General features: G+C 32.8%; 8 protein-coding genes, 1 long non-coding RNA gene and 2 pseudogenes across 14 annotated transcripts; 7 read left to right on the top strand and 4 right to left on the bottom strand.

Annotated features, from left to right (window-relative positions):
* The first annotated feature begins 11,209 nt into the window (after window positions 1-11,209).
* LOC107633254 (uncharacterized) lies at window positions 11,210-12,319 on the top strand. The gene has a single exon (XM_016336893.1). It carries the CDS (start codon window positions 11,210-11,212, stop codon window positions 12,317-12,319), a length of 1,110 nt encoding a protein of 369 aa, XP_016192379.1.
* A 3,148-nt stretch (window positions 12,320-15,467) lies between these two features.
* On the top strand, window positions 15,468-19,703 carry LOC107630569 (pyruvate dehydrogenase (acetyl-transferring) kinase, mitochondrial). Its single transcript, XM_016333752.3, has 6 exons — window positions 15,468-16,043; window positions 17,444-17,702; window positions 17,814-17,994; window positions 18,126-18,273; window positions 18,387-18,600; window positions 19,357-19,703. Exons 1-6 carry the CDS (start codon window positions 15,795-15,797, stop codon window positions 19,413-19,415), a joined length of 1,110 nt encoding a protein of 369 aa, XP_016189238.1. The 5' UTR covers window positions 15,468-15,794; the 3' UTR covers window positions 19,416-19,703.
* A 7,976-nt stretch (window positions 19,704-27,679) lies between these two features.
* On the top strand, window positions 27,680-31,146 carry LOC107633255 (delta(3,5)-Delta(2,4)-dienoyl-CoA isomerase, peroxisomal-like; annotated as a pseudogene).
* A 5,531-nt stretch (window positions 31,147-36,677) lies between these two features.
* On the bottom strand, window positions 36,678-41,974 carry LOC107630570 (hAT dimerization domain-containing protein). Of its 2 annotated transcripts, none has more exons than XM_016333755.3 (7): window positions 41,698-41,974; window positions 39,021-40,480; window positions 38,007-38,693; window positions 37,828-37,911; window positions 37,668-37,743; window positions 37,219-37,541; window positions 36,678-36,990 (listed from the first exon to the last, which is right to left on the bottom strand). In XM_016333755.3, the coding sequence occupies exons 2-7, from the start codon at window positions 40,365-40,367 to the stop codon at window positions 36,778-36,780; spliced, it is 2,730 nt and encodes a 909-aa protein (XP_016189241.1). In that variant the 5' UTR covers window positions 40,368-40,480; window positions 41,698-41,974; the 3' UTR covers window positions 36,678-36,777. The 2 variants fall into 2 exon arrangements, with proteins under 2 accessions (XP_016189241.1, XP_016189244.1); XM_016333758.3 differs by having other exon boundaries at window positions 41,743-41,912.
* Window positions 41,975-51,955: 9,981 nt separating this feature from the next.
* Window positions 51,956-56,507, top strand: LOC107630571 (cyprosin). 4 transcript variants are annotated; one of them, XM_016333760.3, is made up of 14 exons: window positions 51,956-52,136; window positions 52,307-52,685; window positions 53,276-53,336; window positions 53,500-53,594; window positions 53,698-53,810; window positions 53,963-54,131; window positions 54,212-54,251; window positions 54,567-54,631; window positions 54,741-54,854; window positions 54,950-55,011; window positions 55,106-55,262; window positions 55,367-55,486; window positions 55,801-55,889; window positions 56,034-56,507. In XM_016333760.3, exons 2-14 carry the CDS (start codon window positions 52,320-52,322, stop codon window positions 56,116-56,118), a joined length of 1,536 nt encoding a protein of 511 aa, XP_016189246.1. In that variant the 5' UTR covers window positions 51,956-52,136; window positions 52,307-52,319; the 3' UTR covers window positions 56,119-56,507. The 4 variants fall into 4 exon arrangements, with proteins under 4 accessions (XP_016189246.1, XP_016189245.1, XP_088365104.1 ...); XM_016333759.3 differs by having other exon boundaries at window positions 54,947-55,011; XM_088508978.1 differs by lacking the exon at window positions 51,956-52,136 and having other exon boundaries at window positions 52,197-52,685; window positions 54,947-55,011.
* An 11,183-nt stretch (window positions 56,508-67,690) lies between these two features.
* On the top strand, window positions 67,691-68,771 carry LOC148570737 (uncharacterized). The gene is made up of 2 exons (XM_088508420.1): window positions 67,691-67,792; window positions 68,391-68,771. Exons 1-2 carry the CDS (start codon window positions 67,691-67,693, stop codon window positions 68,769-68,771), a joined length of 483 nt encoding a protein of 160 aa, XP_088364546.1.
* A 2,790-nt stretch (window positions 68,772-71,561) lies between these two features.
* Window positions 71,562-81,328, top strand: LOC148570735 (uncharacterized). Of its 2 annotated transcripts, XM_088507834.1 has the most exons (5): window positions 71,562-71,730; window positions 71,822-71,876; window positions 71,965-72,093; window positions 74,257-75,386; window positions 80,988-81,328. In XM_088507834.1, exons 4-5 carry the CDS (start codon window positions 74,264-74,266, stop codon window positions 81,011-81,013), a joined length of 1,149 nt encoding a protein of 382 aa, XP_088363960.1. In that variant the 5' UTR covers window positions 71,562-71,730; window positions 71,822-71,876; window positions 71,965-72,093; window positions 74,257-74,263; the 3' UTR covers window positions 81,014-81,328. The 2 variants fall into 2 exon arrangements, 1 of the variants encoding a protein (XP_088363960.1); XR_015907123.1 differs by lacking the exons at window positions 74,257-75,386; window positions 80,988-81,328 and adding an exon at window positions 73,522-73,816.
* LOC148570736 (uncharacterized) lies at window positions 79,068-79,550 on the top strand. Its single transcript, XR_015907124.1, has 3 exons — window positions 79,068-79,196; window positions 79,288-79,342; window positions 79,431-79,550. It is a non-coding gene; the product is annotated as an uncharacterized LOC148570736 (long non-coding RNA).
* Window positions 81,329-86,734: 5,406 nt separating the features above from the next.
* Window positions 86,735-100,570, bottom strand: LOC107630572 (guanosine deaminase). Its single transcript, XM_016333761.3, has 5 exons — window positions 100,344-100,570; window positions 99,354-99,413; window positions 97,680-97,870; window positions 95,767-95,871; window positions 86,735-87,073 (listed from the first exon to the last, which is right to left on the bottom strand). The coding sequence occupies exons 1-5, from the start codon at window positions 100,369-100,371 to the stop codon at window positions 86,885-86,887; spliced, it is 573 nt and encodes a 190-aa protein (XP_016189247.1). The 5' UTR covers window positions 100,372-100,570; the 3' UTR covers window positions 86,735-86,884.
* A 25,710-nt stretch (window positions 100,571-126,280) lies between these two features.
* Window positions 126,281-128,825, bottom strand: LOC107633256 (uncharacterized; annotated as a pseudogene).
* A 159-nt stretch (window positions 128,826-128,984) lies between these two features.
* Window positions 128,985-130,138, bottom strand: LOC107633257 (uncharacterized). Its single transcript, XM_016336895.1, has 3 exons — window positions 129,978-130,138; window positions 129,697-129,875; window positions 128,985-129,598 (listed from the first exon to the last, which is right to left on the bottom strand). The coding sequence occupies exons 1-3, from the start codon at window positions 130,136-130,138 to the stop codon at window positions 128,985-128,987; spliced, it is 954 nt and encodes a 317-aa protein (XP_016192381.1).
* Between the last annotated feature and the right edge of the window lie 14,041 nt (window positions 130,139-144,179).

Here is a 144,179-nt window from a genome sequence, read left to right as displayed (position 1 = left end):
ATTACCTTTTGCCTCTCTTCTCTAATTCTCTGGGCATTTTTGCTGATTTCTTGCACAGCTGTGAATTGAAGCTGCCATTGAATTTGGGTCGAGAGGAAAAGAAATTCTTTGATGCGTTGGGTTACATGTTTCACTTATCGAGGTAAGGGCTTTTTCAAAAAACTCAATTTTATAATTTGGAATTGTTATAAATGGATATGAATGTGAAAAATGCACTTTTAGTGATTGTATAAGTCTTATGTATTGTCTAGCTATTTTGGATGAATATGGTTGTTTGTTTGATTGGATTATTGTTTGGTTTTGTTAAACGGACGGTTGCTGAATTGTTTTTTAAAGTTTTAAAAATGAGTTTGATCCGTTGAAAATAATTTAAGTTTGAATCGGTTGCTTTGAAATATGAAAATATATGAATTTTTGGAATCAGTTTGATTGTGAACTGATTTGATTTTGAACCCGTTGAAAAGGATTGTGGAATGGTTTGGTTACAACCCGAAAAGGGTGACAAAGTCCAAATTTTAGGGGAGATGCTGTCAAAATTTTATTATGAGATTTAAGACTTTGTTTAAAATGTTATTTAGAAAAAGATTGGACTTGAGAGATTCTATTATTTGATTTTTGATTTATTAAGAAATAGGTATGTTTCGAGTTAATCTATCTAAGAAAAGTATTTGTTTTAAGGTTGACTTAAATATGAAAAGATCTATGTTTTGGAGTTTGATTAACGAAGTACCTTTGGAGGAGTTTTAGTGGATTTAAAAGAAATTGAACTTTGATTGATTAATTTCATTTTGCGACGTTTTGGGGAAAAATTTTAAAGTATTCTTTAAATTTTGATTTAGCAAGACTAAACAATTCCGAGCCTTTGAGAATGTTTTCAATTTAAGAATGAAACTGAAATTGGTTTTGGGTTTAAATAATTTAGTTTTGAAATTGGTTCAGAACTTTTGGCTTACATGCTTTGGTTTTAGTTTAAATCTCCATTTTAATTGATTCCAATTTAAGTAACTATGATTTCGAGGATTTTTTTTTAAAGAATTTAAAAAATGAGATAGTTATTCTCTCCTAGAATCTTGAGGCTTTGCCGAGGTAGTTAATTGATAACTCCGATTTAAAGTAGTTAAACGGATGATTTAAAGTGAAGGATTTTGAGTCTTTTCAAAAAGAATTACCATTTGATATGATATTTGAAATTGTTTGAAAGTTTTGAAAAAATGTTACATAAAGTGGCTCCGTTTTGAAAGGGAATTGATTTTTGAGGAAAAAGTGGCTTTTGAACTTGAAATAGCTTGAGATATGAGGATTTTGAAATTGAGACAAAGATGAGTTTGATTTTGGTTTCAAAGTAAAGTGATTTGAGAAAAAGTGATATATGGAATGAATGATGAAAACTGAATTTGATTGTGAAATTGAACAATTATGAATGAATTATAATGATAATGAGATTGAAATTGATTGTGTTATGCCTACGGGTAAGATGCAGTGATGTCATCCACTTGATCCGGGTAAGAGACGAGAAAGCCGGGTAACATGCAGTGGTGTTATCTACTTGCTCCAGATAAGAGTTCGAGACTCCGGATAAGATGCAAGGGTTGAGTTTTGACACCGCTTGCTCCAGGTTAAGAACTGTAACACCACCTGGGTAAGAGACAGGGTGAAGTTGTCCCTTGCTTTGGGTACGCAGGTAAGATGCAAGGGTTGCAGCATTGTCCCACTTGCTCCGTGTTTGGTGTTCTATCCAGGGTTAGCTACCGGACATGTCGGGTTTGGCTTTATAATCGACAGATGAGACTCATCAGCCATAGGGTAGGCATTTATCATATGCATCTATGCGACATTGTTTGGGTGTGCATATTATAATTGGGTTGCCTATGTGAATAATTATGTTTAACTACTAATTGCTATACTTGATGTAATTGCTTTGATTGTTTTTGAACTTTTTTATTTGTGTTTGTGATTGAAATTGATTGGATCGTAGTGAATTGGATGTTTACTGAGTTGTTTGGGCCTAGAATCGTGATTGATTATGTGATGGGTCGAAGGTCGTAATTAGTTTGTATTCTTGGTTTAGTAAAGTATGAAAAATCAAACTGATTCAGCATAGACTTAATGAACCTATGCTTGGAACAGCTTTATCATTCATGCTGTCTGGAAAAACTTTAATATTTGATTCAAAAGGAAACAGTTTTGGATTTCTTGAAAAATTAACGGATTTCTCTTTTAAAAAGGACGTTTGAATTTTTGAATGTAAACATTTGGTTTTTGTAAAGATACATAAGGTGAACAACGATCACGGTATTTTGAAAATAGTTTTATTTTACGTATCTTATTATAGCAATTTTCTAACCCTATAGTGAGAACGAGCGAGGATGATGTTCTCACTCTCCTACAGGTATTTCCTTTTCAGGGCATGGACGATAAAGTCATGAAGAGTTTATTTCATTTTCTGTTTACACGATATTTGTATTGTTTTAGTTATTATGTTACCTCGCCTTTAACTTTACAAGTTTTGTAAGAGGGATAGGAATTTGATATGAAATGCTTGTAAATTAATACACACACACACACACACACACACACACATATATATATATATATATATATATATATATATATATATATATATATATATATATTCTTTGTAAGTACTATAAAATGGGTTGTAAGTATGGAGTTATGTTTTCAGTATAAATGGTCTTTTGAAAGACACAAAATCGTGTTTGACAGAGGAGACATAGACAGAGACAATGTGTCCAGAAACACTGAATTAGTGTATTTTGTGTCCATCATGACAGGAAGGACATGGAGACACTAACCAGGGACACAACTTATTTTTTATTTTTTCTTTCATTATTCTTGTTAATTTTTCATAATTATATTTTTTATTATTATATTTTTCATCTCAAATTTTTTGAATGAAAAAAAATGAGAATAAATTGAATTTTCATAATTTGTTCTAGTTTATTACCAAATAGAATACAAGAACACAAAATTTTGTGTCTTTGTCCATCAGTGTCTTGTCCTGTCCTGTTCTCAGTGTCTTGTCTTGCCTTGTTCTTAGAAACAAATGCAGCTTAGTTGTCGTAATATGCTAGCCATCAGATTGGCGCAGCCAGAAGCGTAACATTCTGTTTGTTAGGGTGTTACACCAAATACCCAAGTTCAGCGCTAAGCCCAAAATTCTCTTCCAGAACACGTTGATTTGGGCCAGACTCTCCAAAGATTAAAGATTTGAATGATTAGTTACTGTTAGCTTCTTCTAGAAAGATAAGATTTAGTTTGATTTAAATTTGAAATGTTGTTTTAGTTATCTTATCCTTCCAAAGATAAGATCAGATTTAGTTTGAATTTGAATTTTAGGATAGGATTTAGGATATAAATTAGCAAATGATGGTTCATGGATCATCGATCATCCAGTATCTCGCATTCATTAGGATAGTTTGTTTTTCTATTTATCATGATTCATGAGTCACTAATCTTCTTTTATTAATGTTAGGAACTTTGTTTGATTTTTATGGATTGGTAGTTTGATTGATCATTTTATTATGATTAATGCATTGATACTTTTCAAAAATTGAGTTTCGTTTTTATCTTAACGGTTAATAGTATTGGAGAATATTCTAATTCTATTTTAGATCTTTTTATTCTCTTGGAAAAGTTAATATCAGGATTAGTTTGAAATTCTTTCTCATAATTTTTCAAACTGACTAGGGATAACTTTTGAAAAGTTGTGCGACGTTAAATGAGAATTGTGTTTAACCTCTTTTCTTAATTAATCAATCAAGGAATTGGCGATTAAATAAGATAAAGAGAAATTAAATTGTCAAAAAATTGGAGTTTGAGTATATATGATTTGTCATAAAATTATCTTGCATGAATCAAAGTAAATAAACATGAACGTTACCTTTTCTAGAAATTAAATATCTCCGAAACCTTAACATCTCATTCCACTGTTTATTTCTTTAACTATTTCATAAGCATTCATTCACACCAAACACACCATACTTTACTATTTTTATTTTAAGATTTACATCCTTCCTCCTATAAAGGTTCGATTGATTTAATTAGAAGATTCGATTAGAAGTTGCTTAATCAATCCTTTAATTCTTGTAGGAACGATATCCACTCACTGTAGTATTATTTGAAGTAATTTGGTGAATTTGCCAAGATTAGTCCATCGAGTTTCTGCCTATCAATACACCAAACATTAGTTAGTAATCAACTATCATATATAGACACATAATTGGTATTTATAAAAAAAATGTTGCTATAAAAACATTTCATCTAAATTGATTGAACTCTAAAGTGGTCTCTGAAATTTACGACTTTCACTATTTTAGTCAATCATATTCAAAATTTATTATACTGGTCATCGAGGTCCATCTTTAAGTACTATATTAGTCCCTAGACTCTTTTCAGCATTAAGCCAATAGACAGAGATGTGAGCTGACTTTAATTTTCTACGTTAGGCATAGGGCTAAATGACCTCATTTCATTTTGGTACTTAAATAAGTAAATTGAGAAGCTGACAGGCCCAATGCGCTCTACAACGGGCCTTGCGAGGTCGTAGCAGCCGGTAACCTCGAATTTGATCACGGAATATTCATCTTGACAAGAATTTTTGGATATAATATGATCAAATATGTATCAAAAACGCAAGGGCTATAGCTCAGTTAGGTAGAGCACCTCGTTTACACGCGCGCCAATGTTTTTTTTTTTTTGTCTTCTCCATATTACTATATCTCTAGAGTCAATAATTTTATATGAGGAACTACTGAACTCAATCACTTGCTGCCGTTACTCTTCAGTTTTCTGTTGAGGTCTATCCTGTGGAGGTACTCAAATTGGATCAGTGATCGATTTCTAGGTTTCGCCGTAAACCTAATTGGTTACTTCCAATTACGCCGAACAATATACCTTATATGAAGTACTGAATGAGTACTAAGAGTGAGATAGAAACCTATCAAGTTACCCACTTCCATCAGAAAATCGATTTTTATATTGAGTTTCTTTCTATTCTATCTCCCATCTATCTATTCCAATTTTTTTCTTTAGTTATTCACTAGAAAAATTATGATCCGGAAGTTAATCCGGGGCAAGTGTTCGAATCTATTATGACATAAGATATAGGCGCTCAACGCGTTGCGGATGACGTCCAGCACCTTAATCCTCATTGGCACCGGAGGTTGTGATAAGCAGCGGTTGGCCTCGTTCCAATGTCGGTGGCTTGAGCCTACCTAAACTTTCTAAGGTTCAGGTTTGTCTGCCTATCCTAGGTGACCATCTTCGTCTACTACAACTTGGGATGTGTGCCGTAGAGTGATTTGGGAAACTTTCTAGCTCTCTTCTTCGACGACCGAAGGGAAGCACTAAGAGATGATGCTTCCAATGCTACTAGCGATGTGTATCGGCACGCACCTTGCACAAAGATTCAGAAAATACAGGATCTCCGCCTACACAAGCAAATTGATACACCATTCCTACTACTGCTGAATCGAACAAAATAGCGATTCTGAGAATCATTCTTTTTTTTAGGAGTTGGGGAATCTAGGCCTAATCTATTAGAATGGGTCTAGGCTGATTTGGCAGGTCGAAGCCTGGATTTTCGAATTGAGAGAGATATTGAGAGAGATCAAGAATTCTCGCTATTTCTTAGATTCATGGACCCAATTCAATTCAGCGGGATCTTTCATTCACATTTTTTTCCATCAAGAGAGTTTTATAAAACTCTTGGACTCACGAATTTGGAGATCGTTTTAAAGTATGAAGGGAGATAAAAATGACTTTTATCTCTAAAATAAAACAATATCGTTTAGTCCTGTATCCAGCATGGCAAGTAAGAGCTACCTTAACACTCTGTTCATTGACTCAGTATTAACAAAGGTCCAGAAATTAATATGGTGTCCAAAAATTAGATCTTAAAGACTAATATAATAAATTTTAGACTTGAGAAACTAAAATAATAAAAGTTGTGAATCTTAAAGATTAATACAAAAATTTATTTGTCTAAAATTAATTTAACATGGTTATTGTATGGGTTGAGTTTCGTGTACTTTTATACGCAATGTCAATACACTTTAGTTTATTTTAAAAGTGAGATATTTACATATTTATAACTATTGTTATTTAATTTATAAATAATTATCTACTAAAACATATTATAAATTTAAAAGGAGATTAGAAATTTAATATTCTTTTTAAACACTCGGGCGTTTGAAAAAAGATGATGAAAAGAGAAAAGCACCTTTCAGACCTTTTAAAAGTTTTAATTTTTGATTTGGCTAATTTTTTTTTATTTATGAATACAGAAGTGATTTTGTACTCAAAATCAGGTTTACAAAAAGTAACGATTCTCAACTTATGCGTTAACGAGTTTTAAGCCATTGACATTCAATATTTATTTTTTTTACCAATTTTATTCTTTATACATATTATTCTATTATTTATAGAATTTTTTATATAAGCTATTTTTTATTATTATTTATTATTTATATTTTTTATTAACTTTTTGTTTGATATTATACACTTTTATAATTGTAATTTTTGTGTATTTATTATTTTTTTTATAATATAATTTATTGATCCTATTAGATAAAGTAAATTAAACAAAAAAATTAACCATAACTAATAATAGTAGTAGTAAAAAATTATAGCGTACTAAAAAAAATACTAAAAGTTCTAAAAATATACTATATAAAAAATATATTAGAAAAAAAGTATAAAAAAAATCAACATGCATAAAAAAATAACATTATAATTTAATGTTATATCCTTTTAGTAAGTATATATCTAAAAGTGATTTTAACTAATATTATCCAAACAATATTTATTTATCAAAATCAATTTTGGTATAGAATTGTCAAACATAAATCATGTTAATACAAACTTACTTCTACCCAAAATTAATTCTATAAAATCACTTTCATTCAAACTCTAGTTTAACAATCCAAACACATACTTAATTTAGTATATAAGCAGTATTAATTTTTAAAAGGGTAAAGTACGATTTGGTCCCTAAGATAGGGGTTGAAAATTTTTTTCATCCCCAGCCTTTTTTTCACTACAAAATGGTCCCAAAGGTTTCAGTTGTTTTAAAACCGTCTTTGGACAAAAATACCCTTCCTCCTTCTTCTCCAAAATGCAGAAACAGAAGCAAGCAGAAGCAGAATGCAAAAGCAGAAGCAGAATGCAGTGAAACAACAACAATGAAACAACACCTAGAAGAACAACACCAACAGCAACAATAGATAATGAGATCAGAACAATAACAAAAGTAAAACCAGAAATAGAAACAACAAGTAGAAACAGAAGCATGTAGAAGCAGCATGCAGAAGCAGAAAGCAGAAGCAGTGAAACAACAACAACACCTAGAAGAACAACACCAACAACAACAATGGATAATGAAATCAGAGCAACAACAAAAACAAAACCAAAAGCAAAAACAAAAAAAATTAAAGAAAAAAGGGTTGCGGCAGTGGTAGGGGAGGAGGGGCTATGGCGGTGAACTACAAATCACGAGGGGAGGAGAGCTGCAGTGGTGGTGGTAGATCGCGTGGAAAGGGCTGCGGCAGTGGTGGCGACGCCGTGAATTGCGACGAGAACGGTGATGCAGTGGTGGCAGCAGCGTAGGTGTGTGCTGAGGAAGAAAGGAGCAGCGACGTAGAGATTTTCCACTCTCCATCACAGGCGGCGGCGCGACCTCCCCCCCCCCCCAACTCTCTTCTTCCCCTCTTCTCTTTCTCCCCCGATTCTCAGCGACGCGACCTTTCCTCCCCCTCTCCCGCCCCAGCCCCACTCTCTTTCTTCCCCCTTCTCTTTCTCTCCCGATTCTCTTTCTTCCCCCCTTCGTCGTTCCCTTTCTTTCTTTTTTTCTTTTTTTTATTTTATTTTATAATTTTTTTAGTTAGAGGTAAAATGGTAATAAAAATAAAAAATTTGATAAAAATGATGATTTTAAAACAAACTGAAATCTTCGGGACTATTTTGTAGCGAAAAAAGGTCGAAGACGAAATAAATTTTCGACTTCTACGTTATAGACCAAAATTGTACTTTATCCTTTTTAAAACAAATATAGTTAAGCTAGAATTAAAGCACAAACAAAAACATAAATGATACTTAAAGTAAAATAACACTCCACCTTCAAATTACCTCATAAACCTTAATATTAGCATAATCATCTGCACACCTAGTGAATTGAATATTCAGCCATTATTAACTGTGCATGAGTAAATTGAATCACAAGAAATAAACATCAAATTAAAAATAATGAACATAACCATATGCATACCTATTAAATTAAACATCCGACATATCCATTGTTCACATTGTTTAGTATTCTCATTATCTACCTATATTTTTCCTTTTTTATATAACAAATACACTTAATCTAAAATTAAAATACTTTCAATCACTAATTTAATTAACTAAATTTTTTTATCTTACACCCTCACAGAATCAACTATTTCTCAACCTCAGAGAACCAACTCTTCTCTCCCTCCCTCAAGAACAATAAAACCATCCTCTTCATCCGCTCCTTATATAAGTGTCCTGCCACCATTATCAATCAATTACTCCATTTTCATTTAAAAACCTCACCTTCTTTTGTAGTTGGACGCGGGTCACATGCAAGAGGAAAAGGCATGCAAGACAGCATGCATGGCGTCGAGTTCCATAAGTGTGACACGCTTGTGAAGAACTCGACATACATGACGTCGAATTCTATGTGCGTCTCAGTTCTTTGGCAGTTTGTGAAGAACACAAGTACACAACATGCAGGCGCTCGTGTATGGTTGGTTGTAAGAAGATCATAACGCGATACCAATTCTATCATCTTTTATTGGACCTATTTTTGAAGGTGAAAATTCAGGTGAAGTCAATTTCACGTGAAGTTGATACTTGAGAATTGTTGTTGATATTTGAAAGTCATTAGATAATTTGACTAATTTAACTAAATTTTCATCCAACGATTCTCAAGCATTAACTTCACATGAAGTCGACTTCACCTGAATTTTTAACTAATTTTTGAAATATATATTACGTTTTGATAATCTAATTTTAACTCACACATTTATGAAACTCGGATTCCCTTTGTTTTGTCGATGAAAATGTTTAGACTAATAATTTGATGAATTTAATTTTGATATAAATCATTTTATATGTGCAATCAATCACATAACATTATATTAACAAAAATAATTATTTTTTATATTAACTGCATGAATATTTATCTAAAAAGACGGTTGTGCAAAATATTTTATGCACAAAAATTAAACTCATTATTTGATAAATTAAAAATTGAGTTTAATTTGATATACTTACAAGTTACAATTATACAGTTATATAATCATATTTATTTTTTGAATAATAATTTACACTGTTAATATAAAAAATAATTATTTTTATGTACAAAATTATTTTACAGTATTTTATGTTAGTGAATCAAAATTAAGTTTATAAAAATAATATACATATAATACAAAAATAATATAGGAAAGAAAAAAAAACACAAAGAAAAGGACAAAGGAACACGCAAGGATGGCCAACACGCCTACATTTCCTGCACTCCAAATGGATGATTATCGTAATCAAACCATTAATACTTATCAATATACCCAAGATTGAGTTACACCTAACAAACAAATAATATATAAATCAAAATGGCAAGCAATGTCACTTATACGTTTCTAAGAAAGCCATGTGAAACAGTCATGATAGTAGGAAATCCTTATATGCCAAAACACGACATTTTTCTTTTTTTTTTTTTCCCTTTTATATATATATATATATATATATATATATATATATATATATATTGCAATATACCTTAGTAGTTCTCATGTATGCAAAATTTCTTGGGATTTAGCTAACTGCACCTTTTTCTCTTCCTCCTCTTCTTCTTCCATGTATTTCTTCATTATTTTCTTTGTCTTTTTATTAGTTGTTTTACTTGTGTTTATTACTGTTATTCTTGCTTCGTTTTTTTTTTTTTATTTTTATGGTTTTTGAATTCAAACTTTGAAATCGTTTTGAAGATAATGAAACTTCAGAAATACACCCAAACGATTACAGAAATACACTCAAACAGTTACAGGAATTTATCCAAACAATTATAGAAATACACCCAAAGGATTACAGAAATACACCCAAAAGATTTAAGAAATACACCCAAAATTCGTTGAAGTACAACGATTATAGAAATACACCCAAAGGATTACAGAAATACATCCAAAGGATTACAAAACTACACCAAAAGGATTTAAGAAATACACCCAAAATTCGTTGAAGTACACCTTATGCATAATTCAGAATTCTTTCTCTTTCTCCTCCTCATCTTCTGCTGCTGCTTCTTCTTCAAAAACGAAAAGGATATGGGGCAGCAAAGCGGGCCGGGTTGGAGGAGTCCGGTTCTTCCAAGGGGAACTCATCATGGGTTGTGCGCGGATGGCCATCTCGTTGAAGCGCGGGACGTGCGGCGCGCTGTGGAGGTATCGGGACCTAGGCAGCGAACACGAACTGGAGAAGAACGCTGCGAGGAGTCGCCGGGGTGGAGTGAACCGAAGCAGCGGTGTGAAACACAGGGTGATGGCTATGATGGCGAGTTACCGACGACGCCGGTGAGCTGCTTGCGGGATGGCTGTGATCTTCCGTCTGATTCTGAAGCGGCCAGTGATGATAGTACACAAGGAGCCAACGATGTAGAGGCTGGGCTGTATGATGAACACTCTAACAATGAGGATTCTGAGGATAATGGCAGAGTTCAGCAGGAGGACAGTAGAGGGCTGGAAACGGAAGCGACTTGCGAACCACTTGTACCAGTAGCTCAGGAACGAAATGGCGTCAGGGATAATGAGAAGAGGGTGGAGGACAGAATGATTGCAAATGATAATGAAGCCAGTGATAATGAGAGTTCAAGAGTAAAAGTGCAGTTATTGGAAAACAAAATGGCTTGGGAATTGGCAAAGGAGTCAGGAGCGGAACTATATGATGAAGAAGAGGATATTATGGCAGCTCTTCAACAACAGAATGAAGAAATTGCTCGGAAAAAAAGACTGGCAAAACAGAAGGCGAAAGCTAGACGAAGCAGACCCAAAACACAAAAAAAGGTGTGCAATATTTATTTAAAATGATTATTAGTTCTTGGAATGTTAGGGGGTTGAGGGGTGATGGTAAGATGAGGATGGTAAAGGATTTTAAGAGAAAAAATAGATTAAATATGCTAGGCTTGGTGGAGACTAAAAGACAGTCACTGACTAGATTTGATGTTTCAAAAATATGGGGGAATGATTGTGTTGGTTGGGAATACGTTGAGTCTACTGGTGCGTCTGGCGGGTTGTTGCTAATGTGGGATGACGGGTTTTTTGATATGAGAAATTGTTATAAAAATGAGAGATGGTTGTGTGTTGAAGGAGTCCTGCTGCAGAATAACTTTAATTGTGCTGTTATATTGGTTTATGGTGCTCACCTTCGAGATGAGAAACTTGTTGTATGGGAGGAGCTGAGTTACATAGCTGGCCTATGTCAGGTTCCCTGTTGTTTCATAGGGGACTTTAATGAGATTGTCAATGGTGACGAAAGGAGAGGCATGGATAGATTGTCCTTGTCAGCGGAGGATTTCAAGAACTGGATACTAGACATGGGCTTAGTGGATTTGCCGATATCTGACTGCAAGTTTACGTGGTTCAGAGGACGGTCCTGTAGCCGCATTGACAGGGCCATGGTGAGTTTGGAATGGTTGGAGGAGTTCCCAGAGACTCAATTACGAGGTGGTTCAAGAGGTTTGTCTGACCATTGTCCTATTGTAGTGGAAGATAAGAGACGGAGAGGTGGCCCTAGACCGTTCAGAAGCTTGGACTCGTGGTTTACGCATGAAGGATTCCTGAGGATGGTAAAGGAAGAATGGAGAGGGTTAGGTGATGTGCAGTTCATAGACAAGCTGAAGGCTTTGTCAGGTCCGTTGGGAAGATGGCATAAAGACAACTTTGGAGACATAGACAACAAAATTTTGAAGTTGGAGGAGGAGATTAAGAAGATTGATGACAGGGTGGGTGATGGGGCTTATGATGAAACGGTAGAGGCAAGAAGGAAAGCGCTTGTGACGTGGTGTGAGAAATGGTATGTAAGGAAAGAATTACATTGGAAGCAGATGTCGCGCTCAAGACATGCGAGGGACATGGATAAAAACACGAGATACTTCCATAACATAGCTTCGGCGAGAAGGAGGAACAACAGGGTTGATGCACTGATAATTAATGGAAGATTGATAAGGAATCAAGCTAGAATCAAGATTGCGATTAGGGGTTTTTACAAAGACTTGTACCATTAGGAGAAGTCGCCATCCATGGGGTTTAGAGACGGTCTGGTGGAGAGAATCTCTGAGGATGATGCTATGGCCCTGGAGATACAGCCAACGTCTGAGGAGGTTAGAGAAGCAGTGTGGGATTGTGACTCATCTAAGGCGCCTGGTAGTGACGGCTACAACATGAACTTCATTAAGAAGTGTTGGGAAGAAATTGGGCCTGAATTCACGGGAGCGGTATTGGGTTTTTTCCAGTCTTCCAGATTACCGGCGGATGCTAATCTCACTTGGGTGGCGCTGGCCCCTAAGTTTACTGGAGCAAAGGAAATCAAAGATCTAAGGCCTATAAGTATGGTTGGTTGTGTATACAAAGTCATATCAAAGATACTGGTCAGGAGAATGCGAGCTATCATGCCACGACTTGTAGGTGAGACACAGAGTGCATTTGTTAAGGGGCGGAAAATACATGATGGGGCACTCATTGCATGCGAAACTGTTCAATGGCTAAGACAGAGAAAGAAGGAAGCGGCGATAATAAAGTTAGACTTTCAGAAGGCATATGATAGAGTCAAGTGGAGTTTCGTGGATCTTGTTTTGCATAAAATGGGGTTTGGAAGAAGATGGAGGGGGTGGGTTATGGAGTGTGTAAGTACTGCCTCTATGTCAGTTTTGATAAACGGCTCGCCCTCTCAGCCGTTTAAGATGGAAAGGGGCCTACGACAAGGTGATCCTCTGTCTCCTTTCTTATTCGTCCTCGTTGTTGATGTCCTACATAGAATGCTTGAGGAGGCGGTTAGAAATGGACGAATTTCTCCGCTATTGGTTGGCAGAGATCATATTGAGCTGTCGCACCTTCAGTTTGCAGATGACACCATTTTGTTCTGCCCCCCAGAGGAAGAGACCGTCAAGAACTACAGGAGACTCCTTCGCTGTTTTGAGTTGATGTCGGGGTTAAGCATCAACTTTGATAAATCGAGCTTGATTCCTGTCAATTGTGAAGCTTAGTGGGTGCAACGTATGTGCTGTGTGCTGGGATGCCAAGAAGCCGCCCTCCCAGTAAAATATTTGGGGGTCCCACTAGGAGCTAATCCAAGGTTGGTGAAGACTTGGAAGCCGATTATTGACAAAGTGGAGGAAAAACTCAGCCTATGGAAAGCGAAGATTCTTAATAAAGCCGGGAAATTGGTACTCATTAAATCGGTACTGAATAGTCTCCCTGTATATTATTTGAGTCTGTATAAGATGCCAAAGGCTGTTGCGGAGAAGCTTATTTCCTTACAGAGAAGATTTTTATGGAGTAAGGAGGATGGTAGGAATGGCATGGCTTTGGTTAGGTGGGAGGTGGTGCAGGCACCCAAAAAATTCGGTGGGCTGGGTGTTGGGGATGCCATGCTGCGGAACACAGCCCTACTCTTTAAGTGGTGGTGGCGCTTTTCGAAGGAGGATTGCCCGCTATGGAAGAAGGTGGTCTGTGCTTGCAACAACCTGAACCCAGATGTCTTGCTATCCTCTCAGATTTTACCTATCAAGGGGGGCCCTTGGAAGGATATCTGCCAGATACAGTTCACGAGTCAGCAAATAAGACAGAAGATAATTACTGGGCTGGCTATGGAGGTTGGTGATGGAAGAGGGACTCGATTTTGGGAGGATGTCTGGCTGCGTGGTGGTGCTTTGAAAGTCCAGTTTCCGAGGCTCTTCTCAGTGTCAAACCAAAGAGGATCTTTTATAGGGGATTGCGGGTTTTGGGATGGGGCTGAGTGGATATGGAACTTCCAATGGAGGAGAGAGCTATTCCAATGGGAGTTGGACCTAGTAAACCAGTTGCATGATGCATTAAGACTGGTAAAACTGGCTCATGGTAGTGAGGATCGAGTTGTATGGAAATTTGATAAACAAGGGATATTTTCTACTAAATCTTTTATGCAGGTAATCCAGGAGGACAACCTTCCAGAGGATATAACAAGCTACAACTTTACAAGGACAATTTGGAAAGGTTTAGTTCCACCAAGGGTGGAACTGTTTGTCTGGTTTGTATTGATTGGTAGGATAAATACGAAGGAGAGGCTGAATCGGCTGGGAGTTATCCATCAGGAAGATTTTATATGTGTGTTTTGTAATAAGAGTATTGAGTATGTGCACCACTTGTTCCTTGGCTGTGATTTTTCTTGGCAGGTTTGGTGTGCTTGGTTAGCATTTGTTGGAAGGCAATGGTCATGCCCAGGGACGCTAAAAGAACATTTTATAACTTGGACAGAGATGTCAGCTAGCAAGGAGGAGCGTAAGAGGTGGTTAATGGGATTTTGTGCGATTATCTGGAACATCTGGCTAGAAAGGAATAGAAGAATTTTTCAAAACAAGGGAAAAGGAGTTGCTGAGGTCATCCATATGTCTGTTATGAACTATAAGGAGTGGTTAGGTGGAGACCCTTTTTGTTGTTGATGGCAATGCCGGAGATGACAATGGGATAAACAGTAATTTTACTTGGTGTTGGATAGCGTAGATTATGTTCTTTTTGGTTTATCTACTAGTGTTTGCTCCACTTGATGTGTTGAGCTTTTTTTCTTTCAAAAAAAAAAAAAACGATTTCAGAGCTTGATATAAAAAAATAATGAAAATCGAAAATAACAAAGAAAGAAAACAGAGAGAAAAGCACGTAAATGAAGAAGGAGAAGAAGAGGAAGAGGAAGAGGAAGAAGAATGTGCAGCAAGAAGAAGAAGAAGGTACAGTGAAATTGTGCAGTAACGGTTGAAGAAGGAGAAAGAGAAAGCAAAAAACGAAAGAAAAGAAGAAGAAGAGAAAGAGGAAGAAGAATGTGCAGTAACAGTTCAAATGCGTTAATATAATGACTTGTAAAAACTTGTATAAAAAAATGCTTGTATGTGGAGAATTTCTCCTTTTATAATATTCTTAAAATGTGTATATCAAACATAAACCACTAATTAATTTAATTATTTTGATAGTTAACAATTTGGGTGAAGTAATATTAGACTTTAGGCATGTGTGTGAAGTTGAAAGCTGAAGAAAGTGAGCGATTAATCAATGAGCGAGCCCAAACCCGAAAGCATGGCTTAGAAACCACATCTTCATAGCCGTAGCAAGGGCTTATCTTGACACGTGTTAGAAGCACAGCTCATCTCATTCTCTCCAACTCTCGAAGGAGGCAAGGACCATCCCACAATAGAGTTATATCATTATTCTTAAAATATTCAATCTTCTATTATAAAAAAATTAATTATTTTAATATTCAGTTTCCCGCACCCTCTTGATTCATTGTACTCATTCATCGTTTCATTTCACTAACCCTCTCTTTCTCGCCCATCTCTACAAAGCGGTTATTACTTTACATATCAATAATGTGAATGGCTTAATGCTATCGTCAATTTGGGGGTGACAGTTTTCTCTCTAATCCCTCTATGATCATATAGAATTGTGTGTTTGCCTTGCATGCTGGTGGTGGTGGTTGTGCCAATACATCAGTAGGGGGTGGTGGTGGTGGTGGTGATGGCGGCGAAGAAGGCGACGGAGACATTCTCGAAGACGGTGATAGAGGAGGTGCACCGATGGGGATGCATGAAGCAGACAGGTGTGAGTTTGAGGTACATGATGGAGTTCGGGTCCAAACCCACTGACAAGAACCTTCTAATCTCTGCTCAATTCCTTCACAAGGAGCTTCCCATTCGGATTGCAAGAAGGGCTATTGAGCTTGAGAATCTCCCTTATGGCTTGTCCCATAAACCTGCCATTTTGAAGGTTCTTCTATTTCTTCATTTTATTTTATTTGAATCTTATCTTTCCTTTCCTTTCCTTTCGATTGGATGTTGTCTCTAACACAGAAAACAAAGACATGTAAAAAGATCTCTAAAGCTTGGAGATCGAGAAAGTCATAAAGTGAGGTTAATCATCATTAAATTTGTAACTTCCATCGTAATTTAGCTTCAATGTCTTAGTTTAAGAGTGATTAGCCCTCATATTAACCCTTATTTTACTATTTTATCAATCTCCTCGTGTTAGAAGAGTTTGATCCTGAAAACTGGTTTTGATAGTATAGAGATGCAGAGCTTTTTTGTCTCGGAATCAAAGAATCCTAAAAGTGGAGATAGAAAATATACGACTCAGCCCTCTCCGAAATCGGAAGGTCTTCGAGGCTCCGCGGGCGAATTCCGGGAAGAAACGGAGGCAACATAATGAGATTTGAACATAGGTTCTTGGGTTCACTTGTAATAAGCTTAACTTTGTGACAAATTCACCCTCATTCCGTTTTGCCTTTTAGGATAACTGTGATTACTTGCTCTTGTCTGTTTTATGGGGAAGGATGTTTCCGATGCTTACTTTTGTTTCTTTGTTGCAGCAGGCGTGAGCATTGAGATTTAAGAAGTTGGCTCTCTTTTAGAAGCTATTTTTCCCTTTTTTTTAACAAAAAAGACAAGTAATATAGTTTGTGATTAACATTACAGTATAAAATTGTAGATTAGATTCCTGTCTACATTGTCTGCCCTGTCGTGTTTATGGATAACCTTGTCTCTTTAAACCTTACTATACAATTTTTAATTAGGATTTGGGAATATAAGCATGTGACTGTGTGCCATTTACTTGTATTGTTTGGAATTGTTAAATTGTTTGAGTCAAATGATGTTGGGGAAAAGGAAAAAGTGGTTTTTATTGAATCATGTTGACTTTTTAGGCCAGTGTTTGATGGTATGGGTTTAAATTTGATACTAAAAATTTTCTTTCCAAGTTTGCTACTATGGTTGTGTGGTTTGATCATTATATACACTAAAGTAGTATCCGTCCCCGATTCATATTTATTTCCAGAATGGGGGTGTTATTTATAATATTCAGGGTTTCCTAAGGCATTAGGAGTGGTCTAGTTGCGATGGTTTTAGGTAGTCTCCATGGGGTACTAAATATTGTCATTAGTGTATCGAAAGGAAAAAATAAATTCAATGATTCTCGATGGTGACAGATATTGTAAGTGATAACAGCTTGGGTGACATAGGACTCGTGATGTTGATTTATGGTACTCTTGGAGTGATGTAAATTGTATTGATGTGTTTTGTGGTTTTAGCAACTTGCTGTGTAGAACTTGGTTTAAAATTAACTTGATGCTTTCTATATGTTTATTGAACTTTTTTACTACATTATGCTTTTAGGTAAAGGATTGGTACCTTGATTCTTTCCGTGATCTCAGAGCCTTCCCTGAGATCAAGAGTATGAAAGATGAAAGAGCTTTCACTGACATGATTAAGGCCATCAAAGTGAGACACAACAATGTGGTGCCGACAATGGCCTTAGGTGTTCAGCAGTTGAAGAAAGGCATGGATCCAAAGATTGTTTATGAGGATCTTGATGAGATTCATCAGTTCCTTGATCGTTTTTACATGTCGAGAATCGGAATTCGAATGCTTATTGGTAAGTTCAGGAAACACACTGTTTCTTTCTATATAACTTTAAGCTGGCTCTTTGCGGCTAACATAAATCATAATATTGTTTGTATGCGTGGTGTACTTTTGTCGGTTTCAGGGCAGCATGTTGAGTTGCACAATCCAAATCCTCCTCCTCATTGTGTGGGTTATATACATACAAAAATGTCTCCTGTGGAAGTAGCTAGGAATGCCAGTGAGGATGCACGTTCCATATGTTTTCGTGAATATGGCAGTGCTCCTAATGTCGATATTTATGGAGATCCGGATTTTACATTTCCGTGAGTTAGACAGTTCTTACCTCCACAAATTCATTTCGTTTTGTTTTGCTGTCGTTTATTTGCAAAACTCTTGCAAACTTATTTCCCTGGGCTCATTCTCCCTCTTCACAAACGTAATGTTTACATGATAGGTATGTTCCAGCTCACTTACATCTTATGATGTTTGAGCTGGTTAAAAACTCACTGCGTGCTGTCCAAGAGCGTTTTATGGACTCTGACAAAGTTGCACCACCCATTAGAATAATCGTTGCTGATGGATTAGAGGATGTTACTATAAAGGTACCTAGTTTGAATTGCACAGCATGATTTTATATCGGCTCTATTCTTTCTGGGATTTTTGGTCTTTGTTGGGGAATGCTATGTTGAAGGTGTTCGATTAAATGGTATTGTAGGTTTCTGATGAGGGAGGTGGCATACCAAGGAGCGGTCTCCCAAAAATTTTTACGTATTTATATAGTACAGCCAAAAACCCATTGGATGAGCATTCAGATCTTGGAGTAGCTGATAATGTGACCATGGCTGGATATGGATATGGGCTTCCTATTAGTCGCTTGTATGCTCGGTATTTCGGAGGTGATCTTCAAATAATATCTATGGAAGGATATGGTGAGTAGAGTTTAACTATCATTTCATTTTATTATCCTTTTTTGTCTTATTTATTTCCTTCTAGATATGTTCTTATATAAATACAAGTTTAACACGTCATCTTTAAGCACATACAGACAATAAAAGTGAGTTTCACTTACTTTACTGAAGATATATTCAGTTATTCACTATTCATGTATTCCACTAACTTTTATGCGAGTGTGCACAAAACTGACATGTTACACTTGAGTCTATACAAGAATTTCTCTTCCTTCTAATTTTCTAAAATTGTAGCATTTAACAACTGTTAACCCCTCTTGACCTATTCTCCATTTATATGGGATCAATTACAATTGATATGATGCACCTGTGTCAGCCGCACTTTCCATGGTTACAAATTTTCCTAGAGTTTTTTTTTGAACTAAAAGAATAGTTGGTGACTTGGTGCTGTTGTCGAACTACCTTTCTATATTTTGTGTGTGTGTGTGTGTGTGTGTGTGTGTTAGAAGTATATGGAAACCTAATAAACTGTGAGATGATATTATTAAAAGTGAATTATATAAATGGTTCAAAGACGGATATGATTGAATTATTTGGCATTTCTATGTTGTGTAATTCATATAGTCTATTTCGCCTAGTGACACAAGGCTAAGCTGTTACCCATATTACACTGAATTTCGTAGTGTTCTAGTATTTTTTGGTATTCTGCAATCTGTTTATTCTTTTTTTATTTTGCTTGCTTCAAGTTCAACAACAATTTGTTTTGATTATTCACAGGGACTGATGCATATCTCCATTTGTCTCGTCTGGGAGATTCACAAGAACCCTTGCCCTGAAAAGAGAGCCATTTGCAATTCATTCTCACTCCAAGAGTTACGGTTAGTGACTCAAAGCAGTATCGTTCTAGCATAACTCCCTAATCAAGTGTCAAAAGGGACTACTATTTGCTGGCATTTTTATTTTTAAGATTCTAATAAATTGAAACTTGTAAATATTTCCTACTTGTACTACGCTTGTGGATGATGATTATGTTCCTTCTTTGCCCACATTTTGCTTGAGGAATTCGTTGTCTACTTGCTTATATCTATCATGGTCCTTTTATCTTAAGAAGAAATTCAAGCGGATTATGTATCGACATAGCTTCAAGAATTCTGGCCATTATTTGGTTCATAGTTATAAAAGTTCGCTTGGATTGGTTGGTTGGACAACTGAAAAGTGCTCCGGCCACCCAGCCTGTCTAAGTTACTCTACAAGATCAGACTTGTCATTGAATCGATCAACTATATTATTTGAACACAAAATATATGCTAATAAATCTGTCATTTTTATAAAATAATGTTAAAATACAAAATACATATGGAAAATGTGTTGAATATATGTATTTATATTATAGCTGTTAGAACTGAATCGGTAATCGAACCAGTCAAGTTACTGGTTTATTGGTTCATTTGTTCAACCAATGAATTTTTTTTTTTTTTTGTGATTGAAAAATTAAAATAACCAAGCAGAAAAGAAAAACAAAGTCCTAAGGGACTAAGAAGGTGTAGCGCGATTCCATTGAATAATCATCTCAAACTCTTTTGGAGGTACTGGAAGCTCTACATGCTACGAATGTAATCTCAACACCGTCTTTGTCATGATATTCGCCATTGTGTTTGCATCTTGCAGGATCAAGTGTAACATTCTATCACATAGAGCTTTACATCTATGATGTAAAACAGAGGTGGTGTAGCGCTATGACTTCTAAAAATAAAAACTTATATATAATATAGTTAAAGAAGATTTATTCTAGGAGCCTTTGAAGAAAAGGTGGCGAGGCGCTATGACTTCTAAAAATAAAAACTCATATATATAATATAGTTGAAGAAGATTTATTCTAGGAGCCTTTGAAGAAAAGTTAAAATCGAAAACGGTAAAACGAAAAGCGCAATACTCACGACACGTAAACGATAATCAGAATAAGATAAGAGAAGCTAACATAGATATAATCGAAAGAGAGTTTTAAGGTACAAATATCAAAGCTCAAGACTCGACTTGCGAAGATAAACCGGCCTGAGCACATAAGTATATATATACATATATATAAAAGAATCCAAAATAAGCCCAAAATACAGAGTTACAGAACCTATTTCTCCAAAATAACCTCTAAGAGAAAGTTAATAAAATAAATAACTATTTGTACCCATGAGAGATGAAAACGCTGATATTTATACCCATGAAGGCTCGAAACTAATCTTGTACCCATGATAGATGCCTTCCGTGTGACAAAAGTGCCCTGACTTGGTTCTGAGCTTGGTTTGTGGGTTTCCGATCCTACGTGGCACTCCCTCCCTTATCTTCAACCCCTCTCTCTCTTACTCACATACTCTCTCTCTCCAAACCCCACTCTTCACTCTTCAAACCCCACTCTGGCCCCTTCTTCCTCAACACTCGCTCCCTCACCATCCACTCCGTCCTTCACGCCGACAAAGCCATCCTCTTCTCCCTCCCCACCACCTCTGACCCATTAAGGACACCCTCCTCACTCTCATGCTTTCCAACCACTCTTTCTTCATCCTCACCTTCTCCACCTCCCCTTCCTCTTTCGCACTCCAAATCCGGGATGGTACTTCTCAACCATCTCTTCATACCGGTCAACCAAGCCAGCCCAGTAAGTAGTAAGAATTCTCAAGGAAAACAGCATCATCATCGTCCCCCTCATCTTCATCTATCTCTTCCCCAGACTCATTCTCCTCTTCATCAATTATGGAAAAAAAAATTCAAACTTTGAAAAAAATCAGGCACTCCACAAATTAGTAACACAAAAAATCAAAATGAAGAAGAAAAGGACCCGCGATTGAGGAACGCAGATATGAACGTGTTGGTAATATTTATTTACCAAATAAATGTTCTAATTTTTAACATCTCTCTCTTTCTCTGAATACAATTATTCAATTAAGCTAAGCAAACGAAGCACCCATCTTTGTACAGAAGAGAGAGAGAACAAAGAAGAGATTGGAGTTTCCCTCAAAGGCACTAATGATGTCATCGCTGTCAATCTCGGGGAGCACCCACTCCTTCTTGGACCAGACGCCGGAGCCGTAGGGCCAGGTGGTGCAGCCGACGCGGGAATCGAAGAGGTTGCGCTAGTACTCACCGTCGAACTTCTTGAGGGCGGCCATATCGTGCTGGACGTCGAGGAGGCCGCCGGATTGAGAGCGGTAAACGATCTCATCGAGGGAGTAGGACTTGGTGGAGGAAGGGTCGGCATTGATGGGGACGTAGCAGGCTGAGAAGAGGTTGTCGTGGGTGATGTTGTTGCGACGGGCTTCGTCACGGATGTTCTCGTCGGCAGGGCGGCGCTGCTTGGGGGAGGTGAGAGGAGTGGTGGGCTGGGATTGGGCCTTGATAGGGAAGTGGGTGGGCCTGGGCCTAGGGGGTTGGTGGGTTTTGAGGGGAAAAGGGAAAGATGCGTGGAAGAGGGAGGTAGAAGAAGCAGCAGCCATTGAGGGATTTAGAGTGTGAAAGATGAGAAAGCAGCTCCTTTTTTGTGTTTTGTTCTTCTCCTTCATCTTCTTCCAACTTGAAGAACTGCTGCGACTTCCAAAATTTGCATCAGAGTTAAATCTGCGTGGTGACATTGCTGGGGTTATGAGTTATTTCTGGGTGCGCTTGAATTTCACCAATATTTCATTTTGGGGGTATGATTCGAATTGGGGAAGAAGATGAGCTAGGGTTTTCATTTCAAGAATTACCTTCATATAGAAACATTCAAATCCACGTAGACAAGGTTTTGGGAGGTTTGGAGAGCCACGTAGGGTCCTACAAACTCGAAGCAAGTGCCAACCCAAGCCAGGCTATTTTTGTCACACGGAACCCATCTCTCATGGTTACAAAGTCAGTTTCCATCTACGATGGGTACAAATGTCAGCGTTCTGAACTCTCATGGGTACAAATGGTCATTTATTCAAAGTTAATACATCAAATACATAAGCAGTGGAGATAAAAGTATCTATATATATATATATATACATATATCCAAAATAAAGCCCCAAAGACAAGGATCTCCACTATCAGAAGCTTCTAGCATGCCTCAACGAGGTGCCTTACGTCCTGCATCTGAAAACCACAAAATATGTATGGAATGAGAACCGAAGATTCTCAACATGGTAACGGTGCCCACATAAAAAACATATAAGGTCCCGGGAAAGCCGAAGGCAATCCTAGAACTTCCGACAATAGATTCAAATTTAAAACTAACATTGTAAACCATAAACAGGGTGAGGTATCTAAGGCTTCTTGTTTCCATCTCAAATCCTAACTTAACCCCTAAGCTCATCATCCCTTTCTCCAATCCTCCGAAACACCGATGCACAGACAAACAAAGCAGATAAGGCAACCACAAGTAGATATTCAAATATAGTAAATAAAGCAAATAATCATAGATATTCAAGTAACCAAACCCAAGTAATGCAAAACCAAACAAGTCACATAAATACATATGATGCATGCCTTTCCTACTGGCCGTGAGCTCACGTGTTGGTTTCTTTGCCAGAACCCGACACATCCGGTAGCTAACCCGGATATCATCCTCTTGAAAACCGGTGAGCGGTACACCATCACGAACCCACCATTGTGAGTGGTACACCACCACGAACCTCACAAGATCTTCAATTGGAAAAACAAAACACACATGTGGGTGGTAAACCACCACGAATCCCGCATAACATCCTCTTTTAAAAACATATGAGCGGTACACCACCACGAACCCCACATAACGTCTCGATACTGGACAAGCAGTAAGCCACCATGAACCTTGCCAGGTCAAGCTCAAAACAATTTCATTTTCAAATTCATTATAAATCATTCATTCATATCCATTCATTATCATTCAAAATGATTCACTAAGGCCAGGTTCATCATATACATATCACATTTACATACTTTTCAAACTTTTTTCATCTCCAAGTTACTACTCTTTCCTACTTTCAAATCACTATTTAACCTACAACTGAGGTTTAGGGGCTAAAAGAATAAAAATAGAGGTTTAGAGGTTGAAAATTACATTTTAAAATACACAACTTATAGGGGTCACGCGTACGCGTGGGAGTACAATTTGCCCATCACGCATATGCATTACCTCATCCGCGTACGCATGCATGCCAAACAGAAACGTCCATCTGCATATGGAGGGGTTTGCATACGCATGCATTGCAGATTAGTCAAAAATGGTTAAGTATGTAGAAATTCAATTTTACACACCAAACTTCCGACGCGCATAACTTTCTCGTTTTAAAAGATTTTTCATCCGTTCTTCGAAAACGTAAACTTAACCGACCCAACTTTTATATGAAACATGTTTGAAATAATTTGGGAGTCCGAAAGCTAAGTTATGACTCGCCAAAGTTCAGCCAAAAATCAATCTCCACAAAATTTTCACAAAATTTCTAAACCTCAATTTTCACAATACTTCAATTCCATTATTTTTAAAACTTACCCAACCACAACAAACTAAGTCCCAACATTACTCAATACACCAATTGTACTAATTTTACAAATATAGTCACTTTCTCACAATAATTCAATCTCAACAACAATATAATCTAATACCAACAACTCACATATCCATATACATCATCGTCATTATCATTATCACATACATCATCAATTATCTCTACCAAATACAATACCAACACCACAACACTCCTCAATATACTTACTTCCCATCTTCACCAAGTTATCAATCCAACAATTCAGGTTCAAAACAACAAATCAATAAACATAATCGTTATCATTTACCAACCTTCACATACAGTAATACACATCACAACATCACAACCTCAAGCAAAATCTCAACATTACTAACCAATATATATATTAACTAAATCTCAATCACCAACCACATCAATAATTCAACTCTTATCTTACAGTCAACTAACCTACATTTTCACGACACATTATATTTTAATTACGAGAAACCGAAACCATACCTGAACCCATTTCCTCGTATAGCCCAAAGACACTCAAGGTCTCCAATCCTCAAAGTTCCATAGCCCCAAGGTCACTCCGAACAAAATTCAACCACCAAGATACCCAATTCAAGCTCCCAATCTCTTCAAGAGTGTTCCACAATCATATATTCACTACCTAATACACATTACCACTTCCACATACAAAAATTCAACACCCAACATATAAATCCAAGAATCCACAAGGTTTAAAGAGTCCTTACCTCACCCGTGCCTCAATTAAACAAAACTCGTTAATCCATCAAGTTAATTTGGCCCTAGAACATCAATTTAACCAAAATCTCAATATCCAATTCATATAATTTTCAAAAATTAGGGAAGGAAGAACTGAGATTGAATCTGAGACTTCCTTACCTAATTGACCATTGGACTTTGTAGAGCTCGACGTTACAGTCTCGTGGCCACAAACGGTGCGACGATCAGAGCTTCGGATCAAAAGTTATATGAAGTTGAAATCTAGCTAAGGGTTTGCATATTCTTCCTCTCTTCTCCCTCTAAGTTTTCAGTGTATGTGTATGTGTGTAATGGGAAAGAGAGAGTTGAAGCTCTTTCATTTTATTAAATTTGAGTTGGGCCTTGGACCCAATACAGACTCGGTTCGTCTGATTCGGCCCGTTCGGCCCAATTTTAGGCCAAATTTTTTAAAATTAGTATCAAAATTCTTATTTTAATTAGTTCTACCTCACTAAACCATAAAATTCTATTTTCTAATTTATTTGATTAATAATTAATTTACTGGCTAATCATTTACTAATTTATCGGATTTTACATCAAGCAAAAATCAACACGTCACTTTCAAGTCATGATATCTCTAACTTTAATCACCAAAATAACTACACACCCGGCATTATCATAAGAATTGTTAACAAGAATGAAAGCTTCCAGACAATCCATTTCGCCAATCATATCTCTTTGCTCTAAGTTCCAAGCTAAAAGAAATCCTCTCCAAATAGCAAATAATTCTCCTTGAAGAATATTGCAGTTCTCTATTGTACCCAAACAGCCTCGTTGTCAATTTTTGTTCCATTATTTGTTAACATAGGCAAAACCAATCCGATCCTCAGAATTAGAGTAACTAGCATCACAATTGATTTTAAAAGTACCGATCGAAGAAAGAACCCAAGAGCAACTAATCAAAGAAGGAATAGAAATTCGTTGCAATTCAAAGACATTTCGAAGCTCCTTCTCGAAGGCTAACGCCATACGAGCCACTTTAAAAGGAGGTCAAGATTCATGATTGTTAAAAATCTCATTGTTTCTAGCTTTCCAAATCCACCACAAACTAGAAAATAATCTAAAAGGATGCTCTTTGCTATGGGACAAGAACCAGTTCTTCAAATCCAAAAGATGACTGAAAATCTCTAGAGTCCGCCAAACAAACTGAACTTTTTGGGCAATCCCGAATATAGTAGAAAATTGCTTTCTGACAATTCAAGTAACAGGGGCAACTATATGTAGGTAAAAGGCCTCTCCTGAGACAAAAAATAGCAATGGGCAATGCCTCTCGCAGACAAAGCTAAGCAAAAAAATTGATCTTTTTCGGAACAAGCTGACGTCAAAGTCAAAGGCAGTTTCCTCTCTCCTCCCATCCAAACATCTTCTTGTAGAACCATAAATAGCCATTACGAGTATCATAAATATTAACCGCCCCAGCAGACCAAGTCCAACCTACCATTGAACCCGCTTGCACATCCGGATTGTAAGAGAGAATGCTTTCAAGCAAAAAATAAAAAACAAAAAAAATAGTAAAAAAATCTTAAATTAAAATTTAATATATATTAAATAAGTATATAAAATTCTAGTATTTTTATAATAAAAACTTTTAATTTTATTTTTATATTAAAGTATTTTATATTTATTATATTATTATATCCTATATGTATTTATTGAAAAATAATATTAATAAATATTGTATAATTATAAGAAATAATTATATTGTAATTAATAAAAATATTTGATATTTTTTATTTATACATATTTAATAATATTTATATTAATAATTATGAATAATAAACAATATAATTATTTTAAATATAAATGAATATAAAATTAAAATAATATCTAAAAAAATTATTGTGTGATTTTACTATATAACTAAATTAGTATATAAAATAACAAAGAATAGCTGAGTAACAAGGGAAGCATGCAATATAAGGAGGATATAGGTTCAAATTACATCATAGTTTTGGAATTTTCTCTCGAACGATTCGGTTTGACCAATTTTTACTGACTTTGACTGATTTTTATCCTTAAACAGTTCTGGAATTAGACTGAATCGGTTAGGGATCCGGTTCGCTAGTTTTTCGGTCGAATTAGTTGGTCTGATTTTACAATTATGATTTATACATAAATATTTAATAGCTAATTTAGTAATTAATTTTGTGTATATACATAATATTTTTTTAATTGGTTTGACTCTATACTTTAATTTTTAGGAGTTAACTAAGGGTCCATTTAAAAAACTTTAAAAGTAGTTTTTTTGAGTTTTTGACTTATGAAAAATAGTAGTATTAATATCTGTTGCAATTTTTAAAACTAAATTAAAATTTTTTAAGAAGCTATTTAGAAACTTATATATAGAGAAGTTAAAAAAAAAGAGTAAACTACCATTTGTACCCACGAAAGTTGAAAACGCTGACATATCTACCCATAGAAAAAGGAAATTACCATTTGTACCCATGAAATATGGATTTCGCATAACAAAATTATCCAAACACTAAAAAATTATTTAAAATCCCTAAATTACCCTTATCTCCACCACCACACCACCTCCTTCACCCAATCACCTTTCTAACCCTAACCCTCAGCCACCACCCCTCTTTCCTTTTTCAATCTCAAATCCCACTACCACCCTCTTCACCCAACCACCACCCCTCTTTCCCTTTCTAACACACTCTCACTATTACTTCCTACTCAGTCCCCACCACTGCTTCAATGGCTCCTTGCCACACCCTCCTCTCTTTCATCCTCACAGTCACAGCAACACTTGCTGCCGCTTCGCCGGAGAAGAAGAGCACCTCGGCAGAGAGAGTTTCAACGACCGCAACCTCGGCCCTGTTCTTCCTAACTGGAAAGAAAAATTAGGGAAATAAATGGCAGAGGAGAAATACAAAACCCTAGAGGTAGTAGAGAAGAACCCCAAATCATGGGTGTTCCACCTTTACTTGAATCGTCCGAGACAACGCAACGCTCTGACGCATGATTTCTTCACTGAGTTCCCCAAAGCCCTGTATGTCCTGATTTCTTCACCATTAACGCTAGTATCCATGGCGCTTGTATCGGTGGTGCAATTGACATCGTGACAGCCTGTGACTTAAGGTATTGCACGGAGGACGCGTTCTTTTCGATGAAGGAGGTTGATTTGGCCCTGGCTGCCGATCTCGGTACCCTTCAGAGACTGCCATTAATTGTTGGCTACGGTAACGCCATGGAGTTGGCCTTGACAGCTCGCCGGTTTTCCAGTTCTGAGGCTAAGCAGTTGGGCCTCGTTTCTCGCGCTTTTCCTTCCAAAGATGACCTCGATCAAGCTGGTAGCTGCGTCGCTGGAAGGAACTTCTCCGCCGCCTTGTGCAACCGAAAGATTATTAGAGCTCGCTATTTCTCCGCCGGCTACGAGGCCACCAATGGCAAGATGAATGACACCCTTGAGTACCGTTCTCCCAGGGACTCCGATGGCCATGGCACCCACACCGCTTCCATCGAGATTGAGAGAGAGAGAGGAGGGGGGAAGAGATGATAGTAGTAGTGGTGGAGAGAGGGGTAGTTTAGGAATTTATTTAGGTGGATAATAACTTTATATGAAACTGATAATTACGAGTGTGTATAACCTTAGGACCATTAAATTCGTAAACAATCCTTGGGATGCCGGATGCATATCTATTTAAGGATATCTGTGAAAGGTTGCGGAATGGGTATTTCCAACGTTGCTTAAGAATGTCATTCGGTAATTCAAATAACCCTTCAGATCAAATTCATGGTTCTTGGTTTGCATATACTAACATAATCAAATACAAGTAAAAATACAAAAACACGGCGATAATTTATTGGTGGTTGAGCTTTCAGTGTTTATAAAAGTTTGATTAAGGAAACCGATTATAATATTGCAAAAACATTCGATTATTCTATTGTAAAAGTTTGATTTAGTGATTGGTTACATCTTTTTCTTACAATAGACCTTAAAAAATATAGAAATGATATATTTAGGTTTTAGAGACTATTAGGATAAAATATTAAAACAGACTAAATTTTAATTTCGTTTTTAATATTTAAAATATTTTTGTCTCGCATCTTACATAATTTTTTTTTATCGTTTTTTCACAATAAATTTTTTTTTTCAAAAATACTAATTTCCTCCATTATCATCTTAGAAATCGCAACAATTAAAATTGTGGTAATTATAGTGATAATTGCAATAAACTTAAGAGTAAAATTGGCAGTAAGAAAAAAAAAAGATGATCATTTTGATTAAAATATAAAAATAAGATGAAATAAAATATTTAGAATAAAAATATGATAAAATAAAATATTTGTAAAAAAATAAAATGTTTTAAATATTAAAATAAAATTAAAATTTAATCTAAATATTAGAGACTAAAAAAATATTTTATTTATTATATAATTATAATTATATAATTCTACTATCCAATGAGTTAAAAACTTAGCCGAGACAATTCGTGTATAAGAAAAAATGTTAGGAATAAAACTTGTATACACAAAAAACAAAAAAATAAAAAATAAAAAACTAGTGGCTTACCGTGGTTTTCGTTTTTATCATATACTCATATATAACAATTTCTAAAAGCCGTATAGAATTATACAATAATCTCTAAAAGCCAAATACAATGTATCCTATATTTTCCAAGGTCTATATTTAGACAGAAAAAGCATATGAATGATTTTATATATAATACAAAAACACCTACGTCGTTTAATTTGAGAACTCTTTCTCGGGTAAGGATTCGGTGCGGCTGCTGTGTTATGCTTATCGGTGCGTACAAGATACGTCTGGTGTACTGGTAGTGTCCCACCATTTTAACCGTTTGATTTTGATTCAAGGGAAATGTGGCGCTATATGCCGGCAACACTCTATTAGTTAATTGTTTGTCTTTTTGCAGCTTTTGGGTAATTGAAAAACCTGATAATTTAAAGTTTTGTTTGGACTTTTTAAATATATAGTATTACGTGAGTAATCTGAAATAGATGAATTGGACTTGAATGAAAGACCCAAACGTTAGAAAAAGGTAGTTTTTGACTTGGTCTACGTCTAGGAATCGTCGTCTAAGTTGTATGTTTGACGGAGTAGAAGGTGATACCTGCAAAAATACTTCGATGCCTAAGTCAGTAAAGAGTTTAGTAAGTTTTAAGTGTATTAGAACTTAGGTTTATCTGAATGTGTCAGTATATTTATAAGTGATGATTCAATAACCACCGTTAAAATATTTCTACTTCTAAAAATGAATAACCGTTCCTTTATCTTAAAATCGTAAAATCAATTTAATATGCGCATTCAATTATATAATAGTATTAAAAAAAAGTAGTATTAAGAATCCAAAATTATGCTCCCTCCTAAAGCATGTTACTGCCCGAGATAGATGAAAGCCTTCCTCAAACTCACTCACATTCACACCCTGACTTATTAGCTTTTTAATTCCTTTTATCCACTTTGAAAGAGTTTAAAATTGTAAAATTAATTCATGAATTTGCAAGAATAAAGCGAGAATAACTTACTCAACTGCTATAGCCAATTGTTTCAGGACAGATGATGGAGAAATGAGGTCCTTGCGTGAGGCAGGGGAGCACGACGGCGCGTGTCTGGGGAGCACGACGGCGCAAGGCAGTTTCTGGGTATGTTAGGGTTTATCAAAGGGGTTGATGATGAAAGAACAAGATCAACACAGATTTTTTGAAATTGAGATTTTTTTTTTAAAGTCAGATAATTCCATCCATAAAATGAAAGAAACATATAGGTGTCCATATATGGGACAAATAAAAAAAATAAGAGACTCCCAATGTTTTACTATAGAGATAATATCATATAATACTCTAATAAGAGAGATAAAAAAGTAAAGTGCTCATCAATTAGGAAGTGGAAATTTGTTGAAGCTCTTTCTGCAGCTTCAAAGCTGACGTCATTATCTCTTCCCCACTAGTTGATACATTATCAAAGATGAACCTGTTCCTAGCCTTCCATAAGGACCAGCTCAAAATCCATTATTATTCTCTGAGATGAGCTATTGGGTTGGGTACGCAAGGCTCCCATTCTCAAGTTTCACTCAACATAGAAATCAGAGTTTTCAGTGCTCCTTCTAGTAGCTGGTAAGCCCATTTTTGACCAAATTTCCTTTGATTTTACACAATGGAAGATGCAATAATTGATTGTTTCTGGAAATTGTAGGCATCTTCGGCAGATAGGTTGAATCGATGGGATGCGATGATGAAGCTTTTGCAGCATTGGAAGCTTTTCATGGAAGCCCCTCCAGAGAAAAATATTAATCTTCCTGAGATTTTCAGTTTTCACAGTTCTCGCCACAAATTTCGTTGTCTCATAATCTCTGGATAAAATTCAATGGGAGAATGCGAGAACCCATAAGCCACACGGTACCCAATACTCACTTCATACAAACCACTTTTATTAAGGACCCAATAGATTTTATCTTCTCCACCACCAATTGTTGTTGCTAGCACATGCTGACTAGTGCCCTTAGAAAAAATACTTCTAATTAAAGTTTGATTCCACTGACCATCAGAAAGTATTAAGTCTTTGACCATCAATAGTGGTTAATTTTGTAGATTGGAAGTTTCAAATGAAGAAACAACATAAGGATGTGGAGGAGCAAGCCAAGGATCACTAAAGATTCGGATACTGGACCCATCACCAATTCGCCAAACTAGCCTCTTTTCAACAATCTTACTCCCTTCCAATACGCTACGCTACCCCCCACGAAGGTACTATTCCGATCTCTGCATTCATTATAGAACTGTATCAAAAATATTTACCTTTGAGGAGTCTAGATAGGAGTGATTGTGCCAGAGAGACAACTTTCCAACATTGTTTTGCTAATAGTGCCAAATTCTAAGCCCTAGGTCTTTAAAACCTAGTCCACCTTCCAATTTTGGTCTTGTCATAGTATCCCAACTAAGTCATGCCATTTTTCGCTCTGTACTTTTTTGACCCACCAAAATTGGGAGAGTATGTTATGAATCTCCCTAATTAAAGTGTCAGGAAGACGGAAACATGATAATGAATAAATTGGGATAGCCTCCCCAATAGCTTTGATTAGAACATGCCTGCCTACAGATGAGAGAAGTTTTCTTTTCCACCTTTGAATTCACTTCCTCACCCTTGTCCTTGATTTCTCCAAAGGTGGCCTTTTTTATTTTTGGACTGTAGATGGAAGACCCAAATATTTATCTTGTGCACCAATATGAACAATTTCTAATTTTCGAGCCAGTAGTAATCGAGTAGCGGGAGGAGTATTATTACTAAAGAATAGAGCTGATTTATGCAAATTAACTTTTTGACCACTAAACCTCTCGTATGACTGAAGAAGATTGAGGATATTTTCATAACTGTTTTCTGACGCTTTGCAAAAAAAAATATTGATTCATCCGCAAACAATAAATGATTAATAGTAGGACATCTTTGGTTGATCTGAATACCTTCAATGAGACCGTTTTGCTCTACCTTGTTTAGCAAAAAAGATAATCCTTCTGCACAGAAAAGAAAAAGGTAGGGAGATAGTGGGTCTCCTTGACGGATACCTCTATTTGATTTAAAAAAACCAAAAGGTTGACCTTCAACAATGACAGAGTAAGAAACTATAGTCACTACCTCCTGTATCCAACCAATCCACCTAGATTCAAATTCCAGCTTCTCCAAAATGAACCAAAGAAAATTCCACTTAAAACGATCATAAACTTTGCTCATATTCAATTTAACAGCCATTTCACTTGATAGGCCCCTCTTCTTTGTCTTTAGATTGTGCATACATTCATGAGAGACTAGAATATTGTCTGAAATCAATCTACCCTTAATGAAGGCACTTTGATTAGGGCTAATCAGCGAAGCTATAAATTTCTGTAGCCGATGGACTAGTACTTTAGAAATAATCTTATACACAACTGAGGAAAGGTTGATGGGTCTAACCTATGTCATATCCTTTGCATCAGGAATCTTAGAAATGAGATAGATTTGTGTATGGTTGAAGCTCTTTAGTAGTCTATCATTGACAAAAAAATTGCGGACAACCTTAAAAACATCCTCCCCTACTAAACTCCAGTAGAATTGAAAGAATTTAGCCGTAAATCCATCATCACCAAGGGCGCTCTGGGGTGAACACTAAAGACGCATGTTTTACCTCATCAAAACTGACCGGTCTAGTTAATTTTCTGTTCATGGTTGCTGAAACTTTGGTTTTAAAATCTTCGAATGCATGTGTCGGATTAGCTTGGTTAATCGATGTGAAAATATCCTTGAAGTATGTTTCAGCTACTTGTACAATTTCCTCACGGGTGGTAGCATACGTACCATCATTCTTTTCCAATTTTTAAATTTTATTTCTCTGGATTCTAGATTAGAATGATTGGTGAAAGAAACTTGTATTTCTTTCCCCTTCTTTTAGTCACTTTACACGAAATTTCTCTCTCCAATAGCTTTTCTCCCTAAAGTAAGTATCCTCAAGTTTATTTTCTAAGGTTTTAACCTGTTCTCCCCCTGTAATACCCTACTCTCTGAAAATTTCAAGCTGAGATGTGAGTTCACCAATGTCCTTCTTCGAATTAGATTTGTTCTGTTGCTGTCATTGAACAATTCGGTGCCTACAATGCTTTAATTTTTGAGCCAAAACAAACATCGCTGAGCCATCCACTCATTCCTTCCAAGCTTTAGTGATAATTACCCGAATTTCTTCTAAACCACACCATCTCTCCTGAAACTTAAACATCCGATTAGATTTTTCTATGACCGGATTTGTATCAAGGAGGATAGGCGCATGATCTGAACCATTTTCTACGAGGCGAGACAGTGAAGCTGATGGAAAACAATCCATCCACTCATCGTTTGCAAGTGCACGGTCAAGCCGCTCCCTGATTTTGTCCTGCCTTCGTTGCCTATTAGTGCAGATGAAGCTGATTTTGACCCCCTTCCTTCCTTCTCATCGAGACTCACTATAGCACTAAAATCACCCATAATTACAACTTTTCCAAAGAAACGTTGTACAAAAGAGGAAAGTTCTGTGTATTGGGTAGACCGAATCCCATCCAAGCATTTTAAATGTACCCCAATCATCCCTCAAGAACAGTTCAAAACATGATCAATTACCTTGACAGCTATGAAAAACTCTTTTTCAACAAGAATCTAAACTATTGTGCCCTCCTTTCATGCTAAAGCCAATCCACCAGTTGTACCAGTTGGACTAACAATCCTCCAATTCGTAAAATGACAAGATCTCAATTTACTTTCTACCAGACGAGATTGGTTTTTTGTTTCCCATAGAAACACAATTTCGGAGGAGTGGGATTGACACATCCCCTTTAAGGTTATGAACTTATTAGAGATCTTCCCAGACCACGACAATTCCATGAAAGAACTCTCATGGTGAATTAAAGAAAAGGAATAAAGAAGGGAATAAAGAAAGGATTAAAAAAAAGAATTAACAAAATCAAACATTCACCTAAACGGCACAAAAATTCTATTTTAAAAAAACCCTAACAGAACAAGTTGAAGAAATATGTACTCCTCACATGAAAAAAACCTAAAGGGCGCTATGTGAATTAGTTTTGGATAATCTATTTTTTGAAATTGAGATTGTTTTGATGATTAATTAATCTTGATATTTTTTTTTTTTTGAAATAATTGGATGATTTGATTTTTAATTTTAATTGTTATTGAAGAAGAATATTTTTGTAACAGAAACAAAAAGGATTATTTAGTCACTTAACAAAAATAATTTTATATATATATATATATATATATATATATATATATATACAAAAATATATATATTATATTATTGAATATACAAAAATATTCTCATAAATATATATATATATATATTTATGAGAATATTTTTGTATATTCAATAATATAATATTTTAAAAAAATAAAAAATAAATGCCGATGTAGATTAATAAGATTTACGTGGCAAATTTTATTTGTCTACTTATTATACATATTGGTACGTATAAATTAATACTTATACGACAAAACTGTTCCAATTAAAATTATACTTCTCTTTTATTCCCTTTTTAAGTTAGAATATTGATAAGTTTTTTTAAATATATATATATATATATATATATATTATTATTTTTTGTTGTTATTCAGTAATTCGCATTTTAAAAGTAAGTGGTAGAAGTTAAAATTCGAAAATAGATCCTCTCAATTGTTTGAAAAAATTTGAGGATGTAAAGTATAATCTTTAATCCTTTATTATTCTCTCCTCATATTTATTCTTGATTCCACTTATAAAATTAATGGTAAAAAATCACACTTTATTCCCTTAATTTTTAAAAAAAAAATTGAGAGGATCAATTCCCTAAAATCTAATACTAATTAACTTGTCAAAATTTTAATTTATTTGAAAAATCAAGTCATGATTGTCAACAAGCCAATATGCTGTGCTTCCCTATCATTCCGTAAACACACAGAACAAGCCAAAATCTCTAAATTGCAAAATCAGCATCCTACTTATGAGATAGAAAATCATTGAAATTACTCTTAAGTTGGAATGGAACATTCTCTTCTCTCTTTTCTTTAAACATTAAACATTTTTAATTCTTTAATTTATAGTACACATTATGACTTCCCATATATTCGAATATAAGAAAACATATTCGAAAGTGCAGTGAATATTTGTGCACTATATTCGAAACAATAAAATATCAAAAATAAGAACATATTGGATTATATAAATTAAATAATGAAATATATAATTGAATATATGTTATACGAATTTCATTGTTACATGTGTGGAAGAGACGAGTATATTTGAATACAACCTATTCTAATATATTATTCTTGTGCACAAAGATATTCTTTGGAACAGTCACTAAAGTAGGTGAATTATTAGATACAGGATCCACTAGCTCCCTTCCGTCATCACTTGCTAAGAAATCATTATTTCCAACCTTCTGGGGAACTAGTGAAGTGTCATCCAGACCACACGGGCAGGGCAGAAAAACTGGAATTTCAACAGTGGCCGAAGAAGAAGAATTAACATTGGCATATTTATTTGAAATGCAAAGTGTAACTAGAGCATCATGTGACTCAGATTCCTTTGGCATGCTAATGTTTGGTGTAATCTTTGGAGAGGCTTCCTGCGAGACATTATTTGAATCAGTAATTCGAACATGCAATCAACAAAACCTCTCAGCAGATTCACAAGCAAGGACAAGAAAGTCACAATTTTATAAGATAACAGATATTTATCCTCTATTTTTAAAAGCAGATTACAACTAAAAAAATGTAAAACCAATCCGCTTAATTTTGGGGTTGAGAAGGATTTTGTCCATGGAGAAGAGAAGATTCAGCTTGATCCAGAACGCAAAGACCAGAGACAGAGGTAGAGCCACCTTACACTACTACCAGCCACCACTAGTTCACCAGTCAAGACCCACAGGCCACAGGGCCACACAACGACACTTAATTTTGTGATTTCGGACTTTAGATGCAGAAAAATTGAGAGGCGAAAATGGAGGTTAGGAGGTTAACCTGCAACTGTTAGGTGGAAGATAGAGAAAAACTGAGTAAAACAAGAAGGGAGAAGATAAAGAAAATTATGAAAACACCCATTTCTTGAAAATTATAACCGAATAAACCCAAAGAAAAAGTATATTTACATACAATTCTTTTTCAGCGCACTGGTGCGTCAAAATTGTTTTGGGCGCTTTGGTGATAAAACATAGGTTGCCCACCAAATCCGTACCCTTTTTCTCTTTCTATCATCCCTGTTTCGTCTCGTTTCGCAATGAATACAAAATAATTACAAGTGTATATCTCGTACATGGTACAAAGCCATATTTCATCATGGACGTGCAGCAATACCATTGGTTGAGATTAGCAACATGCTAGGACTTACTAATCATATTATATGATTCTAAAACCAAAAAGATTGCATTCAATCTAAAATGATTTCTCTACAAGGGTTAAAATAATTTATAGACCAGGATGATCATCTTGATTTGTCACTAATTACTCGCTCAAATCATCATCAAAATAATTAAGATCAGAGTCATTGTCAGTGGCAGCATTAATGTTAGCATGGTCTACATCTGGTGATCCTACTGCTAAATCAGCCATAGTTTCCAGCTCAAGCGATCCCTTCAAAGATCGTGCAGCTCCATCATCATAATCAATTAAATCATTTTCATATTGATCATCGTGTTCAATTCCATCAAAGATGTTCTGCACAAACAAACAAACAAAAATTAAAAACTCAGTAGAGACAACCTCGGTTTCAAATTTTAATTCAAACATTCGAGTATTTGACCAATGAGACGTAATTAATTAACTGGGTTAGAATGCCCTTTGAATTCAAGTTACAATAAAAAAGGCACAGCATTACTCATCTATTGCAAAAACTGATGCTTCACATCATACATTCAAATTCAAGAGAGCAGAAAGCTGTAGTACCTTATCAACATCAGAGCTTTGTATATTGGTGTCCGTTATCCAATCCTTGAGTAAGTGCTCTAGCAGAACATTGTCAACAGAGGTTGACCTCGAGTCCCTAGACCTTTTTCTTAATTGGGATTCTCTAAGTCGCAAGTTGTAGTGCACGTAGATAAGGTCATTCAGTTTCTTCTGTGTTAGACGATTTTGACTTTTACTGTATATCTGATCATATATACTCCACTCATGCTCACGCACAAAGGTTGAGCATGTCTGACTTAATATGCGCACAGCTATTCTTTGCAACTCTATGCAGCTTATTCCATGTTGTTGCCACCACGCAGCTAGTGACATGAAAAACGGGAAAAGAATCAATTCAAATTTATCACCAAATGAGTCTATGCACCTACAGGCAATGTAACCAGAAACCGAGTATACGTTACATTTAGCAGCAACCCAGCAGTTTTTACCTGGTTCAAGATCTGTTCTTGTGCTAATTGCCAATTCAGTTCCAAAGTCATCTTGTGCAGAATTATAATGAGCAATCTGGAAATGACATCACTTTGTCCTAGATTAATAAATATATCTAATAATACAAGTATCTTGTAGCAGTCTCTAATAACCTCTTACCTGCATTGATGCAGATATCCGTCTCATATTGTCTGGCTCTAGCCGAACAATACATTCATTGAGCCCCCGGACTACCTCAGAATGCTACAGTCGTATATCAAACATGTGCTTCAGGAGAGAAGTTGAATAAAATTTGAAAATTTTATAAAACTAGGAAACATTCAATATTTTTCACATACCGCCACAAAATCTTGCCGATACCTGTAGGAGGGATTCAAGAAGTACGCAGCCAAGTAAAGTGGGTGACAAAACAGAGAGTTACAATGATTGTCTATCACCTTCCAGAATGGTTCATATTTACGTGCATCATCACCATTAACAGATTTGATTGCAAGTTTTGCTCGGTACATGTCATTATATATGTATGGCATTGAGAAGCTCTCACCACTACAAACCTTTTGAAGTACATGCATGATGGGATCTACTGACTTTCTAACATACTGCATTTTCTTCCAAAACGTGACATTCAAGACAATTTTTTCCACCTCTTTCCCCTCATTTGTCCTGGAGAACCTGGATGAAATCCATTTGTTTGATAGAAACATTCTTTTGAGCCCAACTCTATGATCCAACAAGCTCCGCAATGTAGCAAAGCTAGAGGCATACTGTGTCCCAGCTGTGTTTAAAAGCTCCTGCCCCTCAGTAAATTCATTTTTCATAAGATTTAACAACCATATTTGATTGTATATTAGTTTTGTAATTTTCTGGCCTTTTTCAATGCACTCTTCCACACATCTTATCTTCATAAAATCTTCTAGAATTCGATTAATACAATAAGTGGCACAAGGAGTCCAAAATAAATTCCTTCGCTTCTCTTCAAGCATTTTCCCAGCAGCTTTATAGTTGGGAGTATTTTCAGTTATGACCTACATGACAAGGGGATAAGGAAGACAAAATGTTAGAGCCAAATTCCCAGCAGTGTTTAAAGTGTATTATTTGTAAGGGTGCAACGAGAGTAGGAGGTAGGCAAACATTTGGGCTAGGCTTAGAAGAGTCTGAGCTGCTATAGTGCTCAGAAGCTCACTCTTATTTTGCTAATTTTCTCTCTATCTCCAGATTCATTCTTCCATATCATTCTTCCATCTTTTCTATTTTCCAGTTGTGGTTTCTATTGCAAAATAACTAATGACAGTTACATGGTGGTATTTATGATGGAGGAGGATGCTACAAGAATAAGAGAAAAAACATTTTACCTGCACCACATTTTCCTCACCTATTTCCTCCACCACCTTGTCCAGAAGCTTGAATAGATTTGGTGCATCTTCTACTACATTAGTAGCATCAACTGAAGAAACAAAGTATACGCCATGAGGACAAGAAACAAGAAAGTTAATAATTGTCCTTCCCTGTACATCTCTCCAACTATCTGCCATTACAGAACAACCAGTAATTGCCCAGGAAGCCTTGTATTCGACGAGATAATTCCTAATGGAATCTATTTCCTCCTGCAAAAAGCGACCAGACATAAGTTGGCTTGGTGGACATACCAGTCCCTGTCCATATTGACCAACAACTTCAAGCATTTTATGAAAATATAAGGAGTCTGCAGCCTGTAAAGGAATCCCAGCATGGTAAAAGAACTTGCAAATTGTAGAAATGACTTCCTTGCGCAATTTTTTAGTGGGCCCAGCCTTAACTTTGACTTGATTGAAAGCTTGAGGAGGCTGATTCTTGGGCAGTTTCAGGTATATGTTATCCAACCTAGATCTTCTCAATACAGGTTCAGGACCAGTACTTGGCGGCATTGCCTTGAAGGTCTTCCTAAAGTCTTTAGACAATCTGTTATCAACATCAATCAATGTTTCCTTGTTCACATGATGCAAAGCATCTTCCATCTGCTCATATTCATCTTCTTCATCACCATCATCATCATCATCATCATCAACTGATTTTGCATAGAAAGGAATCAACTCCTTAGCCTCAGGTTGCCTATGTCTCCTTCCAGTGCGATGCCATTTCATATTCTCTTTAATCTTAAGATAAACTTCTTCAGGAGCATTTTTACAAGGTGCTACCTCTCCAGGAATTCTAGCCAGATGCTGTTTAAACCGATTAATACCTCCACTAACAATTTTCTCACAATAGTTGCATTTCACTTTCTTCTTTCTCTCATCTTGAGCAACACCATGTTCCCACCCTGGGTCAACATATCCTAATGAACGAAGAGGTGTAAAGTTTATAGATACACTTCTATCATCCATCAACTGCTTCCCTTTGCTTCTACACTCAATTTGCTCTTCATCATCTTCATCATCATTAGACTGAAAATTCATATATGCTTGAGCATCAATGTGCTTCTGTTTCTTGTTGGATCGACACCCTTCCAGGTTTTCCTTCATTCTTAAGTAGACTTCCTCAGGAGCCTTTTCACAATATGTTACTTCACCAGAAACTCGGGCTAAATGCTGCTTTAATCTGTATATGCCACCACTAACTATTTTCCCACAATAATTGCATCTAACCTTCTTTTTCCGCTCATCTTGGGCAATACCATGATCCCAACCGGGATCAACAAATCCACTGGAGCGTAATGGAGGCATTATATACAAAATGGAGCTGTTACAATTCCAGTTACATATGCATGAGTGGTCGAGTGCCTAGTATTAGGCACATAACAAACCAAAACTATGACATAGTAATGTAAGAGCCTTCCCTGTTCCAACAATTGTGATGTATAGCAAATAGAGTTAGCCGCCAAAATATTAGAGCTTTAAACCAGTGTAACATAATTTTTTTTTATCTTTGAAAATAAACCAAGGAAGTAGTCGCCACATCATGCAAGTATAAAACTAAAACTATCTAGGATATCTATGTTTTTAGATCAATTGTATAACTTATTCACCGTATTAAGACTATTTGCAATCTTTTCTAGAGATTGCAAGTATTACATGTTGGATTGCTGGTTGGCACCTTTGGATAATGCAAACTATTAAGCATATTTATCTGCCAAGAAACTAGGAACAATGTGAAACTATAACACTTAAGGATTGAATCATTAGAAAGGTAGTGAGCTCATTGATTCTTTTCAAAATATATGAATAAAGTTGATATCGGAATCGTATCCTTGTGTTTGTCTCTAATTTAGCCAATCGACTCAAGGGGGCAGGGAAGAGCTATCTACCATCTCCCATTTTCAAATAAATCATAATTCAGCGTTTACTATTTAGCTCTAAGCCGTCCATAATTTGATAAAAGTTTCTGCATGAAATCTCATATGAAATGTTGACATCAAACAGTAAAGCAATGTTGTAAAATTGCCGACATACATAGTAACTTGAGAGAGAGAGAAGAAAAAAAAGGAAAAAAAAAAAAAAAAAAAAAAAAAAAAAAAAAAAGAGGAGTTGAAATTATGTTGTTCTCAGTTGGTAACCATTGCCAGTTTAATATATTAGTTATTATACATAAACTTGAGAGAAAAAAAAGGAATGAATTCCCTATTGGTAAGAGCTAGATACCATTTCCTATTATTTGAAAAATCAAATTTTCTCTTTTCTTCAAATTTAAAGTCTTTTAAGTTATAAACATTAGCCCCTGATCCCTATTACGTATATATACACACATAAATATTAGAAATTCGCTTGCAGAATTTGGCATCAAGAATCCCCTTTCAATGTTATCTCGTAAACCACGTTCTTACTCTTAGTTAACGGCTAATTCCAGAGCTCAATCATCAATAATCAGATTATATTTATAACCTAGTTAAAGCAATTGAACAGCAAAAAGAGCAACAGTAACTGAAGGTTTTCGTAAACCTCAAAAATCACAAATTTCTTTTTATTCTTTTTTAAAAAAGGGAATCATGAAACCTTAAGTGGAAATAAAGACGAAGAAGCTAAATCGTAGAAAGCGGTAAAGAAGAAAAAAAGAAACCTAGATGAAAGCCGGCGAAAACGATCTAGATCCGAGAGGACCCACCGATTCTCGAAGTATTCCGGTGACGAAAGAGTTGCCGGAGAGGGTGACGGTTGGCCGGCGTTGGAATCGTTCGGGCGGTGGCAGTGGATGTGAAAATCGGTTGGGAATGAGTGAGTCACGACTCACGAGTGGATGGTGGGTGAGACTCTAACTCAACCCGGCCGTGTTATACCGATTTTTCTTTTCATAGGGTTTTTTCAATAATAATAATAATAATAATAATAATAATTTCAATAATAATAATAATAATCTTTACCTATATACGAAAGATAGGTGTATACTATGATAAAGAGACGAAAATTTATTTTAAGATAGTTAAGTATTTATTTAAAAAATATGTTATTTTATTTTTATTAATATTATAAAAAAATTTATATATATATATTTTTTTATGCAAAATTCTCAATATTATAGAATTAAGTCCAATTTGGATAAATAATTTAATTAAATTTAAAAAAAATTTAAATAATAAATACTTATATTAAAAATAGTTTATAAATAAGTGATTTTGTTCGGTCATGTTACACATTCATATAATTTTTAATCCAAGTCTATCCAAGCTGGCCTAATACCAAAATAAACTCAATTTCATTAAATGAAACATGACTTTCACGTGCCCAACACACATGAAACCGCTACTTCATTCTTCATTATGAAAAAACGTTCATTCTTCTTCAATATTGAAACCGTTCCTTCTCTTCAAATCTCTCTCAAAATCACTCAAACTTCACTCGTGTTCTCTGTGGAAACCGTTACTGGAGAAGAATCGAGAGAAGATTTCGAAAAGAAGAAGAAAAAACGAACGAAAATAGCAACAGAGACTGACAAAGGTATGAGAAAAACTACCGTTCATTTAAAATTTTGCAATCTCGCATTTCTCCTAGTTGCATTTTAGGTTTACTGGATTGAGTTGCTTCGTTTAGTAGATCGACGTATTCTGATTCCATTTTTACAGCGTAACTAGGGCTTGGAATGAAATGTATTCTTATTTTCATTCAGTTCAGTGGAGTTGCTAATTTTGATTCACTTGATTGTTAGTATGTTCAGTTGACTTCTTTTGCATGGAGAAATACTATTCTTGATGATTGAATGTTTATAACGTTTTATTCAACACTTGAATGTTGCTCGGTTCAGTGGAGTTATTCATTTTCATTCATTTGTTCTTAATGTGTTAAGTTGAGTCCTTTCGCATGCAGAAATATTTTTCTTGATGATTGAATGTCTATCACGTTTTATTCAGCACATGAATGACGTTCGGTTCAGTGGAGTTGGTTATTTTCATTCACTTGATTGTTAGTGTGTTCAATTGAGTCCTTTTGCATGCATAAATATTTTTCTTGATGATTGAATGTCTATTACGTTTTATTCAGCACATGAATGGCGTTCAGTTAAGTGGAGTTGGCCATTTTCATTTCCTTGATTGTTAGTGTGTTCAGTTGGGTCCTTTTGCATGCAAAAATGATTTTCTTGCTTATTGAATGTTTATCACATTTTATTCAAAATATGAATTTTGTTCAGTTCAATGGTGTTGCTAATTTTGATTCACTTGATTGTTAGTGTGTTCAGTTGGGTCCTTTTACATGCAAAAGTGATTTTCTTGCTAATTGAATGTTTATCACATTTTATTCAAAACATGAATTGTGTTCAGTTCAGTGGAGTTGCTAATTTTGATTCACTTGATTATTAGTATATTTAGCTAGCTTCTTTTGCATGCAGAAATTCTTTTCTAGCTATTTCATTATTTATCATGTTTTATTCAGTGCATTAAGGAAGTTTGGTTCAGTGGGATGGGAAATTTCATTCACTTGATTAAGATATGCATGCTTGTGCTTGTCGATGTATTGAGTGAAGTATTGACCAAATTTTTTTGTCCTTACAGCAAAATGAAGATGACAATAGTGACAAAGAAGGAGAAGCCGCACTATAACGTAAGCATATTAAATATATTTATCCGCTTTCATTCGAATAAAATCTATTTTGTATTATAAATATATCGTGACATTCTGTTTTGAAACCTTGCAGAAAACTCACGATTGCAGATGACAAACAAAGGCAATAGCGAAGGTGTTCAAGGAAATGAGTTAGGAAAAAAAAGATATTGTTGAAGAAATGGGATTCGGTGCGCTGACACATGTCCCGGAAATGAACGTCTCTCACAGTCTCTTGAGAGAATTGATTGATTGCTATGATGACTATCATGGATGCTTGAAAACTCTCCATGGAAAAATATACATAACACCTGGCAAAATAGCAGCTGCGCTGGGCATAAACCACGGCGGTAATACACTTTTCACTTTCTGCTTATTTTCGGTTCATTGTTTTCTTTAATTTCGGTTCATTAGGGTACAAAAAATTAAACTGAGTCTTTTTAGCTGATTTGTTGCTATTAAAATATTGTAGGGAATTGTTTTCCTGAAAAGGTTGAGTATGACAGCCTGAATGAGGCAGACAAGACAATAATTGACAGCCTAAAATGTATTACGTTGGCGTCTTTGACAAAGTCTGTCCTGGATATGAGTGTTGAAGGGGAGGAGAATCGGAAAAAATTCTAGAAGACTTTTGTCGTCTTCGTATAGAAGTGCTTCTTGCTACCAACGACGGTAAGCATGGCCTCCCCGATCCATAAGCCGCCTGCCCTTCGAGTGGACAACATCCGACAATGGGATTGGACAAATCATGTGCTCAGCTCCTTGAGGAAGGGAATAAAAAACAAGAGAAAGGGAAAGAAACAGCCCGTCGACGGCTGTGTTTTTGTTTTGATGCTAATTTATTTCCATAAAAATAAGTTCCCTCGCTTGGATGGACTTGATGCTCTCCCACCACCGTGGGTGGCCCACTGGACAAAGAAGATGATGCTCGACCAGATTTCTCAGGAAGCAACGGATATAATGGTAAATTAAACAAAAATTTCCCCCTGAAATTTTGTTTTTAGATGCTTCTAAAATAGTATGCTAACTAAATAAGGTTGTGTTTTAGGTTATAATTAATTTATTTCTCCTAGTTGCATTTTAAGTTTATTGGATTGAGTTGCTTCATTTAGTAGATCGACTTATTCTTATTCCATTTTTTTCGCGTAACTAGGGCTTTGAATGAAATGTGTTCTTATTTTCTTTCTATCTAGTGGAGTTTCTAATTTGATTCACTAGATTGTTAGTGTGTTCATTTGAATCCTTGTACATGCAGAAATATTTTTCTTGATGATTAAATGTTTATCACATTTTATTCAGCACATGTATATTGTTCGGCTCAGTGGAGTTTGTAATTTTGATTCACTTGATTTTTAGTGTGTTCAGTTGAGTCCTTGTGCATGCAGAAATATTTTTCTTTATGATTGAATATTTATCACGTATTATTCAGCACATGAATGGTGCAGTGTTTCTGCTCATTTTGATTCACCGATTGTTAGCGTATTTTCTCATTTCAGATGATTTTAAAATACTCTACTAACTAAATAAGTTTGTGTTTTATAGACTTCTGTATAGAAATCAAATAAAGGAGAAAAAAACAAAAAAAGAGAAGGTGGAGAAGAAACTAACTTTTTTGAAGGGGAAAGAGAAAGGAAAAGAAAAGAAAGAAGAAAAGAAAATTGTTGATCTGGATTCTTCTTCGGAAGATGACACTTTTTCCGAATCTGAATCCGAATCCGATAAAACACCACCAGCTAAGAGAACAAGAAAACAGAGACTAGTTAAAAAATAAAACAGTATTGCAACGAATTCAGAAACAACAAGAGAAACTGAAAGCAATCCCACAGATTCATAAAGCATAAGTGAATTCGAAAACCAATTACTTTAACAAATTTTGTAATTCTTGTTCAACTAGAAATAAATAAATTTATTGTTATTTACAAATTCAAATATATGTTTCTACAAGTATTTTTTTTATAATAATCCTAAATTTACTTCAACTACTAATTTTTCTTTGATGATATCATAGTTCTACCTCATTTTAAGTTAAGTATAACCACTCCTACTTTATTATCACAATCACTACGAAAAAGAACATTGAAAATTGCATTTTAAATTTTTTATAAAGTTTTAAATTTTTGCTTAATATTGCACTATTTTAGCGGTATTAGTTTAAGATATATATTTGGATAGAAAGTTAATAGTTATTTGAGGATATTGAGTTTAGAAGGAAAAAATAGTCAATAGATTATTCTAATGAAAAACTCAACATTTCAATGTAAGAACAAATGTCATTTAGTATATGGGATAAGTATTGTTTTGTTCCCTAACATTGAGAGTCAGAATTGAAATCGTCCTTAATATAATTTTTTATTTAGAGTCATCCTTAATGTTTTATTTCGTATTAAAATTGTCATTTTTAATAAAATTTTTTATTTTATTACAAAAATATCCCTATTTAAATAAATAAAAAATAAGTAAAATTAAAAAAAAAAAAGAACGCCAGGGGGAAGGGAGAAAGGAAAATGGGAAGGGGGGAAGAAAAGGGGCAAGGGAGAGGGGGAAGGGGAAGGGGGAGCGGGGACGGCGTCGGCGGCGAAGCTTGGAGCCGCCGTCGCCGTCAGGAAACCCAAAAGAAAGAAAGAAAGAAGAAATGAGGAGGGGCTGCGACAGGGGGAGAAGAGAAGAGGGAAAGGAGATGCCAGCGTTGCTAGGGCTCACCGCCGCCATCGCGTTGTCATCGGGCCTTGGAGGGAGACCACGCCGCTGAGCCGTCACCGTTGATTCGCCCACGAGCTGCCGTCGGGGAAGCAGAACAGCGAAGAGAGGAGATGCGCGAGTGAGTCTGCTTCGGCTTTCGCATCTGCTTCTTCTTCTGCATCTGCATCTACTTCTTCTTCGGCTTCTTCTTCTGCTTCGGCTTCTGCATCTGCTTCTTTTTCTGCATTTGTTTCTGATTTTGCTGTTGAATTTTGTCGTTGAATTTGTTGTTTTTGCTGAAAAAATTTGCTATTGAATTTTGCTGTTAAATTTGTTTTTTCTGCATCTGTTTTTGCTGTTGCATCTGAATTTTGCTTCTTCTTATGCATTTGTTGAATTTTGCTATTGAATTTGCTTATTTTTCTGCATCTGTTGCATCTGTTTTTGATTCTTCTATTTTTTATTTTGCTATTGAATTTGATGTTGTTTTGGATTTTCCTAATCTGTTCTTGTTCTTGTTCTGGATTTTCCTAATCTGTTCTTATTTCTTGTTCTTGTTTCTTATTTTGTTCTTGTTTCTTATTTTCCTAATCTGTTCTTGTTTCCTAATCTATTTCTTATTTTTCTAAATTTATAGATTTTTTATTTTTGTAATTGAAGATGAATTTGGGTATTTTTAATTCTTGTAATTGAATTTTGTTAACTGTATTTAAAATTTTGAAATTTTGAGTTTTGTTAATGGAAGAAGAATTTGTTCTTCTGAAATTGTTCTGAATATGTAATTGAAGAATTTGTTAATGGAAGAAGAAGAACAATTCTCCTGAAAGAAGAAGAAGAACAAGAAGAATGAAATGGTGGAAAAAAATGGTATTTTTATCATGTAGAAAAAAAATTTATTAGAAATGACGATTTTAAAATGAAATGCAACATTAAAGACGATTCTAAATCAAAAATTACATCAGGACGGTTTTGATTCTGACCATCAACATTAGGGACCAAAACAATATTTATCCCTTAGTATCTCATTGAAAAAATTATCTCATTTTATGTGGGATATTATTTATTGGTGCTATGAGTGAAAAGATTAAATCCATAAAAAACAATAACATTTGAGGCTCATCTCATTACTTACTTAAAAGTATTAAGTCATTGGTATTTAAAACCAAATGGACCAAATAGATACTACCGAAATATAAAATATGTTTTGTTGTAAAGCATTCAATTTAAAAGTGAATTTAGGTATATTTTTTGCGCTTTCGACTCTCTTTTTTAATGATTTACATGGGAGATTAAAAAAATCTTAAAATTTTACCGAATATAGTATAGGAATAAGAAAACTAAGACAATAATAATAATAGAAAAAAGATATTTTCAAAAAATAATTTTAACCAAAAAATTAAAATATAATAAAATAAAATATTTAAAATAAAAATAAGATATTTTAAATACTAAAAAAGTTAAAACTTAGTCTAAAAAAATTAAAATAATACTTTACTCAAAATTTGATTTTAATGACAAACATTGTTGTAACACCCTCACTATCAGAATGTCACGCTTCCGGCTGCGCTACTCTGATAGCAAGAAGTATTTAGACTACTTTATATATTTAATATTAAAATAGGAGCCTGTGACTCAACACCGTATCGCTGATTTATTTGAAAACCGGAAATAAATATTTTATCTTAAAAAAACAAGCAGGCATGGATTCATATACAAGACTTCTTACATAATATATATAAAACATACAACTCCTATCCCTCTTACAAAATTGTAATAACAAAGACGAGGGAAGAAAATAGTCTAATTAATACGACAACATATAAACCAAACGTAGTATAACTCCTCTTAATGCTTCTTCATCTGGTTCCTGAAAAGGTAAAGCTGTAGGGGGTGAGAACCTAACCACACGGTCTTACTATGGAGTTTTAAAGTTGTCATAAGAAGATATTTAATAAGAAAACTGTTTTCAAACTCAGTGATTATCATTGCCTTATGAATCTTTTAAAAACTAATAGGTAATCGTTCAAAACCTTTTCAAAGAAACAATGTTTAATCTTTCAGAAATTCGAAACCTTTCCTTTCTTATAAGAAAATCTCAATCAGAAACCAACCACACAATCAAATAATTCAGCACCAAAGTTCATTCTCAAATGTGGCACGCTAGGACAAACACAGGCAAGACAGACAAGGAAAACACAGGTTTAGATAGCAGTTACATCAAATAGTTCAGGTAGCAGTTAAGAACAGTTTAACAAATAGGCACACCAACACGTTCAAACCCAAGCAAAGTATACAAATGCATATGATGTATGCTTGTCCTATGGCTGATGAGGCTCATCTGTCGGTTATCTAGCCAACCCGACAAGTTTGAAAATACTTAGACTGTCCCCCCGACGTGCATCTCCAAGAGTCTATGCATAGTTTTTTTTCAAATAATTAATATTGCTCAATGGGGTTACATTCCCGAGAATTTATATAGTGCCCGATCACACTTACGTTGTAGGGTCAACAGAGTATCAAATTTTCAACATGGTACACGTAGTGGCAAGCCATGGTACTTTATCCAGGGAACCTCGTGTCTCAGATAATTCAAATTCATAAGCCATATGAATAATTCAAAGATCATATCTCAACATTCTCAATCGATATATCAACATTCTCAACTTTCTCAACATCATAATCATTTATCAATCTCTCATTTTCAAATTCATTCAAAAACCATATTTCAAAGAAAATCCTCATAATCCTTCTTTTCATTCCGTCCATTAACAATCCCAATTCAAAACATAATTCTTTCTTTGATAAATAAATCAATCTTAAAACATATAAGGTTTAAAAACAAATCTTTTTCATTAATTACTCCAAATAAAGCTTTCAATTTTATAAAATTTCGGCAGCATCTCTTCTAAAACTCGGACACTGCCACCCTTTTCGGGTCCCATCCAATCATTTCTCAAACATTTTTCAAATCCCAAACATTTTCCAAAGCTGAACTAGTTCCAATATCAAATTATTTTCAAATTAAACCAATTCCAACAATAAAACTCTTTTTAAAATCAAATCAGCTCAAATATTAAATCATTTATTAAAAATCAGACCAACTCAAAATCAAACCGCTCCTAGAATCAATTTATTTTCATATATCAAATTATTTCCAAAATCGATTCATTTATATTACCAAGTAAACTCCAAAACCAAGAAAATCCACCTTTCATAATAATCAAGTAAATAACATTTTAAACCGATTTTTATCAACAACCATACACCACTCACGCAATCAAACACCCGATAATCCAGTCCAACAAACCATCACATCCACAAGACAAATATAATCACAGAAGTATATCTTTTTGCATCAATATCTATTTATCACAACTCTATAATGTAAAATAGATTTTAAGAAAAACCCCTACCTCAGTTAGTTGAGTCCACGTAACTTATCGTGATAATTCCCTTTTCTTTCAATTCATTGCGACAGTGACAACAACAACCCCCACGGAAACAACAACAGCACCTAAACCCTAAATCCCCAAAACACAATCTTAACCCTAATTAAACAAAATTCCAAATTTAATCCAATAATAATATCTATAAAAATATTATTTAATTATCAACTTAAAATTTATTTTTAAATTAATACTTCAATTCAATAATTAGAGATAATAAAAAAATCAATTTCTCTTATAATCATGAAACAAAGTTAATAAATCTAATTATTCAACTTAAAGCATATAAAATTCTTTTTATTATTCAATTACTAAAGTTTTAAATCATAAATAAAAAATTATTTAATTTATATATATAAAATCTCTTAAAATATAATCTTAATTAAATATAATAAATTATAAATAAATTTATTATTTAATTTTGTAAAAATCCGAAGTCTTACAATTGTGCCTTAGCTTTTCTGTAATTAAATATTTTGATACTGGATAATGCAGAAACTAGAATCCAAGAAGTAAATAGAAATATAGAATACAATACAAAAGGAGAAGAGAAGACTGAATCCAAGTAGAATTCATTAACATGTGCCAAATTGGTAACCTTCCGGAATTTTGGTTAGTGGAACTCATGCGTAAGTTTCTAAAAAGAAAGCAACTTCCGATCCTCTTAGCACCGTGCTGCAAATAAATACTCTCTAAATACAGATAGACAATAATTAAAGTTATTTTTTAAATTTAATATTTATAACTTTTTATATATAAAAATTATAGTTATAGATTTAGTATATGTAAACTTATATAATTATTAATAATAATTAATAATACTAAATAAAATATTTTTAAACTATTTAAACTAATTTTTTAAAATCTTCTAAATATCATTGATGAATATACTCATGACTCATCTTGACAAATTGGCATCTCTCATAAGGCGAAACTACGCGGTGTTTTCCATAAAAGGTTCAAGTTTATTAGGTACGGTTAACTTGTCTTAAGCAATTCCTTCCTAATTTTCTTAACAAGCTAGAAAAAAAAAGGGGGGAATATGTGATTTTTTTTTTTTTTTTTTTTTTTTTTAGTTTTGGGAAAACTACATATATGATTTTATTATAGATGATTTGTTTCGAACTTTAGAAATTTCATAGTAGATATGATTTTCTGAATTTCTCATTTTAAACCATTGTTTAAGAAGTATTTAGCATGCTAATAACTATGAGAGCAATATTATGTAAATAAAAAATACTTTATGATATGAAAAAAGCAATCACTATATATTTTATATCTTTATATGTTTGCTTTATAAATTTTTTGACAAATTATGAACTATCAAAATAATAAATTTTTATGTAAAAAGAATCAAAATTTAATAATACTATAATCAAATTTTTCTTATACCAGCATAACCAACTTTTAAAAACACAAAAATCAGTTACAATTATATTGTTATACTTTTATTCGTTTTTAATTGTAACATAAGTTTAGTTTAATTATATTTTTATAATGTTTGATTATGAGTGTAGATTAATTTTGCTTATATAAGTTTGATTTTAAGTGTGAATCAAATTTAATTATATTATTTATAAAAGAGGAATGTTAGGGGGCAAGTAACTTTGTGGTTTGTAGCTATCAAATAACTATCAATGATGGTTTTAATGGTGTGAGATGGGTGTGAAATTTCATTCAATAGCTCACTTTTTTTTGCTGGTTACATGCTGGCCAGAATTTAACAAAGTTGCTGGTCCCTAGACTTTTCCTTTATAAAATTATAAATATAAATATGTACATGAATAATTGATTAGTAATAGTTATTCAGTGTTTATATTTTATAGAGTATAGTTCAATATAAATACCTGTATTTGATATCTAAATTTGACATGAAACAAGTTTTTTTTTTCTGTTTTCAAATTTCTTATATTATAAGTTTCCAACATTTTATTTTTAAACATGATGAACAAACAACTACAAAAGAAGAAAAAGGAAATACTGAAATACAAAGATAGATATTTAGTAGAATAAAGTATGAGTTTAAAAAAAAAATTAGAACACATAAATGCATTTATAAACGAACGAAATTAATTTCGCTTATTTGTAAAAAAAAAAAATTATGAACGTTTTAACTATTCTAAGTAGAATAGTACTATAGTAGTTTATTCTATTTGTAAGTATACAAATATTTTTCCCAAGTCTTAACGTTTGTGAGTTCTGAGTTCTGACCGTGCTTACGAGGCGTACAAGAATAAAAAAGGTGAAAGAGCAATAGCCAATAGCAATATGGATTGTCCAATTTAATTTGGAATGAATAATACATAATACATAATACTAATCACCATCATCACTTCACCAGGTTTGTAATTTCACCTTTATGCTTATTATTATTATTACTAATACACCTTAATCGTTACTTATTAACTCTAATTTTCTAGTATTTAGCTTAATTAGTAGTTCACTATGAACCTTTGACCTCTTTAGTCTGATTAGAAACTAACTGAAACTGTTTTTGTCATGTTGAACCAGATGACTTGTAATCATGGGTTTCAATTTCAAGTATGTGCTGGTTTTCATTTCTCTGATGTGTGTTTGGTGTGGAAGATTAAGATTCTCTTTGGCTTCTACAGATTCTAGTGATGATGGTTTGGTTAGGTATAATCTAAGAAAGAGGAATTTGGACCGTCAGAGTCTTAGTGCTGCGAGAATCAAGAAGGTTTCTAATGCCGGAGATTTAGGGAGTGACGTTAAAACAGATTCAACTCCTAATGTTGTGTATCTTAAGAATTATCTTGATTCACAGTATTTTGGGGAAATTAGTATAGGTTCACCTCCACAATACTTCAATGTTGTGTTTGACACTGGAAGCTCAAACCTATGGGTCCCTTCTTCCAAATGCATCTTTTCTGTAAGTTAGTTAACAGAAATGTAACGTGCACACCAAAAATCAGTTATCATATATTTATGTATAAATACATGTATAGTTTAACTCGTATTCTACACTGTTGGCTGATTTTATGGACAGTTAGCATGGTTAGTTAGTTAAGGTTTTGCTATCCAGTTCTGCTTAAGGAGCCAAAATTGGAAATAATTCTGAAGAGTTTGACATGTTTATTGCATTGAAAAGTTAGACATTTTTGTTTGACTCTTTAAGAATTGCCCTGCTCTAGTTAGCAAAACTTTTTAATTGAATTATCCTTTTTTAATGTTTTCGGATGTTTTTAAGACTACAATAGAGCAAATGTAATCAAACTCGAGAGTTCATCTAAACTCGTGGAGCTTAGGTAATTTCGAATCGAGAAACTCAGCTATGAGTTTACAAGAAAAACATAAACTCGATTTGAGAATCTAAACTCATAAACTCGTGAAAGTTTGAGGTTGCTCGAGAGTTTGATAACTTTACATGAAAAACAAACTCTTCCTCACATAATGGGTTTGGGAACAATGCTAGTTTCTCAGATTGAACTTATTTTAGAAATAAATGTGACTGCAATGCAGATTCCTTGCTATTTTCATTCCAAGTACAAGTCAAAGATATCTAGCACCTATACTGAAATTGGTAGGTATCTTTGGATTATTTTGATATTTGATGATGTATCGTAATGTTTTTCTTTTTGACATGCTTCTGTTTGGTTTTATATGTACAAAGTACAAACAGAAGGTTTGTTTTGTGAAACTCAGTTTCTAAAGTTGGTGTTGAACTGATTGGGAAAATTATCTAGGCACATCTTGCAAAATCCCTTATGGCCATGGATCCATTTATGGATTCTTCAGCCAAGATGTTGTAAAAGTTGGGGATATCATCATCAAAGAGCAAGTCAGTATTTTACCCTCTTTATTTTATTTTATTTCAAACAGTATTGTTAAGTTTCATATGCTTTCTTAGTTGCATCGACAGATGGGTACTTTCCATTCTGCAGGTATTCGCTGAAATTACAAAGGAAGGATCATTGGCCCTTTTAGCTTTGCATTATGATGGGATACTTGGACTTGGATTCAAAGATATTTCAATTGGAGAAATCACACCAGTGTGGTAACTTTATTTGTTTATTTGAGTGTTTCAATAATTCACCTATTTCTTCATTTTCCTCTTATCATATAGTTATTAAACAATATTGCATGATTAGTGGTGTGACTAGTTTAAAGTACGATTCTTCAAAAGAGTGATTAGTTCTATGAATACAGGTACAATATGATAGATCAAGGGTACATATATCAAAATGTTTTCTCTCTTTGGCTAAATAAAGATCCAATGGCAGAGATAGGGGGTGAGATTGTCTTTGGTGGTATTAACTCGAGACACTTTAGAGGTGAACACACTTATGTTCCAATATCTCAAAAGGGTTACTGGCAGGTTAATTCCAGATTTAGAACTTCATCTCTAATACTCCTCATCAACCATGTCAATATTAACTTTTTCTCTTGTACCTTCAGATTGATGTTGGAGATGTTCTACTTGCAAATAGATCAACAGGTTCTCTTACATTTCTATGATTTCTAGCAAGATATTTAAGCTATATGCATTGTTTGTTTCACTATTTCTTATGTTTATGATTGGACATGAATACTATGTTTCAAGATATTATAATAGTTACTAAGCATTGCATCTTATTAGTAAGTTACCTATCTATTGCTAACTTTTTTAGGAAGGCTATTCAAGAACTAAAACTATTAATGCATCTTTTGGTTCAATTTTGGGTAGCATTAATGTTTTGACTGCGATTATGTGCTATTGTATTGCGATCGTAGCTCTGAATGACAAATGGAAAATTCTATGAAAACATTGTAGGGTTATGTGAGGGTAGCTGTGCTGCAATTGTGGATTCAGGAATCTCTTCAATTGCTGGTCCAACTGTATGATATCAGACATAGTATTTTTTGTATTTTAATGCATCTTTTTCTTTTTCCTTTTACTTTGGCATCTTTTTCTTACTAGTTAGTTACCTAGTTCATCGATCTGCAGACTGTTGTAACTCAAATTAACCATGCCATTGGAGCACAAGGATATGTGAGTCTTGAGTGTAAAAGCATTATCCACAACTATGGTGATAAGATATGGGATGCATTAATCTCCGGGGTTTGTTTTTTGTCCTTTCCCCTAATACTCTTACAATGTTATACATAGTTTTACCTAAAATTTAATCATCCATTACACACCTTATGTCTCAGCAGCTAAATCCTGAAATTTTATGTGCCAACATTGGACTCTGTTCGCATGACAAATATCAAAAGGAGTACAATTTTTTTTCCCTAATTTTATTACATGACTACTTGTTCCTTTGTTTTGCTTCTGAATTCTAATAAAATCTGGCTAACTTTGAAATGCAGTAATGTTATCGAAACAGTGGTGCATGACGAAAATCTGGATGGTTCAACTTCCAAGGAGAGCCCATTTTGTACTTTTTGCGATATGATTGTCTTCTGGATACAAGTTCAGCTCAAGCAAAGTAATCTGAAGGAGAAAATACTAAAATATGTGGATGAGGTTGCTGTTCTTATGATACACCGGTATAGATTAATTGTCTTATTTATATATAGTTCTTAGACTTACAATCTTTCCCATTTTGTCAATTTCAATTTGTAAAAAAGCTGTGTGAGAAGCTCCCAAGTCCAGAGGGACAAGTATTTGTAGATTGTAATAGTATTGCTGCTATGCCGCATATATCATTCACAATTGGAAACAGATCCTTTCCTCTTTCTCCACAACAGGTTTGAGTCTTGCAATTATTTTATTATTATTATTATTATTATTATTAGATCAACATGATTTTTTTACCTTCATTTCTGTTTTGGCACTACAAAAGTGAGAATGTTAATTGTATTTATTCGAGATACCCGGCTCATTGCCCATTTTTGCTTCTTTTTCCTTTCACAGAAAATGTCTGGTAAAATGCATACTTTAAAGTTCTTTAATGCAATCCGTATTTGGTTATTGTTTCTTTATCTTCCACATTTTCAGTATTCCTTATTTAGTTAGTTTATTTTTTGGCTTTTGTCTTTTGCTGTTTTTCCCCCCTTAATAGTATGTCCTTAGAGTTGAAGAAGGAAGTTCTAGCGTCTGCTATGGTGGCTTTGTTGCTCTAGATGTGCCGCCACCGCAAGGTCCCCTATGGTAATTCCATAATTTATTTTATCAACGTTTTATATGGTTAATGTTTTATGTTGCTTCTAAATCAATGCAAAAAATTGAGCCTGCTGCTCACATTTTTCTCTATCACTTTTCAAGTGTGTGACAGTAATAATGCATGATGTGCAGGGTTCTTGGAGATATTTTCTTAGGGAAATATCACACTGTGTTTGACTTTGGTAATCAAAGTATAGGGTTTGCAGAAGCTGCATAATATAGTGATTCTTTATTAAGAAAATGTGGAGATTTTCATTTAGGACTCAGACGCAGAAAATAATTGGTTGCTGCCCCTTTTTGGTCATAGGTTGCTGCCCCTTAAAAAGTCACAATATCTACGTATTAGGGCCTCATGTAAATGGTGATGGCTCGTAGATCTTATTAATAAGATTTGTGACATTTAACATTGGTTGAAAAGGGTGATGGACATTAAAAGGATATTTGTGGGGCATTGCATTGTTGTTTCTCTATCTAGTTATTGTAAAGAACTAAAGATCAAACAGGAGAAAACAAGAAGCTTAATTGCACCAGCCGGCAATCGAATCCGGGTATGTATTGGTATGTATTGTGGCAGGGTCCTCCGATATAAGATTCTTTTTTCAAGTATTGATTTCTTGAGACTTATAACATAGCATTCCCGTTAATGAAAAATAAGAAAGAAAAGAAATGATATTAATTTTCAATTCGTTTGTGACTTTGTGGTGTTCGCCGTGAGAACAGAGAAAAGAGAGAAAGGAAGGGGGGGGGAGAGAGAGAATAACCATATATACATGTGAAACAGCCAATACATTAAAATAAAAACAAAAGAATAAAGTAATATTTTAATTTTTAATTCCTAAAAAAATTAAGATTTATATGATTTATATTTTTATTTTTAGTATTTTTTATTTTTAAGATTATATAAAGAAAAAAATAACACAATAGCGTTATATTTTAATTTCGTTTTTTTTAATAAAATTCTAAGCAAAACAAATTTGGTGAACCAAAGAGGATCTCTTGATCGAAGACCTCTTGTATGTTTAAACAAACTTTTAGGTTAACCATTCACAATAACGAAATAAGACATTGTAGTTATACATTTTTTTAGTCACCTTATCCACTGATCACAAAAATTCAATTGTTTTATCTCCTTCCAAAGAAAGCTCCACTCCACTCAGTCATAAATTTTACTTATATCTAATTTTAGAGCTATATCACAATTTTCAAATTTTTTATTTTTTAAAAAATGTATGTATTTATGAACAACTAAAACATTGTCATTAATAAGCCTTCTTTTTATTAATGCACTTTAGTTATCACTTATCACTTTATTTATAATAGACTACATTTTATACACCATAATCTTCGAAATTATCTTACAAAAAAATCAAAATGAGACTAATCGGTCTTACTTGAGCCATTGTCAAAGCATTAAGAATTTAGGGGGATCAAACAAATGTGTATGGTTGAGAGAAGATTATTGTTGCGTTAATTATATCATGCTTAATTTAATAGTGCTTCAGAGAAATTGGAAAAATTTAGTAGCAAAATCATCTTTTCCCAAAGCTGAAAAAGAATTTATTGAAAATACAACTCTCTTGATTTCTGATGTACTTACTGGTCTCGTAAGCCTCCAATTGTCTTGACTAGTGACCTTTTTTCTTATGGTAGATATAAAAACTGTAGGATTAGCTGCATCAACCAAATCAAAGAGAGACTCGAAAAAATTCTAGACAATCTGGTCTATTCTCTCTAGATCGGGTACACCATTCCATCTTTATCTTCAAATTTCTGGATCCGGTTATGCCTATTTCTAATTTAAGTCTTTGCAAAAAAAGAGATTGGTATTTTGGTCACCCAATTTGAGCCACTACACTCTTGTTTTTTCTGGCCAATACCTCTCTTCTTTCAAATAAGCCTCCGCTAACCCCTCCTCCATCCTCATAACTTGAATTGTGTTTGTTACTACCTTTATTTTTTTTCCTCCTCAATTTTTTGTTTAAGGTCTTGGATTTGCAACAAAAACTTACTACTTTTACTCCTTTGCCATTTCACTCAATGATGCATGCACCAGTTTAGCTTTGTAAAGAGCTAGATCATTGGAGAGCCAACAAACCATTCCACCTATTTTTAAATATCAGGTTCATTTCTTTATCCTCACACTATTTCTCCTGAAACCTGAAGCGCCTCTTCACTTTTTTCTGCTCTGAATATATAATCAAGAGTAGTGGTTTATGATCAAAACCTAGATCATTCAGATGAATAATCCCTGTTGTCGGGTATGTTTTTAACCAACTTGTTCTGGCTAGATATCTATCTGAATTCTCCTAAATCAAGCCCTCTCAAGACCGAGTGTTACTTCAAGTGAATTTTCTTCCTTCAAAATTCAAATCTGCCATTCCACCCAAATTGATAAAAATATTGAAGTTATCAATAGACAAAATCAGTTTTATCTTGCCACCCTCCTTTTCATGATAGTCTACTATAGCATTAAAATCTCCTAGTACCACATAATTACCTTCCAGCGCTACTAGCAGAATTAAAATGATCTCATTTTGCTGGTTTCGTAGTTTCATATTCCTTCCTCACTATAGAGATGCACCATAACCATATCCTGTAACACCCTACTATACAGAGTCTTATGCTATAATCATAAAACTGAGGCGACGAGGTATTACGACCTCTAAAAATAAAATCATATATAATATAGGTGAAAAAGGGTTTTATCTAGGAGTCTTTTGAAGGAAAGATCAACAAATAGCATTAAACAAAAAAGCGCATCACTCGCGTAATCGATAAACGTAAACTAGATGAGAATAGTGCAAAGTGACATATACATATATACATAGGAAAAGAATTTCAAAGATATAGATACCAAAGCTTCTGACCCGGCTCGCGAAGTTGAAACCAGCCAGAGCATATATACATATATACATATATACATATATACACCAGGAACCAAAATACCCAAAATACTGTTTTAAGAACCTGTTTCTCAAAGCCAACCTCTAAGAGGGATAAAGCATAATATACATATAGTGGAGATAATAAATATCTACATATATACATCAAAACCAAATAAAGTCCCAAAAGCACAAACGATCTTCGCTGTCTGAAGATCCCAGTATACCTCAGCGAGGTGTCTCATGTCATGCATCTGAAAACCACAAAATATGTATGGGTGAGAACTAGAGGTTCTCAACATGGTAACGATGCCCACATAAATAAGATATAAGGTCCCGGGAAAGCCAGAGGCAATCCTAGAACTCCAACACTCAGATTATAAAACATAAAGATTTAGAACGGAAACCATAAACAGGGGTGGTTCTCTAAGTCTCCTAAACTTAACTAAACTCTAACTAAAACCCTTAATCCTTCACCTTCCTCTAGTCCTCCAAACTCCAGTGGAATCACATAGACAAACAAACAGACAATGGCAAACTCAATTAGAGTACAAGTAATGTAGGTAGCAAGTATAACAATTAGACATACTAATTCACATAGGCACTCCCAATTAATGCACAAACAAGTAGGGGTGCACATGGGTCGGGTGAAGTCGGGTTTGATGTGACCCAGACCCGGCCCGAAATATACACCAGGTCTATTTATTAGACCCGAACCCGGTCCTAGACCCGATGAAACCAATACACTTTCGGGCCACAATTATACCGGGTGAAAACTGGGCCGTTAACATTACATTACGTTGATACCTTCTTGTAAGCTAGCATGTAAAAATATCCAAATTTTCAAGACTCTAACCATTATTTAACATGGTAAAATTCACTTAGAAAAATATAACAAGAACCAACCCTTCTTCAAAATTAAAGCATAACCACAATCAATACTAAAGCATAACCACAATCAATACTAATATTGTCTAATAATACCAAATATTTAAATCAATACAAATAACACAATATTATGCATTAGTCTAAAGTCTTATGCATTCTAAACATAAAACATTAACTTATAGTCTTATAATGACTAATAACACAAAATATTAAGGTTTACAATACTTAAATTCCACATAAGAATAGTCATGATCCATCACTAATAACACAAAATATTAATTGTGTATGATGACCGGGCCACCGGGCCGACTTCGGATGACCCGAGCTATGACCCAGACCCGACCCGAAATAATGACTGGGTCTATTTTTGAGACCCTTATCCGGCCCTAAACCCGATGAAATCACACCAAATTAGCCCCTAAAGTGTTCGGGACCAGGCCGGGCCTTCGAGCCGGGTCGGGTCATGTGCACCCCTACAAACAACCAAAGTAAACATATGCATATGATGTATGCCTGTCTTAAGCCTGATGAGTCTCATCTGTCGGTTATAAAGCCAAACCCGACATGTTCAGTAGCTAACCCTAAACAAAACACAAAATACGGAGCAAGTGGGATAACACCGCGACCCTTGCATCTTACCCACGTACCCGGAGCAGGGGACAACTTCACCCTGCCTCTTACCCAGGTTGATACGTGGTCAGGAGGGCATTTTCGTCATCTTAGAGTTAAGGGACAGAATGGTAATCTCGCACATTCAAAGATCTGAATACCAGAAGAATCATACCATGCCGGTCTTGGACATCTAGAAGACCAAGAGTTCGTCTCAAAAACAGTGGTGCTGAAAGGGCGACAACTCATAAGGCCCAATAGGCTAAGTCAGGACAGCAAGAAGCCCAATAATGCTTTTCAAATTCAGTGGGAGGCATAATTTATTATTTATTTCGAATTTATTAGTCTTTTATTTTAATTTATTTTTCTGTTAGAGTTTGTTAGAAGATTTGATTTAGTTATAATTTGCTTAGTAGTATTTTTAGGATTTTAAAATTTAAATCAAATTTGATCTAATCCAATAAGATCAAATCTGATTTAAATTAGTTATCATATCTTTAGGATTTTAAAATTTAAATCAAATCTGATCTAATCCAATAAGATCAAATCTGATTTAAATTAGTTATTTTATCTTATCTTTTAGCTAGTTTGTTTGGGGTCTATTTAAACACCTTCTGGTGAGACAATTTTGATAACTTTTGATGAATAAAATTTCCTTAGTGCTTTATGCATATTTTTTTAGTGTGATTAAGTGAGGTGAGTGATTTGCTTCACTTGTTGCATGGAGAAGATTGAGTGATTCAATTTTCATTCCGCTGATCTAGGTTGTCAAGGACAAAGTTCTTTGAAGGTCTAGTAGGGAATCCTTTCCGGTGACCTAGGTTGCTAAGAACATGTATCTTAGAGGTCTAGTAGGAAAAAAACCCCTTTATCTATTCTTGTGTCTTATTTTCTTATCATCTAGTATCAGTTTACAGGTCGTAGGTAAATTCTTATTTATCTACACGTTTCATGGGTATTGTTTAGTCTCTTTTTTTTTCTCTTTAATTTCTGTAAATTCACGTTAAAAAAAAACGAAAAAAATTCTTTTTTTTTAATTTTGTTTTTGCAATTATTCCATCTTTAAGTCAGTTTCTGGAAAAAAAATAAAAAAATGATTGAGTATTACGATAGTGATGATGAAGGAAGCTCATATGCGAAAAAGAGTTCTCAGTTTCAAATCCCTGCATTCAAAGGGAGGAATGATCCTGAAGCGTATTTCAGATGGGAAAGGAAGGTAGAATCGATTTTTGCAAATTGCATCCTTTTGGAAAAAAAGAAGGTTCAACTGGTACAAGCCAATTTTTCCAATGCTGCCTGTATATAGTGGACTGAATTAGGAAGATCTTGAAGACGGTACGGAAAGCACCCAATTAGCAGCTGGAAGAAGATGAAGAAAATCATGAGGAGGCAGTTTGTGCCATCATCATACCACAATACATTTTTTGGCAAATTTTTTACGTTATAACAAGGCTCACAATCAGTGATGGAGTACCATAAGGAGTTTCTATATTTGATGGACATGGCTAATATTAAAAGGAGTCCTGAGGTTCTTAAGGACCGATTTTTGTTTGGATTGCGTGAAGAACTTGCAGATGAAGTCCAACGTTATCGTTACACGACCATGGACAATTTGGTCAAATTGGCCATTGACTGGGAGCAAGTGCAACAAATGATAGATCGCCATAACAAGAGGAATTCTTATACGCCTATCTTTCATTCTTCTTCAAAGCCAGAGATGGAAGAATTTGTTGAGTATGCTTTAGAGAGTGATGTGTCCTTGGAAGATTCAACAGTGCAGAATTTCTCAACTGGGTCCTGGGGATGTGAGCAATTTGAAAAATATGAGAAAAAAAATTGAGAAAGAGAATGAGTGTTTGAGTGAAAAGAATCCATGTTTGATTGAAAGTGAGAGTTTTGATAGAAAAGATGAGAATAGTGAGCGAGAGGAGTCAATGAGCAAAAAAAAACACTGAGTACAATAAACACACTTGTGAGAGAGATCTAGAAAGTTCTAGCTTAGACAAGAGTGCATTAGTCTCATTGAAATCCACAGATGAGTCCTTAGTTTCTCATACATCTAACCATGAAATTCCTAGTATTTTTATATCAACTTTCCCAAGCTTTGTAGATTCACTGATCAATTATAGAGGCATTAAAATGGATGAAAAGAAAGGAAGACAAATTGCACACCTTGGACAAGATGGTGAACGTATGGTTGGAAAGATTGAACTAACAAAGGACATAGCCACAATTCAGTGGGTAGAGGAGAGTCATCAAACCATGGTATTTAAACCCAGAGATTGGGTTTGGATTTCTTGGAGGGACGAAGAGCATCTCATTCAAGATTCGAGGACGAATCTTTTTGAAGAGGGAGAGAATGATACGTGGTCAGGAGGGCATTTTCGTCATCTTAGAGTTAAGGGACAGAATGGTAATCTCGTCACATTCAAATATCTGAATACTAGAAGAATCATACCATGCCGGTCTTGGACATCTAGAAGACCAAGAGTTCGTCTCAAAAACAGTGGTGCTGAAAGGGCGACAACTCATAAGGCCCAATAGGCTAAGTCAGGACAGCAAAAAGCCCAATAATGCTTTTCAAATTCAGTGGGAGGCATAATTTATTATTTATTTCAAATTTATTAGGCTTTTATTTTAATTTATTTTTCTGTTAGAGTTTGTTAGAAGATTTGATTTAGTTATAATTTGCTTAGTAGTATTTTTAGGATTTTAAAATTTAAATCAAATCTAATCCAATAAGATCAAATCTGATTTGAATTAGTTATCATATCTTTAGAATTTTAAAATTTAAATCAAATCTGATCTAATCCAATAAGATCAAATCTGATTTAAATTAGTTATCTTATCTTATCTTTTAGCTAGTTTGTTTGGGGTCTATTTAAATACCTTCTGGTGAGACAATTTTGATAACTTTTGATGAATAAAATTTCCTTAGTGAATTATGCACGTTTTTTTAGTGTGATTAAGTGAGGTGAGTGATTTGCTTCGCTTGTTGCATGGAGAAGATTGAGTGATTCAATTTTCATCCCTCTGATCTAGGTTGTCAAGGACAAAGTTCTTTGAAGGTCTAGTAGGAAATCCTTTCCAGTGACCTAGGTTGCTAAGAACAGGTATCTTAGAGGTCTAGTAGGAAAAAACCCCTTTATCTATCCTTGTGTCTTATTTTCTTATCACAGGTGGTGTTATAGTTCTCAACCCGGAGCAAGCGGCGACAGAAATCCACCCTTGCATCTTACCCGGAGTTTCGAACTCTTAACCCTTGCATCTTAACACTACTGCATCTTACCCGGCAATCTCACCTCTTACCCAGAGGCATATTATAGTCAAATTCAAGTTTATTTTCATTATTATTCCAAGTAATTCATAATCATTTAATCATCAATTCACCTTCCATACATTCAGAAAAGAATTCACAAGATGACAAAGAACACAACAAAAATGGTGGCTGAGGCATTGCCCGAGTGGCAAACATGTTTGCCTCATAATAGCCACACCTAAAGTTCGATTCCCAACTATAGTGGATTGTGGTAGAAAAGAACCTTTAGGGTATGTGTGGTTGGAGGGAATACAAGTGTATTCCCTAGAATTTTGAGATGGGAATATCTTATTCCCATGTTTGGTTCAAGGTTTAAAAAATTATTCCTAGATATATTTTATTACCTGGAATCAAAATCCCACCAATTTCATTCCCATCTCTCCCTTTGTTATCTTTAATTCCAATGGGAATGAAATGTGTATAACAAAGTAAAAAGACCAAAATACCCTTGTTAATTTAACTGAAACCCTTCTTTTAAGAGTTTTCCCAATACATTTAATAAAAAAAAACGAAGCCCTAGCAGAGAGCCCCTCCTCCATGAAAATCAATCCCTGGCGAGTTTTTTCTTCAAATTCATGGAGGCTCTATTGGTGTCGGCACTTTCTCGCCACCGATTTCGATTTGCATGACCACCGCACTCCTTATTCTATAAGGAAATCGTTCGCGTTCGTGTTCATCATCACAGCTCACCTCGGTTCACCGCCACTGCATTTTCGCCACCATCATCGTGACTCTATTCGGATCCTTCGCGTTGTGTGGTCACGTGTGGCCTCTCTCCTCCGTCTGAGTTCGATTGCTCGCGCAGCTCTCGCCTCCGCGTCTATTCGTGTTGTGCTTTGTGTTCGTATTGTCTCCCTCGCCTCTCTCCCTCCTTGCATATTTCTGTTCTTATTCATCTTTTTCAAGCACAGGTTTGTTCTAGGTTTGAAATATTATTAACTTAATCTGTTGTTGAAATGCAATACAATAACAAATTTAAATTGTTAGCGCTGTATGGCTTTCTGTTAGAACTTGTGGTTTGACATTATTTATGTTTGCATTTTTATTTTTTATTTGTTATTTATTTTTTCTGAACTCTATTTGTGCTATAATTTATTGGCATGAGGGTTTGTGCTAGGTTTGAAAAATTACCAAACAGTTGATTCATTTGCTGTTAATCTTATTGTTGATTAGTTTGTGATACTTAATAGAATATGTAGTTATGTTAGATGCAAGTCTAAATTGCTGTTAATCAAAGGTTGAATGCTGAGGTTATAAAATATAGCTGTTAATCTTATGTATGTATTTGGAATTAAAATGTGATTTCAGTTTTTAATTTGTTTGGAATTGGAATTGTTATCTTACATTTTTTTAACTTATTTGGAATTGGAATGTGATTTCAGTTTTAATTCTGACCTCATTGATTATAGTATTCTTAATTCTTTTGTTACACATTTCATATAAAATAATTGGGAGTGTTTTTCAATCTTTTTCAATCTTGTTCTTTTGCTTTTCAAGGTAGAATTGAGAGTGTTTTTATGGTTGGACTTGTGACAAAATAATTGCCTTTGAGCTTTTTCGCTATTTTGGTATTGCAAGTGTTCCTATGCTCATTTTAGTATATGCAAAACTGTACTGAGACTGAGAATTTGGTTTTCAAAACACTTATGTGTACGCTTATGAATTTTATTTTTCCAACTGAATATGGGTCTCATGAGGATTCTACGGACTACAGTCAATAACTGTCTTTTCAATATTTGATAAACTAAAATGTTTTAAAATAGAGTAGAAGTTAAATTTTAATTAAATATCATTTGCTGTCATAATTCTTTAGATGTCTTTGCGATGAGTTCTTAAATTATGGATACTAAACTTTCAGTTTTACCTTGAGGGGTGAGGGGTGACACAATGCTTGAGGATCGTTTGATTTTATCTCCATATTCTATATTTTGTTTCGTTTCAATTTTATTTTAGTTTTATCCTTTAATATTTTATTTGATTCCATTTTTAAGTAGCAAAAAGTTATTTTTAAGTAGTAAAAAGTAGTTGTCACTACTTTAAAAAAGCATTTAATTGAGGATTGAAACTTGATATATGCTTTATCTCCATCTTCAATTATAATTTCTTTCAATAAATTTTATGCAGGAAATATATCAGGGCATTGGAGATTACTCACTAGAATTTTATTATTATTTGTGGTTTAATGACAGGAAGAACCTTCCTAAAATTTATTTATCATACAAAAATCATAATCTGTTGATTAATTATACTTCAAACGTGAATTGCATATCTATATAATTGTGAATGGCTACATTTTGCATACCTGTTCTCATACAAACTATATAAATTATTTAATAAAGTCCTTCACTGATTCTGCTTCAGACTCCTTTGATCTATGCACCTACTTCCTTTGAGTTTTCAATTATTAATCTGTAAATGAAATTTGTTGAATATATCTTGTTACTTGCTTACTAATTTGCTTATGGAAATTGTCTCATTTGTGTTATTTTCTACTTATTAATCTATAGAGAATGGAAGAGAATTCTCGATCTAATTCAAAACAAACTAAGTGTCAATGGACACCACACGAAGATGCAAAACTAGTTGAATGTTTAGTGGAGCTTGCAACTACTTAAATGTGTGATAATGGCACATTTAAATCTAGTTATGTAAAACATTAGAAAAAAATGTTTCATGAAAAGATCCCTGGATGTGATCTTAAGGTACAGTTTTTTTACATAATACTTGTTTTCTTTATTTATAATTGTATAGTTGTGTTATAATTGTATAGTTTGTTAATTAGATAATCTGAATCTATTTATTAGGTAAATCATTTATAGTTTGTTCATTTACAATAGAAGAATGTCTTTTTAGATGAATTATGGTGCCATTGTATCAAAATTAGGGATGGCAAAACTCCCCGAGATGCGAGGATCCCTGCGGAGACGGTCCCGAATGGGGATCCGACTGTGAAAAATTTTTTTCGTGGAGATGGGGACGGGGGACAAAATTCCCCGAGGAAGGTGCGGGGACCCGAGCCTCGAAATTCATAAATTTATTGAATTGTCCTTAATAGTTTATTTCTCATATATATTTTTTAGCCCTAAAACTCTTAATCCTCATTTGCATAACCTTTCTTCAATTCAGAAATTCCTAACGCTGTCCATACTATATCCAACCTTTTTGCAGCCACCCTCTCGCCACTCTCCATTCTCACCGCATCGTCACACCTCACCGTGCCATGATCCTTACCGCGTCGTGCTCTCTATTTGCAGCGTTCCTTTCCGTAACTCTATCGTCGTGTCCATTCTTCTCTCTGTTGCCGTGTCTCCCACCTTGTCCACTTCTCTATCCTCTGGCTCGCCGTTGCGTTTCCCCACTGCGTCATTTCGAAAGAAGTCACCATCTTGTCGTTTAGACTTTTTGTATAAAATATTGTTGTTTTTGTATAGAATGAATGCTTACACCTCTATTCATATGGAAATTAATAATTAGTTAGAACTATCAGATAGTTAGGGAATAGGGTCCTCGCAGGGAATGGGGCCCTGTGGAAAATGGGGATGTGAAGCAATATTCTCCCACGGCAGGGAACGGGGACAGAGACGGAGAGTAAATCTGGGGGTGGAGATGGAGAGCAGGGAGGCATCCCCCGCCCCCGCCCTGTCCCATTGACATCCCTAATCAAAATTCAGTTTATTGAATTTAGTCTTAGTAGTAATAATTCTAAATTGTTATGCTATGTTTAGGATAATCCACACATTGAATCAAGGGTGAAATTGCTAAAAAGACAATATTTTGCAATAGTTGAGATGATGGGCACGACTGGGAGTGGATTTGGTTGGAACGACAAAGATAAAATGATTGTGGTGGAGCGACAAATTTTCAATAAATGAAAGAGTGTAAATTATAAACAACTTTTTTAATACAAATTTATTTATCTTAGCTTTTTAATATTTATTGCTTATTTATTTTTCTTTTAATTTCAGTCCCATTCTAATGCTAATGGCCTCTACAATAAACCATTTCCATATTTTGAAGTGTTGGGAATAGCATTTGGTAGAGATAGGGCTCAAGGAGGCAATGCAGAAAATGTAACTTAAGCAGTTGCTACAATGGAGGTTGAGCGCGAAGCAACCTTGAGTGATCGGCAAGTGAATGAAAACACCCAAATAAATTTGGAAGAGACCAAAATGAAATATGAAGCTGATTCTCAAGTACATAAGCAATTGACTCTAATTCATATACATAAATTCACTTATTGTTGACCCTACTGCTGTGTACTTTCTTGGATTTTGGAGTGATTCTTCATTAGTTCAATAGTTACTATTTTTTTTATTCTTCATTAGTTCAATAGTTACTATTTTCTTAATTCTTGATTCACTTATTCATATATTACTCGCTTACATTTACTTTAACCTATGACTGTGACTGTGACTAGCCTTAACTATTCCGATCATATTGAGCATTTAGATAGCAATATTGATCTTCATTTCTGTGAAGTATAATAACAAAGAAGAAAAGGATATGAATATAATTATTCAAATAGAATTAGAATCAGGGTAGTTAATATTCTATTAGGTTCTGTTTAGTTAGTTAGTGTTGTTAATCTTGCTCGCCAAGACAGAGGTAATGCTTGTATATACAAGTGTAGAGCATGTATAATCAGTTAGACTACTTGTTCTTCATTTCTACCAATATTGAATAATCTTCTTCAAGTTTATAGTTTCATCATCTCGAGCTTTCTTCTTTTTTTCTTTCTTTTTTTCTTTTTTTTTTTTGCGACACACTCATCGGTGTTGCTTTCAATTTTAGGAGTCTCCAACTCCTGGTGTTCCTGCTGCTCCTGGTGCTTTTGCTGCTCCTAGTTTTTCATCTATAGAAAGGAATAAAAGAAAAAGAGGGAGCAAAAATGAGGAAGTGATTGACATAGTAGCAGAATCAATTAGAGATATGAAAGGTGCTTATCAAAAACACACAGCCATTTTAGTTGATATGTTTTCTTGTTTTAAGCATGAGAAAGAAGGAGTTGAGCGCAGAATGAAGTTAATGGCACTGTTGAGGGATGTTCCTGATTTGAACGTTGAAGATAGAATGAAGGTTGGCCTTAGCATTATAAGGGACAATAGTCTAATTGACATGCTGTTGCAACTTCAACCGGGGGAACTTTTGCCATTTTTAAAGAAATTGATTTAAATCTTGCTATTTTTGAATTTTTATAGATTATATTAGATTGTCGATTTTTAAGTGTTTAATACATGTGTTTAGATGTTCAGATTTGTTTTGTACAAATTCAATTATGAATTATGAGACAAATTATAGATTATGGGATTTTTGGAAATTTAGATAAGTATTTTGTGTTAATTTAATTGTGATATTTGTTATTAGAGATATTTTAGAAAATTTAATTATGATAATATTAATTTTAATTAAACATTTGTTATTAGGAATATTATAGTAAATTTATTAGTAGAGATATTTTTGTAAATTCACAAAAAATTTGAATATAAAAAAATAATAATAATCGATTAATTTTATATTTAATTTTTTAAGAAAATTAAAAAATTTGATATTGGAGATATTTTTGAAAATAAAAATAAATATTTTTATCTAAAAATAATTATATTGAATTTATCTTGAAATATATTTATATTTAAGTTTTTTCATGTATTTATCAAGTTTAGTTATTAACCTTTTAATTTGAATGAGTAAAAGTAATTTTAACATATTAAACATATTTAATATTAGGAATATTTTAATAAATTTAAAAAAAGTAAAATCAATAATAATTTTAATTAAACACATTCAATATTAAAAATATTTTAAAAAATTTAAAAATAAAATAAAATAAATATTTTATTATATTTATATTTATTTAAAAAATTAGAATCTAAAAAATTTAATTAAAAATATTTTATTTTATTATATTTATATTTTATTATATATATTTACTAAATTTAATCATTAATATTCTAATTAAAAATTATAAAGACATTTTTGACAAAATATTCATTATCTTTAAATATACTAAATATGAATCAAATAAAAACTAAAATATTTTTAGATATATTATTAATATTTTATGGATTTTACTTTTACAAACTAAATATAAAAAAACTATATACTTTTGGTAATACTATTTTAAAAAATTATATTTCTAATAATAATATTCTTAGACATAAAAATTAATCCTTTAACTAAATACACTTTTAGTGTGTGTGAGTAAATGGGTGTGTAAGTGTGTATATAACCAAAAAAAAAATTAGAAAGAACACAACAAGAACGTAGGCGCTACTGTTGTTGTTTTTTTTCATTTTTGTTTTGAATTCAAAAGAACACCAAAACTTGCACAAGACGCTTTGATGCTTAGACGCTTTTTTTTTTTTTTTTTTTTTTTCAAATTGAAAAATAAAAATGGAAAGATATAAGTGAAGAACAAAAAGACGGAAAGATATGACGCAAGAATGGAGAAGATGTAGTAATTTTTTGAGGGTATAAAAAGAAAAAAATATAAACAAAAAGAGATTAAGCTAATACTTGAAATTTAATATCAAACAATATTTGACGGAACTGAGGATAAGATAAAAATCAAAGAAAGAAAATTATTCTATCTCAATTTGATTTTTTGATAATAATTAAGAAAATCATTTTATCTCTTCTATTTACACTAAAATTTAAAAAAAAAAACTCAAAAATTTCATTCATTAAAGTTAGAAAAAAAATTGACTACAAAGTTTTAAAATTTTTATCTTTCTTAATTTTAAAATTCTAACTCATAAGTCTACTAAGACAAAGTGGAGCAAATTATGATTAGATTTAAAACAATAAAAAAATAAAAATTTAATTACTCTGTTGGTTTCTATAATTTTACTAAAATTTTAATTAAGTTTTTATATTTTTTATTTTTTAATTAAGTTCTTATACTGATTTTAATTTTATAATTAGGTCATTTCTAATGTAAAAAATATTAGAGTTGACTGAATATTTCTTTGCAAATTGAAAATATTCATAATTAAAAATCTAGCTAGATTTTTGACCGTATATGTTTTGGGAGAAATATTTTGTTAATTTTAACGTTTTCGATATGAAAATAAACTAATTATAAAATTAAAAATAGTATAAGGACCTAATTAAAAAAAAATTAAAGTATAAGAACTTAATTAAAAATTTAGTAAAATTATAGAGACTATCAAAATAATTAAACTTAAAATAAATATTAATAAAATGATGTATATTTAATTTAACTTCATTAATAAAAGTTTTTAATATAACTTAAAAATAGTAAAATCTTTAGTTTTTTACTATCATTAACTATTACGTTGATTAATTTTTAATACATATCTTATATAAATAATTTAGCTATATTTATAATTTTTTTAAGTTTTTAAATATTACTCTTATAATTAGACCAATACGACAGTTCTTAATTTATCTTACAAAATTCGTATAATCATGTACGAAGATACCTTTGATAGAAATAAAATACATAATTTCCTATTTGTAAGAATTAGATGAGCAACAATATCCACTCACAACAAGTATTAACACCAGCACAATAATACCTAATAGCAGTGAAAAATCACATAAATCAGAAATTAGAGACAAGTTAACACACCAAGATTTTTAACGTGGAAAACCTTTTCAATGAGAGAAGTAAAAACCACGAGTCACCAAGACCAGAAAATAGCTTCACTATGATGAAAAATAGGGTACAAGAGAGTCACAAATTACTGCACAAAACGTACATACTGTAAACCCCAGTTAAATTAGTAGATAATTAGTCAATAAATTAATTTTTAATAAGGAAGATTAGAAATGTGAATATTATATTAAATTAGGATAGAGCTCATCGAAACGAGAATTTTGACACCAATTTCGAAGAAATCGGTCCAAAATTAGACCGAACGGGCCGAACCGGTTGAACCGGGCCCAAACCGGGCCCAACCGGACCAGCCCTTTAAGTGAACCCACGTTCTTCTTCTCCCCATTTTTGGCAGCGTCGAAGAGCATCAGGGAGAAGAAAGGAAGAACGTCAAAATTGTTACGTTAACTTCCGATCCCCGTAACTTCTCCGTCCGAGCTCCAATCGCCGCACCGTTTGCGGCCACGCGTTCACCGCGTCGAGCTCTACATTTCTACCGGAACAATTTCATAGGTAACTTGCTATTTCACTTTCAGCTTCATCTTCCCCCAATTTTCGAATTTTAAGTGGGAATATTGAATTTCTTTGATTTCTGATGTTTTAGGATCCAATTAGCTTGAGAGAAACGTTCACTCTTGCTTATGTGAAGCTTGGGTAAGGTGAGGATATGATAATTCTATTTTAATTTCATTAAATTTGAGCTTTGAGTATTAAATTGGGTATATATGTATTATGAATGTGTATTAGGTTGAAAATAAATAATTGGAGCTTGAAATTGTGAATACTGGAACTTGGAGGAAGCGGATTAGTTGAGTTTTGAGGGGCTGTCTTGGTTTTGAATAAATAGCTTTGGTCGTTACGTGGAAATCGGCTAAGGTATGGTTTAGGTTTCTTGCATTTAATATATAATGTTCTGTGAAAACTTAGGCTAGACGGCCATAGGATAAGTTGGAATGCAGGTGTATGTTTAATGTTTAGTAATTTGTTGATGAATATATTTGGTTGAAGTTTATTGGATAATTAGTTATTAATCTTGGATGGTGAATGTTATTGTTGATGAACATGGTTGGTCTAGTGCTAATGATTTGGTGAATTATTGATTTGAGATATTATGTGTTAGAAGCCTAGGGTTAGTGAATTATGATCCTTAGTTGAATTTTGGTTGTTGGATTTGAATATTGTATGAATATAATTGTAAATCTGAAGTAGATTTATTGTGGTGACTGTTATGATGATGAGGAAGGGTATGTTGAATTGAAAAGAAAGCAGGTTTGGACCCGAAAAGGGTGGCAAAGTCCGAGTTTTAGAGGAGATGCTGCCGAAATTTTATAAAAAATTAGAGATTTTGTTTAGATGATTATTTAAAAGAGATTTAGATTTAAATGTTATATGGTTTGATTTTGAGTTATTAAGAAAGTGAGTATGTTTTAAGTTTGAAGTTTGATTCTTAGAAAAGAATGAATTATGTTTTGAATTGAAACTATTGATGGACGGAATGGGAGGTGTGATAATGAAGGATAAGGATTGAATATGTTTAATGTATGATGATGAATGAGATGCAATTGAGAATGATGTGGATGTTGAGGAATTATAATTGAATTATTTATATGGCTTATGAATTTGAATAATCTGAGATACGAGATTCCCTGGATTAAGTGCCGTGGCTTGCCACCACGTGTACCAGGTTGAAAACTCGATACTCTGTTGACCCTACGACGTAAGTGTGACCGGGCACTATATAAATTCCCGGGAATGTTACCCCCATTGAGCAATATTGATTATTTGAGAAAAATCTATGCATAGACTCTTGGGGATGCACGTCGGGGGACAGTCTAAGGACAATTCAGACTTGTCGGGTTGGCTGGATAACCGACAGATGAGCCTCATCAGCCATAGGACAGGCATGCATCATATGCATATTACTTGAATTACTTGCTTGTGTATTAACTGGGTGTGCCTAAATGTACTTGCCATGTTAAATGTATATTTGTTATCTGCAGTACTTGTAACCTTCTTGTGCTCGCCTTTGTCTGTTTAGTTGTCTGTGAAAATGCATGATGGAGTCGGAGGTATGGAGGAATGGCAGAATGGGATTTAGATTTAAGGTTAAGTTAAGTTAGGTTTAAATATCCTTAGTAAACCACCTTTTATGGTTTCTGTTTAATACTTTAAGCTCTACAATCTGAGTGTCGGCGTTCTAGGATTGCCTCTGGCATTCCCAGGACCTTATATATTATGTGTGTGGCACCTTTACCATACTGAGAACCTCCGGTTCTCATTCCATACTATGTTGTTGTTTTTCAGATGCAGGTCGGGAGCCATCTCGTTAGGCGTCTGGACTCTTAAAGCGGAGGGGTTACTGGATAGTGTTGTTGTATAGTTTTGTTGTACAGTGATGTATATATATGTACTTAGCTTTCTCTCCGCATAACTTGTCCTTTTTGATCCTCTTAGAGGTTTATGGAGAGGCAGGATTGTGTGTATGTACTTTTGGGTTTTGGATATGTATGTATATATGTGTAAATATTCTCCGGCCAGTCTTGACTTCGCAGGCTGAGTTAGGAGCTTGTTATTTTGTATCTTTGGCACTCTATTCCTACTTCTGTTATCTTATGTTTGACAGTTACAGTTTTCTTAGCATGCAAGTTAACTCGTTCCTTGAGCGTTGCGCTTTTATCTCGCGATTTTTATTTTCCCTATCCTTCAAGGCTCCTAGCATATTATAACTCTTCTGCTATTATATGTACTTATTTTATTTTAGAGGTCGTAATACCACATCACCTCTGTTTTACGACTTAAGCGTAAAGCTTTGTGTGGTAGGGTGTTACATTATGGTATCAGAGCAGTTCGTTCCTATAGAGCCTGAAAGACGGACTGATTGTACTTCTGTGCATTCTCTGTATATGTGTTTATGTGCTATTAGGATATCTGATTGATATATATGGCATAAACGTTTGTGAGCATGCATTTGGAACTTAAAGCATTAGACCTGCGATATTGAGACTGATCAACTTAATATCACTTGTTTGGTGTGTATAGGGACCAGATGTCGACTCGCGGACGCGGTCGCGGGCGAGGTAGAGGTAGGACAGGCACCGTTACTCCTGTACCCACAGGGACTGATCCAGTAGACTTTATGGCTGCCTTGGGAAATATGGCTGCAGCTATGCAGGCAACAGCTGAGGCACTGGGTAATCAGATAAATCAGGGTAATCATGGGAACAATAATGATGAGGACGGTCCTATGACACTTGCTACATTTCTGAAAGTTCGCCCTCCGACTTTTAGGGGAACCTCAAATCCCACTGATGCAGATAATTGGATTCAGGCTATGGAAAGGGCATTACAGGCACAACAGGTTCCTGAAGAGCAATGGGTTGAATTTGGAACTTATCAGTTGCAAGGTGAAGCTCAGTATTGGTGGCAGGGAACACGACGTATCCTGCAGCCTGATGGTGCTGCGATTCCTTGGGAGGTTTTCCGGACAGAGTTCTATAAGAAATACTTTCCTAATTCAGCTAGAAATGCCAAGGAACTTGAATTAATGCAGTTAAAGCAGGGACAAATGACTGTTGCTGAGTATACCAGTAAATTTGAGGAGTTATGTCGCTTTTCTCGTATCTGTCAAGGTGCGCCTGAAGATTTTGCTGAATGGAAGTGTATTAAATATGAGGGAGGTCTTCGGAGCGATATTCTGAGCTTCGTTGCCCCAATGGAGATCAGGGTGTTTTCTGAATTAGTGAATAAGAGTAGGGTGGCTGAGGATTGTGTGAGGAAGGCGGCAGCAGAGAAAGGGAGTTTGAGGATGCCTTTTCAGAGGCCTTCAGGGAGGAACTTTGCTCCGAGAGGTAGGAATTTCAAGCGTGGAGGCTTTGTCCCGCAGCAGACTCAGGGTCAGGGTAATTATAGAAGGCCGAATATTACTGCTAATCAAGGAAAAAGGTTTGGGAAGCAGCCACAGCAGGATCTGAATTGTCAGAAGTGTGGAAAATATCATCCTGGAGTTCCGTGTAGATTAGGACTTGGAGTGTGCTATTCCTGTGGACAGCCCGGGCATATAGCCAGTAATTGCCCTGAGAAGAAGTATGAGACTGGTAGGGTGCAGCAGCCGGGGAGAGTATACACCACTTCTACCATTGGTGCTGAGGGATCTGAGACACTGATTAGAGGTAATTGTGAAATGGCTGGTAAAATCTTAAATGCTTTATTTGATTCAGGAGCGTCTCATTCATTTATTGCATTTGAAAAGGCCAATGAATTAGGATTGAGAATGGTGGTTTTAGGTTATGATTTAAAAGTATATAATGCTACTCATGAAGCTATGGTGACTAGGATAGAATGTCCACAAGTTCCTTTTCGAGTGCAACAACGTGAATTTGTGCATGATTTGATTTGTTTGCCTATGACTGGTCTTGATCTCATTTTGGGATTGGATTGGTTATCCAAGAATCATGTTTTACTTGATTGTTCTGAAAAGTCAGTACAGTTTATGCCGGAAGGGTCAGAAGCACCAGTTGTGGTGAATAGTTACTATTTGAATTCTATGATAGTAAACTGTTCTGGAACTGAATGTCAGGGTATTATGTTATTAACTGCGGGAGTCTCAGGTGATGATCAGAGTTTAGAGCAAATTCCGGTTGTATGTGAATTTCCAGATGTGTTTCCGGATGATATTAATGAATTCCCACCTAACCGAGAGGTTGAATTTGCAATTGAGTTGGTACCTGGATCCGGTCCAATTTCAATTACTCCTTATAGGATGTCGCCTTTAGAAATGGCTGAACTGAAAGCTCAGCTGGAAGATCTGTTGGGTAAGCATTTTATCCGACCAAGTGTTTCTCCGTGGGGAGCGCCAGTGTTACTTGTAAAGAAGAAGGATGGGAGTATGCGGCTGTGTGTCGATTATCGGCAATTGAATAAGATCACTGTGAAGAATAAATATCCGTTGCCTATAATCGATGATCTAATGGATCAGCTACAGGGTGCCAGTGTGTTTTCTAAGATTGACCTGCGATCCGGATATCATCAGATAAGGGTTAGAGACGAGGATATTCCGAAAACTGCTTTCAGGACCCGTTATGGTCATTATGAGTATACAGTGATGTCTTTTGGGTTAACTAATGCCCCGGCAGTATTTATGGATTATATGAACAGAATTTTTCGACCGTATCTGGACAAGTTTGTTATTGTCTTCATTGATGACATTCTTGTTTATTCTAAGACTGAAGAGGAACATGCTGATCACTTGCGGATTGTGCTTCAAATTCTGAGAGATAGGAAGTTATATGCTAAGTTATCTAAATGTGAGTTCTGGAAGAGTGAAGTGAAGTTTCTCGGCCACGTGGTGAGTAAGCAGGGGATAGTTGTGGATCCTGCTAAGGTGGAAGCAGTGATGAATTGGGAGCGACCAACTTCAGTGACAGAGATCAGGAGTTTCTTAGGTTTGGCAGGGTATTATCGCAGATTCATTAAGGGATTTTCACAGCTCGCCTTACCTTTAACTAAGTTGACTAGGAAGGATACACCTTTTATCTGGACTCCGGAATGTGAAGAGAGTTTCCAGGCATTGAAGCACAGGTTGACTACTGCACCTGTATTGGTATTACCTGAACCAAGTGAACCGTTTGAAGTGTATTGTGATGCATCTTTGAAAGGGTTAGGGTGTGTTTTGATGCAGCACCAGAATGTTGTAGCATACGCCTCACGGCAGTTAAGGCCGCATGAGATGAACTACCCGACACATGATTTAGAACTTGCTGCTGTTGTGTTTGCTTTAAAGATTTGGAGGCACTACCTCTATGGCGTTAAGTTTCATGTTTTCTCAGACCATAAGAGTTTGAAGTATCTTTTTGAGCAGAAAGAGTTGAATATGCGTCAGAGGAGGTGGATGGAGCTTCTGAAAGATTATGATTTTGAATTGAATTATCATCCAGGAAAAGCGAACGTTGTGGCGGACGCTTTGAGTCGGAAGTCTTTATATGCAGCTTGGATGATGCTACGGGAAGAAGAGTTACTGAAGGCATTTCAAGGTTTGAATTTGGGAGTTAGAGAAGAATCTGGAATTTTATGTTTGAGTCAGTTACAGATTTCAAGTGATTTTAAATTAGAACTTCTGAAGGCTCATCAAGATAGTGAAGCGTTACGTAAGGTATTACCAGCAGTTGAACAGGGAAAACAGTGGAGAATGTCAGAAGGTCATGATGGTTTATGGAGGTTCAAGAACCGGATTATTGTGCCTGATGTTGGAGACCTACGACAAAGTATCTTGAAGGAAGCTCACAAGAGCGGGTTTTCAATTCACCCAGGGAGCACTAAAATGTATCAGGATCTGAAAGCGATGTTCTGGTGGCCAGGTATGAAGAATGATGTGGCATTGCATGTATCTAAATGTTTAACGTGTCAGAAGGTTAAGATTGAGCATCAGAGACCATCAGGGACCCTTCAGCCTTTAGAGATTCCACAATGGAAATTGGAGAGTATCGCAATGGATTTTGTGATAGGGTTGCCTAGAACCCGATCAGGTTATGACGCTATTTGGGTGGTTGTAGATCGATTGACGAAATCAGCTCACTTTCTTCCTATCCGAATAAGTTGCACAATGGAGGAATTGGCTCGAATGTATATCAAAGAGATTGTCAGATTACATAGTGTGCCCTCTACTATTATATCTGATAGAGATCCCCGTTTTACATCAAGGTTCTGGGGAGCTTTTCAGCGTGCATTTGGGACTCAATTAAGCTTGAGTACTGCGTATCACCCTCAGACAGATGGTCAGTCAGAAAGAACTATTCAGACCTTAGAGGATATGCTAAGGGCTTGTGTTTTGGACCAGCCGGTAAGCTGGGACCGGTATATGCCATTAGTAGAGTTTGCTTATAATAATAGCTATCATGCGAGCATCGGAATGGCTCCATATGAGGCTCTGTATGGCAGAAAATGTCAGTCTCCGTTGTGTTGGTATGAAACTGGAGAAAAGAGTTTATTAGGGCCTGAGATGATAGCCGAAACGACTGAACAGATAAAGAAGATTCGTAGTCGAATGCTTATAGCCCAGAGCCGCCAGAAGAGCTATGCTGATCAGAGGCGAAAGCCTTTGGAATTCGAAGAAGGAGAATATGTCTTTCTGAAAGTTACACCAACCACTGGAGTGGGAAGAGCTATTAAGACCAAGAAACTGAATCCTCGTTATATTGGACCGTTTGAGATTCTGAAGAGAATTGGACCAGTGGCTTATAGAATTGCCTTACCGCCGTACCTTTCGAATTTGCACGATGTATTTCATGTATCACAGCTTCGGAAGTATACTCCTGACGCAAGTCATATTCTAGAACCAGAACCAATCCAAGTGAGAGAAGATCTAACACTTTCAGTGATTCCAGTGAGAATTGATGATACTAATATTAAACGATTACGCGGAAAGGAAGTATCATTGGTAAAAGTGGCTTGGAGTCGAGCTGGTATCGAGGAACATACCTGGGAGCTCGAATTAGATATGCGAAAGGACTATCCACATCTCTTTTCAGGTAACTAGATTTGAATTTTGAGGGCAAAATTCTTTATTAGGTGGGTAGGATGTAAACCCCAGTTAAATTAGTAGATAATTAGTCAATAAATTAATTTTTAATAAGGAAGATTAGAAATGTGAATATTATATTAAATTAGGATAGAGCTCATTGAAACGAGAATTTTGACACCAATTTCGAAGAAATCGGTCCAAAATTAGACCGAACGGGCCGAACCGGTTGAACCGGGCCCAAACCGGGCCCAACCGGACCAGCCCTTTAAGTGAACCCACGTTCTTCTTCTCCCCATTTTTGGCAGCGTCGAAGAGCATCAGGGAGAAGAAAGGAAGAACGTCAAAATTGTTACGTTAACTTCCGATCCCCGTAACTTCTCCGTCCGAGCTCCAATCGCCGCACCGTTTGCGGCCACGCGTTCACCGCGTCGAGCTCTACATTTCTACCGGAACAATTTCATAGGTAACTTGCTATTTCACTTTCAGCTTCATCTTCCCCCAATTTTCGAATTTTAAGTGGGAATATTGAATTTCTTTGATTTCTGATGTTTTAGGATCCAATTAGCTTGAGAGAAACGTTCACTCTTGCTTATGTGAAGCTTGGGTAAGGTGAGGATATGATAATTCTATTTTAATTTCATTAAATTTGAGCTTTGAGTATTAAATTGGGTATATATGTATTATGAATGTGTATTAGGTTGAAAATAAATAATTGGAGCTTGAAATTGTGAATACTGGAACTTGGAGGAAGCGGATTAGTTGAGTTTTGAGGGGCTGTCTTGGTTTTGAATAAATAGCTTTGGTCGTTACGTGGAAATCGGCTAAGGTATGGTTTAGGTTTCTTGCATTTAATATATAATGTTCTGTGAAAACTTAGGCTAGACGGCCATAGGATAAGTTGGAATGCAGGTGTATGTTTAATGTTTAGTAATTTGTTGATGAATATATTTGGTTGAAGTTTATTGGATAATTAGTTATTAATCTTGGATGGTGAATGTTATTGTTGATGAACATGGTTGGTCTAGTGCTAATGATTTGGTGAATTATTGATTTGAGATATTATGTGTTAGAAGCCTAGGGTTAGTGAATTATGATCCTTAGTTGAATTTTGGTTGTTGGATTTGAATATTGTATGAATATAATTGTAAATCTGAAGTAGATTTATTGTGGTGACTGTTATGATGATGAGGAAGGGTATGTTGAATTGAAAAGAAAGCAGGTTTGGACCCGAAAAGGGTGGCAAAGTCCGAGTTTTAGAGGAGATGCTGCCGAAATTTTATAAAAAATTAGAGATTTTGTTTAGATGATTATTTAAAAGAGATTTAGATTTAAATGTTATATGGTTTGATTTTGAGTTATTAAGAAAGTGAGTATGTTTTAAGTTTGAAGTTTGATTCTTAGAAAAGAATGAATTATGTTTTGAATTGAAACTATTGATGGACGGAATGGGAGGTGTGATAATGAAGGATAAGGATTGAATATGTTTAATGTATGATGATGAATGAGATGCAATTGAGAATGATGTGGATGTTGAGGAATTATAATTGAATTATTTATATGGCTTATGAATTTGAATAATCTGAGATACGAGATTCCCTGGATTAAGTGCCGTGGCTTGCCACCACGTGTACCAGGTTGAAAACTCGATACTCTGTTGACCCTACGACGTAAGTGTGACCGGGCACTATATAAATTCCCGGGAATGTTACCCCCATTGAGCAATATTGATTATTTGAGAAAAATCTATGCATAGACTCTTGGGGATGCACGTCGGGGGACAGTCTAAGGACAATTCAGACTTGTCGGGTTGGCTGGATAACCGACAGATGAGCCTCATCAGCCATAGGACAGGCATGCATCATATGCATATTACTTGAATTACTTGCTTGTGTATTAACTGGGTGTGCCTAAATGTACTTGCCATGTTAAATGTATATTTGTTATCTGCAGTACTTGTAACCTTCTTGTGCTCGCCTTTGTCTGTTTAGTTGTCTGTGAAAATGCATGATGGAGTCGGAGGTATGGAGGAATGGCAGAATGGGATTTAGATTTAAGGTTAAGTTAAGTTAGGTTTAAATATCCTTAGTAAACCACCTTTTATGGTTTCTGTTTAATACTTTAAGCTCTACAATCTGAGTGTCGGCGTTCTAGGATTGCCTCTGGCATTCCCAGGACCTTATATATTATGTGTGTGGCACCTTTACCATACTGAGAACCTCCGGTTCTCATTCCATACTATGTTGTTGTTTTTCAGATGCAGGTCGGGAGCCATCTCGTTAGGCGTCTGGACTCTTAAAGCGGAGGGGTTACTGGATAGTGTTGTTGTATAGTTTTGTTGTACAGTGATGTATATATATGTACTTAGCTTTCTCTCCGCATAACTTGTCCTTTTTGATCCTCTTAGAGGTTTATGGAGAGGCAGGATTGTGTGTATGTACTTTTGGGTTTTGGATATGTATGTATATATGTGTAAATATTCTCCGGCCAGTCTTGACTTCGCAGGCTGAGTTAGGAGCTTGTTATTTTGTATCTTTGGCACTCTATTCCTACTTCTGTTATCTTATGTTTGACAGTTACAGTTTTCTTAGCATGCAAGTTAACTCGTTCCTTGAGCGTTGCGCTTTTATCTCGCGATTTTTATTTTCCCTATCCTTCAAGGCTCCTAGCATATTATAACTCTTCTGCTATTATATGTACTTATTTTATTTTAGAGATCGTAATACCACATCACCTCTGTTTTACGACTTAAGCGTAAAGCTTTGTGTGGTAGGGTGTTACACATACAACAAGCCAAACAACCCAAGCTTCAAAACTTTCAAAACAAGAACAAGAAGATGAAAATGGCACAAAAATAGAGCTACTGTGTGTAGCCAATATCTCTAGCTACAGACATCAAATTAAAGATCCGATGGTGAAATCAAAGAACCAAATGTGTAGAACACGCTGTCCAAATTTGAGCTCGATCCAACGGTTAACGAATGTGCAGCGACCAATTTACAGAGACAGCTTTGTGTATGTGCGAAAATAACTTTCTTTCATCTTTTCTCTCTAGTGTTTGGTGTTCTCTTGCAAAATGACCTCTCTCTCTCTCAACCCTAACTCACCTCAGCCACTTCAACTATTCATGGGCTTGGATACTAGCATTTGGAATTTTTCTCCACATAGGAAGGGAGCCCAAAAACCCAACAAATCTCCCCCTCACGACTATGTGGAGGTAACCGCCAATCCGGCGATTAAGCAGCAACAAACTTCAAACTTCCATCTTGGTAATGCCTTGGTCATCATATCAAAACCATTCTCATCAGTATGAATCTTTTCAAGTTCCAATAACTCAGCATCCAAAACATCACGTATCCAATGATACCTCACATCAATATATTTGGATCGAGAATAAAAAGTAGAGTTTTTACCAGGATGTATAGCACTTTGACTATCACAAAACAACACATACCTCTCTTGAGTAAACCCGAGTTCCTTCAAGAATTTCTTCATCCAAAGCATCTCCTTGCAAGCTTCGGTAATGGCAATAAACTCGGCCTCGGTAGTAGACAAAGCAACACATTTTTGCAATCTAGATTGCCAAGACACAGCTCCACCCGCAAAGTTAATCAAGAAGCCTAAAATGGACCTTCTAGAGTCAATATCTCCTGCAATGTCTGAGTCAGTGTAACCAACTAGAATAGGCTTATCACTTCCATAATACAACTTCATGTTAGAAGTACCACAAAGATATCTGATTATCCATTTTACAGCATTCTAATGCTCTCTTCCTAGGTTTGAAACAAAACGGCTAACACAACCAACAACATGAGCTATATCCGGTCTTGTGCACACCATAGCATATATTAAACTACTCACGACTGATGCATATGGAACTTTTTTTCCATGTCTTTCTTCTCTTCATCACTTGATGGACTTTGCTTGCAACTCAATTTGAAGTGTGTAGCAAGAGGAGTACTAACGACCTTTGCTTTCTCTATTTGAAACCTGTGCAACATTGTCTCTATGTATTTCTCCTGTGACAACCAAAGTTTCTTCTCCTTTCTATCACGCTTGATTCTTATACCAAGAATCTCTTTTGCTGGCCCAAGGTCCTTCATTGCAAATGACATTGCAAGTTGCTTCTTCAACATATCAATCCTAGAAGCATTCTGACCAACAATAAGCATGTCATCAACATATATCAAAAGGATAATAAAATCATTACTAGCAAACTGCTTAACAAATATACAATGATCAGAAGTAGTCTTCTTGTAGCCTTGTTCTGCCATAACAAACTCGAACTTCTTGTACCATTGTCTTGGAGCTTGCTTCAAGCCATATAAGCTCTTCTTCAATTTGCAAACATGATCCTCTTTGCCTTTTACCATGAAACCTTTAGGTTGTTCCATGTAAATTTCATCCTTAAGATCGCCATGAAGGAAAGCAGTTTTCACATCCATCTGCTCTATCTCTAAATCAAGACTTGCAGCCAAACTCAAAATAGTCCTAATAGAAGATCTTCTCATAACCGGTGAAAAGATTTCATTGTAGTCAACTCCCTTTTTCTGCCTGTAGCCCTTGACTACCAATCTAGCCTTGTACCTTGGACACTGAGAATTTTCTCCATGCTTCAACCTATAAAACCACCTGTTTTGCAAAGCTTTCTTTCCTTTTGGCAACTTCACAAGCTCAAATGTTTGATTATCATACAAGGATTTTATTTTATCTTGTATTGCATCAAACCATTTCTTATTGTCGTCACCTTCCATAACTTCCTCATAACATTCAAGTTTTGCTCCATCAGTCGAGGTCATATATCCATCAGTAAATGTTACATACTCATTAGACGGATACCTCGTTGAAGGTCGTCGCTCTCTAGTAGACCTCCTAGGATGGAAACTTGGTGGATCTTCAAGTAGCTCAGGTTGATTATCAGCATCAGCATCAACTGGAGCATCACTCGGATCTCCCATCTCCTAGTCATTAGGAACCAAAGGCTCATTTTGCTGCATATGCTCCTGATCTTGATTCTCTGCTAGTTCTGACGAAGGAGGCGGCTGAACTGGATCTACATCAGTCAAGTCACTGCTCTGTTGTGATTGACTCTTCTCTGCCTTATCAATGTCTTCAATGGTCTGGTCTTCAATAAACTCTACATCACGGCTTCTTACAAGCTTCTTTCAACTGGATCATAAAGCCTATAACCAAACTCATCTTGACCATATTCAATAAAAATGCACTGCCTTGTCTTCATATCCAACTTGGACCTCTCATCCTTTGGAACATGAACAAATACTTCGCATCCAAAGACTCTCAAGTGACCATACGAGACATCTTTGCCCGACCAAATATGATCTGGAACATCATTGTCCAAAGTAATTGTAGGACTCAGATTAATCACATGAGCTGCTGTAAGTAGTGCTTCACCCCAAAAGACTTTAGGTAGCTTAGCTTCAGTAAGCATACACCTAACTTTTTCAATCAATGTTCTATTCATTCTTTCTGCCAAACCATTCAACTGAGGTGTTTTAGGGGGTGTCTTTTCATGCCTAATACCTTACTGCTTGCAATACTCATCGAATGGTCCACAATACTCACCACCATTATCAGTGCGAATACATTTAAGCTTTTTACCTGTTTGCCTCTCAACCAAAGCTTGGAATTGTTTAAACTTTTCCAAAGCTTGGTTCTTTGTTTTCAAAGCATAAGTCCAAAGCTTTCTTGAATGATCATCAATAAAAGTAATAAAGTAAATAGCTCCGCTAAAAGACCATACATTCAAAGGACCACAAATATCAGAGTGCACCAATTCCAAGAAGTATGATTTTCTTGAAGGTTGATACTTCTTGAAGGATAATCTTCTTTGTTTGCCAGCCATGCAATGAGAATATTTCTCCAACTCTGCATTCTTCAAACCAGAAAGAGCATCCTTTCGAGCTAAATAAGTAAGTCCTTTTTCACTAATATGACCAAGTCGTCTATGCCACAAGCTACAAACTTCTTTACTTTCAATTGCATTCACACTACCTTTTGCAATCATGGCATGCATCACATAAAAATTTGAAGTACCTTTTTCTCGAGCCACCACTAAGTTGCCTTTAGTAAGCTTCCATTGTTCAAAGCCGAAAGTGTTTACAAAGCCTTCATTATCAAGCCTTTTAACTGAAACCAAATTCAAGCGAACATCTAGAGCGTGTCTAACATCTTTGAGTAGCTGCTTCATTCCTATATTAGTCTCAAGACAAACATCTCCTACTCCAATAATCTTGGCCAAGCCATCATTACCCATCTTAAATACTCCAAAATTACCTGAAGTATAAGAAGTGAAGAACGTCTTCTTTGGTGTAACATGTATTGAGGCACCACTATCAATTACCCAGCTGACCTCATCATCAGAAACAAGATTGACCTTGTACTTATAATCAGCAATATTAACAGTAAGAAGATCATCTGAAATAGAAGATACACGATCATTACCACTATCATCCTTCTTTTCTTGCTTACCTTTGTTTTTCTTTTTCCAAAGATAGCAATATTTTTTAACGTGACTCATTTTGTGACAGTAGTGACACTCAACATTCTTGTATCTTCCCTTGGATTTTCTCTTGCTTTGACCTCTACCCTTTTGAACTCTATTCTGATTTCTCCCCCTGGTTTCAGTGACTAACAATTCAGAGTGTGACGAAGAATTCTGTGTCTTCCTTCTCATCTCTTCATTTAAAATGCCACCTTTAACAAGTTACATACTCACTTTACCATTCGGAGTAGAATTAGTAAGAGAGATACGAAGTGTCTCCCAATAATCTGGTAGAGTATTTAGCAACTACAATCCTTGAACCTCATCTTCAAACTTGATTCCCATGCTTGACAACTGATCAAGAACCCCTTAAAATTTATTCAAGTGATCTAATACTTGTGATCCCTCCTTGTATCTCAAATTCATCAACATATTCAACAAATACAATTTATTATTGCCAGACTTGGAAGCATACAAGGATTCAATTTGATTCCATAAAGTCCTAGCATGAGTCTCATTAGTAATGTGATTATAAACATTATTATCCACCCATTGCCTAATAAAACCACAAACTTGTTGATGTTCAAACTCCCATTCTTCATCTGTTTTAGATTCTAGTTTTTGTATAGAAAATACGGATAAATGTAGATTTTTTACAAACAACAAATCTTTCATTTTTCCCTTCCATAGATGATAATTAGTGTCATTCAAACTTATCATTCTAGTAGAATTATTTGTCTCCATCTTTCAAGCAAATTATAACCAAATACCCAAAACTGAGCTTTGATACAAATTGATAGGAATAAAATACACAATTCCCCACTTGCAAGAATTAGATGAGCAACAATATCCACTCACAACAAGTATTAACACAAGTACAATAATACCCAATAGCAGCGGAAAAATCACATAAACTAAAAATTCGAGACAAGCTAACACAACAAAATTTTTAACGTGGAAAACCTCCTCAATGAGAGAAGTAAAAACTACGAGTCACCAAGACCAGGAAATAGCTTCACTATGATGAAAAATAGGGTACAAGAGAGTCACAAATTACTGCACAAAATGTGCATACAACAAGCCAAACAACCCAAGTTTCAAAGCTTTCAAAACAAGAACAAGAAGATGAAAATACTACAAAAATAGAGCTGCTGTGCATGGTCAATATCTCCAGCTACAGACATCTAATCGAAGATCCAAATGGTGAAACAAAAAAACAAGATGTGTAGAACACACTGTGCAAATTTGAGCTCGATCCAACGATTAACGAATCTGCAGCGACCAATTTACAGAGACAGCTTTGTGTGTGTGTGAAAATAACTTTCTCTCTTCTTTTCTCTCTAGTGTTTGGTGTTCTCTTGCAAAATGGCCTCTCTCTTTCTCAACCCTAACTCACCTCAACATTCAAGGACTTGGATACTAGCATTTGAACCTTTTTCACATAAAAAGAGAGCCCAAAAACTCAACAACCTTCTTTATCAATTTCAGTCATTACTGGCACATGTCGAAAAAACAGGCACTTTATTAATCATCTTAATTCATTAGTGTGTCAACACTTGATACATTTGCATGTACATTATTATTATTACACCTCAAACTTAGTAAATATTATTCTCCACATAAATAATTTGATATTATGAGTTATTTATTATTTAATACATTCGAAATTTTTCCTTTGTTTTCTCGAAAACCTCCTCAGCAACAATAGCCTCATTGCCATCAGCTTTTTTAATCTCTAACTGCGCTTTCTGATAAAATCCAGTACCACGCAGTGCATCAGCAATGAAATCATCGAACCCAATCGCAATTGCTGCCTCAGCTTTTGCCCCATATACCAACCTCTGTATTAAGAAAAAATAAAAAATAATAATAACTGATTTAGTGAAAAATGGCAACAACTTTGATGGGGTATCACACATTATTAATATATATGATGATATAACTTTTAGGTCACATCATTTTATATTAATTATCCTGGTTCCAGTGGCGGAACTTGAAAAAATTTTTTGACGGTCCAAAAATTTTAATAAAAAATTATATAATAGTATTTATATTAAAATAAAATTTATAAATATAATTATTTTATTTTTAAATTTATTATTAATATGTAAGATTATATATGATTAAGATTAATAAAAAATAATTCTGATTTTGATTAATAAAAAATTTTGTTTAGGTTAATAAGTCAATTTGATTTTAAATAAAAAATTAATTTAAAAAAATCAATTTTTACATAAAATAATTAGTTTTTGCACATAAAAAATTATTTTTATTTAAATTATATAAAATCAATTATAACTTATAAATTATTTTTTAATATTTTAAAAATTAATTTTATTTTTGATAATATTTATCTCTCAAAAATCTCAAGATTAATTATTATTATTTTTATTACAAATTAAATAATATAATACAACAAAACAAAGTCTTAAATTTCTAATAAAATAAAAATATCAAAATTTATTAATATAAATAGTATTATACTATAATGGCATTAAATTTGTAAAGTTGATTTAAAAATAAAATAATAACTTTTTATTAATAACTGATATTACTACTAGTTATATTATAATTTTTATTATTCTAAAAATAAAATAATATATGAAACTATATGAGAAGCTAAATATAATTTAGTATTAATTTTATAATGATATTTAATTTGTAACATTGAGTTAAAGATATGTTACTTGTTGTTGAAAGAATAATAAAGATAAAAATAAAACTCAGATACATAAGTTAAAAGTATATTAATTTAATCAAACAAACTAATTTTATTTTTTTTTTAAATAAAATTACTAATATTTTTACAAAAATTTTGGGGTGACGATGCCCCTTGTCCACACAAAGCTCCGCCACTGCCTGGTTCAATAGAACTGGTGTCCAAAACTCACTGAAGTGAAGTAACTTTTTTTTCGATTTACAATATCCATCATCATTTCTATTTTTATCATTCATGCAATGTTATGCGCAATTAACAATAAAACATTTAGGTTGTTTAATCAGTGCAAACAATAAGGGTGACAAATATTATGTACCAGAATAATTAACAAAGAGAGGAAAACGAAAATTCAAGGCTGTTTGATTTGAAAATATTTTTAATGTTTTTTATTTTTAATATTTAAAAAAAATAAAAATAAAAAACAGAGTATATATATTTTACAGAAAATTATATGGTACAGATCTAAATCTGTACAGATTTAAAGATTTGCTTACTTAAACCACACTTTCTAAAGCCACACTTTTCACTTAAAACCGTAGCTCTTCACAAAGAAAAGCGTCACCTAATGGAAAAAAGTAAATTAGAAGATTTAAGAGAAGAAATAATTAAGTTATCAAAATTAATAGATCAAAAATTAATGATTTTAACTAATGTTAACTGTAATGACACCGAATTCTTAAAATCAATACAAAATGATTTTTCTCAAAATCTTTATTTTACTATAAGCTTTATTGAAGGACTTCAAAAATCTGAAAAAACTTATTTTTCACACGAAATTTCTAAGAAATGTTATCATGGAAATGATTCCCCACATCTTTACCATACTTTTAACCCACAATTAAATTCTATAGTAGATATGCTTGAAGAAATACTAGTATCCATAAAATTTCAAAGAAATAAGGAAAAAGAAAATCCAAAAGAAGAAAAATTTCAAAATATAATCAACATAACAGATTTAAAAGTAAAACCACCACTAAAATTATGAATATTGAAGAAAAATTAGAAGAAGTTACAATGCTTTTTAAACAATTAAAAATGGCTCAAGAAAATAATATTATGGAACAGGGATTTCAGATAGAAGAAGAAATAGTAAATTCTGAAAATATAGAAAATGAAGAACACATCCTAGATTATTCAAGTGACGAAGAACCAGCAATTCCAATACAAGTAAAAAATGAAGCTGGAACATCTAAGGATAATCAATCTCAATTTAAATGGGAAACAGGTTTTGATAATTATGCTTTTAAAAAAGGGTTTATAAATAAAGATTCAAAATATACAAAAATACCATCAAAATACGTTCCTAAAATCCAGGAAATGGAAGGAGAAAGAATGCTCGATTTAGACTGTAAAACGAATGAAAAAGAAATTTTCGAAAACTGGTTGAATTCCTTCTTATTAGAAGCCTTTATTAATCCAAAACTTAATGAATTATCTGGAAGAGATATTTGGAATTACATAGGGTTTCATACTAAAGGAGCTATAAGAGATTATATGACATCAATAGAAAACCAAATAATAGAAGAATTAGCAACAAAAATAACAGCTTATGATAAGATATTATATATAATGATGATTCTATATAAAGAATTTTTTGGAAAAAATATTATAGATCATAAACAAGAAGTCTATAATAAAGAATATCAAGAAGCAAAAAACCATTTAGCTAACATTCACATATATGATCTATGTAACGTGGAGTCTTATATATGTGAATATAGAATACATTATTATAAATTAAAAGAAGAAGATAAAAATCATTATCTTAGTATGTATATAACAAAACTTCCATATCCTGCTAACGAATTTATTATGGGAAGATTTATAAGAGAAATAAATAGAGGAACAATTGAAAATAATTTTGGTGGAGCAACCTCTGCAATAAGAGAGGAAATAAAAGAACGTTGTATGCAAGAAGTAACTCAAAAAAGATTTGCAAATATAATTAGAATTTGCTGTCAGGATAATGAAGAGATACCTCAAAAATATGGTCTTAATAAAAATTTTCAAAGAAAAAGAAAATATCAATTTAGAAAAAGAAAATACTATCCAAACTGGAGAAAAAAGAGGTATTTTAGAAAAAGAAATAACAATAAAAATAAGAGACAAAAAAGTGATTATTGCCCAAATAAAAAAGAAAATTGTAAGTGTTGGTATTGCCAAGAAGAAGGACACTATGCAAATGAATGTCCGAAAAAGAAGGATAAAAAGGATCTTACTAAACAAATAGAAATTGCTAAGTCTTGTTTTATGGAACCTTTAGAAGAATCTGATGATAACTTAGACTATATTTTTGAATATGTCTCGGAAACAGACTCAGAGACTGAGTAATAATGCTACATTTATTACTATAAAAATAACAGAAAAATATATAAATGCTTTCATAGATTCTGGAGCAACACAATGCTTTGCTAGTTCAAATATAAAACTTGATTGGAAAAAATTAAAGAAACCATTAAGAGTTAGAATAGCTGACAAATCAATACATAAAATTAACCAAAAAGCAGAGATGGTTGAAATTTTTATTCAAAATTATAGGTTCATTGTTCCATCTATATACATGTTAGATTCTGGAATGGATTTTATCATAGGAAATAACTTTTTAAAGCTATATCATCCATTCATTCAAGAACTAACATATATAGTTTTAAAAGCTCCACACGATTCTTCAATAAATCAAAAATCAAAACGTATAAAAATACCGACTACTACTATAGATAAGATCTTAAAATTTAAAATATTTTCTATTTTAGAGACATGTTATTTAAATTTATACTTTCAAATAAATATCCCAAAAAATAATCTTGAAATAAAGATAGAAGAACTTTTGGATGAAATTTGTGCTGAAAATCCTTTAGATATTAAAAATACAAATAACGAATTAGTAAGCATTAAATTAAAAGATCCGACAAAAGAGATAAATGTTCCAAATAAAATCTCTTATTCCGCAAGAGATAGAGAAGAGTTTTCATTAGAATGTAGAGATCTTTTGGAAAAAGGAATTATAAGATTAAGTAAAAGTCCTCATGCGGCTCCAGCCTTTTATGTCGAAAACAATCATGAAATTAAAAGGGGAAAACGAAGAATGGTTATTAACTATAAGAAGATGAATGAAGCAACTATTGGTGATGCTCATAAACTTCCAAGAAAAGATTCTATTTTAGAAAAAATCAAAGGAGCAACTTGGTTTTCATCTCTTGATGCAAAATCAGGATATTGGCAACTTCGTTTAGACGAAGAAACAAAGAAATTAACTGCTTTTACTTGTCCAACAAAAGAATCAACAAGTGTGTTGCTCTATGAATGGAATGTATTGCCATTCGGATTAAAACAAGCTCCAGGTATTTATCAAAGATTTATGGAAGAAAATCTAAAAGAGTTAAATGAATTTGTTTTAGTGTATATTGATGATATACTAATTTTTACAAAACAGGATAGAGAAGATCATCTTCAAAAATTATTAATAGTTTTAGAAAGATGTAAAGAAAAAGGATTAGTTCTTAGCAAAAAGAAAGCAAGATTAGCAAAACAAGAAATAGAGTTTCTTGGATTAATTCTATCCACTCAAGGAAAGCTAAAACTTCAGCCAAATGTCCTAGAAAAGGTAAATTTATTTCCAAATAAAATAGAAGATAGAAAACAATTACAAAGATTTTTAGGGTGTATAAATTATATTTCTGATCAAGGATTCTTAAAGAATATAACAGAATACACTAAAAGCTTATTTCCAAAAATAAGTACTAAAAAAGAATGGAAATGGGATGAAAAAGATAGTATGCAAATTCAAAAGATTAAAGAATTATGTGAAAAACTTCCAGAATTTTATATTCCAGAAGAAAATGACTAAAAATGACTACTTAATAGTAGAAACAGATGCTTCAGACATAACCTGGTCAGGATGTCTAAAAGCTAAGAAAGCTATAAAAAGTTTGGAGCAAGGAAAAGAATCACTAGATTCTAAAAATTTCCCAAAGGAATTACTTTGCAGGTATATTTCAGGGACTTTTACTCCAACAGAACAGAGATATACCACTCATGAAAAGGAAACTCTAGCAGCAATTAAATCTCTTAAGAAATGGAAAATTGATTTACTACCCAGAGAATTTACATTAAGGACAGATTCAAGCTACCTAACAGGTTTCATACGATATAATTTAAAAGTTGATTATAATCATGGACGATTGGTAAGATGGCAATTATTTTTGTTACAATATCCAATAAAAATTGAATATATTAAGGGTGACAAAAATGTTATTGCAGATACATTAACAAGAGAATGGAGTTCGTCTACAACGCATTAGATCAAGAAATTCAGAAATACGAACAAGAACTCGAAAAATGCAAGCATTGTCAGCAAATAAGGACACAGATCCAATCCCTCAAGAAGGCCATCGAAGCAATGAAATCAACACAACAACCAAAACCATCAGAGCTCAGCCAGCTAAGCGTGGTGGACAAATCAGGTGAAGAAAAAATTCCAGAAAATAAAACAATTGCTGAAATTATCAAAAAATCTACCCAAGATAAAAAATATTATGTAATTTATAATGGCCCCATGAAAGGAGTATATGATGCCTGGGAAAAAGCAGCACCATTTACACATCAATCAAGGATAATTCATAAAGGAGGGTTTTTAACACTGGAAGAAGCAAAGGAATCTTTCAGGGAATATGAAGCTCTTCATCCAGAGCAAACCCTAAAAAGAGCAGATAAAGCTCCAATTCAAACCCAGAGAACAGGGATAATAAGAAACATTCCTACAAGAGCTGAAATCAAAGAAAAGAAAAGGGTCTGTAGATCAAATCTCAGAGAAACCCTTAATATAGTCCTGAACTGGACTGAAGAAAAAAGAGCAATTTTGGGATATTATCCTATTGCCAAAGAACAGCTAACAAAGCTGGTTATATTTCCAGATGCATCCCCATCGGACACCTATCAGTTTTTCCAGTATGGATTAATTGATACAATTTTAATTTTTAATGATCTAAAAATTATTAGTGAGTTTCCTGCAGGATTCGTTGATGCAGTGAAGAGATTTAAAAATATGATTGACAACGTAAATCCAAGGGATATATCCCTAAAATTTACGAACAGTCAACCTATTTTTAATGAAGAAGAAGAATGCTTGGTTCCAGCACACCAAGTAATATTCATGTCCGTCTTCCCAGGAAATTTTCAACCAATTGATCAAGTTCAAGATTTAACAATCTACAGTCATGAAGGAAGGCTAGCCAGCACACTAGCAAGGGTCTTCGAAAGAACTCAAAAGATAACAAGGGAATCTCACACAAGAATTAATTATAAAAGCAGAAATACTTTGCTTGTGTCTAGTAAAAGGAATGAAATTGAAGAAAGAGAGATGAGACTCTTAGTGGAATTTGAATCAGCATTCTACAACTTATCTGGACTCTTAGAAAAGCTCCCTGAAGGGATAAAGAGGAATCTCTGCTATCTGATAAAAGACAGAGAAGACCACAAGTGCCAGCTATGCGTCTCAGAGTTATCTGAAGAAAGCAATAATAAAACGGAATCAACCCACATGATAAAGGAAGAAGACAACGCATCTGAAGGACACATAATGAAAGAGGAAGACAGCACATCTGAAGCATCTCTCAACATTATTGCATAGTGACGTAAGCGCTTAGGTCATAGAGCACCAACAATGTAGCTGGTGCAAGATAATAAACAATGACGTAAGCAATGACGTCATAAGAAGGGTAAGGATGGGAATTGTCCATCAGACCCAACCATTATAAATAGGTTGCTTAGGCAATTGTAGAAGGCATCAGAAAATAGAAAGCAGGAGGCAAAGAGTACTCAAATGCTAGGAGAGCAAGGAGGAAGCTGCCGAGGCGATTCTATGGTCTGAAGAAGAATTCCCATTAGGGAAAAATAGTTCTAAACTCCCCTCTGGAATTAGTATTTACAATCTCCCCTCTGGAGATAAAAACACTTTATGTAAAATATATTAAATAAAGGAAGTTTTTCTCCAGAAAGGTACATATTCATTCTAGTCTTTCAATTATGAATTATTTAGAAAGTTTAGAATTAACAGAAGAATCTGATTATTATAGATTAACTGCTTTATTAGATAATGAAAAACAGGCTGTTTTAAAAACAGAATTAAATCTCAAATCAAACGAAAATTTTAATAAACAAAACCTTTTAAAAGAAGTTTTTAATAGAAAAAATATAATATACTATGGAAAAATTCAACTTGAAGCCCCTATAAAGATAAAATCTGCCAATGGAGAACTTGAAATAGCTTTGATAAATGATGAAGAATTAAGTAAACAGATTGAGAAAATTAAGGATCAACAAAAAAGATCTAAAATTGGATGGATTCATATTAGTACTATACAAGTCTTAATCAAATCTACATATATGAAAGGAATTAATTCACCAATAAGCTTAGCAATCTATGACAAAAGAATTACTGATGACCCAATAGATCAAATAATTGGAATTGTTCATGGAAACTTGGCAAACGTAAATGTTAAATTTAATGCCCATCTGGAATATGCTATACCTTTATCAACTGAAAATCTTGGAAGATCTATAAGTCTGGCTTATAAATTTCACAGAAAGAATCTAATGGAACAAGATGATGAACCATTTTCAATTACATATGCAATAAATTATGCTTTAACAAATAGCCATCATAGTATAATATTTAAAAACAGAAAAAGAATTTATGTCGATGAATTATTTCAGAAAATTGTAAAAACAGAAATACCAAAATATAAAGCTATTGAAAACCCAGTTCTATTATTAAAAGAACCGTCAGGAAAATTAGTTTCATCGAATTTTCAAATAAGAGAATCTAAAATTAATAGCCCTTTAAGTCTATCTAAGTTGAAGATTAAAGAAGAAAATTCTGAAATAAAAGAATTAACAAAAAAGGTCGAAAAATTAAATGAAACCCTAAACACTAAATTATGACAATAAATAAAGAAGAAATATATGTAACTTATCAAGACAAGAAACAAGAGCTCTTTGAAAGAGAAAATCGTTTGAATTATTTACAGTTTTCTGAAATAAATCAAAGAGCATTTGAAACTCTAAAAATAATCTATGACAAGTTAAAAAGAGAAGTTGAAGAGCTAGAAAAATTAATAGAATCTCTAGAAAATAGTGATGAATCAATGATAGAGTTTGCAGAAATTTTAAAATAAATAATGAAGCATAAAAAGATTGAAAAACCAGAAAATAAAATAAAAAGAAAAAGGGCAGAAAAATTAAAAAGTAAAATAAGAGAGTATAAAAGGGAATTAAATAACCTTCAGATCGAAATTGATGACCTTATAATAAAAAGGATAGAAATACGAATAAATATAAACAAGTTGGAATTAAACTTAAAAATTTTTAAATGCCTGGAAAACCATATTATGACTTAAAAGAATTAAAGCTGTTGAAAGAAAAAATGGAAAATGAAGTTGAAAAATTAAGAAGGTATTTAGAAACAACAGAAAGTGTAGAAATAAAAGAAGTTTTTTTAAGAAATTATATTAAAGAAAAAGACAAACAGATAAAAGATTTTATATACAATAATCCATGCAAAAAAGAATATTATAAACTAAAACAAGATTGAAAACTATAAAAATGAAAAAAATGGTATCATATAGTAAAAATGATTGCAAAATAATGGTATCATATAGTAAAAATGATTGCAAAATTGGTATCAGAGCCAAGTTAACGATTAAGGGTAACTTTTTCTTTAAGCAACACTTTTAGTGGTACACTTTTGAGCCACAAAAAGACAAAAATCTGTACACCCACATCTGTACACTATAAGGCCCATATTTTACTTCTAACCTTAACTCTTGAAAGGTGGATTGCACCAAAGCACATGGGACACGGTTCACAAGAAGCATAAATTTCACACTCTGAAAGTTCTATCTGCTTAAGTTTTCTACAGGCCTGTAAAATCAAATAATTAATTACGTCAATAAATTTCACCCAAAAATTCATAACTTAAAACAAATTAAGTTTTCTGCACAAAAAGCATTAAGATGGACCCTCTGATTATTGCAATTAATTGTCATTTTGTTTATGAATTTAATTTTGATGCATTGTCAATGTAAAACTGTTTTATACGTATATTTAATCATATAATATTATATTAGTAAAAATAACTATTTTATATTAATCACGTGAATAGTCATCCAAAAAATTATTTATAATTATACAATAGTATAAAATATTTTACACTGTTAGTGTATTAAAATTAAACTCTTTATTTATTTCTGTAAATTTTCTCCGCAAAATTAAAAGTGTTATTAATAAATTCGAATAAAGTGGTCTTTGACTCCTTGGTGTCAATTTATTGTCTAATTAATCATGAATCTGTAGCTCATAAAAGTGAGGTAACATTGTAGTAGTGAGTTCTTTACTGCAATCCCTATTCCATGTTCATTCTAGTCATATTGATATTATTAAGATTTTTTTTTCCTTTCACAAGATAATATTGAGACTTTAAAACAGAACAACTCCCCTGAGGCATACCGCATGCATATAAGATTGGTAAGTCATAATCATGGATACTATGCTTATGGTATTAAAAAAATAAAAAAATTCGCATAATAATATGTTATTATATAAAATAAAAATAAAAGAAAATGATATCCTTCATTGTCATATGTAATAATTTCAAAGAAAGGTAAAAAAAAAATGGCATAATTTCAGCCATTTTCTATTAGGACTCTACTCAATCTATAAGATATTATTAGTGGCGACGTTATGGATCAAGAATAGATGATTAGAGCATACTTAATGTTCGATTTCAGTAGCATTTTATTTTATCATATTAATATTTATAAAATTATATGTCATAATAATAATAATAATAATAATAATAATAATAATAATAATAATAATAATAATAATAATAATAATTTAAGATTAAATATGAGATTTGTCATTTTAATATTTGATTTTAATTCAATTTAAACTTTATATAATGTAGTAAAATTTAATTAATTTTTTATTAAAATAAAATCGTTTCTCTATACTAAAACTTATCTCAAAGATAGATCTAAGTTAAATTTTAGAGAAGAACCAAAAATTGATTTTACAATGCAAAAGATTAAAATAAAAGTATTAGAAAGAGCTAAACTAAAATTTATATATAATTTATGAAAAAAAGTTAAAGTGAGGGGCATTGCCCCCGACTTATGTGAGGTTGCACTTCTAACTGATTTTATTTCATTAATAATCTTTAATGTGGAGTAAAATTTGAAAATAGAGTTATTTACTTATTTTCTATTGATGTCAAATTTAAAATTCTAAAAATATTCTATTTGGAACCATACTTGCAATATTTTGGAATCTAGAATGAAGTTGAAGTATTAATTTGTGATAAGATAGAATACATGTACCTTTTCGAATAATAAGATCGTTAAAATGGATCAAACATATGGGTTAGTCCATTTATCCGATTAAAATTAGCGAAATTTTTTATTTTTAAAATCAGACCTATTTAAACTTTAAGCTAAATAGATTCAGCCCAATTAAGCCAAAAAAATAATGAGCTAAACGAGCACTTCACACTTTTTTCAATGTTTCAACTTTTCTTTAAGTCAGTTATAATTTTTGTACTCACAACAACCAACCACCAAATATATACTCATTGTTGAGAGCCTTTTCATAGTTAGTCCGTCCATTTTCAAATAAATATTGGTTTGAACAAACAAATTAATGTATCCACTAAAAGTGTATAATAATCTAACCTCTCTTATTACAGTTACTTCTGCATGAGCAGTTGGATCAGTGTTCCTTAAAACCATGTTGTGAGAAGCAGCAACAATTTCATCATTACAAACAATAATAGCACCAAAAGGGCCTCCATCTTCACATTCAACACCTTTATATGCTTCTTCAATGGCTTTCCTTAAAAATTTGTGGTCTCTGTCCTTTATTGCTAATAGTAACAATAATAATATATAATATTCATCAATGTCAACATCGCAAGCAAAGTAATTAATTAGGTGCTAATGCAAATGTGCAATATTATTATATTATTATTTTGTATGCAACACAAACTTGTAGACACTATAACTCTATTATTAATAACAACACACATTAAAATATAATTAAAAGTATCACTACTATTTCAACTAAAATATAATTATGCTTAGTTTTATTTAGGGTGTATATGGCCCGACCCGATTCGAAGACTCGTCCCGGTCTTAAACACTTTAAAATCTATTTTGGTGTGATTTTACCGGGTTTAAAATCGGGTAAGAGTCTCAAAAATAGACCCGGTCATTATTTCGGGTCGGGTCTGAGCCATGGTTCGGGTTACCCAAATTCGACCCGGTGGCCCGCTCATCATATACAATTAATATTTTGTGTTATTAGTGATGAATGATGGCTATTCTTATGTGGAATTTAAGTATTGTAAACCTTAATATTTTGTGTTATTAGTTATTATAAGACTATAAGTTAATGTTTTATGTTTAAAATACATAAGATTTTAGACTAATGTATAATATTGTGTTATTTGTATTGATTTAAATATTTGGTGTTATTAGACAATATTAGTATTGATTATGGTTATACTTTAATTTTAGAGAAGAGTTGGTTCTTATTATATTTTTCTAAGTAAATTTTATCATGTCAAATAATGGTTAGAATCTTGGAAATTTGGATATTTTCACATGCTAACTTATAAGAAGGTATCAAGTAATGTAATATTAACGGCCCGATTTTTACTCGATTTTTACTCGGTATAATCGTGGCCCGAAAGTGTATAGGTTTCATCGGATCTAGGGTCGGGTTCGGGTCTAATAAATAGATCCGGTATATATTTCGGGTCGGGTCTGGGTCACATCAGACTTGGTTTCACCCGACCCATGCACACCCCTAATTCTATTATGAAATTATTTATATTAAAAGTTTAAATTGATAAAATAAAATACATAAATAATTATATCTATGATATGTTACATTCTTTATTCAAGAGTCTTTTTCGAATTTAAAGATTAATTGTATATAAACATTTTTCTTTCTTTTTAGTTTTACTTTTTGTTGATCTTTTTTATAACATACCACTTATTGTAAATGTTAAACTAATAGATAAAGACACATAAATTTTTGTTTTATTATATATATAATAGATTATAAGATGAAAATATTTTTATAGATGTGTTAATTATATAAATGTTGTTAATATTAATGTCACATTTTTTTTATTTTTTTACTTTTTAAATTAAAAAAATTATGAAATAATTAAAAAATATTACTATAATTTTAGCAACATGTTTTAAAATACCGCCCACAAAGTTATATATGCTTAATGTATCATATATACACACTAAAACGATCCAATAGTATATATATCTTGAAACAATTTTGCATTGATACTTTCTACCAAACAAGAAAGGTTAGATTAGAGGCATTACCTTCTTTGTGGCCAGCAAATGCAGAAGCTACAGCAACAGTTCCATCCTTAGCTTTTATAACTGTAATGATTTTTTTTAAAAAAAAAAAAAAGAAAGAAAGAAAAAAGAAGAAAGAGTAAAAAAAGAAAAAAAATGCCAACAAAATTGGATTGGTATATTATTAAGGCGGCTTAGTTATACATGTCACATTTTATGCAAGTTGAAGAAGCTTTTTGGCCTTTTGGGTGTATGGCTTACAATTTGCAAATATAATATAATAAAAACAATTTATACCATGATATAGAGTAATATATAAAAAAGAAACAAAATATTGAGGCAATTTAGAGTGTAACATTATGATTAAACATATCATAATATAATTACAATTATTACGATTATAATGTAATATACGTTTTATTAAAATAGTGAGGCAAATTTTACGCTTTAAAAGTTAATTGGGTATAATTCTTCTCTAGCTTATACCAAAAAAATTGCTTGGAATGAAAAATTAAAACGTCGTATATATAATTGTTTAGCTCATTACTTTTTAATAATCACAAAAATAAAAGAAATTATTTCAAAAAAGCTATAAATGGTTAAATTGCGTTTTTTAATTAATTTTCTCACTTGTTTTCTCTCTTTTACTATTCTATCAATATCTCTCTCATTCATTTATTCTAACCATGTTTCTTGGTTGGTAAGTGAATAAAATTAAAACAGGACACTTTTTTAAGACCAAAACGATTATAGTTTATCATGCTTAATACTCATACACGTCATGCCAAGGAATCCTAATAATATTGATTATTATTTGAAAACAAACTAATATGTATACTTAAACAAGAAAATTTAAATACCCAAAGAATCCACGAAAAATAAAAAAGATCATAGATGGAAGCAAAATTAGAGAAAAGTGATGAGTTATGGAATTTCAAGGAAGAAAGAAAAAAAAAAAAAGTGAATGTTTAACAATTAACAGGAAAATGACAACTATCATAGATAAGTGCATACCATTAATTTCTTCCATAACAGTCTTCATCCCAGTAACGAATCAAAAGAGCAATTGGATAAGATAATTGGAAAGCCTTGTTGTGTTGGATATGAAATGGAAAAATCATTGGACCTTGAAAGGCTATATATATAGTAAGATTGATGATGGCGATGATCAAGAAGAACAATCCAAGAATCCGGCACAGAAGAGAGAGAAAATGAGATCCGCCATGATTATTGTAGAATATGGTCCCCTCCTACTACAGTGAAAGTAAATAAAAATTATTTTTTTAAAACTTAATTTTTATATATGCGCGGTCAAAATTTTCCAGAAATAATAAATAATAAATTGTGTATTACCACATCAAAAGAGCAATTAGTTAATTTTGACTACTTATTAAAAAGCAGTCATCTAATCCATTATATATTATATATTATTAAAATCGTTTTTTTAATTAATAATATAATTAATGTGACATATTTTTAAAAGTATTTTTTAATTTATTTTATTTAATTTGATTGAGATAAATATTAAATTATTTGATTTGATTTTAACAAATAAATTAATTTTATTTTAATTTGTATTAATTTTTTATTTTATGTATTTTGATTAATATTTTTAAAAGTGTTATAATTAATCATTTATTTGATTTGATAGAAATAAATATCAAATTATTTAATATTTTTGACGACATTAATTATAATTAATTAATTATATTAATTATTTGATTTGATTAGAATAAATAAATTGACTTTTTGTTTTAATTTATATTATTGTTTTGCCTTATGTATTTTGATTAAGAGATATTCTACATCCAAATAATTTTAACATCTAAATTCATCCAAATAATTTTAGGTCAATTAAGAGATATTTATTTATTTTATTTTATTGAATCAAACAATTATAATTAATTTATTATATTAATTATTTAATTTAATTAATTCAAATATATGTTATTTGATTCAATTTGTTGTCACGTTAATAAATGTTTGAGTCATTTACTAAAAAATTCCTCTTCATTTCTCTCCTTAATCTTAAATATTTTGATTTTAAATTTTATATTTTTATTCATGGTTTACAATTTTTATTTTAATATTAAATTTAATATTTTTATTACTATTTTTTCGCAATTTGTTATCTAATAGTTATATGTCCACCATTAATTATATAGTCGTGAATATTTCATCAATTTATCAAAAATACACAATTTTATTTTTTCTTTTTCTTTTTTATCTATTTCTATATTTCATAACTTATTCACTGTAAAAGGTCATATATGTTAGAAAAGAATCTTATTTTTTTACCAATTATTCTTCTATTTGATAATCTTTTTTTCTCCTATAATACATTATTTTTACTCTTTGATTTTTTTATAAACTATAAAATATTATTTATTATTATACTCTATCTCTTCTATTTTTAATTTATTTCCTATTTATTTACGTTTTTATAATTTTTTATTATAAATTTTATCATTTTTATTCCATGCAAGTTAATTTATTATAACTTTTCACATGTTGAGTCTTCTCAATTTTAAATTATATTTTTTATGTGCTTGATTTTATTTTTAATTTGGAAGATTGAATGATAAAATAGTATCGATGAATGTTGTTGTGTATCTTTTTCTGTCTCTAGCTTACTTTCTTTTTTTGTAAGAATCATGAGTAATGATATATAATGGTGTTTATGCATAAAAGATAAGTATAGATTATATCCTATCTTCTCTCAGTAAAATTTTTATTATCTATCTTGAAATAGAAAAAAATATTATAAATTACTTTAAACCAACAAGTCTGTCATTATCCTGGACAACTGTAAAATTTAAAAAAAAATTATATTATTCGATGGTTACTTCATTTAGTCTAACATATTAGTTCTTTTAGTGGAATATTACCGTAAATTTGTGTTGGACTCAAATACTTTAAGAACAGACATTTAAAATTTATATGCTTATTACAATAGCTAATGACTTGGACTAAAATAAAGAAATGAATTGAAGAATTAGGTAAAAAAAATTAATATTTTAAAAGAGTTTGAAGATGATACACTTAAATATTAGATAATTTTTATTGTATTTATTTCTATTATTTTATATTTTATTATTTTTGTTTGAAGATTTTTAATATTGTTCCGTTGTATCTCGGTATTTTAAAGAGTTTTTTGGCTAATACATTTATTTTTTAGTTTAATAATTATTTTTTTACAAAAAATGATACTAAAAACCTAAGTTAATCCCAAATTAAAAAATTATGTTGATTAATGCAAGTATTACCATAGTTAAATTAATTTATTTGCACATTAACATAATTAATTGAAAATAAATGATAAATAAAACTAGAAAATAATTAGAAAAACTGAATGTTTGTAGTTACTTTAAAATAGATAGTGAAATAAGTTTTAGAGTATTACTTTATTTGAATTATTAATAATTATAAAAATACAACATCAATAATTATATTAAATTAAAATAGGTATTAAAATAAGTTTTATGGTACTAAATATATTTGGATTGTTAATATAGTGTTATAAATGACAATTTTATAGAAGGAGATTGTTAATAAAATTTTATAATCTCTATATTTATTATACCAATTTGATTTATGTATTTTATTTTATTCTATTTTGCAAAAAAAAAAAAAAAGAGACTTGCTTTTTTTAATTTATTATTTATAAAGGATAATGATAAAATGGGTTATATAATATTTCAACTATATAATATTTTTTACTTTTTACTTGAGTGAAGAAACATGATTGTTGTTGTACTCATATAAAATATTGTGATATAGTATTAAAAAAAATTATTAGGTGCTATCAGTACAAATTATAACTCTTACACTGATATATTAATTAAATGATAAATTATTAATCTATAACAAAGTCACTTTAGTATATGTGGCATAAATTAATTGGATATAGTAGATCATTTTATTTTACTCTTAGAGCATCTAATAATATAATGACTCTAATATATATTAGTTGATTTTTACTATTTTATTTTATATTGAAATGATCTATCTATTATAAAATATATAATTTAATAATTATATTATTTTTTTAAATTCAATAATTATTTCCATGTCTATAGAGGAATTTCAGTCAAATATCATTCAAATTTTTTAATTATCAATTTGTTAAAACTTTTAATTATTGAAAATAAATTATCAAATTTAACTTTTAAGAAACATCTTTCTAAAAGTAGCACTTATATTTGGTAAGTTAAACTAAAAATAAATAATTTTCAATAAATATAAGGAACAAAAATTTCATTTAGTAAAATAATTTTTAAAATTTAAAAATTATAATAGATATAAATATAAAAATAAATTTAAATTTTATCAATATATGGGATTATGTTAGATTTTTAATTTTGATAAGTATGAGTTATTAATTTTAAAAAGTCTTCTAACTTTTAAAAGCATCCAAGCAGATACTGATAATTTTTTAAACCAAATTAATTATTATAATTTGTTTAATATATCAGTTACTTGATTTGGTGAAGATAAATATCAAACTATTTAAATTAATTTTTTTGTATTCATATAATGATTTGTAATATAATATATATTGTTCAATTGAATTTTTTTTTATTATTATATTAAGAATAATTTCGAAAAGAATGTCAATTAGCTAAAATAACAATTTTGTGCATTCATCTTTTCTTTTACAATTTTGGTAGGTGATTAAACTGACAAAATTATATGAAATTATTTTCAGATAAAAATACAGCTACTTCAATTTAAAGAATAAACAAAATATATTGATAAGTTTCAACAGGTAATAACGTCGATCATATTACATTGATTTTAAAAATAAATATGGTACTAGAATATAAAATAATTTTAAATAGATTTTAACATAAATAATTTTCTATAATAGTGTTGTTCATATCATGACTCAATATTATGGTCCTGGCCCAAGTAAGCCAAAAAAGATCCAATCTAAAGGTTGATCTCTACCACTTATCCGACCTCCTCAAAGAGGTCGGGTTCGGCGAAAACTGGCAGATGACACTTATTCAAATAAGTAACTGCCCCCTAAAATCTCTCATCCACTTCTAGAAGAGATATCTCAACAGCCCTAAGATAAAGGAGCGGTTATCCACCTTCAAAAGTGGAACTACTCCAACGGTGGTTATTGGATCATCGCCTATAAATACACTGACACACTCAGGTAAAGCTAAGTTTCAATACTCTCAAATCCTGCTTACCCCCTTTGCTAACTTAGGCATCGGAGTGTCTTTGCAGGTACCACCCCCCATTCTGTCAAATACTCACAACTCGGACGACGGTTCCCAGGTGCAAACCAAGTCGAAAACCACCTCTTTCTGTCATCCAAGCCCAATTCATCAACTTCAGGTTACCCACGTAACGAGTATTTTTTAGGAAAATAAAGAAGATAGTTTAAGAATAAATTTTATTTCATATTAGATTATGCTTGTTTAAAAGAGGGTTTAAAGAGTTTTACTCATGAATCATGACAAATGTAACTATTAATGTTATTTTAAAAAAAAAAAACTTAAAAAAATTAATGTAAATATTCTAATTTAATCACAAACTCTAAATACTATTAATAAGTAATTATTATATTTAAAAAAAATTATTACACATTAACTTTATTATTTTTAATATTAAAAATAATTAAATTTTAAATTTAGTTAACTTTATGAAATTTTTATAACAAAAATTATTATGTCTATTTTTATTTAAAAATTCAAAAAAAATATATGTTTTTATATATTATTTTATATGAAAAGCTAAGGTGCTTAACAAACTTGAAAAGTTGGTGCTTATTGATAAACCCATATTTTATGATGTATTTTGTGCTCAATTTAAGTGATTTATTCAATCCTTCACCCACTTATTTATGTAAATTGCATGGTTTTACTTTCTCTTCCTTATTTTATGATATATGTGAAAAAAACATGTTTCATATACTTTAAAAATATTAATTTTAATTATCTTTTATTACCATTCGATGCCGTGATTTGTGTGTTCAGTATTTTCAGATCTCATAGGGTAGGAATGACTTAAAGGACAAAAAGAAAACATACAAAAATGGAAGGAAAACTCCCAGATGATGCGAACGCATAGATAACGCGGACGCCCGCCTTGAGCAGAACGCAATTGACGCGTACGCGTGACCGACGCGTACACGTGACAAGAAAAACTCCCAGATGACGCAAACGCGTGACCCACGCGAACACGTGACAGACGCCACGTACAGGAATCTGTAGAAAACGCCCCCAGCAATTTCTCGACCCTTTTTCAGCCCAAATCCAAACCAGAAACACAGAATATAAGCCAGAGAATGGAGGAATCAAAGGATATACGTAGAACAACTGAGTAATAGATACATTATTCACAATTTTAGGATTAGATGTAGTTTTAGAGAGAGATGTTCTCTCCTCTCTCTTAGGATTAGGATTTAGGATTTCTATTATGTTTAGGCTACTTCTTTTCAATCACAGGTTCAATATTCCTTTAATTTATTTTCTACTTTTATTTCACTACTTTAATTGTCATTTATCTTTTCAATTTGGCTTATGAACCATTCATGTTATAATTTTCTTAATTAATATATTTTGAGGTATTTCAGATTTTATTTTGCTTTAATTTATTTATGAATGATTTCAATTCAAATTATATTTATTTTCCCCTTTTGGCCTTGGTTAAGTAATTTATAACACTTGAGTTATCAACTCGGCTATTGATTGAAATTGGAATTCTTTGCTGGTTAATTTGCACTCCAATAACTCTAGTCTCTCCATAGGAGTTGACTAGGACCTGAGGATCAAATTAATTTGTCCACTTGACTTTCCTTTATTTAGTAAGGGTTAATTAAAAGTGGGAGCAAAATCCAATTTTCATCACACCTGATAAAGATAACTAGGACAGGACTTCAATTTCTTATACCTTGCCAAGAGTTTTATTATTTATTTAAATTAATTACTTACAATTTACTTTCTTGCCATTTACTATTCTTGCTTTTTATCTTATACATTAAAAAACCCAAAAATATACTTTTTCCATAACCAATAATAAATCATACCTCCCTGCAATTCCTTGAGAAGACGACCCGATGTTTAAATACTTCGGTTTATTATTTTTATTGGGTTTGCTTAAGTGACAAACAAAACTTTTGTACGAAAGGAATTCTTGTCGGTCTAGAAGCTATACTTACAACAGAAATTTATTAATGAAAATTCTAGATCGCACGAGAGTTTCGTTCGTCAAAATGGCGCCGTTGCCGGGGAATTGCAAACGTGTGTCTTATTATTGGTTATTGTAAATATTTTATTTTACCTGTTTATTTGTTTTTATTTTTGTTTTTAAACTTTTAGTCACTATGAATTCTCACCCCTATCGCTTTGAGTTTGGTTCCAATGCTGTTGCAAGGAATGGAAGTTATAACAGGAATATGCATCAGGGTCAAAACAATCAGAGATGGAAGGAGCCACGAGGATCTGATCAACTCTTTGGGCAACAACACCCTCCAAACTACCATAGATGACGACCATTCAACAATGCATGCCGAGACAATAGTTATGGTGGACCCTTTCGTGATAACCATCACCCACCAAATTACTATAGTCAGAAACCATTCCGAGGTACATACCAAGATGACAGATATGGGGAACCCCTTGTAATCACCGACAAGCCCCACCATATGCCTATGAACCACCTCCTTAACGCAGCTTTGAACCACCACACTCACAAGCCAACTACCACCATTCACCTCCATATGACCCTAGCCCTTATCCACCCCAATTCCAACCCAATTACTCCCAAGAACCACCACCTCCCTATGCACCATGTCCATATCCATCATCCCAAGAAACAAACCACCACCTCCCTATGCACCATGAATATATCCATCACCCCAAGAAACAAGGGAGTAACTCAAGGAAACATTTGAAAAATTTCATGCCACACTTTACCAATTGAATCAAGCGATAAATAGACTACCTTCCCGACGTTCGGACACTCAAGGAACCCCCATGGCTTCATGTAGGCAATCTAATGAAGAACGCAGCATGAAGGAGATACTAGAAATCCCACTAGACAGTACAGAGCATGATTTTGTACTGGAACAAGTGGAGGAAGCTGAAATTATCGAAGAAGAAGAATTGGTTGAAGACTTAGGAGACGTTGAACCTCCATGGGAATCCAAAATTGTGGAGAATTCCGTCAAGAAATTTACAATTGATGCTAAGGAGGATAGTGCACAACCTCCAAAGCAGGAATCTTATGAAGAACTGGATGGAATAACTCAACAAGCAAGTTTCCTTGATAATGATAATCCCGAACCAAGTTCTCCTACTAATGAACTTGCATCCGCAAGTGAACTCTTTGAGATGGGAGAATCTTCCCCAAGTGAATACGAAGATGATGCGGAAATAGATTTTTCGCAACCTCCAACTTATGACTTGAGTGATGAGGAAGATATCGAAGACTTGGATCAAGATGTGGTTGAAACCAAAGAAGCCTGCAAGGAAGTGGAAGAATTCACAGAAGAACACAAGGGAGAAGAGCTTGCAAAACCACTGGAAACACATATCCCGAGGCCATTACTACCCAATACTAAATTTAAGTGGGTAAAATCCTTAGCTTTTATCTTTACTTTTTCACTTGAATATGGTTTGATTGAAACAGATGGTCAGCTTAGAGCTCTTTGCGGCTTTAAGAGTAAAAGGAAAATGGTTCGTGCTCAAGGCTGGTATGCAAGATTCAATAAGGTTCCACGCTTCAATCTGAAGTGTAAGGATTGGTTTCGAGTTCGATTGAATGGGTCTCGGAAAATGTCTGGTCATCTTGGTGACAATGAAACTTCAAACCGCCCGGCTGGAAAAGTAAAAATCAAGACAAAGGCGGATATAATAGCAAGGTGTGGGATCCTGGAATCTATTCTGACATTCAACATCCCGGGAACCTGAGAACCTGTTTGAATTTACTCAAGGGCTTTACATGCCTAGTTTGGGACCCCGGAGGATGTTGGCATTCCAAACATTGGTAGAGATTTTTAGATGAATTCAAGCACAATCCACCATAACAAAGGACTCCCCATATGTCCAACTTAAGGATTTTAACTAAAAGTGCTGGGTGGGAGACAACCCACCATGGTATGATCGTTCCTTTTTTTTTCAATTTTATTTCGTTTTGTTTGTTTGTTTTTATTTTATTTTATTTTCATTGAACCTGGAATTATTCATATCACCCATATTAGAATTGCATATTGCATACTGCATAACTGCATAAAAAAAATCACCACACGCGAGCGCGCAGGCCACGCGTGGGCGTCGACTGGAAATCAGCGTAAAGATCCAACGCCCAGAAAGTTAGGCTGGAATCGTGCGGCTGGTGTGCCTTTAGCACAAATTGGCCCACGCGTTCGCATCCTTGACGCGAACGCATCCCCTGCACGACACACATCCCACGCGAAAGCGTGAGTGACGCGTACGCGTCGCGTGGATTTTATGGACCCTTTTGGAAACAGAGAGTTGCGCCAAAACGACGCTGGAACTGTGCGTTTAGCACAATTTTTAGCGACGCGTTCGCGTGCTTTACACGTACGCGTCCCTTACCTTTTACCTAATTCCCGCGATCGTGTCAACGACGCGACCGTGTCACTCCCCTTTTCACCCAAATCACGCGATCGCGTGCTCCACGCGTTTGCGTGGATTCAAAAATACTAACCCCCCATTCACGCGAAACCCTAACCCCTCGCGTTACCCATTCATCCCCTTCCCTCCTCCTCTGCACCTCCTCCCCCCTTCTGCAACCACCATCGCCCCAGCTGCCCAGCTCTGACCGCCGCGCCGAACCACACCCGCCGAGCCACCACCACCGCACCCCCCCCCCCTTTTTTCTTCTTCTTTCCTCTCTTCCCCTCCCTCCCCTTCCCCTCTTCCCCTTTCCTCCTCTCTCCATAACCCCACTGCCACCACCCCAACACCGAGCCGCCACCACCGCACCACCCCCCAACCACCTCAACCCTTACCCCCCTTCCCTCACCTCTTCTCCTTAACCCTTAACTACCCACAACCACCAAACTGCCCCTACCTCGGACCGCCGCCGCTCCGCCACCCATCGCCGCTGCGTCACCACCATACCGCCACTATCTCTCTGAGCCTAATTTCTGTTTCTACACACCAGGTTCCGCCGAACACCGATTTCGTTTTCCAAATTAGTCAGTTAGTTGCATATTTTATAGTTTTTGTTCGAAATAGGATAGTTAGAGATGCATGATTGTAGTGAATTTTAGGTGGTTAGGTAGCTAGGATGTGGTTAGTGGGTTTAGGCCTGATAATTGCACCGTTCCTGCTACCTGCTTTTATCTTATTCGCAATTTTGAATTTGTTGTGATGATTCTGTTCATATGTTGTTCTTCATATTTGATGTTGCTATTGAACTGTTCTTTAATATTCTTGCTATTTGTTAATCTTTCCAGCACTATTTAATTTCATATGAACTGATTTTTCTTGCTGTTTACTACCTGGGAACATCCAATTTTAGCCGGAATGCTGCCCAAATTTTCTGCAAATTTATGGTTCAATCTATCTCCATTCATGTATTGGTTTGAAATTCAGTGTTTTGCATTACTTGGCTACAACCAAACCAATTCATGAATGCACGGGCTAGCATTCTTATTCCTCTTGGTTCCCTGAGTCATAAATTACTTATTGATGAATTCATTCTCATTTTAAACTTACTTTATCTATAGGAATTATCATCAATAAACTGCAATCCTTGCTTGAATATGAGTTGATTGTTCTTCAAGTTTGTGAATTTCTTGGTAACTAGGAAAACCATTCTCATGCCACTCACTTTAACTTCCTTTTTAACTCCTAACCAGTTTAGCTTTCTAACTTCTCTTTTTTGGTTTTTACCTAACTACTTTAACTTTCTAACTCAAGGCATGATTACTGTTTTTCCAAATTAACTTGAATTTCACTTATATTACATTTTGAATTGTGATTTTTACTCTCAGATTTTTAACTCGAATTCAATCCAAAATGTACATATACTTACCTCATTTCATGCTCCTATTGTTCTTTTTGCCTTTATGCTTACATTGACAAAATCCTACTTGCCTACTTGTTTTCCTGCTTTAGTTCTTCAATTATATCTTGCTACTTCTGCTTTTCAGGATGTCTGATCCCAAAAGTAAGGAAAAAGGCAAGGCAACTACAGCCAAACGGAAAAGTGGAGAATCTTCTACCTCTATCCTAGATATCCTTCACGACGATTCCTGGCGGAAAAAGAACTTTACCCCGCAAAAAAAGGCCGACCAACTCCTCACTGCCACAGATCAAGTAAAATTTGCAAACAGATACTGTGAGCTAAAGTATCCAGTGTTTGCCACTACCAGGAACCTCTACCTGGAGAGAACTCTTAAAATTTCAGAAGAACTCACCCAGTACACTTCTGAATAGATAAAACAAAGAGGCTGGTTCTTCATGGAAAAGAACTTGACAGAGGTCAATGCATCCTGGGTCAAAGAATTTTACTGTAACTATTTCAAGACCTCCCTGGATGCAGTGAACCTCAGAGGAAAACATATTTTAGTCACTGAGGAAGCTATTGAGGATATCCTCCGGCTTCACCCTAGGCCAGATCAGCCTAACGGTTACCAAAAGGCTGAAGAGGATATGCGATACATGAGATTTGACTGGGATGCAGTCAAGCAGAAAATAGCCCTTGATCCTACTGCCCCATGGGTCATGGAAAAGAATACAGTGATGCCTAAGGGAATCAAGATGATATATTTGAATGATGAGGCTCGGCTTTGGCAACAGATCATGAGTAATTACGTGATGTCGAGCACTCATGAGACAGAGGTACCCGCTGCTATGATCACCCTCATCTGGTGCGTGATAGAGGGTAAGGACCTGTATCTTCCACGTTTCATCAGGTATTATATGGCCAGGGTCCATATCAGAGGCACTCTCCCTTTCCCTTATCTGATCACCCAGCTAGGCCGCCGAGCTGACGTGCCTTGGGAGCTTGCTGATGAGAAGCCAGCTGCTGCAGACTGCAAGAAGACCATTCCTCACAGCAGGAAGTTTCTGGCATTAGGATACAGACCTCTTTTTCTCACTGCCTCGAGTGAGGCAGCCCCATCCACTACACCTCCACCTGCTCCTGAGCCTATTTATCATCTGGTGCACTGCCTCTTCGCACGCCTGGATCATATGGAGCGTCGCCACAAGCGACGCTATGAGCACCTAAAGTTGATGATCAGATCCGGCAGCGACATCCCCTCCGAGCCTGACACCGCTTCTGAGCCATCTGATGTGGAGGCGGATGATCATGAGGAGAAGGCACATGCCCAGGATGAGCAGGGAGGACCGGAGCAGGCTGCACCACACCATGAGGAGCCACATCAGATACAGCCAGCTGACTCCGAGATTCCTCTACAGTCAGAGCCTCCACTTCAGCATGTAGCTCCTCCGACACTTATCCAGACTGCAGATCCTCAGCTCACCACAGAGACACCTACTGCACACCCTTCCAGAGATGACACTTCTCACACCCAGCTTGAGTGAGCATCGAGGACGATGCTATTATTTAAGTGTGGGGAGGTCGCCATCTCTGGTGTACTTTATTTTGGTGAACCACTTTTCAGACTCTCTTTTTATCCTATTTTGTTTATTTTTCTGTATTTTTATTTTATTTTCATTTTACCTTATCTTATTTATCTTTCAGTACTTGCACATTTTGCTGTATTTTCACTTTATTTCTATATTTTGCACTTTAGTTTATATATATCCTAGATATTCAGTTTAGTCTAGTTGCAATTTTAGTTATTAAGTTGTGATATAGAATATATAGATTAATTAGTTTAGTTTACCCTTTTAGCATACGATAAATTGGGTTAATTGAAAATAAAAAGAGTAAACTAAAAACTTTAGTATAAGAAAATTACAACAATCCACACACTGTATATATATAGCAATAAATGATTGGTTAATTTACACAATATTTTTCAAGGAAGAACACTAAGATTTTAAGAGCCACCCTAAGATTCACATTGAGAATAATGGGAACCTTTGATTTCTATTTGCATGACATACATAACTGATATATGGTTTTTAAGCCAAAGAACACACAGCCTGTGAGTTTTTGAGCTTAATTGTATGGTTACATTCAACCATAAATTTCATTCCTGTGTGTTTCGCACTTCTTTTTTATTCTGGTAATCTTTACTTTGTTTCAATCTATATGTCCAATATAGAATATAGATACATACCAAGAGATGATTGAGGCCATCATTTAAATTTTCCTCACTTATCCCAAATAAGCTTACCTTTTACATCACCCTTGTTACCCCCTTGAGCTTTTAATCCCCTCTTGTTCTATAACCACATTACTAGCCTTAAGCAGAAAAACAAATTAAAAATTCCAAGTTGAATCCTTGGTTAGCTTAAGATAGAGATTGTGTATTCACCAAGTGTGGGAAACGTGGGAACATGGGTTGATAGGAAAGGATTAAGGTAATAAAATAATCAGGAATTTGGGAGCATGCCCATGTGAAATCAAATTAAACCAAAACACCATGTGCATTGATATATGCTTATGTTTCAAAAAAAAATCCTTTTAATTAAATAAGTAAATAAAGGGACAAAATTACCCCAATAATAAGCTTAGTAAAGAAATTAATGCACATAAGGTGAAAAAAATCAAAGTAAAGTTAGTACATGAGTATGTAATAAAAAAGTGAAAAAATTTGGGTAGCTAGGTAAAGCATTTTAAATTATATAAAGTATATGTTAGGTGAGATCTTAGACTAATCAAGGATTCACTTTGTTAGCTCACTTAGCCTTATATATGCCGTTACCCTTACCTTAGCCCCATTACAACCTTGAGAAAGACCTCATGATTTTTGTATGTCTGTATTCAATATTTGTTGATTGGTTAGATGAAGAACAAAGTTTTAGAAAGCAGGAATAGAAAAGAATAGAGTGATTAACCCCAAACACTGAGTGACTAGAGAGTAAACACAAATCCAGTGAGGGATCAATAGCTCATCACCATATATCTCAGCTTAATTGTTAATTGTCTTGCAAGTTTGTGAAATATCTTTACCCAACTCAATTGTGAAAGTGCTTTACCATGATCTAGGTTTGGCTATGCATATATGATTTCTTGAGTATATGAAACAAATTAACCACATGTAAGCTCTATATATATAGGTGGATGATAATTAAAATTGCATGATTCATGTAGGTAGTTTGCATTTAGAATAGATTGCATTGCATGAGATTCCACCATTCTAACTTTACCCTTTCTCTTGAATTTAGCATGAGGACATGCTATTGTTTAAGTGTGGGGAGGTTGATAAACCCATATTTTATGATGTATTTTGTGCTCAATTTAAGTGATTTATTCAATCCTTCACCCACTTATTCATGTAAATTGCATGGTTTTACTTTTCCTTCCTTATTTTATGATATATGTGAAAAAAAATGTTTCCTATGCTTTAAAAATATTAATTTTAATTATTCTTTATTACCATTCGATGCCGTGATTTGTGTGTTTAGTATTTTCAGATCTCATAGGGCAGGAATGGCTTAAAGGACAAAAAGAAAACATACAAAAATGGAAGAAAAACTCCCAGATGACGCGAACGTGTAGATGACGCGGACGCGCGCCTTGAGCAGAACGCAATTGACGCATATGCGTGACCGACGCGTACGTGTGACAAGGAAAACTCCCAGATGACGCGAACGCGTGACAGACGCCACGTACAGGAATCTGCAGAAAATGCCCCCAGCGATTTCTGGACCCTTTTTCGGCCCAAATCCAACCCAGAAACACAAAATATAAGTCAGAGAATGGAGGAATCAAAGGATATACATAGAACAACTAAGTAATAGATACATTATTCACAATTTTAGGATTAGATGTAGTTTTAGAGAGAGAGGTTCTCTCCTCTCACTTAGGATTAGGATTTGGGATTTCTATTATGTTTAGGCTACTTCTTTTCAATCACAAGTTCAATATTCCTTTAATTTATTTTCTACTTTTATTCCACTACTTTAATTGTCATTTATCTTTTCAATTTGGCTTATGAACCATTCATGTTATGATTTTCTTAATTAATATATTTTGAGGTATTTCAGATTTTATTTTGCTTTAATTTATTTATGAATGATTTCAATTCAAATTAGATTTATTTTCCCCTTTTGGCCTTGGTTAAGTAATTTATAACACTTGAGTTATCAACTCAGCTGTTGATTGAAATTGGATTTCTTTGCTGGTTAATTTGCACTCCAATAACTCTAGTCTCTCCATAGGAGTTGACTAAGACCTGAGGATCAAATTAATTTGTCCACTTGACTTTTCTTTATTTAGTAAGGGTTAATTAAAAGTGGGAGCAAAATCCAATTTTCATCACACCTGATAAAGATAACTAGGATAGGACTTCAATTTCTTATACCTTGCTAAGAGTTTTATTATTTATTTAAATTAATTCTTTACAATTTACTTTCTTGCCATTTACTATTCTTGCTTTTTATCTTATACATTAAAAAACCCAAAAATATACTTTTTCCATAATCAATAATAAATAATACCTCCCTGCAATTCCTTGAGAAGACGACCCGAGATTTAAATACTTCGGTTTATTATTTTTATTGTGTTTGCTTAAGTGACAAACAAAACTTTTGTACGAAAGAAATTCTTGTCGATCTAGAAGCTATACTTACAACGGGAATTTATTTGTGAAAATTCTAGATCGCGCGAGAGTTTCATTTGTCACTTATCAAATCAGTTTTAAATAGCCTGCCGGTGTATTCTTTGAGCTTGTATAAGATGCCGAAGGCTGTTGTTGAGAAATTGATTTTCTTTGGAGCAAGGAGGATAGAAGGAATGGTATGGCTTTGGTAAGATGGGATTTGGTGCAGGCCTCAAAGAAGCTAGGTGGTTTGGAAGTTGGAGACGCTATGGTTCAGAACCCGCCCTTTTGTTTAAGTGGTGGTGGCGCTTTGTGAAGAAAGAGTGCCCTTTGTGGAAAAAAGGTGGTCTGTTCTTGTAATAATCTGAAGCCGAATGAGTTACTGTTCACTCAAGTGTTACCTACCAAAGGAGGACTTTGGAAGGATATATGCCAGTTACAGATAAAGGAGCAACATATAAGGGATAAGATAATTACAGGTCTGTCCATGGAGATTGGTAACAGTCGTCGGACTAGGTTTTAGGAAGATGTATGGTTACATTGTGGATCCCTGAAAGATCGGTTCCCCAGGCTCTTCTCTGTTTCAATCCAGCGTGATTTGGTAATTGGGGATTGTGGGTTTTGGGATGGGTTAGAGTGGATTTGGAATTTTCTATAGAGGCGAGAGCTGTTTCAGTGGGAGTTGGATCTTCTGAGTCAGTTACATGAGGCTTTGAGACCTGTGAGGCTAGTATATAATAGAGAGGATAGAGTGGTGTGGAAATATGATAGACTTGATATTTTTTCGACTAACTCTTTTGTGCAGGTGATACAAGAAGGAACGCTAGCAGAGGATATAACTAGTTACAACTTTACTAAGACTATTTGGAAAGGTGTAGTTCCACCAAGAGTGGAGTTGCTTGCTTGGTTTGTCTTGACAGGCAGGGTGAATACTAAGGAGAGGCTAAGTCAGCTTGGGATACTCAACCAGGATGATAAGAGTTGTGTTTTATGTAACAAGGAGGTTGAGCAGGTCCATCACTTGTTTCTTGGCTGTGATTTTGCTTGGCAGGTGTGGAGCGCTTGGCTATCTGTGTTTGGCCGGCTATGGTCTCTTCCGAGTTTGCTGAAGGACCACTTTCTAAGTTGGACAGAAGAGCCGCGTAGGAAGGAGGACCGGAAGCAGCGGTTAAGGTGCTTTTGTGCTATCATTTGGAATATTTGGATGGAAAGGAATAGGAGGATATTTCAGAATAAAAGCTGAGGTGTAGAGAAAATTATCAACATGTCCATGTTTAACTGCGATGAATGGCAAGGTGTTTCTTCATGTTGTTGATGGCTATGCTAGAGATGACATGAAGGGTTTCTTTATTTAGTGTTTTTCTAGGAGTTACTTGTCTGCTTTGGATATCTTTTTCTATTTGCTCCACTCTACTGTGTTGAGCTCTTTCGTTTTCAATATATATATAACATAAATATAATTACATTTAAATTAAACTCTTAATTTCATGCCAACCATAAATTTGATGTATTTGAATAATCTGATAAATTTAACCGGTAAGGTTAACAACTAAGAGAAATTAAAGATATATAATTTGACAACAAAAATATAAAATAAATTATCGTCCAATAATATAATTCTGAAGAGAAGGAAACAAAAGTAAAATAAGATAAGAACAAATAGAACATAAAAAAAAATTAAAAGAAACGCAAAACATTAGAAACTCCGAAGCAATTTTGAAACAATGAAGCAACTTTTATTATTTGGTGCAGGTTAGGGGAAGAAGAAAAATAATAAAAAAGATATATATATATATATATATATATATATATATATATATATTTTTATCACATTTTTTAATCTGATAAACTAAGAATTAAGCTATTACGGATTAAAATTTCATTTAGAATTATTCTTTACATTCAAGCAATTTTAACATCTAATAAATTTATCCGAATGATTTAGAGTCACGCGTTTCTTTCTTCCGCTTTTTTCTCCACTCCCGTTTCTTCTTCTTCTTCACCTCTGATGCTACGTCTTCTTCTTCTTCTCCTCATTTTTTTTTATTATTTTTCACTTTCGTTACCGTCGTCACCAACACCACTTCCTCCTCCTCTTTCTTCTCCTTCTCCTCATCTTCTTCTTTTTTCATTGGAATTTCTTTTCCTCCTTCTTTTTCATCCTTCTCCTCCTCCATCATCATCATCGTCATTGTTGTCTTCTTCTTATATATACCGTTATTATCGTTACAGTCATTATTGTTATTGTTATTGTTGAATTTTTGCCATGTTGATGATGTTGTCTGATCCAAAATTAATTTTGGATGTGTTTTTATTCACGATTCAGTCTTGTTTGTGTGCTTATTTTCGAACTGAGTTTATGTGTCGCAATTATTATATAATTTTGATTTATTTTTGAGTTAATTGTATCGCAATTATTATGTAATTTCGGTTCATTTTTGAGTTAATTGTGTCGCAATCATTATATAATTTTAGTTCACTTCTGAGTGAATTAAGGTGCATTTGGACTCGTTGTCCTGCACAATTCAAAACTCTTTCTCTTCTTCCTCCTTATCTTCTACTGCTTCTTTTTCATCTTTTTCTTCTACATCTTCTCCTTCTTTTTCATTTTCTTATAGTTCTTCTTGTTTCATTATTTTAAGAGGAATAAAGCTAACCAAGAAAAAGAGAAGAAAATATAAAAAAAATGAAGAAGAAACATATTAATAACATTGTCTGATTCAAAATTAATTTTGGATGTGTTTTTGTTCATAATTCAGTCTTGTTTGTGTGCTTGTTTTCAAACTGAGTTTATGTGCCGCAATCATTATGTAATTTTTGTTTATTTCTGAGTTAATTGTGTCACAATTGTTATGTAATTTCGGTTTATTTTTTAGTTAATTGTGTCGCAATCATTATATAATTTTGGTTCATTTCGAGTGAATTAAGGTGCATTTAACTCGTTGTCCTGAATTCAAAACTCTTTATCCTCACCTTCTACTGCAATATCAGCAGCAACAAAAGAATAACGATGAGAAGAAAACACGCAAAAAAAGAGGAGAAGGAGGAACGCGAAGAAGAAGAATGATGTTTGCGTGTATAATCACGCTATTTTTAATAAAAATAGTTTTTATTGGTGTTGGATTTATTTAGTTAGACTTGAATGACAATATTATTTGAATGTGTAGTAAATCTCATACATAAAATAAGATTCAAACTTTCAATACTTATTTAAACAGACTAATTAATTAATCACTAAACTAATTTAAATTGATTAGATTAAGAAGATTTGCTTTAATAGATATATAGTTAGATATTTCTATCTAAAAAAATACATTATTTTATTTCTGATAATTTTTTAAAGTAAATTATATACTCCTCTTCATTTTCTCTACTGATCAAAAACCTCTTCATCACATAAATTTATTATTATTATTAGTAGCAGTAGTAGAAAGAATGAAGTATATTTTTTATCCGTAATATTTATAATTTTTTTAAAAAATAATATTTTAACATTTAATTTTATTTAATTTTGTCTTTAATATTTTTTATTCGTCTCAATATTTTTTATTTGTATTAAAGATAGTCTTTGAAATTTTCAATTTTATCTCTAACATTTTAAATGAAATTAATGTTCAAGAATAAATTTAACACAAATTAAAAATATTAAAAATAAATATGAATAAAATTAAATATTAAAAATATTTTTAAAAAAAATCACAAACACCAAAAAAAAAAGTACTTTATCCTATACAAATGTATTTATTAACGTCGACACTATCCATTAACAGCATGGTTCGTGAGAGAACACAGCCCATCAAATTGTTAAAGTTATGCGAGAGATTTTTTTAGATAATGACAAAATTGGCAGAAGGATATAGTTGTCTAACAAAAATAATTATTAGCGTATCAAATTATTATTTTCTAATTGTAAAGAGAGGAATCATGCTTTCATGAGATGGACAGGAATCAGAGTGAAATTTCACTCTCATTATCACCTACAGAGTCTCTCACAAAAGTTTCATTAATTGAATTAAGTGAAAAAGAATTACATCTTATAACAACTTTGAGAGATTTGTATAATGTTTCTAAAAATAAAAAAATAAAACACAATAACCATAGCCCCATGATTGGTGGATAAATTGGCCATTGAGACAATTATTAAGGACAGCTAAGATGAAATCGAAGAATACAACTGCGGACAAAAGCAAAATGCAAACTTCTTAGTTCACAAGCATTTTGAAAAATGACAAATTTTAAAAAAAATCCATAATTAGTATGCTCGAATATTTCACTTTATTTAAGAAATACGGTGTTAGAAATACTTTTTTTGTGTGTCTAAACGACAGTTAAAAATACTTACAAGAAATGAAAAAATTCTGATGTCAAAGTCAATAAATATTTTAAGAATAAAACCCAAATCAGTCCCTGACAATTACCTCGAAAGACAACGAGGTCCCTGACAAAAAAAACCTCAATCCGGCCCTTGACAAAAAAAAAAAAAACTCAACCCGGCCCCTGACAATTACTTCGAAAGGACAACGAGGCCCCTGTGCCAAAAAAAATTAATGTTATTTTTTTTAGCACAGGGGCTAATCTATCCCAAAAAAAATTATCAGGGGCCGGATTGGGTGTTTTTTTTTCTTGGGGGCCTCGTTGTCCTTTCGAGATAATTGTCAGGGGCCGGATGGGATATTCACTCATATTTTAATAAAGTAGAGTTAAAATTAAATGATCAATTGTCTGAATGGATAAGATATTTATAGAGATATCGTGTAGCAGATTATTTTAAAATGAGAGATTTTTTGAGAGATTGTGTGTAGTTATTATTAAATCATTTTTTCACGTTAGTCCATGATAACAATAAAGAAGTCTCACGGCTCACAAATTTAGCCCAATAAAATACATAAATTCAATTTTAATTTTAGCTTTTATTATTTTATCTTTATCTTATCTTTTATCTTTCATAAGTAAATACTCTATATATATATTTAGTTTTACTTTCATAAATTTCAATCAATCAAGAAATACATAACAAAACGTTCTTTATCTTTGCATACTCTTTATGTACTTTTTCAGTTTTATTATGGTATTAGAGCTCCTCTTGAGCTCTGCTAACATCCATGGATAAACCAACTAATTCAGATCCTAAAACCCCTTTAATCCTCTTTCCCACCATGAATAATCAACCTTCCAATTTAGCTCAGGATACAACTAATTCCTATTACATTCATCCAAGCGAAAATCCTACCTCAGTCTTTGTTGTCCCTGCTCTCATAGAACTATTATTCATGGAATAGATCATTCACTATGGCTATGATTTTCAAAAATAAATATGAATTTCTTACCGGTTCTATCTCCTCTCCTCTGCTTGATGATCCTCTTTTCTCGGCTTGGGAACAACTTGGTCTTGTCTTGGTTGTTCCATTCTTTGTCCCCTTCTATAACCCAAAGTGTCATTTATTTTGCCATTGCCTCCTCTGTTTGGACCAATTTGAAAGAACGATTTGCTCAGAGTGATCTTCTCCAAATTGCTGAGTTGCAAGAAGAAATTTATGCACTCAAGTAGGGCACTCTGTCTGTCACCGAGTTCTACACATCACTGAAGTCTCTTTGGGAGGAACTCGTCAGTTCTCGTCCTCTCCCGGTCTATTCCTGTCCAGCAACATCACACAGATCACAAGATTTCATAATTTGCTTTCTTAACGAACTGGATGAACAATTCTCGGTGGTGCAATCTCAAGTACTTCTCCTCAACCCATTACCTCGGTAACCAGAGTTTTTGCATTAGTCATCCAACATGAACGACAGCTACAAGTCGTCATTGGAATTCTAGACGGTCCACATTCCATCATTGCCGCCGTCGATTCACGGCACCCCTCACAAGGTCGCGGTCGCGGTCGTAGTGGCTTTGCCTCTGGCAAGGGTCGCGGTGGTTTCTCTTCCGGTGCGGGACGCGGTGGTTCTTATAATTTCTGCTTGAATTGCAGTCGTAGTGGTCACACGATTAAAGTTTGCTACTCGAAACACGGGTACCCGCCAGGGCATCCACGTCACTCCGCTGAATCTGCTAATGCTATCGCCACCACTCCTCCTTTAATCGCCGTTCCAGTTCATGATGAGAGGGCAGTCCTAGGTCATGTTGAAAGGCATACCCAACAGCCCAATTCAAACCCAATTTTGGATCTCTCAATAGCCCAACAACAAGCTCTCATAGCATTTCTCAAAAAGGTCGAGTCTCCCTCTTCAAAATATAGAGATAATCTTTCATCAAATCAAAATAGGTTTTTGCCTAGTCCGAGTACTCATTATCTTTGTTCTTTAAACACATTTTCTATTCTAAATAATTTTTCTAACAAAAATACCTTTTTAAATTCTTGGATTATTGATTTTGGTGCCACATACCATATTGCATCAAATTTATCTTGGTTTATTTCATATTACAAAGTCTCTCCTATTATCATTCACTTACCAAATAACACTAAAGTCACTACTTCTTGTAAGATGTTGTGCAATTTTTTTCATCGTTGATCCTTTATGATGTTCTTTATCTGCCTTATTTCAATTTTAACATTATTTTCATGTCCAAAATTACTTCCAATCTTCAATGTCAACTTACTTTTTTATCTTCTTCTTGTACTTTATAGGCCAACACATTGAGGACGATTGGTTTGGGTAGAATGAGAGAAGGCTTATATGCTGTTAAAAGTACTCTCACTTATAATCCATCAACTTCACCCTCCATTCATACTATCAAAACAAAATCAACCATTACACCATTCGACCTATGACATTTCCGTTTGGGCCATCTTTCTTAACAAAAACTTAATTATTTACTTAAGCAATTTCTTTTTATTTTTATGCATCATGATAAAACTTGTGATATTTGGCATTTTTCTAAACAGAAGAAACTTTCATTTTCTCAAAACTTTAATAAAACTAATGCAATTTTTGATTTATTACATTTTGATATCTGGGGTCCGTTTCGACAAAATTCTATTCATAATCGTAAATATTTCTTAACTATCGTTGATGGTTTTATTCGCTTTACATGGGTTGTTTTGTTAAAATTAAAAGAAGTGTAAAATCATGTAAAGAATTTTATTGCTTTAGTTGAAACACAATTCAACTCTAAAGTTAAAACTATCCGTTATGATAATGGACCAGAATTTATTTTACATGATTTTTATGCTTCAAAGGGCATTCTTCATCAACGTAGTTGTGTTGAAATCCTTCAACAAAATGGACGGGTAGAACGCAAGCATCAACATATCTTAAATATAGCTCGTGCTCTTATGTTTCAATCTAATTTACTATTATCTTTTTGGTCTTGTGCTATTAAACATGCTGTTTATTTGCTTAATAGAGTTCCATCATCTGCAATTAATTTTAAAACACCATTTGAGATTTTATTTAATCATCCACCAAATTATCATGACCTTAAAGTTTTTGGATGTTTATGTTTTATTTCTACCCTAATAAATAGATCAAAATTTGATCCAAGAGTAAAAAAAAAGTATTTTCATTGGTTTTCAAAAAGGTTTTAAAGGATATATTATTTATCTTTTGGATGACAAAAAGAATAAAATTTCTCGAAATGTTATATTTTATGAATTAGTCTTTCCTTTGGTCCACACAAATGGCTCAATTTCTCCTTCTAATCCAACAACAAATTCTGAACCAAACAATTTTTCAGTCAACACACCCAAAAACACCAACTCTTCCAGTTGAACCCTCACCCATACCCATCCAACTCCATCTAATTATTTATTTTCTCCAACAACCTCTCCTTTTTTACTGTTGTGTCCTAACCAACTTGAACCCATAACAACCGAATCTCTTTCGAGGTACACACCATCCTCTCCTTTTGTACTAGACACTAGTTCACCATTACCTCCTCATTCCCCGTCACCTTCCTCACCACCTGAGCAACCCCACCCTCGTCATTTCGACTAACCTCACCGACTTTCAGCATATCTCTCTGATTACTTGTGCAATTTCTCTCTCACCTCTACAAATCAATCTCCCTCAAAGTGCAGGTATCTTTTATCTTTAGTCATGTATTTTTCTTCTCTTTCATCTTCACATAAAAGATTTTTTTATCTCTACATTCTTACGTTGAGCCAAAGTTCTTTAAGAATGCCAATCAACACTTTAATTGGCGTAGTGCTATGAAAGATGAGCTGGATGCTCTTGAGTTGAACAAAACTTGGTGTCTTGTTGATTGTCCTGCAAGTGTTAAGCCGGTTGACTGTAAAGGGGTATATCGCATCAAACGCAAGTCTGATGGTTCAGTTGATCGATATAAGACACGTCTTGTGGCCAAAGGATTCATCCAAACTGAAGCTGTTGATTTCTTGGAAACCTTCTCTCCTGTTGTCAAGCTTGCTACCATCATATTAGTTTTGGCATTCGCCTCTATGAAGTATTGGCCCATACATCAGTTAGATATCAATAATGCTTTCTTACATGGGGATCTTTCTGAAGATGTTTACATGACTCTGCCACCCGGGTTTATATCTCCTCGACCAAATCAATGCTGTAAGCTACTAAAGTCATTGTATGGTTTATGACAATCTAGTCGTTTGTGGTATGACAAACTTTCTCATCTTTTTCTATCTCATGGACATCAGCAAACCTTATCTGATTATAGTCTATTTGTTAAATTTACTAGTGCTCAAATTTCTATACTTCTAGTTTATGTTGACGACATCGTTCTCACTGGTAATTCCGTTTCTGAACTGGCTGCCATTAAGTCTATTTTGTACCAATACTTCCAAATTAAAGACTTGGGCCCATTAAAAATTTTTTTGGGTATTGAAGTTGCTCAATCAGTAAAGAAAATTTGCTTATATCAAAGAAAATATTGTCTTGATCGTTTGGAGGATTTTAGTTTATTAGGTGCTAAACTTGCCTCTGTTCCAATGGATAGTACCATAAAACTATATCAAGACAAAAGTCCCTGCTATTTGACCCTTCTATGTATTGCCGTTTGGTTGGACGTCTTATCTATCTTACCACTACTCGACTAGACATCATGTATGCCACTCAACAATTAAGTCAATTTATGGCATCTCCTACTGAATCTCATCTTCAAGCTGCCAAGTATGTGTTACGATATCTGAAAACTAGCCTGGCAAAGGACTTTTTTTTTCCAAGAGAATCAGAAATTCAGCTTCTCAACTTCAGTGACTCTGATTAGACCGGATGTCCTGACACTCGGCGATCTTTAACAGGCTATTATTACTTCTTAGGCAGCTCTTTAGTCTCTTGGAAGACCAAGAAACAAACCACCGTTGCCCTCTCATCCACTGAAGCAGAATCATGCACTTTCCAACCCAACTTGTGAATTTCAATGGATACTAAATGTATTACAATTTTTACGCATCTCTCCTATCCGCCCACTAATTTTATATTGTGATAATCAAAGTGCTCTTCATATTGCTGCTAATCCGGTTTTTTATGAACAGACCAAACATTTATAGGTTAATTGTCACTTGGTTCGATAAAAAGCTCAAGTTGGAGTGATAAACCTTCTCCCCATTCCTTCTTCTGGGCAATTAGCTGACATCTTCACCAAACCTTTGTCTTCTCAACCCTTCTATCTTAATCTCAATAAGCTTGGTGTTATTGATATCTTTCATCCTCCAACTTGCGGGGGCGTATTAAATCACCCTTTTACCTTAGCCTATGACAACAATAAAAAAGTCTCACGGCCCACAAATTCAATCCAATAGAATATATAAATTCAGTTTTAATTTTAACCTTTATTATTTTATCTTATCTTTTATCTTTCATAGACAAAAACTCTCTCTCTCTATATATACTAGCGGCTTAATAGGCACTGCCGTGCCTGTTTAGCCGCTTTTTTATGGGATTTAAAGTTAATTATTTTAATAAATTTTAAAATTTTAAAATTTTAAATTCGAATAATATAAAAATAATAATATATAATAATCAATGATAATATAAAAATGTTCAAATTAAAATAATCATATATTACCTATTTATAAACAATAACAATATGAAATTAATTTAATTATAATGAACACATACATCACCTATCTACAAATCTACAAATAACATAATTCATAAAATAATTATTACAATAATATTTTATCTTCTTCTATATAACTCAAAGTCATACAAATAAATAGAAAAATACGATTGTTTACAAAAAATGAGCCATATTTAAAAGTCATATTTTTTCATTTGTTTAGGGACATTTTTTTTAAGTGGTAAACCAAAATACGGATCTGTATTTGAAGAATCTTTCTTGTGCCTACAAAAAGTGTAAAGAAGAAAAATAATTATGTCTTTTTTTGCTGAGTATAGATCAAACTATAAGTAAAAACGTTAAGATAAATCTAAAGTAATTTCTGAATTTGTACCGAGAAAAAATCTTTAGCAATTCCTCATACATCTCTTTATCAATAAATTCTTGAGCTTTGAAGAACTACAAAATTTAGAAATCAATAAAATATACCATATGCCAATACAAATTTCATTATATTTGAACGAAAATTTAACAATAAAAAAAATAAAACCTGCAAAATTGAAATTTCTTGTTTGAGGTTGGATTTGCTACACATGCACAACAAAAGAAGCCATTAAACCCTCTGTAGAGTATTCAAATCTATAGTTATCCGATATTACCTCTATTTTGTGCAATTTTTTAATCTAATGAAAGGTACCTGCAATGTTCTTCTTTACTAACATGAGTTGGTTCCGCTTCTGTGTGTTTGTCTCTGGAAAAAGAAAAATGTTTAAATTTATTATTACTGGTTTAAAATTATTTTTTGCAACTTTATTCAACATGGAAAACATAATCTCTGTTGCAATTTTAGAGTTACTTTTTAATATTTTAGACATAAACTCTTTCCCTTTATTTAATGAAAAATGAAGAATATAGAAGGGAGATAGATAATAGGCATATTGATAACATTCTGATTACGATGATTGCATTACCTTGTATGTTGTTGGAACAATATTTCCTTTTTTATCATCTTCCAGAATTGGGTCTTGTCTGTTTTAACCGTTCCTCCCCAACTAATAGAATAAATTTGAAAGGAATGAACCTATTAGATAACATATGAGTATGATTACTAACATAGAAATAGAAGTATGTATATTTAATGTAATTTTCATAGTAATTAATTTAAAAAATTACTTTATTGTCTATTGGTTCAATTGATGCAATTCCTTGCTCATCTTTCCATGCACTCCAGAGACTTTGGAATCCTTCTTCCTGTAATTGATATTTGTTAATATATTTCTAGTATATATATCTTGTATGTCTTAGTTAATCATAATTAGTACATACCTGTTGCATAAAACAGATGTTCAAGTTCGTTATCTTTATCTCCTGGCATATATTGATGAGCTCCTTTGAAATCAAATTGTCTATTAAAAAAATATAAGTCGTTAGTCATCAATAAATTGAAGTTTGTAAACAAAAATATCTATATCTCTGAAAGAGATTTAAAGATTAAAATGATATGAAGACTGAATTGTATCAAGAAGTAACTACACACTGATTTACTAAGAACATAAATTACCTGTGGTGAAGGTAACAATATTTCTTTGAAAACTACATTTCTGGTAAATTCTCCACTTGTTCCATATATTTTTCCTTCTTTGACTAAAATTTTTGTAGTTGACTGAGAAATACTTCGAGACAGAGCAACATATAATTGACCATGGCTAAATACATGTTTAGGGAGATAGATCCCTACTTTAGGAATGGTTTGTCCTTGTGATTTGTTTATTGTTATTGCAAAACTCAACCTTACAGGAAATTACTTCCGGATAAGTATAAAAGGCAGTCCTAAATTTTCTGTTGTTTTGTGTTTTATCCGAGGCAAGAAAGCTCTTCTTCCACAGTGATGACCGGTTAAAATTTCTACGTCCAACATGTTTTGAAAAGTTCCACGACATAGTAACCTTGTACCATTGCATAAGCCGGCCTTAGGGTCTATGTTTCTCAATAACATCAAAGGCGCACCTTTTTTTACCTTCAATACATGAGGTGGCAACCCGCCTGTAGAAACTGAGTTAAGGTATTCTTGTTGATATAAATTATTAGCATCTCCTTCTACCTCATCAAATGAGACTAAATTTCGTTCTTCTCCTGGAAACTAGTTGATAATTATATCATTAAGTTGTTGCACATCATGATTTTTTGGCGTCAATATTGCCCTTTCTACCATATAAGAAGCGTCCCACCCATGAGATTGTAAGTTTGGAAATATTTCTTCTATTAACTTGTGTAACGATGTTTCACCCTCCCACGGAATTGCCATATTTGCTTGTATCCGTACAAAGTCTTCATGTATGGTGGGCTCAATTCCATCACCAATGCGCATTAGATACTCAGCAAAAACATGATCATTAGAAGATTGCATATTTTTTCGCAAATAGAGAATTTTAGTGGAAGCCCATAAATAAGACTTAACTATAGAAGCTGAAATCATTTGTGACTTACTACCTTTCGGTACGACAGGCAGTACTTGGCAGAAATCTCCTCCCATCACCATCACTTTTCCTCCAAATGGCATATTGTTTGCTAATATATCTCTCAGAGTGTGGTCTAATAATTGCACCGATTCTTTATTTGCCATAGGTGCTTCATCCCAGATGATTGCCGTTGTTTGTCTAATCAGCTTTGCAAGATCTTATTGTTTGCTTATGTTGCAAATGGATGATGGTTCTGCATTAATTGGGATCTTAAACCTAGAATGAGCTATTCGACCCCCAGGCAATAATGTTGCGGCTATTCCTGATGATGCAGTTACCAAGACAATATGACCCTTATTTCTCAATTTTACAATTATAGCTCTGTAAAGAAATGTTTTGCCTGATCCTCCTGGCCCATCAACAAAGAACACTCCACTTTCTCTTTGATCAATTGTATTCATAATGCACTTGAAAGCTTTAGATTGATCATTGTTCAATCTTGCTACGGAACACAGGTCTTCCCGGGGTACTTCGATAGACAATTCTTCTTGGATAACTCTGGGTATCGAGTTGTCATTGTCATTTTCATGAGTTAGAGCTAGCAAATCGTATTGTGTAATCTGTTTTCCATGCTGAAGAAGTATATCATTTATATCCCTGAGTAGCTGATTTGTGAACACTAAGGCTGTTGTGGTGCTGGTTGACGGATAATAATCCACCATATATGAAAAAAATTCATCCCATAAGCTTCTTACATCTGTAGGCTCACAAAATATTAAGATGGTTGCAAACAACCTTCGTAAAGCACATGGCAATCGTAAAACAGAAGCCTCAACCAAACACTCACGGATGCTACTGTCACTCTCTAACAATCTTCGGTGTTGAGCAGATTGCTTGAAGGACAAATATTGGACCCCATTCACTGTTAGCACGTCATCCCAACTGATTGGTCCTCTTACATTAGATAACAGAATACACAAATAGAATTTTTCTCCTTCTGAAGGTGATACAGTATAAATTCGACCGATGGATCTCCTCTGTGTCTTGTGCCGACGCCATTCCTTTTCCTTGTTGTGCCAAGTGTAATACTCTGGAATTTCCCTGTACAAAAGATGCCTAGATTGTTGGTCCTCCTCACGATTTAGGACAAAGAACTCAGTGAGCATTGTTCTAGAGAAATAATCATCATTAAGTATTTCAGGAATGGTTTGGTGATCATAGAAGCTCACTTGATGTTGATTTGGCAAATGAATTTGTAACCTTTCCACTGATGGATACATTCGGTAAAGGTTAAATTTAAATATTCTCCAACATGCCTCTGGAGCAGCAATCCATCTTACATCAACAAACTGTTGGACCTCGTCAACATTAGAACCGTTGTGAACTTCCATTGCAACCCGGTCTGGACCCTTGTAGCAATATTTGTAGAGATACTTTATACTCTTGATGCTACTACATATCTCAATATTAATATGGCAATCATACTTTAGTAGTAGCCAATGGTTGTACGGAACTACCCATCTATTGTCAACCGTGACATTTTGGTTAATCTATACTGGAGTGTCGAATCGTCGCCTATATTGCGGATATGAGTCGTCACCACTTCGTGTTTCTGCTGCGAACTCTTTTGGGTAGTTGCGTTTACATTGGCCATTTTTCATGCAGGGTGAAGATTGATCAAGTGTACCGCAAGGACCATGAATCATATGTTTTAGCACCGCATCATGTAGGTGTGGTTCTACTTCTTTAGATGGTATCTCTGCACGTATCAAACTATCATAATGTTCCGGGTCAATTAACTTGTCATTTTTTTCTAAGATTAGTAACATATGTACATGTGGCAACCCTCTTTTTTGAAACTTAGTGACATAAATATAGCTCTTCACCTTTCCCAAGACACCCTTAGTAATTACATCCTCTTTCAGCTGTTCAAATTTGGCTCGAAAAATTTTTGTTGTTAGATCTGGACGATCTTGTGGAGTTTGAACTGGGTTGAGTTCTGAAGTTATTTCAGTCCAAGATGAATTGCATGTCATTGTGAAAAAAATATCTGACTTGCCCTCTTTAAGAACAATCGCCATTCCATCTTCATATCGTTGGGTCATGTCGCGACGGCTACCAATAAACGACGATGGTAATATTGTTCTTTTTCTTCCAACATTTTCTGAAGACAAATGTATAGAGAAATATATTAGTTTTAATAATTATTTTGGGTGATTCTTAATGATTTTCGAAGTAGCAATTAGATACAACAATATTTACCTGCATTGGTTTCACTTGTGTGCAAAGTATCTTGTAAACCTTGGTATAATTCAGCCCGTAATTTCTTCTGTCTAGTTCGAACCCATCTTAACTTTCCGGTTTCAATTTTCACATAGTTATCAATAACATATTGTTGTAGTAGTCGCCCTGCTTGCAATACGGTAGAATGATCATCGGGGCTATAAATTTTTAAGAATTTGCAAAAATGATTAGATACATTGATCAATTTTTTGGCAGAATTTTATTGAAGTCTATACTGCGTAAGAAATGGGGATTTGTACCTGGAGCATATAACTATTATATGTTCGGCATGATACTTTGCCGCCACTTTGACTTCGGGTACTGATATCCCATCCATGAGTTCCAAATGGAAAAAGAAGAGGATATTGTAGTGAATCGTAATAGCCAACGAATTCCTGAATCCTTCGTAGGCTACCAGCATGAGTTTGCACCTTGATATCTCACCCACGAATCATTGTTTTAACGTCATCACCAACAATTATAGCTGCTACATGCGACGCAGTTGGAAGACTATTTGTGGCTGATTAGCAGGTCGCTCTCTAATGACCAAACTACACTCATGTACATCTGACCGTTGTGCAAGCTGGCGAAACACATGGAGAAAAGGATTATACCGGTGTAGCAATTGTTGTAACTTGAAAACCAATGTTTCATGTAGTTGTGTGTTCTCCAGCATCCTATTCTGCAACTTGTGCTCAGTATCATATATGTACAGTTGCAAAAACTGTGGCCGCGTGCCCTGATCCGGATAAAATCTCCCTATATTGTGATATATTGAGCCTTGAGCACGAAATGTATATATACCTCGACCTGTTATAGCCAGTTATTCGTCCATGTGCACACCACACGAAGTGAAGGAAAATACATGATTGTATCCACGAATATGTTTTCTAAAATGGTTTCCTTTTGCAGAGGGGTCCAGGAAGATTTCCAACAATTCCTGAGGAGCATTTACTTGGGGAAGAGAGACTTTTCCCCCATTACAGCACATTTCGAACGTCTCATGGTAAAATAGACGTGCGCTACAGTAATAACATGTCCTTGGGATTGGTAGCGGAGTTCGAATTATTGTTGCATCCTCTTGAAAATTTCGAGCACAATTATGGGATACTCGAATATTTTGTCTAATTTCTGTACTCGTATTAAATTAACATATATTTGGTTATATTCATAATAAAAATCAGAAAATGATGAATTTTGTAACAACTAAAAATAGTTCTTTGTTGATTATAAATACAAAGAATTACTTATAGTGGTCATCATAAAAAAGAGATAAGTAACCATTAAATAATTAAGTGATGTTTCAATAATTTATTTTTTCACTTTGTTACACTGTATAATATTGTGATGTTTGACTTTATTTTTTTAAATTTTGTCATTCAGATGTATTTAACAACTTTAATTATAAAATATTTTATTTTATTCTTTCTAAAGATGTATTTTATTCGTTAAGTAAATGTTTTTATTCTTTTAATTATAAAAAAATGTTATTTATTGTGTAGCAAAATAGTTTTATTCTTTTTTTAATAAAATCATTTTGTTTAAAACCTTTTATTCGAAACTGTTATAACCAAGTTAAAATCACATACGATCTATAACAACATTATATTATTTTAAATGTTTATTATTTCCTTATTCCATTATATGTTTTTGTTTATATGGTAACACTATGTTTGTCATGGATTATTTTTTTTTAGATTAAATAGTCAATACAATATAGTTTGAGTCTAAAATAAATAATTTTTTTTAAAATGCTATCTTTATATATCATAATTTTTTTTTGTATAAAGTTCTCTGTTGCATCAGTTGTCTTATAACATTTTTTAGTTAATTATCTTATATAGGGTATGACGATTTTTGCTTTTGTCCAAATTTTTTAGTTTGTATGTTTTATTTCATGTTTTTTAAATGTTTAGATATTATTGGTCGAAATAATACAATACATGACGATAATATTGGTTCATATTTTATTTGTTCTATTACTTCTAATAATTTTTATTTTGTATGCTTTCGCTTAGAGTTATCATTTTAATTTTTATTATTTATTGTATTTCTTAAAATGTATTTTATTTAATTATTTTATGTTGTCATATTTGTGTGAATTATAATAAAATGATTCAACAAAATATAAAATTTTTTAAATTAACTATTTTTTATTTTCGCTAAAGTTTACATATTTTTCATTTTGATTGGCAAATAAATATTTTAAGTATTATGTTGGTTTTTATAAATTTTTTTTGTATAGATTTTAATTTTTTTTGTTAGGCACGGGCACTCTTTTTTGATAATTGGTTATTGTAATGATCTTAAATAATTAAATTTTTTAACATTTTATTTAATTTTTTTTATTTTGTCATGTTTGTGTGAATTATAACAAAATGATTCAACAAAATATAAAATTTTTTAAATTACCTATTTTTTGTTTTCGCTAAAGTTTATATATTTTTCATTTTAATTGGCAAATAAATATTTTAAGTATTTTATTAGTTTTTATAATTTTTTGTATATACATTTTAATTTTTTTTTTAGTTAAACACTGGCACTCTTTTTTTATAATTGGTTCTTGTAATGATCTTAAATAAATATTTTTTTTAACATCAATTATGCTCACACTTAATGTTTACTATGAATACATTAATATGCTAACATATAAGAATAAAATAATATTTTTTTATAAATTTATTTACCTATTAAAATTATGTCACAATACTAAATATATAAAGAAAAAAAAGTACAATACTAACTAGTAATATTTTTTTCACGTCTATTGTTTTGATCAGATCTATTTCCATGAATTTCTGATAGTATGTAAAAAGAACACATTAACAAAATTATAAAATTGTTCATTAAATTAAGTCTGTACAGTATTAGTGGTAATTGAGAGGTTACTTTATATAAGAAACAAATCATGCAAAATTAAATTGATTGGAAGTAATAGAATACGTAGAATACCCATTAATATCATAATTATCCAAACTCTGAATAACTAAAAAAATAGATAGTGACCGTAAAATACAAATATATGATAGGCAGTTTGAGTTCCTGTAAAAAGTTATCATTTGAAAAATAATTCAAGTGTAACCGTATAATAAATTTATTAAGTGAAGAAATTATCATTTATTTTTTACAATGTTATATATATGTATTAAAAATATTTTAACCTTTTTTGTGTATTAAATAAAACGTTTAAAAGAATTGTAGAATATTTAAAAAGATATGAAATGTAAAATTCTATTAGATATTAATTGGACCACTATTATTATGAGCATCTGAATAATAGCAATCATATTATCGGAACGACAATAATGTATTTTAAATGATTATATTTTACAGTGTATAATTTTTCTTTAGAGATAAATAATCCGTGAATAGAAAAATTATGTTAAACCGGTAGCATAATATTTATATTAAAATAGTAAATTTATCAATTTAAATTTATGTAGTGAAGTAATTAATACTTCTGATATATCTATTTTTGATAAGGAAAAGTACAAAAAAAATATCGAAATACTAATTATTTTTCTTATACAGTGAAAAAATTTAAGTTACAATTATATTATTAAACACATATATCTAATATAATTTTTTTAATAATGATACGGCGTAAGAACATTTTATTTATTCTTATAATAACATTATATTATATAGGTCAATAATGGAAGGTTTATTGAATCAAAATTTATGAAAAAATAAATTACTATTAAGTAGATAAATATAAATATATAGGAGTTCTATCCATATTTATTATCATTTGGTCTATTACTTGAATCAGTTTCGCTTTTATTATGAGTTTCTAAATATTTAAAAAATGTATTATTAACATGAAAATAATATATATTGAGAATTTAAGAGTACATCCGGTAGATAAATTACAGATAAATAGTACTAAGAGTACATTAACATAGAGATATTGTAGAAATATTCAAATTAAATGACAATCTAAATTGTAGAAAAAAAATTAAAAAAAATATACCAGAATTATCTACTAAGTTTTTTGTTATAGAGTCAAAAATTTTAATAACAAATATATTATTAAACATTAAACAAATATTTTTTTATAATAATACAGTTATAAAAATTTTATATTTGTATATAATATTATATTAAAAATTATTAAACTATTTAATAGTTGAGATTTTATAATTATGTAAGGTACATTAAGACAATATAATGATATCTATAATAATATTATTTAGGCCAATAATAAAAGATTTATTAAATCAAAATTTAAGAAAAAATAAATTATTATTATTAATTAAATAAATATAAATATATAGAATTCTTACCTATATTTGGACTGTTTGAGAACGACAATAATGTATTTTAAATGATTATATTTAACAGTGTATAATTTTTCTTTAGAGATAAGTAATTCGTGAATATAAAAATTATATTAAATTGGTAGCATAATAATTATATTAAAATAATAAATTTATCAATTTAAATTTATATAGTGAAGAAATTGCCACTTCTGATATATCTATTTTTTAGAAGGAAAAGTATAAAAAAAATATCGAAATTATCAACTAATTTTTTTGTTATATAGTGAAAAAATTTAAGTTACAATTATATTATTAAACACATATCTAATATAATTTTTTTATGAGAAAGTTTAGGGGACCAACAGATTTATTAAAATCTGGCCAGCACTTAGCCAGCAAAAAGAAAATGAGTGATTCTCCATCATTAGATGAAATCTCACACCATTAAATACACTATTGATGGCTAGTTGATGGCTACAACTCACAAAATCTGCTACCCCTAATATTCCTCTTTTTTTTTATAATGATACGGCGCGAGAACATTTTATTTATTCTTATAATAATATTATTTAGGACAATAATGCATGATTTATTGAATCAAAATTTATGAAAAAATAAATTACTATTAATTAAAAAAATATACAGGAGTCCTACCCATATTTATTACCATTTGGTCTATTACTTGAATCAGTTTTGTTTTTATTATGAGTATCTAAATATTTAAAAAATTTATTATTAACATGAAAATAATGTATGCTGAGAATTTAAGAGTACATTTGGTAGATAAATTACAAATAAATAATACCAAGAGTATAGTAACTTAGAGATGTTGTAGAAATAATTCAAATTAAATGGCAAACTAAATTGTAGAAAAAGAGTTAAAAAAAATATACCAGAATTATCTATTAAGTTTTTTTTGTTATAGAATCAAAAAATTTAATAACAAATATATTATTAAACATTGAATATATATATTTTTCTTATAATAATCCAGTTATAAAAATTTTATATTTGAATGATATTATATTAAAAAATTATTAAACTATTTAATAATGACTGAGATTATAATGTTGTAAAGAACATTTAAGACAATATAATAATATATATAATAATATTATTTAGGCCAATAATAAAAGATTTATTGAATCAAAATTTAAAGAAAAATAAATTATTATTAATTAAATAAATATAAATATAAATATATAAGATTTCTACCCATATTTGGACTGTTTGGTATATTACTTGAACCAACTCTGGTGTTATTGTGAGTATCTGTATATGTAAAAAATTTATTATTAAGATGAAAATAATGTAATTTGATAATTTAAGGGTACACTCAAGAAATAAATTATACATAATTGGTACGTACTAAGAGTCCAGTAACATAGATATATCGTAAAAAATAATTCATATTAAATGATAAACTAACAACATAAATTTATTAATGGGAAGTATAACTTAGAGTACCTGATACAGAATATTGTTGAGGGGATATATTTGTGATATCTTGTAATGGTGTTGCCATGTTAGTTGGTCCACTTGATGTATCAATTTGTTTTGCTCGTCTAATACTCTCTCGGTAACTGTCACGCCTTCTGGTGTTTTTCGTTGTCTGGCATAGTCTTGCCAAATTCGTCGACCACTTCCACGTGAATCTTCCATTGTTATATTGTCAACTGTAATTAATCAAAGAAACATATAAAAATAATTTTACACTTTATTTAATGAAGAAAAATAAATTAGAGTAGGTTTTACATTATATTTAGGCGAAGTGAGAAGAACGCAGGAGAAGATGGAGGAGAAATGAAGGAAATTTTTTCTATTATGGAGTAACCCGTGAAGTGAGAGAGATATGGAGTAACCAGTGAAGTGAGAGAGATTAAGAGGAGAAATTAGTATCCTATTAGTTATTATAGATGAAGATGAAGATTAAGTTGTGGGAATTCTGTAACTGTGACGTGATGTGAGAGAAATTAATAGAAGAAGTTATATTGACGTGAACGTGAATGAAAATGAAGTAGTGAAATTCTGTAATTGGAAGTAAGTTATTAAAAAGGATAAAAATGAAAAATATTAGACACCAAAATGGGTTTTTCTATTACTAGTTTTCATAGAAATGTGCATATTTTTTGTGTCTTCTATATGACAAATACAATACTTTATATAATTAAATATCAAATCCAGTACTCTAAATAATTAATTATTTAAAAAATTAGTATACGAATATTTTAAGAAATACTTGATAGGTGTGATTCTCTTGCATGCATTATATACCAATTAAATAACTAAGCCAATATGCCAAACAAATAATATTGTAAAAGGCAAAATTAATAAATTTTCTTGTGATATAATTTATTTATTTTAGTTTAATTTATAAATATTTATATACTCAAATTTTAAATAAAATATTCTAAGTAATCAAGTATATTAGAAAAAAAATTTATCCCATTAAAAGCAATTTAAAAAAAAATATTAAAAAATATTTATAAAATTTTTCATCCCATTATTAACAGATAGTTAAATACAGACATGTCAAAAAAATAAATAAAATATACATATAAAATGTAAAGAAACGATTTTTTTGTCAAATCAAATTAATGAGAGAAAAAGACATAACGCTATTTGTCTACGTGAAAAATTGGTAACAAAGTAAAAAAATTAAAAATGGATTAAAAATATGGATGGAGTAAGTAAATTGAAAAAAAAAAATTTATAACCGCAGTAGAGGAAGGCAAAAGAGGAGGATGGAGGTAATTCAACTGAGAATGTTAAAAAAAGAGAAGAAAAACATCAAAATAAATACAAAAATGATAAAAATTTTTAAGAAACTACAACAAAAACTATAATAAAATAATTATAGTGAAGTTATAGAGTACATTGTACTCATAACAAAACGGTACAAACTAAAACTAAGATAAAACTAAATAAAATATAATTTAAATAAATATCACAAAATATAATAAAATTTAACAAAAATTACTTACCAATATGACATAATTTAATTGAACACTTCCTCCACCATAAATTATTTTTTTGTTCTTTTTGTACATACTTCTAAAACCAACATTTATCATAGTCATAGGTTATTTTAGGAAGTTATTTAAAGAGTTATTCAAAAGGTGAAAATGTTAGAGTTGAGTAAGAGAAGTAAAGAAAATTAAAGAAATGATAAAAAAAATAGATTATTTAAGTGGAGGATTGAGAAAAAGTTACGTGTGAATTTTCTTTGTAACTGATAGTGAAATGCATAACTGTAAAATTAGTTTTGAATTATGTTGACACTTAGCAGGGTTAAAATAGAAAAAATACATAACAAAACGTTCTTTATTTTTGTGTACTATTTATGTACTCTCTCAATTTTATTGGTTATCTCTTCTTATTTTATGGACAATTCTTGCATGGTGAGAATAACAACGATTTAGTTGTTTAGATAAGTAAAAAAGTTGTTTGACTTACTTTTTAAGTTAGACCAGATCATAGTTCATAAAACTCAAATTAAAGCATACTCAAGTATGACTGATGGGTTCAAGCTCTGAGTCACCTTTCTAGCTCAATCATTTCTTTTCTTAGTTTGGATTTTTTAGCTCTTGGGTTTGGATAGAAAACCTCAAGTTAAAATGTACAAAATTTCTTTTAAAAATATGAGTGGAAAAAGATAAAAGAGATGTTGTAAAATAAAAATGCGAAAGAATGTACAGAGTCAACTTAATATGATCATAGAAGGATAATATATTTGATAACTTTTAAAATTTTAGGAGAAAATATTTTAAAATCTTTGATAATGTAATATTAAAAGTTGTAATCACTCTTAACAAATATGTTTCCTGAAATTTAAACTTATATAAGTTCTTATTATCCTTACGTATTCAAAGGACAAATTGCTTACTATTTATCCAACAATTTTATTGACAACAGTATAAATTATTCACACACGACTAATAAAATACCGTAATCTTTGAGGTGCATTAGCCTCCAATACCTAGTGTTCTTGCTGAGGTTAGTCGGTGTATAGCTTGTCTACCGGTGAATATCTGTAAGTGTTCCGTCAAGATGAGGTATACGTCAGTGATGAAAGAACAATGGGGTAAGTACCTGCAAAAGACACTTCGACGCTCAAGTCCGTAAGTGTTTAAGAGGCATATAATAATTCTATGAATATAGAATGTTAGACGTGAAATAGAACTTATCACGTGTATGTTCTTATAATAATTCTATGAATATAAAATATAAAACATGAAATAGAATTTATCATGTATTTTGTTTATAATAATTCTATGAATATAGAATGTAAGACATGAAAATAGAACTTATCATGTATTGTGTCTATAATAATTCTATGAATATAAAATGTAAGACATGAAATAGAACATATCATGTATTGTGTATTGAGATATAGAAATTGGTGCCTTTTATAGGCATAGAGTTGATGAATGATATTCATGTTATGACCATTTGGTCATTAAGATGGAAAGGATGGTTATTAAGTCGGTAATAAAGGTGTTGGTTATAAGCAAAGAATGAATGATAATTAAGACCGAGTTATAACTCATAATGCACAATAAAGACCGAGTTATAAGGTGACGGATCACAACCCCCAAGCTTTGTCTGCCGATCATATGATCCAGGCTAAGCTTAGAAAATAAAATGAGTTATAACTCGGTTAAAAGATAAGTGAATAATGATATGGTGAGCCCCCAAGTTTAGTTGGGTTATTATGTCGGCACTTATTAAAAAAATAATTGAGTGATAAGAGTCATTCTATCAAGATAGTTGTGTGGGGGATACTTTTTTGCTTAAGAACAATTTTAGCATTTGATTGTATGTGAACTGAAAAGTTCATAAATAGATATCCATTGACGGAATTGATTGTTTGATCCGAGGATATAATGGTTAATTGTCTTGGAAAATTTTTCGGCCCACAATAGCTTATTGATGAATTTCTTGCTCAAAGCAATTAGTTATTGAATATTTACAATTTATAGTGAAGGTCATATGACATGAATAAGATAAATTGAGAAAATGAATATGTATAAAGTTGCAACATATATTGAATAATATATATTGTAAAAGTAAAAGAGTTCAAAGTAGAAAAATATACCTTGAAAGTTGATAATTATAGAGAAGAAGATGACATATATGAATGTCATACATGTCAAATGTGAATATGTGAATTTTGTTTTGTAGGACATGCTTTAATTTGATAATAAAACAATAAGATAACAGTCATTGAATGATACATTTAGTATAATATTTTTAGCAGTTACAGTATGACGAGGGATATTTCTCATGCAATAATAGTAAATTTTGAATATTTGCACGTATTTTTGCTTAACTTTTTGTATTAAATCAATAGTAACATAAAATTTAATAAAATGAATAATGCAATAGTTATATATTGCTAGAAAATAAAGAATATATAATCAATCAAATGACATAGAGCTATTAGGATTATTTTTGAACAATTCAATTTTAAATTTAAGTTCATGCAAAAGTATATTTAAATTTATAAATATTGTAGAAAAAAAGAATGAAGTATTGATAATAAAATAAATAATAGAGATTGAAATAGTATTATTGAAAAATTTCATCATGAGTTTTGAAAGAATTCAATTACATTTGAAACTTGAACTCATCTAATTGTATAGATGATAATAAAAATAAATAAATAAATATAACTCATGGAAAAAAAATTAGCATGATCGTATGGGAATTATAATGCCATATAGAAATTATATGTTTGGAATTTATTCATGTGTGATGAACGAATTCATATAAAACATGCTTTTGATTTGATGTTGTAGTTTATCAAACTTTAAGAATGACTTTTGAAATTTTTCTATAGATTTGCATACTTTGATTTTGGAGTATAAAGAGCAAAACATGTTTGACAAGTGTGACACATGGATAAGAATAGCTAATGCAAAGAATGAATCATTGTACGTTTGGATTTAAAATGACAATGATATATAGAGAGAGGTTTTATCAAGACTCTCATGACAATAGATAAGAAAAATGTAAGAGATAAGGCTATTGTGTAGTAGATGATCCCAAGAGATGAAAACAAAATTATAAGCGACTATATGGCAGATTTTGTATTCTTTCTACTTTTGGTCAAGAATAAAAAAGATATAACATGGCAAGTAATTAAAGAGCATGAAATTAAAGAAATTTTGTAGTGACATACATTGATTTATTTAAATTTTTAGGAGTTTAAAGTGTATATTTTTAGGCTTCAAATTATTAATAGAAAGTATAACAAATTAAAGATTAGTGTCAATAGTCATTTCATTATTCTAAATGAATTGTTTGTAAAATCCTCAATAAATATTATTTGGCCTTATGAAACTGAATTTTAAATAGAGGTTGAGAAATAATAAAAAAAATTAGAACACATAAATTGCTAAAATATGTAATGTTATTTCTAAATTGATTCAAGTATTTGAATATAATTCAAATTCTTTGAATCTATTTGGTGGAGCAGGAAATTAGTTTATCGGCCCACGGTGGGTGCCAATTGTTCTTGCTGAAGTTGACCGGTGTATAGCTCGTCCGTCGGTGAATACTTGTAAGTTCTCCGTCAAGATGATGTATACGTCGGTAATGAGAGAACAAGCGGGTGAGTACCTACAAAAGACACTACGATGCTCAAGTCAGTAAGTGTTTAAGAGGCATATAATAATTCTATGAATATAGAATGTTAGACGTGAAATAGAACTTATCACGTGTGTGTCTTTATAATAATTCTATGAATATAAAATGTGAGACATAAAATAGAATTTATCATGTGTTTTGTTTATAATAATTCTATGAATATAGAATGTAAGACATGAAAATAGAACTTATAATGTATTGTGTCTATAATAATTCTATTAATATAGAATGTAAGACATGAAATAGAACATAGTATTGAAATATAGAAATTGGTGCCTTTTATAGGCATAGAGTTGATGAATGATATTCATGTTATGACTGTTTGGTCATTAAAATGGAAATAATGGTCATTAAGTTGGTAATAAAGGTGTCGATTATAAGTAAAGAATGAATGATAATTAAGGTCGAATTATAACTCATAATGCACAATAAAAACCAAATTATAAAGTGACGGATCACCTATATTACCGACAGGCCACAAAAATTTGATAAAAATATTTGATATAACAATTTATTAAATTGAATTGTTAGCCGTAATGGACTCAAAAAGTTTTTATAACGAGGATAAAAATATACTAAAATAAATTTTGTTGAACATTAATATATTTATAAATTAAAAGACACAAAAAATATTTATAATTTAAAATTAAAATTATATATATATGCATAAAAAATTAATAATTTTATTTATATTTATAATAATTATGTAAAGAGTTAAAGACAAAGAATATGAATTAGAATTGAACTAGAAAGTTAACTTTTTTTTAACTAATTTCAATTAATATCAGTCAACTTTTTTTTTTTTTAAATTATCTTGTTTATCTTAAAATTTAAATCCTCGAGTCTTTAAAAAATTGAGAATTTTATAATTAAATATATTCATTCATATATAAGTATTATCAATTTTTTATTATCCAGTGAAAGTAAGTGTCTCCTCTTTTTATAATCTAAGTTCGTCTTTGATTATTAAGATGTATGATCAAATGTATATATAAATTAGAATAAATTGATAATTATATTTATAAAAATTTAACAAGTATTTATTACGAGATGGGTATTTATATTTCTGTTTCTGTCAGAATAAATTTCTATTTTCTTAAAAAAATTGTGGTTTCTCATTTAACTCTGATATTTGTTATGAATAATTTATGCGGATATTCGTTTTAGTGATTTTTTTCATCTCTATGTCAGATTGAATCACTAGTTATTATTGAGAGTTCAAAAAAGGATATAAAGAATATGATATATTGTGATAGTATCATAATCAGAATATTAAATTAAAGTTTTAGCAAACAGGAATGATAGAAAATATGAAAAAAAAAAAAAAATTATAAACAAAATTTATTCCCAATAAATAGTTTGAAGTAATAATTAGAGTTTAGATTTTTCAAAGAGTTTGCCATGATTCAAAATAAAAAAGATATTTTAGGGCAGAAAAACTCTTTAAAAAGAGCTTTTGATAGAGAAGAAATAAGGGCTCAAAAAGATAGCATGCTCGTATCATATCAAAATTCGTAGTAAATTTAATATTCAGATATTGTAAAAATGTATCGTGTTTATTTAAAGACTAAAAATAAAATCTAATTGTAATGACAAAACTACCATATTGTAAAACTAAGTCAAATATAATCAGTATATATGAAAAATATTCATATAACTATAGAAAAATAATTAGGAGTCTTAACTTATTTTGTTTATTACCTTTTTAATTTTTAAATAATAAATTTTTTTATCTTTTTAAAATTTTTAAAATAGAATATATATATATATATATTAAAAAAATAATTAAAAAGATGAATTAAGAGTAGACTCTCAATCATCGCTCATAAATAGCGGTGACAAAAAAGGTCGAATTCGTCGGGTCAAATTGCAAAATAAAAGGTGGGTCAGAACGAGATTTTGAATTTGTCAAAATTTAAAAATTCATCGAAATCGCACTGTCAAAACCGCAGGCCAAGACAAGGCAGAGCGAACTGGCCCGTGGGCTATCATTCTTTTTCTTCTTTTAAAGATATTTCAATAAATTTACAAATTATATAAAAAGTTAAATAAAAAATTAGAATTTTCCAAAACTCTACACACTAACAGGAAACACACTCACACATGCCACCCTCAGTCCACCTAACCCTTCCGGCCTTCCCTGACCTTGAGTTTCAGTTCGGCTCCATCCTCAGTCCTCACTCTTTGGCTCCTTGCTGTTCCGGTGTTCGCGGAGCTCCCTGCGCCTGTAACTTTGTCTCTTCACTCATCAGTCTTCAGTCTCGTGGTGTATCCGTCACACAATTGCAGTTCGCAACGACGCTGTGTCTTGTCCATACTTTGCGCTGTGTCTTCAGTCTCGCGGTGTATCTCTCTCGTCGGCGGTCTCCTACGTTGCATGTCCCTGTCTCATCCCATCAGTTGTCACAAAATCGGAATCTTGGCAGTACTGTGTCTCGTCTCGCCTTGTTCTGCCTTTCGCTCCTATCTCCTCCTTTGTTTTTCGACAGTTCTGTGTCCCTTGGACTTTCGGCCGCACTCCTCTCTCTTCTTCTGCCTCTCAACAGTGACATGTGTAGATTATGTGTTTGTTTTATTATTATTATATTTGAGACTTTGAAATTTATTATTTATTAAGTTATTTTTATTATGGTCAATTTTATATCAAAAAAATTATTATGATTAATTAATTAAAATTTTTTTATGAATTAGTAAATAATTTTATCATAAAATAAAATAATTGTTAATATGTCAAATTAAACTTTATCATAAAAAAAATTATTAAAAAATATTTTAACAAAAAAATCTACTAACCCGTCAATTAACGTTTTGACAAAACAAAATAGGAAATTAAATTCATATTAATTTGGCAGGGCCAGCCTGCCCGCCCCATATTTGGGCGGGGCACCCCTACTTGTAAATAAGATAAAAAGAACTTTGTACTGGATAGATGATACAGTCATGCTGATGCGGATTGCTGTTGGAAGGTAAGATGAATGTGGAAAAAGACAAAAAGACAAATATGCATTGAATAATGGAGAATTGAGAATTGGTTAAAATGTGTAGATAAATGAAGCAATGACCGAATGGAGTTTGAGATATGGAGTTGGTGACTCATCCTAATGGCATGTGATGGAGATCACATTGTAATTGTATGTACAAATTATTAATTAATTATTGTTAGTCATGATTTCATGGGATATCACCACTATTCACAAAAGTCGGAATGTTTTTCTTGATTGATCTTGTGAGTCACCCACACGCACTTTCCTATGCACGGTCCTATCCTTTCATCTATATGCATGTCCAAAAATTCATTTTAAATATGTTTCTTATTTTATAAAATATTTATTTTTATTTTGTTTTTTTATTTATTAAAATTTAAAATTTATTTGTTTGCTTTATTAGTATTGATATAGTAGATTAAATTTTAGTATAATATGTTTTGTTATGTCATTACTTATAAATTAACTAAAATATTAAAGTAAATAATTTTTAAATTTGATTACATCATAACAAAAATTAAAAATTAAAAGAACTAAACCAAAAAAAAAAATTATGTTTTATAGA

This window comes from Arachis ipaensis, chromosome B3, assembly GCF_059453495.1.
Source record: "Arachis ipaensis isolate K30076 ecotype BB chromosome B3, ASM5945349v1, whole genome shotgun sequence".
Taxonomy (NCBI): domain Eukaryota; kingdom Viridiplantae; phylum Streptophyta; class Magnoliopsida; order Fabales; family Fabaceae; genus Arachis; species Arachis ipaensis.
Note: the sequence above shows the minus strand (reverse complement) of the source record. Positions and strands in the feature narration are given on the sequence as shown.

Excerpts from the sequence above, each read along its gene's own strand:
- LOC107633254 (XM_016336893.1), top strand. The coding sequence starts at position 11,210 with ATGCTAGGCTTGGTGGAGACTAAAAGACAGTCACTGACTAGATTTGAT.
- LOC107630569 (XM_016333752.3), top strand. The coding sequence starts at position 15,795 with ATGGCGGCGAAGAAGGCGACGGAGACATTCTCGAAGACGGTGATAGAG. Across the intron at positions 16,044-17,443 it reads ATAAACCTGCCATTTTGAAG|GTAAAGGATTGGTACCTTGA; the intron begins GTTCTTCTATTT and ends TTATGCTTTTAG. Across the intron at positions 17,995-18,125 it reads GATCCGGATTTTACATTTCC|GTATGTTCCAGCTCACTTAC; the intron begins GTGAGTTAGACA and ends TTTACATGATAG.
- LOC107630570 (XM_016333755.3), bottom strand. The coding sequence starts at position 40,367 with ATGCCTCCATTACGCTCCAGTGGATTTGTTGATCCCGGTTGGGATCAT. Across the intron at positions 37,912-38,006 it reads ATCGGCAAGATTTTGTGGCG|CATTCTGAGGTAGTCCGGGG; the intron begins GTATGTGAAAAA and ends ATACGACTGTAG. Across the intron at positions 37,542-37,667 it reads AAGAACAGATCTTGAACCAG|CTGCGTGGTGGCAACAACAT; the intron begins GTAAAAACTGCT and ends TCATGTCACTAG.
- LOC107630571 (XM_016333759.3), top strand. The coding sequence starts at position 52,320 with ATGGGTTTCAATTTCAAGTATGTGCTGGTTTTCATTTCTCTGATGTGT. Across the intron at positions 53,811-53,962 it reads GGAGAAATCACACCAGTGTG|GTACAATATGATAGATCAAG; the intron begins GTAACTTTATTT and ends CTATGAATACAG. Across the intron at positions 54,855-54,946 it reads GGGATGCATTAATCTCCGGG|CAGCTAAATCCTGAAATTTT; the intron begins GTTTGTTTTTTG and ends CTTATGTCTCAG.
- LOC148570737 (XM_088508420.1), top strand. The coding sequence starts at position 67,691 with ATGGAGGTTGAGCGCGAAGCAACCTTGAGTGATCGGCAAGTGAATGAA. Across the intron at positions 67,793-68,390 it reads AATATGAAGCTGATTCTCAA|GAGTCTCCAACTCCTGGTGT; the intron begins GTACATAAGCAA and ends TTTCAATTTTAG.
- LOC148570735 (XM_088507834.1), top strand. The coding sequence starts at position 74,264 with ATGTCGACTCGCGGACGCGGTCGCGGGCGAGGTAGAGGTAGGACAGGC. Across the intron at positions 75,387-80,987 it reads ATCTGAGACACTGATTAGAG|ATGCAGGTCGGGAGCCATCT; the intron begins GTAATTGTGAAA and ends GTTGTTTTTCAG.
- LOC107630572 (XM_016333761.3), bottom strand. The coding sequence starts at position 100,371 with ATGAAGACTGTTATGGAAGAAATTAATG. Across the intron at positions 95,872-97,679 it reads AAGTAACTGTAATAAGAGAG|GCCTGTAGAAAACTTAAGCA; the intron begins GTTAGATTATTA and ends TTGATTTTACAG. Across the intron at positions 87,074-95,766 it reads TCCACCTTTCAAGAGTTAAG|AGGTTGGTATATGGGGCAAA; the intron begins GTTAGAAGTAAA and ends TTCTTAATACAG.
- LOC107633257 (XM_016336895.1), bottom strand. The coding sequence starts at position 130,138 with ATGCTGGTAGCCTACGAAGGATTCAGGAATTCGTTGGCTATTACGATT. Across the intron at positions 129,876-129,977 it reads ATAATAGTTATATGCTCCAG|CCCCGATGATCATTCTACCG; the intron begins GTACAAATCCCC and ends AAAAATTTATAG. Across the intron at positions 129,599-129,696 it reads CACAAGTGAAACCAATGCAG|AAAATGTTGGAAGAAAAAGA; the intron begins GTAAATATTGTT and ends ATTTGTCTTCAG.